The sequence below is a fragment of the Pinus tabuliformis genome, chromosome 2_2, assembly GCF_031772625.1.
Source record: "Pinus tabuliformis cultivar Carrire ecotype Pingquan chromosome 2_2, CPIR1, whole genome shotgun sequence".
NCBI classification, from domain to species: Eukaryota; Viridiplantae; Streptophyta; class Pinopsida; order Pinales; family Pinaceae; genus Pinus; species Pinus tabuliformis.
In genome coordinates, this window is record NC_142300.1 from 1060049489 (window position 1) to 1060193667 (window position 144179).

Below are 144179 nucleotides of genomic sequence, written 5' to 3' on the forward strand. Positions count from 1 at the left end.
AAGCAGTCACAGAAACAAGAACTCGACAGCTACGAAATCGATCAATTTCAGAGTATCTTATCAAGTGGAAGAACTTATCCACTGAAGATTCCACATGGGAGGATGAGAATTTTATGCAGAAGTATCCAGAACTACTCAAGTGTTGAGGACAACACTTTTTTGAAGGAGAGGGGCATGTTGGGTCCCTATAATACTAGTGATTACCCCATTACTATTGTAGTTATACCCCTTATTTATATTGTTGTGCCCCTATTACCCCCATATTGTTATTTCTGTGCCCCATAGAATCCCTCTATTGTTATTTTTGTGGCTTTATATTATTATTGTTAGGTCGGCTGGATTATATTGTGACTCCTTAGACTCCTATATATAGAAATGAGGTTTTTTCATTTGTATCATCCAAGAATTGTTCATTTATGTAATGTAAAGGAGGTTGCCCCCTCGAAGAGGCTGAATTCTAAGGCGTTGATCTATCTTTTCTATCTTTTCTTGAGATGGTTTCATAACATAGCGGTCTGACATGCTTATAAGTGCTGCTATGCGCAAGCTGGGTACAATGTATTCCATCGGCATGACAACTTCCTTGCCATAGACTAACCTGAAAGGTGTCTGACCCATCAATTTTTTGCACATGGTTCTGTATGCCCATAATACGGCAGGTATGTGCAGGTCCTAGTTGTTTCGCTACGCATTACATACTTTGGTCAGCGCAGTCTCTAGTATTTTGTTGAATGCTTCTACTATCCCATTAGCTTGCGGATGGTACAATGTACTTTTCTAATGATACACCTGGAACTCCTCAGTAAGCGCACTGATGGTTTCATTCAAGAAGTGCATTCCGCGGTCACTCATTAAGATTTTCGGGCAACCAAATCATGTCAACACATTTTCGAACAAAAACTTGGCAGTTGTAGTGGTCGTGCAGTCCTTAACCGACTGTGCTTTTGCCCATCAAGTCAGGTACTTCGTCATGGTGATGATGTAGTGCACACACATCTTTCCTAGAGGTTTGATCGGCCCCACAAAGTCGATTGCCCATTTTTCAAATGGTCGCAGTGTCATTTGTGGATTGAGTGGCATCTCATCCCTTCGTGATGGTTTTCCAGTCCTTTGACATATGTCGCAAGCCCGACAGTGTGCTTTCAAATATTGGTACAGGGTTGGCCACCATAGCCCTGCACGAAGAATATTTTGTGCAGTCACGTGTCCTGCATAGTGTCCTCCTACAACACCCCCATGTGCTTCCACAAGGATCTATCCTCATTCAAATTTAGGTACATATCTTCGCAATATCTCATCGTTTCCCATTTTATAGAGGTGCCCCGCGATGACAGAAAGTCTGTCGCACGCACCACCAATTCTTTCTTCTACTGGATTGAGTATTCCTTCGGTGCAGTACCTGTGGTTAAGAAATGGATTATATCTTAAAAATGGTCGTCCGCGATGTGTACTGCAATGAGTTGTGCATCAAGTAGTCCCTCCTCCAAATTTGTTGGCTCCTCGCCTGTCTCAATTCGTGATAAGTGATCTGGTGTTGCATTTAAGCGTCCCGACTTGACGATGACCTCAAAGTCATATTCTTCAAACAGTAACAACCATCTGCATATGCGCCCCCCCAACATAGGCTTGTTCACCAGGTATTTCAACGCAGAATGATCGGTATACATCTTGAAGTTCCCGCCAAGTAAATAGTGTCAGTGTTTCTGGAGCACGTACACCATTTCCAACCCTTCGTGCTTAGTAGTGGAGTAGTTCTTCTTGGCTTTGGACAGCCGCCGACTTGCAAACATGATCGATTGGTCCACACCTTCCTACGTGAGTACTGCTCCTAGCACAATACACGACGCATCAACATGTACATGAAATTATACGTCCCGTTTTTGGAAGACCAGGATGGGAGCGGATGCCAGTTTATCCTTGAGGACATCCAAACTTTTCATACAATCATCATTCCAACAATATGTAGCGTCCTTTTTCAATAGTTTTTCCATTGGTGCTATTATTTGGGCATAGCTCTTGATAAACTTTCTATAGTAACTCGTGTGCCCCAGAGTAGCACGTAGTTGTTTGACACTTCGCGGCACTTCCAGATTCAGAATAATAGCAATCTTTGTAGGGTCCACCATCAGGCCTTGTTTGTAGACCACATGACCTAGCAGGTTTCTAAAGGGAATGAGGAAGGTGCACTTCTTAATATTTAGCGCAATCGCACGTATCCAACATCAACCTAACTAACCCAAAAATAGGCCAATCATCCAAATAGACCTCCAATAACTTCTGGATGTATTCCCTGAACACAGCCACCACTATCCACGAAAATATCGCTGGCGCATTCTTCAGTCCAAAGGCCATAATAGTGTATTGAAAGCAGCCCCATTCTATTGCGAAGGTTGTCTTGCTCCTATCTTCCGGCATGACCTTGATCTGATGGTACCTCAGAAGCCATCTGTGAATGAGTAAGCTTCCTAACCGCCAACATTCTCCAATACTTCATCTGTGAATGGTGTCAGGAATGGATAATGAACACAGGCGTCGTTAAGCTTCCTGAGGTCCACACATATTCTAATTTCGCCCTTCTGTTTTTTCTCCTACACCACCATAGGACTCACCCAGTCGGATTCTTCCACTGGTCCAATAATTCTAGCCGCGATCATTTTGTCTAATTCGTTGTGGACCTTTTCTTTATAATTTGGATTCAAGCAGTAAGGTCATCACTTAACTGGCTTCACGTTCGGTTTCAGAATGATCTTCATCATCCCTAAGTCGCCAATTATCCCCTTTACGTCCATGATCTTGGTCAGGAACAAGTCTTGATATTTGTGGAGTAGCTTGGCGACCTTATCTACTATAGCGTCATCCCAATAGTCCCCAAGTGTCGCGTACTTCGGCTCCACTTCTGTGCCAATGTTTACCTGCTTTGTTTTTAGCGGTGCAGTGATGTTGATATCCTCAATTGATGGTCCTCGAACCTTGCGACAGCCTTCAGTTTCTGTAATATTAATATTTCAGGGGTCGTCATCATCCTCCTCTACCTACACGCTATAACATTCTAGGGCACTACTTAACTGGGTTGCCCATGTTGGTTGAAGCACTTCCAGTGGCTCTTGTGGTATTTTGAAGATGATAGTTTTTACTGCTTGCAACACGTCGTCAACAGTGTCCGACCATTAGTCTTCAAATGTGAATGTTAACTAAAATCCCTCGCACAAGACATCCCATTCGCCCATACCATGTCAGAGTTCTGTCTCAGTATACCAGTTCATGGGCATGACATCTGTTAGTGTCGGTATCTTCATCCCTCTGTCAGAGATCAAATCCTCTTGTTGCATTGCATATTAGGTGTCCCACCCAGTCAGCTGCATTCCATTAGGAGAATGGATCATCTGACAGTAGTGGCTTCTCCTACATTTTCCCTCATGTCCTTTACCTGTTGGCCCATTTTTACTCCTCAAGATCATTTGTAGTCACTTTTTGTCTTCCAAATTTGAAAAAGTATTTTCTAGGGTTTCACTGTCATTAGGTCTAGGGTTTCATCAAATAGGTATTAAAAATGCCCTATAATAGTCAGCAAGCACATGAGGGGGTTCCAGTACCAATAAATTTCATAATCAAGTGCTCAGAGATGTATTTTTCCTCAAAACTCTGTTTTGAGGAAAAACATAGTATTTTAGCTTTTTATTGTATAAATTGATGTAATTTCATTTCTTTCATATGTAAATTATTTCAGCGGCAACCCTGGTCACTTTCCCAAACCTCAGTAGCTCCAAATCCCTACAAAGCAAACAAAAAACAAGTCATTTAGTTCATCAAATAATGTGAAAATCTCAAAAAACAGAGTTAAAGATAAAGTCACATTGCAAACATTACTAAAGTGGGTTTTATAAAACAAAAATTAAAGGCTCTTGGGTATAAATCATTCTTCTCAATTCAAAAGCTCATTTGCATTCAAAGAACAAAGTGAGAGCAAAGGAAGGTCGTGATTGAGCAAAGCAAGTGAAATTTGAGAGAAACTGCCCGAATTCGGAGGCGCAGTGCACTGGTGAGTGGCGCGGCGCACACAAGCGGTGTGGCGCATAGGGTCGCGATTCTTAGTGTAAAATTGAATTGGCGTGACGCACTCAAGAGGCACGGCGCATTGGGTTTGAGGTGCAACACATAGAGCTACCAAGCCCAATTTCTTCAACAACTCTCTCAAATTCCCAAAATCGTTCAAGACTTCCATTGTGCAAGTAAGCCACGATCTCTTCATTGCTAGTAAAGGAGTTTTTCATAAAGTTTGTGGTGGTTGTGTAAAGAAAAATCAAACCCTACTTCCTTGCATCTCTCAAGAAACTATTGCTTAGGGTTTGAAACTTATCATTTTGCTGCCAAATTTATTCTTCCACTTCTTCATTTTTCCACTCCCTCACTCATTTTCCCAGTTTATTTCCCCATTCCCTAACTCCCATATTCCCAAAAATCATCTACCCCTATCCCCAATTCCCATTTCCCAAATCCTAACTACAAATCCCCAAACCCTAATTGCTGTCCCTAAAACTTACATATCATTCCCTAATCCCTTGTTTCCCTAACAACACCCTGTCCTAATAGTCCCAAAATCCCTCATTTTTTCCTCCCTCCACAGTCCCTCATATACTTTTCCCTTGGTGGCAGAAAATCAAAAAACACCATAAAATTCCTACTCTTCATCAAGAAAACTCACTTACTAGCAGATATGGTGTCTAATCCTTCATATGATCATGAAGAGGAGACACACAGTGATTCTCCTACAGAGGTACATGCACCAAGGAGGCCTCATAGGGGTGGCAAACACATACGAGAGGAACCTACTACCCTTGCTGAGCTACAGGCCTAGCCTCTCGCCATCACATGTTTCCAACACCAATCCTGCTATGAGTTCTGTGATATGGTTGCTAGAGTCCAGTTTCACCATGACTTGGCCCGTTTGTTTGTGCTACATTTACATGATGGTCAAGCCACTCTAGCTAGTGTAACATTCACTTTAACACCAGAATCTATTTCTCTAGCAACCGGTATTCCTAATATTGGAGAGCAATGGAACAAAAGGCAACAAATTGATAGGCAACATTATGAACCATACATCGAGCCTGGTTATTTGAGACAACTCAGCAGAGTTTTTCCTTTTCGGTACCTGAAAGATTCTTATGCTCCTTTTATGAAACTGATAATGAAGTATTTGAGCTGTGAGAGTCGGTTTTCTCGTTTATATGCCTATCATATCAGGTTGCTGATGCATTTTACCAGGGTGAGGATGATGAATCTCCCCTACTTCATGTGCCGAAATATTGAGAAAATGACCACCCTAGTACAGCAAAAGACTCCTCAGTAGCAATTCAACAGTATTTACCATTTTGCTCTCATTCAGATTGTGGTCATCCATCAGCTTGGTTTGCAGGGCATCACTTGGGAGGATTTCATTTCTCATGAGTTCTTCACAGCTCCTCAGGGACCTCCAGAGGCTTTGCATGAGACATGTGAACCTTCATATCAGCATCAGGGTCATGAGACATAGACCGCTAGTATGCCAGTGTTTGTCACCTATCAAAAGGGCACTAGACGGTTGTTCGCAGCAGCAAAGCGAATATTATCTCCACCTGGGGTGGAAGGGGTCTCACTTCCTTCATCAGCACAGCAGGTTCAGGACAAAGGAAAGAGGCCATTACAGGATGAGGGACCATCAGGTGAGCGGGAGACTGAGTTCATTCTCGTTGAGGGTGATGATACTGATTTGGGCCCACAAAGCTCAAATCTCAAAGAAGTCATCCAAGAGCAGCAGGCAGACATTAATGCTTTGTCCCTCAATTTGGAAAGAGATAAGTGGATAATCAAGTACTTGGAGCAAAGAAATAAGCAGCTTGAGGATCACCAAGCGATTATGGAGTTGCAAAACATTCGCGAAAACCGCCAAGTTGCCAAAAGGAGGAAGGTGAAACTCACATCGCTTGAGCAAGAGATCAATGCCGATCAGGAATATTGGCTTGAAAGAGCTAATATCCACTTAGAAAGGTTGTTAGAGAAGGCCAACAAGGAGAATACATTGTTGAGGCATATGGCTTATCATCACATGGCGAGGAATAAAGTTTGCAAGGCAAGAATCTGGAGCTTGAAGGCAAAGTTGTAAAGGGCATCGAGGAGGCGAAAGGAGCAAGATAGACTTCAGATATTGGCTGAGGCTTCCTTGGCCCAACACAACACTTGATGGAGAAGACTCAGCCCAAATTTCAAAAAATTTGGGGCACTTTTTGCATTTTTGGAATTTTTGGCTCAAAAAATAGAATTTTCTGCCCTATGCGTCGCGCCACCTGGCGCTCGCTTTTGATGGGAGCCTCCAAATGACAAAAAATCAGAATTTTTGGATTTGGCATGAAAAATATGCTTTCCTACCAATGGCCAAGAAATTTTGACAGGTTTTGAGCCCTCAAAAAGGTCAAAAACACTCAAAAAATGACCTTACTGCCCCTCTTTTGACACATAGGGAGTAGTGTTGGGAGAACTGAATTTTGGAGGGGAAAATGGAGGCCAAATTCAAAAATTCCACTTGGTTTGGAAAGTAGACAGGCAGACCTTTCCAAAAAGCACACTTAGAGAAAATTTTGACACAGGGAAGGCCTCCAAACGTAGCTCCAAACAGGCGCTACACATAGAGAAATCAGCGCGGCGCATAGGGGGAAATTTTTCTCAATTTGACCAAGTATACTCTGTTTTTTGCCTAGCTTTTGACAGTTTGACTTTTTCTCTTTCTCAATGTCAAACTTGTGATGTAATTTAATGTAAATGGATGGATCTTGATGTAATTATGTCCAATTTTCACTTATGGAGGTAGATTCATCGATCAAAAATTTGTTTGAAACTGAATGAATCAGTTCCCTAGTTTCTAGAGGCAAGCTATTCCACTGCCTCATTTCTAGTTCTTAGTTTAGAATTAGTTGGAACAGCTCCTAAACTTGTGAGCTTGACCCCTAGAGGCTAGGATGAGTTATGGTTTGTCTATATCTTATGATCTTTCAGTTATTAGCATGGTTGGACTTTTGAGAAAGCATGGAGCTTCATTGTACACTCATATTAGCATTTTGGCTAAGGAATTGAGACTAGGGTTTGCAGCACTCTTTGGGATTCATGTGGCATTTTGTTTTGGTATAGTGCTTTCTTCTGTAATTATGAGTTTACTTATGTGTTATGTATGCCATTATCTATCTTGTTTCTTCTTAACTCAAACAAACAATGGAAAGGGTACAATCCATTGAAATTGTAGTGCTCTACCTAGGGTTTGCTTTAGTTTTTTATGTTTTCAGCTAATTGAAGAGGATTCATGAGTTTTCTTGCCCTCTTCAACTCCTCACATGTCTAATCTCTCCATGTCATTCAATTTGAAGTGCCAAATCAGTTTCCTACCTTGCCCCATTGAGACCTTTGCAGAACTGAGCCTTATTCCCTGCACCCAAAATCTGCCTTTCCATTGGAGCCAACAAAAACATCATTTTATTCAATCAAACACTTTTACACACATACCTAGCCTAAAATCAGTCAGCATATAAGTCATATCAAGCCCTCATCGATCATATCTTGCTGAGATTGACCAGGAGAGAGCCCTCTCCCGACCTGGTAGGGCTAGCTACCAGGTTAAGCGTGGTTTGATGTTGTCCTAGATCCTACCTTTCTCAGCCTAACATATATTTAGGCACTAACAACATCGAAGGTATGGTAGAATAAATGTACCCATTCAGGCTATGGTTCTTCCCCATAGGCCTTGGTCCATTTTGCGAGGTGCGTGCACGGGTCATCTCACCCATCGTATTTGTCTTCTAACCATAGTTTCGGTTTCCCAAATCGTAGGCACATCATCCTTCTACATCCGTGCCAGTCCTCAAAATTTCCTTGATGTGTTCCACACCAGCGGGTAGGTGATGTGCGCAGCGCCCACTTCAATGCATCGAACCGCTGTTGTTCCGATACTGCGCTTTCAAACTTGCTCAAGAATTTGTCCACCGATGTCAATCCATCATATGTTGGTAGTTCTCGGCCCTGTGTTGTTACACAACATAGTGATCTAATAATCATGTTTCAATTTAGCGTTGTTACTTCGTTCAACCGATTATTCCAGCGCTCTACTTCTTTGTCTGAATCCAAATTGCAGGAGCTTTTGCGCTCCCACGAGATCCTCCCATTTGCAGTCGGATTCACTCAATCCTGGTATGGTGCAGTTATCTTGTAAATACAATGCAGCTCATCGTTGCTTTCATCATCGTGCACTGGTTCAGTGTAGCGCACTCCTTCGGCTAGGTCTAGCGTGACTACTATGCATAGTGACTTTTTCTCAAATATCATCTTCCGCTTATTCAGGTTGATGACTCCATTCATATTAGTGACCCAGTCTATTCCTAACAACGTGGGATAAAGATTGTAGTCATCGACAATCTCTATCACTTCAAAGTCCGTCTGTGTGCTCGCGCCTCCAATATCAATTGTTACCCCTTGCAACCTCCCCATGCGCAAAATCTTCTGTTGGCTCACCATTCATAATTGAATAGGGGACCACTGCAATGTGGGCCTGCCCATGCATTCCCATGTTTTCTTCGGTAACACATTCATGTCCGACCCTAGGTCTAGGATTACCTGAACCATTTCGTACTCACCAATTTGTGTCGTCAATCTCATTTCCCTCCTAGTGCGCAATGCATGCTTTCCTAGTTTTTAGACTACGTGCGGTTCTCCTGACCCCGTGCACCTGGTGATCAGCTCCTATAGCCCCTTAACAGCCTTGTTGTCATGCAACAATTTCATGCATGTCTCCATAAAGGTAGTAAGCATTGAAGGATCCATTCGTGGCTTTGGCTGATCCTTACTACCTGAAGTGGAGGCCTCTGTGAAGCTCTTCTTAGCTTCCATAAACGTCTCCTTTGCGAGTTCTAAGTCAAACTAAGGTTTCCTTGCAGGAGCCTTACAAACCCATGTATCTTCCTCGGGCTGCTTCCCCTTATCCTCCCCTGTAGTCACACCGCTTCTAAGCATCATGTTCACATTCAGGTCATCCTTACGTGGTTCAGACCTCATCATTTAGATATTCTAGGTCAAAGGAGGTTGAAATACCCCTGTGTGATCAATGTAGGAGAATCTATTATTTCATGATTAAACTGAGCACAGTACGAACAGGATATCCTCATCGAGTTGGTACAATCGCGGGCATAGTGACCTGGTCCTCCACAATTGTAAAAAAATTAATTGTCTGTGCCCCCTTCCTGGTCCCATTCCTCCTCGTCCTTGACCTCGCCCCTCAAATCCAACACGCGCCATCCTCACAGCTGGGTCAAGGGCTCATGTTTCTGTCTACATCCTATAGGTTGGGGTCCGATCCATCATTAGCTCGTAGCTGCAACAAGTGCACTCGTCGTGGCCTACTGACCTGCAGAAATTACAAAACAACTATTGGGGAGTCTGTGTACACTTCTGCAACAAATGACGATTGTCCATCGTGTGTTTTCCTCCTATCTGACAAATCGCACACCATAACGTGGGTGTCGCACTCGACCTTGCTTGTTCCTCTTGTCTCAACAGCATTGATCCCCCTCCTGCCAAGTAGTTCGCGAATACTGGATAGTGATCCTTGTCATGGCCCTGGCCTCTGCATTTTATGCACCATACTTTCTCACGCACCTCTAGCCACGGTGCCCTATCTTGCTTCAAACTCTGCATTTCCAGGCATAGATTCTGTAGTTATGCATGGATTTGTTGAACTCCCAACCCAGGGTCTTGTATCAGGGTCTATGCAACCTCATTGCCATCTCCAACGCTTCGGCCTAGGTGGAAAGTTTCTATTGTGACAACGTCGTCCTCAAGTGTGGTGTCAGGGATGCCACAAACCATGCACAATGCTAGGCATCTGTTAGAGTCATATTGGCCTCGCAGATCGTAATCTTCAGCTGCTAACCCAGATCCAAGGGGGTCTCGCCTGGAAGCATCGCGATCTCTTTAAACCCGATGATTGACTGTGTCTCCGATTTCGGCCAACTAAATTCTCTGTTCAATGCATTCTGGATCTCTGTTATCCCTGCATTTGGGTGGTCGTTAGAGTGCTTGATATACCATGTCAATTCACGATCCTACAGCGCACTCACAAATGTAGCCTTCTTAATGTTGTCGTCTATGACCCCTTGCGCTTCTCACACTACTCTTACCATGAACAAGAACTGGTCCAGATATTCATTCCCTACACCTCTGAATACGGGTAGTTTGATCGCGCTCACCATGCTAAACTGTGGGGGTGGTGGAGGTGGAGTGGGTGGAGATGGAGGTGAGGGAGGTGAAGCGGGTGGTGGCATGGGTGGAGGTGGTAACTGTGAAATGTGCTGCCTTATCAAATTGACCACACTTCTCGGAGAGACCCGAGCGAGCTCTTCCTCACTCTCTCGCAAAGGTGAAATTAAGGGATTGTTTTCTAATTCCTCGCTACCTTTTGTTGTGGTCACCAACAACCCCCCTATTCGTTTGATATTAGTAATAACATCAAGCAAAGGGGGACCCTTAGCCAAAAATCCAAAAAATATTTTTGTTTGAAAAATCTTTTGTATCAACTCCCTAAAAGCTATATCGCGTCGCAATGGAAAAAGGAGCGCTTGCCCAAAGCGCATAAATGCACTGAAAAGGAGCGACGCGAGAACCCATCGCATCGCGCGCATTAAAAGCATTTGAAAAAGGAGAACCTAAAGAAACGCCGACGGCCGATATGCGACGTCGCACGTCGCAATGTCGCATGAGCAGCACAAAGTGACAAAGCGAAAACCTTGCGATGTTGCGATCTGCGATCTGCGACCATGCAAAGCTGCGATCTGCTATATTAGCGATCTGTGATCTGCGATATCTGCGATCTACGATAACACTTAATAACGTCGCAGCCATCGATACTGCGATACCAATCGCAGAAAAGACTCATCGCAAGAATTCTCCGACATACACGGTAGATCCAAATTTGAACGCGCGCCTTAAGGGAAATTAATGACCGCATGCTTGAGTATCCAGAAATGATTGCATCGCATTTATCGAAGAGTCAAGTCATGATGAATGTCAAATATATGCATTCATTAGAATTTAATGCTTTCATGTCAATCTTTTCGTCATTTCCCTTCTTCTTTGCGTAAACTGCAAGACATGCGACTGATATAAATCTATATGCAGGAAACATCTAAGGGAAGAGCGCCAATAAGACAACAGATAGAAGATGCCTCTGCAATTGGATGCCGCATGCAGCAGAACCGCGGATTCCAGAGTATCACCCAACAGACACTGATGAAAATAGACTATCCAAGACTCAGAGTCAAAGGCACACAAAAGCAACATGTTTACAAAAGATCCTGAAGCTCAGACTTGGTAAAGCAGAGAAAGAAGCGCAAGAGAAGAAAGACGCTCCAGAAAAGCCTGGAACAAAGAACGAAAACAATTCTCGAAACAGGAGGTTGTCCATACAGCGCGACTTCTAACTCATTGAGTCATTCGCACGACCGGAAACCGAAATAGCAACAGCAAAATCAGTTCGAAAAGAAACTAGGTTGTACTAAGTGTGCGCACAGCGAATACACCCAGCTAGAGAAAGGTTTTCGAAAATATCTTCTAGTCTGATAGAAAGAGCTGCCAGCACTTGTTGTTTCTAATTTTCAAGCTCGAACAAAAGGAAAGGACAACCAGTCGACTCTTTCAGGGCGAACAGCGCATTGCTTACAGCACTAAGGAGCATATACATAAACGGTTAGAAATTAGATTCAGTTTTAGAAATAAATTTGTTTTTAGTAAAAGGGCGGTCATTTGAAGCCATTCCATAAATTTGTGTAAATTAAAATTAGTCGGTTACTAGTATTTAACCCTTCTCGTTGCATTGGAGAAGGGTCTGAAATTTTGTCAAAAAACTTGTCCTTAGAACATGCACTTTTGCACCCTCGGAGGGGGTTTTTGATGAATGGACGGATCAAGATTTATTTATGTTTGCATTTTAATACCTGCTACTGATGTTGCACTTCTGTACTCTTAGTAGGCATTAGAAGCAAGTAGAAATAGATCATTATTGCTTAAGGTCTGTAAGTCTTAAAATCAGTCATAAATGGTACTTTTATCTCTTGACTAATTTATGCTTGCATTCTTAGAGTAATATACAGCTGATGTTATTTATATGTTAACGTATGAATGAGTGGACTACCATTTGGCACTTTTGTACGGTAGAGTCATTGATTTGTGCTTAATACATGAATAGCTGATTATGCAATATGCTGTTCACAACCGTTTTGCTTAACTTTTTACGCAAGATGGTTCATCTTAATTGATTTATATTCTCATAATAGCTAAATAATCTTCATTACCAGTTATTCTGTGAAATCTTTCTAGATTGCATAATGGAAAAATTCTGCCCCGGGTTAGTGTAGATTAGATGTATTGTTTTTGTTAGATTAAAGTAGTATAAAATCAGTTCAGAATTTAGAATTAGATTAGTTAAGGAATAATTACAAATTTTCTATTATCATTTTCTACACACATACACATCACCATTTTCTACACGCACACACACCCCTTAGAACGGGAAGCTGGTCCTGTCATCCCCAGTCGGACCCGCTACACCAAACGGGCACGGAGCCGCCAACCAGGTTCCCGACCGGGTGGGTATCCCCCTTGTTGTTGACCCGATTTCAGGGCCCTCGACACCTTTGTAGATCTTTCCACTCCGCGTCATCCCAAACATAACTCGCTTTTCACATAACAACATCTTAATCCAGGTATTCAAATATTTAATATACTTACCTCGCGGTCCCTTGAGAAAATGTCATTCTACTTCGTTGTAGCTCACGGTCGTGTCTACTGCAAACTCAGTGATGAATTCCCCTATTATCTGATTGAGCCAATGGTCCACAGCTCGCGCAATCTTATCTTCTGATGCCTCTAGTCTACGCACTAATTCCAAAGTCCACACTATCGGTTAGTTGAGCCTACACCTTCCCTGGCTGTCGGCTAACCTCGTGATCCACTCATACAGTTCAGAAGGAAAGGATGCAAAGAAAATCTCATGGATTTCCGTATACACATACTGATCCAGCCACCTTTTCTCAGATACTTGCGAAGTTTTGCTTTCCTATGTCGTGAACTCATGAATCTTCTTGTCCAACCACTCTTCAATTTCCTTCTTTGTTGGGTTCCAGTGGCACGACATCAGACATCCCTTAGGTAGATCCCGGTCCTGGAAACGGAACCATTTGTTGGCTACATGGGGCCTAACCCAGGTTTAGAAGTGATTTAGCCAAGCAAATCCCACTACTATTGGCCCTTTCGGCAATAGTCCACGGAGCATGGACTGAGGTCTCACCTGAAGCAGTATGGAAGGGCGCTGGAACCAGGTTTTCGCACCCTGGGGATGTCTGATATGAGGCGATAGGTACGCGATTCAACCTTCGTGCTTACTAGGTTACGCGCACCAGCGAGCTCCTTGCATCCTGTGGTATTGCCTTTGCACAGCTCTAGCAGCAGTGTGACCAGTGTTAATTACTCAAGTCTCCCTTGATTAGGTTCTGTTCGCTAATTACTTAGGAGGTTTTCATACATAAGCATTCATACAAGTGCGCACATATAAATAAACAGATACCATTAACACATAACATCAAAATATAGTTCTATGAAATAGATGCACAATATGCCGAATCAACTTAGCTTTATTAATAATCCTTTTCAAGCTCAGTTCAATACAGACCTGACTCCACCCTACGCACTCAGCTGCAGGGGTCCGTGCACTCAGCTCCGGACTCTACTAGGCCTCTGTGCACTCAGCTGCAGAGCCTCTTCCTACTACTATGACCAAATACACTTCAGGTCCACTTCTATCCTCTAACCCTAACTTTGCATCTATCTATTCCTTTCTTTTTCCAAAAAAAATTCTTTACACTTAGAGCCTCGCTCTATTTATACAATCCCATGGTTTGCGGACCATGGGTAGGCCGACACAAATTTCCATTAAATTACATTATTTAGGGTGGACAACCCTATGACTCATCCTAGACTCTCGTGCTTTGCGCCTGCATTTCACGGGGTATTTACATTACATTGACCAAAACTCGGGCTTTAAGCCCCAAAAACATGCTATGGGGGCCTCCGCTACCCAACACTTGTCCTTATGCATACAAGGCTATACCACATCTTTCTATTTGAGATTCTTTCCTTATCCATATCTTGGGATTTAATGGAGTTTGCTCCTTTTGATATGTTTGTCGAAATTTTCTCCTACATTCAAATTCTTCATGATCAAAGTCGTTACATATTGAGCATTTATTTCATTTTCAAGAAGAGAAAAGTTATTATGGGAATTTTTCTTGATCCCTGTTACATTCCTTTGATTTCGTGCTTCTCTAGTCATGATGGTTTTGTAAGAAACACATTGAGTAGCTTTGTGTCCAAAATTATGACATGAAAAACATTACCCATTAAAGAAGTTCCTGCACCTATCGCAATTGACCTGGTGATTGTAGTTTCTATTGATATTCATCTTTGGAGTAAATTGAGTCTGATTTACCTGGTGATCTGCTTTATGCCTTTGCTATCGATTGTCATATTGTTCACTGGTATTTGTTGCATCAAGATAGCTTTTGGTGGAGGTTGACGGCTTCTATGATTGAGATGCTTCTTCAGTATATCCAAGACTTGTCTTTATCAAAGGAGAACACTGAACTTTGATAATTTCATTTAAATTTTTTGGTCCTTTAGCAAATCTAATATTGAGAAATTTCGTTTTCTCAAGATCCTTTCTTAGACCCACAATTTCACATTCTACTTTTTCATTGTGTTTTTCTTTTTCACCAAGTTGGTATGTTAAGGTATCTATAATCATATTCTTTTCTTCTAAACAGATTTTGAGTTTAGATATTCCTTCATGAAGGTCTTCCTCTTCTAAAGCATCCCAAAAATTATCATCGCCATAAGCCATGAGAAGTTTGTAATCTTGTCCAGTTTCATCTTCATCACTATTAGATAAACCATCGCTATCTTCATGAGTATAGTAACTCCTTTTATTCACAAATTGTTTTCTATTCCCTTTTGCATTCCTTTCCTTTTTCAAATTTATCTTTATGACGGCATCTGGCAGCATAATGACCGACTCTGCCACAAGAAAATCATTTGAAGGGTAACTTACCTCTAAACCTTCCAGAACCCCGTTGAAGCTTTTTGACAAAGTTTACCTCATCTTCTTCTTCTAAAAAATGCCCTGATTCATTGTGTTCTTCCTTTCCTTTTGCTGAAGCTTTGAATGCGGCTTCTCTCATATCTGATGGTCCTTCTTTTCTCATCTCAAAGGCAGTTAAGATTCCATGAAGCTTTGTCATAGTGATATTCTTTAGATCCTATTTTTCTTCTATGGCAGACACTTTGGATTCAAATTTAGTAGACAAGGATCTCAAAACTTTCTCAACTAAGGTAACTTCCTTAATTTCTTCACCCAGATTCTTCATACAATTGAAAACCTCATCTATACATAGGAAGTAACTAGCTATGCTTTCATCACTATGCATCTTAAGAGTTTCATATTGAATTCTGAGAGTTTGAAGCTTAGCACATTTTACCTGAGAGTCTCCTTCGTAGCTCATAATAATTTTGTCCCATATTTCTTTGGCTAATTTGAGCTGCATGACTTTGACAAACTCCAATTGTGATAGACTTCCCAATGAAGTATTGACAGCTTTGGCATTGGTTTCATATTTCTTTTTACCTATCGTATCTGTAGGAATTGTTGTTGAAAATGTATATCCTCCTTCCACAATTTCCCAGACATCCGTTCCAAGAGATTGTAGATAGGTTGTGGTTCTTATTTTCCAATAAACAAAGTTGATCCCATCAAAGATTGGCAGTCTGATGGATCCCATGGTTTCTTGATTATTCATGTTGATGGATCTCCCTTCAAGCAATCAAGCTTCTTCTGAAGGACCTACTCTGATACCAATTGTTGGAAATAATACTGAGAGGAGGGGTGAATCAATATTATCAGATCAATAATTTTATTTCCCAAACATATTTATATACGCTACTTTAGTGAAGTGAACTAGCATGTACATGCGACTGTGCTTAAAGAAACCATCATATATTCAGAGAACTTGTGATTTAGACAGTTTATCATGTGTTGAGCTTAAACCAATACATCAAAGATTTATTAGACAGTACTGTAAAAGCAGAATAAAGCATCATACATAAGCAACACACATGAACACCAAGATTTAAGGTGGAAACACAATGTGGGTAAAAACCACCTGCTGTTGTCGTCTCTATATTCTTTTAATAATAAGAAAATATGTTTACAATCTTGTACTGGTGCAGACTCATACCAGTACGCAGGCTTCTACCTGCAGAAGGTTACAACCTTCTCTCGTTTTCCAGCTTCTACTGGAAGGGAGCTACAACCCCCTAGACTAGCCAATATGTTTACTAGTACGTATGTGCTAGCCTACAAAAACTCCACTCTTCCACCAGGGACCACATTTCAAGAATTTTCAGAATGGATACTTCTAGATCACATCACCATAAGCTGAAGGCCACGTTTCATCAAATTTTCACACTAGACCGATCAAAGTCTTTTAAACTTAAATTGTATCAATCAATATTTAGTTAATCTGAACAATCAGATCACTGACACCAGAACACTGTGCTAAACCCAGAACCCTGCATCATCATCCAGAACCAACTGTAACCTAAAAAGTCATGCATTAGAGTGTATACGCTACTTGGTTGAATCCAACTTGTGTGTATATGTGACTTCCTTTAACCCAACCTGCGTATATCTCTAAAGAGACTGAATCATAAACTTCTGAACCACAGACTGTACAAATCAATGACATTCTGAAGATCTACTATCATATTACAGATTTCAAAACAGATAGTAGCAAGGATCACCCTTCCTTCTCAATCAATCAATCAATCAGACTCAATTTCCTTATATAACAGTTCTACGTTCAAATCTAAGAGGACTTCATTGACAGATAGCAGTAAAACGACATAATTTGATCAGATAGATCAGTCAAATCTGAATGTTTTTTTTTTTTTGTATACGCTACTTGAAAGAGTCGAACCTATGTGTACACGTGCTTTGGTGGAGATGAACCTGCGTATAGATCTGCAAATTTTCACTCAAAACTTTGCTACAATTTCATACTTCAGACAAACCCAGATCATGATAGATAACAAGTAGAACAGGCACAAAACATCAAGTCTGGTCTCAACCAATATCAGATCATTAAAGAATAAGTCATTTCAAGTCTCATGATTCCTGATCCAATGTTGAACTCAAGGTGCACATGAAAATTTCAGATCCAGTCCTAGATATAACCCTGCAACGTAATATATACTTCAGATAGAAGTATTCCTTAGAATCTCATTGCTTGCACACCATGGCCTAATGATATTCTCCTCCTTCTATACTCTTAGGCCTTTCTCAATACCTTGGACCAAAACCACTTAGGACCCATACCTTGGACCCAATACCTAGGGTCAATACCTTGGACCAAATGCCTCCGACCAATTACCTTGGATTAAATACCTTAGACCAAAAACTCAGTTTTCCAACATGTACGTGATTTTCCTCCTGTGAAAGTGTGTGTATACGTTATATGCTACTTTTGTTCTGTTAAACCGCGTGTATACGTGCTTTGGACAAAGTGAACCAGCGTATACCTCTCTTTCTTCATTCTTTGGAGTCTAATCTATAATCCTTTGTTGTTGACCTGCTACACTGTGAACTTTCATCTAAGTGATTTTCCATCAAGGACAACACCTGTATCATAATGCCAACACTTGCTACAATTTTAACACATAATGGATATGGGCTTGGATGATCATGAAATTCCAAGCCCAATTTTTTTGCTAGCTTTATAACAATGAAAGTTTCCTCTGATATTGAGTTGAATAGAGCATCAATATTTATCTTCTTGACCTATATCTTTATATGGAAGTGTCTAGTTATTTCCTTATGTTTCTTTTGTTTAAGGCTACTTAAATTTACCTCATTCTACAATGATGTACAAATGATGTTCTCATCTATGTCTGAGTTTCTTTCAACCTGGTTGTTTAAACTAGTGGCCATGAGATTCTTCTTATTTACATGTTTCTTTCTATTCTTTGGGTTAAGCTTTGGATGCAAATTCTAGTAATTGCCCTTTGTATGACCATTAATTTTATAGTGGTTGTAGTGGTTGTTGGGATCTTTACACAAGTGTGTTATGGTTGTTGTATTTTTATCTTTCCCCCCTCTCCACTTCTTGTTCTCCTCCTTAGAAGCATCATGTTTCTCCTTCATCTTCAACCCACTTGATTTCCCTTTCTTCTTACCTATGTTCTGCAGGCACCGTGTCCGTACTCAAATCACTTCCAACTATCTAGGTTTGAACAACATTAGTTTCTTTGAAAAATGGTTGTGTAAAACCCCAAGATGCTTAAGGAGTATGTCTAGATTCATTGGGGAAGATAGACAACATTATGAAGAACTTTCTAAATTTTGTGGTTTACTCATGTACACTCAATCCCTGTCTCTACCTAAAGTAATGCCACTAGATCCACTTGTCTTCTACATACCCAATGGGGTAAAATTGTGAATTTATGAAGGTTTTAAAATCCTCCCACTTAGTCATTGGAATATCTCCCTCTAACCTCAAGGTATCTACGTGTCCTTCCCACCAAGTTAGGGCATGGTCCTCTAATTTCAATAGAGAAAATGTAACATTTTGTTCTTCCTCTATATAACCAACACTAAAAAAACTTCTGATTGTTGCAACCATTTATTTAACTTCAAAGCATCAATATCACCTTGATATGTCTTGATGTTCACCTTCACAACCCTTTTGAATAAGAACCGTGAATGGTTCATGACACTTGAACTGGGTTGTTCCTTTTCAATTTCTTTCTTAAATTCTATGTTTGGCTTTTCTTGATTTGTCTATTTCCCCTACGATTTGACCTCCAAGTTAGAACATCCATCTTCTCCAAATATCCCAAACTTATTGGTCAGGGCTGCAATGAGGAGGATTAAAATACAATTTGTATTTGCAACTTGTACTTCTAGCCACACAAACCTCTCCTTTGCGGGATCTTGAGGGTTATTCACATATTCATCGACCATGACTAAGGTTTTGTGACTTTTAGTTTAACCGATCTAGATCCCTTGGAACTCCCCATAATATACCCAAAACAACTTGCTTTGATACTAATATGACTCATAAAATGCCATGTATATTCCGTTAGACAAATCATCACAACATATCTACTAAAATGTATTAGAAAATCCAAAATATACACTATGAGGGTTTATTTATCCAAGATTTATGCATCTATTAATTATTGTTTATTTCATGTGCATGAACATTATAATTATGTAAAAAATAGAGAACAACGAAATAATACTCACAAACCTCAAATTGACACAAGATATAACCTAAGAAACCCTTTAGGGAGAAAACCTGGCTAGAAAGTGAGGCTACTTTGCTTTGTTTCTCTAAATGGAAAATGTATATAAATACAAAGAATTGAGGCTTGTGGCCCATGGGCTACTACAATGCCCAAAATCTCTCTGGTTTTTCTATCCCTATCCTCTCTCATCTACTCTACTCATCTATGGAAAAAAAATGCACTCAAATAGAATGAAGCCCTTTTTCCTCCTAGTGGCCCAATGATAACACAAGTCGATAGCCTACTAGTGGTTAAGTTTGACTCCTTCAACTCTTAACTAAAGTTACAATATTGGGTCTTCCAAAGTCATATTCATCATGATCGCGTGGCTAGACCCTTTTCCATGAATAATGAGGACTGATGTGGCATCCTCTCGAATCATGGTGGTTAAAAAAAGAAAGGAAACTTCTAGGTGGCATAACTTTTGTATGCAGACTATTGTTGAGGTGATTCTTGTGCAATTTGAAAGGAATTTGTGGGTAAAGTAGCACTAAAATATGTTGTGGTTAAGTGGCAATGTATTATGCCCAAAATTGTCATTTTATGTCTCAAACTGCTTCCAAAGTGTTTCAAACCCCAATTTTCCAAACTAGGTCCTGTCGATAAAAATGGTCATGTGATTTGACTCCTCCATTTTTTCCAATATAAAAGAATCGATATAGATGAAAAACGATATGATGATCCAATCTGGATTAGTAACACTTCCTTATAAGATTTCATTCTTGGACTCCCTAACTCATGTCCTTGGTTGAGAATTTCCTCATAGTATAGGGAATTGATCTTCGTTCACTTGCTTTATTTATCTTTTCTTCATGATTCCTTCATTTACTCTTATTTTTCTATAATGAACTAAGATCCATTTATCTTAAGCTCAATCCCTTTTTTCACAGTTTTTTCCTTTTCTAGCTTCCTTCTAACCCTATGAGATCCAGTAAGCCATCAAAACTCATGAGATGTATATTATTCACTTTCTCTATGTTTTCCTTGATACCACAATCTACAATATCTCATTTTAAACTTCACTCCATTCCATTCAATACCACATATATTACTCTAACCACCTTGCAATTATCTTGCATAATCTAAAACTCTCTTAAATCCTTGACCTCCAATTACCTATTTCCTTATTACTCACCAACTTTCTTTCAAAAGTATTACTTGCATTAAATCCATATCTCTCTTGACCTCCAATAATGCTCATTAGAATGTCACAACTTATAATATCCTTTACTGCAGTCTCTCCCTTTTTGTTCCAATATTCAATATTACATATCTAGATCCCATTTAAATGGTTCCAATATTCAATATTACATATCTAGATCCCATTTAAATTTTCATTCATTATTGCTATGATATCACTTTAACTTACCACCTCATTTATAACAAAATTCTAAAATATTTTGAACTCTCACCTGCTTTAGATAAATATGCCTCATCTCTCATTCATTGTATTTGTTGTACATACTTCTGGCTCTATTTTAACGCATCACAAATATATGTTTTAAGTAACTTTGATAAAATGAACCACACTGGTTGGTTCGAAACGTGTCGACAAAAATTTATCCATGTGATTTTCGCCGAAGAATTCTTCAAAAAAAATTGATATGGATCACAGAAGTCTCAATTCAATAAAATAATTACCCTTATTATGGAAACATAATTGAATGCTGATATTCTTCTTATGAAAGGTACTACTAATATCAAGAAAATAAATCACACGTAAGCTTTTTGAACATTGTTAATTATTAATTTCTTTTTATAGATGAAAATTACACATCTTCGGCGAAAATCACATAGAGATATTTTTGTCGACGCGTTTCGAACCAACCAGTGTGGTTCATCGTTAAAGATCTGCTCATTCAACTTGTCCTGACGATGAACCACACTGGTTGGTTCGGAACGCGTTGACAAAAATATCTCTATGTGATTTTCGCCGAAGATTCTTCTCAAAATTGATATAGATCACAGAAACCTAAATTCATTAATATACAATTTTAATTGATCAACCACATTATTTTTTCTGAATAATAAATAGTTATAATTAAATTTTGAAAACTTGATTTAGTCCCTATTTTATCATAGGTATCAACCCTACACCTTTCTTGTATGGGAACACAAACTCTACTAATAAAACACGAGATAATCCGTGCCAAGAAGGCTTAGACTATGTGCTATGTAACAACATTATCCTTACAAGATTGTGAATCTATCAAAACAATTTTTACTCCACTCAAACATGGAAAAGACTTTATATGTCGTGCTAAGAAAGTATCTTCTCTGGGTCCAAAGGTAAAGTTATGTTCTAGATTGGCATGGAAAATTCTTCATTGGATTAGAAATATGAGTACAATGTGAAAAGAAGTCATGGAATGGAATTATGAGAACCAAGGACAATGCAAAAGGAAATCATGGATGGGATGGGATGGGATGGGATGGGCAGGGAATAGATGGATGTACTTGGATTAATTACCATGAGTTTAATTTTTGTTAATAATAAAATAATTTAAAATTTAACAAAGTAAAAACCAAATATTATTAAATATAAAGTGAATAATATAATATTGGTTTAAAGACATTATTTTTAAATATTAATATTTAAATGTTAATTACATTTTAGTATATATATGGGTTAAAATTATTCAATTATATATATGTTTTATTTTTTGTGTTTGTATTTGTTTTCATGGATGTGTAATTTGAATGCTTATATTAGGTTATGAAATATTGTATTTAGTAGTAAATTGTTTTACAATTCAATACAAGGAAGATGTCATATAACATTACATTATATTATAATAAAAAATAAGAAAATAAAATATAAATAATTATGTGAGTATGTATGTGCATGATAACATCTAAAAATAATTAAGTTAATATAAATCCATTTTAAATATGTATTTATCAAAATTTCATAGAGATATAATATTTTAAGGTGTAATTTTTATTATCATTTAATATTAAGAGATGAATATATGGTAGGGAATTAATTAATAAAATAAATAAAAATCATCTTATTTTTTTTTATTAATCTTAGTGTTTGATAGAAGCATTATCTAAAGGAGTTGTTTTTACTGGGACTTTTTGGATTATTTGATTTGTGTTATTTAAACTCATTTTTTTTATTACATATATGGATTCAACTCCCGAAAAACCCCTTGGGACACTTCGATTCTGTAGGGGTTACCCATCAAGCTTGTGATTTCAATAAATTCCTGAAGAATTTAGAGAAATTAAACCAGAAAAACCCACTGGAAAAGCTTCCAAAAAATCTCACTCTCGTTATCTAAACATTCTATATTTTTATATACATATTTTCTAGAAATTTTTTCTTAAAATTAAATAAAAAATTATTGGAATGACATGATTGAGTTTTTAATTTATATAAATTAAGGTTCCCAAGTTTTTTAACGCTATGAATTTGTTTATACATTTGAAACAATATAAAATAGTGATGTTAATAAATATTGTATTATTGATTCCAAGAAAAAGACAAAAACCTAAAAAAGCTAGACTTTGTCATTTATATATCTGGGTTTGATATAAATATATGTTATTAAGTAATTGAGAATCAAGACTATCTAGATATGGTCATATGACCTGCTAATCCTTGTATAAGATATGTATGTGTAATTAATTGTATGTTTCTTACATTAGCCTAGGACTATTTTGTGTTTAACATATAGCTATGTACTTTGTGGTTTAATAGTTGATTAAAATAATTATTTTTTGTTATCGTAAATGTATTTATCAGCGAATGTAAATTGTAAAAGGGTAAATGTAATTTTTTAGGTTTCCAATAACGTTATTAAGAATTAAAGATAATCTGGTTATTTTACAATGTTTATAAGTTGCTCAAAGGCCTTAAGTTACTTATGGGAGTACTTAAAAGTATTGGTTGAACATGTGAGACATGCATAGTACTATCTCCACAATTAATGAATCAAATCCCACCACAATGTTCTCTTTAAAATCAACCATTTTATAATCCTTGAATTTTAGTTAAATTCTTATATAGTGGGAGTTTAACTCAATTATCCATGTTGAATTTAAGATATTTTGTTGCTTAAATTCTCCAATTTACATAAAAATCCATATATACCTATATATATCTATTCTAACTCATAGACAAATAGCTTTTTTCAAAGCATTTTTTTCTTGTTACAATATTCCATCCAGTACAAATGCATTTAAGATAGTTGTTTTTCGCTATTTGTTTTGAATATATACTTTTTCTTCAACCTAAGCCTAAGTATTTTCTTCGAACCTAAGCCTACGTCAGTGTACTGTGTAACCATCAAAGTTTCTTTGTTCTTTCTTACTAAAATAATAATAAATACGATGCATACGTGAATCGCATACCCCAGAAAAAGGTGGGAAGAAAATATTCGCACACCCTCCTCAATGAATGCGTACGATCACCGTCGGCCAAACTCGGAGCGAATGCTGTTGCTGACAAGATTCGATCCGGGAATCTGTTGCGTACAAAGAATCTCGTGGCGTGCACGATAAGGAAAAGATTAAAAAACAAAATTCCAGCGCGGAGCATATTCTCTTTAGAAATATGACGGGCAGGAGAATCTATTTTTAGAAGGTTGAGTAGAAGTGGATTTTTGTTTTGATTTTTCCTTTAATAGGTGGGCCCTACGTGGGCATGGCATGTCAGAATTTTCACCTCTGACTTGCAAAAAGTGGGGAAGATATAATTGTGTGTAAATTGGAGGGGAGTTGTTTTTAGTGAGATTTTTTGGAAGTTTTTTTGGTGGGTTCTCCCAGTGAAATTTCTCTAAAATCCGGTAGCTATTTATTGGAATAGCAAGTTTGATAGGTAATTTCTGCACAATCAAAGCGTCCTAGGGGTTTTTCAGGGTGCTGAATCCAAATATGCAGTTAAAAAACCATTTTAAATAATACAAATCAAGATTTAACCTCAATTTTTTCCGTCGGATTCCGTCACTGAAATCTCCAAAAAAATCGTACTAAAGACAATTCCAATTTTAAATAACTTTGACAGTATAGATAAACATTTTAGTGTGAGAATCTAAACACAAAGATAACTGAAAGTTTTAATAAGGTAGGGAAATATTGATGATCTCAAGTTTTATAAATAATGTTTTTCCAAATAAAATAAAAAATCCATATTTTTTTTTTTTTGGAGTAATAAACGCTTTAATTTGATTTATGGGGATTTATGCATTTTTAGTTTTCCATTATTATGATATCAATTTAATGGGAGTTTTCAAACCTAATCAAAGAGTAGTAGTGTATTCTAGTATTATGTTATCATGATGTTATTTCAACGGGAGGATCAAATTTTCATCATGAAGATCATTGTTTTAAAGGTCACACTATTGCTTTTTAATTCAATATCTAATGAACAATTTGGTTTTGGTTTCGTATATGATAGGTAAATTTGTGGTATAATAAGAGTGGTTTAACAATATATGAATACAATTAAAATAAAGAAATTAATAGCTATGATGTCGAAATTAGACTTATTACAAATTTATGATTTGGCTAAGTTGGATGTAGTTGAAGCTCATGTTGATTCATTTTTGTTTAAGTGTGTACTTTGTAAATTGCATAACGAGTGGTTTGTCCTTAATTCCTTTGTAGTTTTAATAGATGGTTTAACTTTTAATTTTTTCAAACTCTCAAATAATGATGTCTTTGTTGTCTTTCTTTCTTCTTTTCTTTTTAAATGTCATTGAATGTCTCAATAGGCTTTCTTAGAGGCAAGAAGATCAATTGCACTCAAAAGTATAAAAGTAGACATATCAGGTGCTCTTTTTTGATGGCATGCTTTTATTTTGTGATGATTCAAGAAGAAATGCCTCTAAATTGAGGGAGATTCTAGATCTCTACTTATTTATATTGGGGTGAGGGTCAATGTTCAAAAACTTTTTCTTTATTTCAATCAAATGGAAGATGCTCAAATAAGGATTTCGTTACAACTATTTCCTACCAACAAGTTGATTTTAAAGAAATATTTAAGTACTTTAATACTATTTTAAGCCCACTGATTATGGGATTAATAATTGGAAATGGTTGATAACTAAAGTAGAAAGAATATTCAATCTTTGATGCAATAGATAGTTATCTAGGTGTGGGAGACATAGATTGGTCAAACTTTTATTGGAGATCATTCTGATAAATTGTCATGACTTTGTCTTCACTCCTATAAGGCCTCCAGAGAAAATTAGGAAGATTAGTTTTAGGTTTTTATGGTCATGGAAAATACCGGATGAGGGTATTCCTTTGCTTAAATGGGAAACTATTACACAACCTAAATATCTAGGTGGTTGGGGGCTTAAGAACATTCAATGTTTTGGAAAGGCCTTAAGAGTTAAGTGTTTGTGGACACTAATATGAAACAAGTTTTAGTGTAGTCCAATAATTATAAATCATACAAGAATGTAGGAATGGACCATAAATCCCCCTCCACCCAGCCATTGACCCTTCCAAGCCAATGATTATCCCACCCAAGACTGTCCCACCAATTCCAATACCTAAAGAGTGCACCTGACGGGTAAAGCATTTTTTTATCTATAAATTTGTGTCAATAGTATGGAAGGCCATTGTCTTAGTGATTTGTTTCATTGGGAATTGATTAGTATATAAGGAAATGAATGGAGGAAAGATAAGAGTTGGATCTGATCCTTGGTTTGGTTGTGATGATGCTTACAAACTGCCTAATGAATTGATTGTCACTTGACATGAAAAGGGTATATACAATTTATCTCAAGCAACCTATCTAGAGCTTACTTACATATTATCACAAGAGTGAAGCTTACAAATTTATTAGGTTTGTATGGCAATGAAGGTGAATTGGGTGAATCTTATATACTAAAGCTTAAGGTGAAGTGTGTTAGAATCAAGGAATCAAAGGATGAGTTGACTAGGTCAAAGAATCCAAAACAATGATTGACTCTACATCCCTAAGTTAGGACATAAAGCTCTGTTTTTCTAAGAGAGGCTTGAAGAAATCCAATGGTTGTGGAAGCCACAATGGAAAATCAAGCCTCCACGCAAACACAATGTTTTTATATCATTGCCTACAATGAACAATGCCTTTACCTAGGAGCTTTTGTAAAAATGGAATAGGATCAAGCCCCATGGATGTTCCTTATGCCAAATGGAGGAGGAAGCAATAAATCATTTTGTTAATCTCTTCTAATTGTTCAACACAAATTTGGTAGGATATGGAAACCTTGATAGGAGTAAGAGATGGGTGGTATTGAGACTTAATAACTAATTGCTTCAAATACTAGTAGTATTGTTACACAGTAATTTGTCACTGTCTTCCTGTCAGTATTCCTACTGTGTCATGAGTTCAAATTAATCATGCTCATGCTCTCTACTGTTGCCAAATGACCCACTTTGCCAAAGTTTTTGCTATCAGCGCGACTGTTGTCAAGATAAACGCGCTGACGGGTGCTCCATAACAGACGGAATGCGCTGCCAACGCGGAAGCACACGTGTTTCCCGCGCTGGTCGAATTTCATGAGCTAGCGCGTCTGTTATTCATATCTGATCGCGCTGACATGACCTTCTTTGTTATTCAGCTGCGATGTCAGCGCTCCAGTGCAGTTATGGACCCGCGTTGATCCAGTTTGGGCGAGTTTGTTCTAACAACCGACCTTCTAGATGACTCCAGACCTGGTTGTTGGCCTTGTAAATGTCGCCCTCCCTTCTCTGGCATGTTTGTTTCGTCATTTGAGCCACCTTCCTTGGAGATAAGCTCATCCTCCCACTATTTGTGGAGACTCCTTCTCCTATTTAAGCCTCTACCATTGCCATGAGCAGCTAGTTTGGAATTGATAGTGCTTGGAGTGTTGCTGCTAGTGTGTGAATTTGATAGGTAGTTGGTGTGTCAAGTGTGGGATTGCTAGAAAGCTTAAGGAAGGTTGTGAAGTGTTTCTTTCTTGTGTAAACTTGTGTGAGAGAGAGTTTTTGTCTTGGGAGATCTACCTCCAAGGGTGAATGCTTAAGAGACTTGTTGGCTGGACCCTCTTGAGAAGGATTCGACGTCAGAACTTTGGTTGTACTCTTCTCTGTTATTTATTAATAATAGATGACTATCATTATGGTTCCACTCTCATTGTTTCATGTTTGATGTTGAGTTATATCTTTTCTGACTGATATATAATTGCATCTACTAGATTTTACGCTTGTTTTCGTGTTGTTCTTTGCATGTGCAGGTGTCCAATCACGGAGATCGTGGGGATCGTGACCGGCCAAAGCAAAGGAACGAAGGCGACATCTCTTCAACGAACGCTAGCGTTGGAATTCAAGTAGGTTCTCACCATCTACTTTTTATTTGCAATTAGGAACTTACGTGATAGCATTGTGTGATTGTTGCTAGACTCGGTCTGGGCTAGTAGGGATCGTCTCTATCCACAGAGAGGATTTACCTCTACAACAATTTGGCGATTCCGCTGGGGAGTTTCTTTACCTTGTTGTTTGATTTGTAAACTTTGGACGGAGCCTGAAGCACAGCCAGGTAGCCTTCGAAACACTATTGCTTTGCATTAGCAAAGTAGATCAAAGCCACTTCAGTCTATCTCCGGTTTGGTTTACAAACTGAACAGCTTGGAGCTGGCTTCTGTCTTTTTGTGTTCATTTTTTGTCCTTGAGTTTGATTTTTGCTCTCTTTTCAAAGATCGGGGATTAGTTCTCTGTTTTTGGATTTCCTGGTTCAGTCTGGGAGGTGCCTTGATTGTTTAAAGAGTGATTGCCTTGGTTTGGGAGCTTTTGGCTTGATTGTGCCTGTTTTTTAGCTTCAGCGCGGTTTATAATAAAACAGTCGCGCTGACATCGCATAGCTGTTTCTTTGACTTCGTGATCATCGCATTTATACACTGAACAGTCGCGACGGTTCTGAAAATCGAACCAGCGCGGTTAAGCCATGTACTTCCGCGCTGACAGCGCTTTGTTGCTACGCGTGGTTTCTGATCAGCGCTTTGTTGCTGTGTATCACCCGCGCTGATACCTGTAGAATTGAATTTCTTCAATTCTGCCTCCTGAGCCTGTTGGTTTTGCTATCCCCTGCTCTTTTCACTTGGTTTATGACTTGATTTCTATTGTCTGAAGATTGAAGCACTTTCTTGGGAAGTCTTGTCAGGCGGATCTTGCTTTTTGTGTCTTGTGACCTAGTTTTATCGTTCCAATTTCGTTGGATTGGTTTTGTTTGGTTACTCACTCACAAAGATTCGTTTACTGCTTGCCTTTTGGTTTTGCGAAAACCTTCCTCTTTGCTTGCTTTTGCTTGGTTGTTTAGGTGATTGTTATTGAACCAGTCTTCACATTGTTTCGATTACTTCTCACTACCCGGACACGGATCACAGTTGTTTGGGGTCAACCGGTTCTTTTCACATTTGTTTGTTATTATTTTCTCAAAAGTTTGCTTAGTGCACTTTGCCATTGAAAAGAAAACGAACAATCTCTTTTGCGTTGAATTAGTTAATTGAAATTAGAAGCTTTTCATTGATTAAGCGATTTAAAACAAAGAAAAGTTTCGTTTATTTGTCATTAGTTTCATTAGAGTAGCTCTTGTTTGTTTGTGGTCATTTTGTTTGAAAAATCCTTAACTCTCTCGTAGTTAGTATTCATCGAACGAAATGATATTCTTTGGCATATAGTTTGCATTCAGGAAATTGTGAGAGATTACATACGGTAGGACCTGGAAATTGAAACTTAACTAAAGATCAACCATAAAATGAACTGAATGAACTTAAAAACGCATTGGAACATAACGCTCACTGATTAGAGGTCTAGGCTAGAGACGTGCTCCGGCATCGTTAAACCTAGCCACTGTTGTTTCACACTACGGTTGGGTGATTCCTCCTTTTGTGACTCGATAGTGGTCTAGCACGGACTTGAGCTCCCACGTACCATCGTGTATATAGGGGAGACCCCACTAGGTTATCATCCTTTATCCATAGGAAGCCGTGTCTGCCACCTTACAAGCCGTAATGCACCGAACACAGCATTTCGGAAGATTGACTGCCGTACGGGAAGTCCTTGGTTTTCATATGATTGCCAAGGTGTATATGCAGTTTTACGGATTTGTTTGGTAAACCCTTTGCCTAGTCTCTCCAGAGTAGTCACTTTTGATCCTTTTCAGACTCCTTAAAAGAAAAGGCTCACTTGAGCAGTTTGTCACTTCGGGCTCACAAAAGATTCGAAGGCGATTAGAGTCACCTTTTTTTCCTTTTCTCGACTCTTAAAACATGAAAAGGTCCAGTTGTGTCCTTGCGTCTTAAAATTCATTTGGCCACGATAAACATTACCTGGTTAGATCTTGTGTGCGTTAGTTTGAGTAGGGTCCTTTATCGTTAGATTCCCTTAGGTTTTGTTCGAAGTTTGTCATCCTGGCTGAACCGTCGACTCCAGTTCCAAGTGAGCAAGGGTCTTCGTCCTCCGCTGCTCTTGAGGTACCGGTTGTAAGTGATACTCTTCCTGTTATCCCAAGTATCCAACCGATCAACTCTTGCGCTCCGGACGACGAAGGTTACGAAATTCATTGGAACCCCATCTGGGAGCCTGACGAGGATGATATTCCTTTTACCCCCCCTGGTGTTTCGTCTCCAAGTCTACCTCTCACATGGATGAGACATCTCCTAGAGTGAGTGAGACACCTGGGTTGTCGAATATCGACACTCCCATCCCAGCTACTTCTCCGCTCCCCCCACGCTACCAGTCGTTGAGGGATAGGGTAAGTGCCAGGACCCCTGCTTCGACTATGTGGGACCCCCATATCACTCCCACCACGGGATCTTTTGTTTCACAAGTCCACACTACACCTGTCACTTCAGTTCCGACGAATCCAACTGTTTGTGTATCACATTCAACTCCGGTTGTTAGTGCCGTTACAACGTCTTGAACACTGGTGCTGGTCCCCCTCACGGTCAAGTGAGTAACGGCCAGCCGGCACTCTCACCTAAAGTTGTCCACCTTGCACAAAGTGCTCCACCCTCTTCTGGTCCCGCCCCAGGAGGGGGGCCATATGATGCCTATGGGCAAGCTGTTCAGGATCCGAATGCACAGGGTCCATTCTTTTATTACGATTCTACTGGTCAATACCTTCAACTTTCTCAACCCTTGCCTACTCAACCTTTTGTTGAGGTTTCGGTACCATTATCTGTTGCTTGGAATGCCACCTCTTTCCATGGAGGCCAAGCAATGCCTGCAAAGCTCCAGGGACCACCTAACCAAGGCCAGCCATCTTATGTGCAAACCCCCCAGGGACAGCAATATTATGGCCAGTCTTACCCAGGACAACTTGGGGGCCTACAAGGACAACCCTATCAGGGACAACCTTTGGCCGCTGGCGATCCATCTTTTACCTATCTGACTCAACCTTCTGGCTATCCGGGGCAACCTGGTACCCAACAAGGTTACCCGTCTGGACAACCAGGACAACCTTACATCCAACAAGGCCAACCTGGTATCCAACAAGGTTATCCCTCTGGACAAGATAGACAAACTTATATTCCACAAGGTCAACCGGCAGTCCAACAGGGGTACCCTTCTGGGCAAGGGGGGCAGCCTTACATACAGCAGGGCCAACCCACTGCCCAACCTAGTCATCCTTCTGGGAAAATGGGTCAGCTCTCTGCACAGCAAGGCCAACCCACTGCCCAACTTAGTCATCCCTCTGGACAGGCTGGCCAACCTCAAGGTCAACCGACCGTACAGCCTGCTCAACCATCTGTTCCGCAAGGACAACCCTTGGTTGCTCAAGGACAACCTGCTACCCAGCAAGCACATCCTTCTGGGCAAACAGGTCCGTCCCAAACCCAACCAGGCCAAACTTCCGGCCAGATGGTCCATGCCCAACCTGTTCAAGGACATCCTTCTGGGACCCAGACTCAAATTGGTTATCAAATGCAAGGTGGGCCACGACCCCAACCTTCTTACCAAGCGCAACCTTCTTATCAGGCTCACTATGGGGCTCAGCAAACGTATGGCTACTAGCAACCCAAGGGGCAAACTCAATTTACCCCTTATCAAAATTATCAACAAATGCAGGCCACTCCTTACCAGAATTATCAGCAACAGTACGTTGCGCCTGCAGGTCAAGTTGCTAATCCATGGGGTGCTGGGGGCAGACCGAGGGTCAACTGTCTGCTTATGGACAAAATCCATATGGACAGAATCCTTATGGACAGAACCCCTATGGGAAAAATCCCTATGGGCAGAACCCTTATGGGCCGGGCCCATTCGGACAAAGTCCATGGGGGAAACCACCACCTGGTTGGAACCCTGGTACTACCTCTCTTCCACAGCCACAAATGTCCTTTAATCCTCAGTTGCCTTTCTTAGCGACGTTGGAACTTCCAGATGTGTCCAAGTTAACGAATGATCCCATTCTTCATAATCCATATTGGCCACCAGTTCCAACTAAAATACCCGGTGATTGCCCAAAATTCGATGGCAAATCTGGTGAAGATCCTCAAGCCCATGTCATGACCTATCACCTTTGGTGCTCATCGAACTCATGGATTGATGACTCCATCCGGCTCCGCCTCTTCCAAAGGACTCTCACCGGCTCAGCCGCTAAGTGGTATATTGAGTTGAATCGCGGAACATTTCAAGATTTCAACTCGCTGGCTATGGCATTCCTAACTCATTTTCAGTTACCCATTCGGTATGAGAAAGGGACACGTCTCCTTATGTCTCTCAAACAGGACACGGCCACGCATATATCCGATCATATACATGAATGGAGATGGCGCCGTCGCTTGATCAAATTTTGGATTCCTGATCAGCTCCTGAATGATTGGTTCACGACTTCCTTTGTCCCTGCGATCGCGCAAGACATCGCCATGGGAGCTTGTGTAACTGAAGAGCAAGCTATCGCGCGTGCTCAGCACCTCGACTTAGTATACTCTCAGTCAGGTACTTTATATGATTATTTTCCAGACGCCCCGAGACCCGGAACATCCAAAGCTCCGCCAAAACCATCTGTTGACGGAGTTATTGGCTCTGTAAACACGTCATCAAAGAAATCATCCGCGAACCCTGGGAAGCAAAAACAGAATGCTTCTAATGGAAACACTTCTCAGGGTCAATCTAATTCTGGAAGTACCTCCGAGGTTAATGCCGTTCAGTCCACCGCGGCGGATAAATTCTCGAAAGGGAAAAAGAAATGGAAAGCCAAGAATAAATCCGAACAGCCCAAACAGGACTCCCCTAAACCTCCACCTGAGGAAGGAGCCAAACGTAAACCTAAGTATCATTGTCTTATCTGTGATGAGGATCACTACACTAAAGACTGCTCCAGGCGGTCCGAAGTTAGTCGATTGTTGAAAGGTGCTCCTGGGACTCCTGCTGTGCTTAAAGAACCTTTCCCTTCTCAACAAACTCAAATGGTGGCAGATCCATCGCAACCTTCTTCTTCATTTGGCTCTCAAGTATTTATGGCTAGGACAATTCCCATCCATGTCACTACTCGAGCAAAAGAATATCCATCTCCCGCCAAGAAAGAGCCAGAGGTCCCCTCCAGCGCTCCTCCGTCCAGTTCTGGTCCTCTCCACATCGAAAGACCTAGCACTGAGACGATTATCCGACCCCCTCCAAAAAGAGTACTCCGAAAGTCTTCTTACAACCCTAATGCTCGTGCTGCCCAGCACTACAACATCGTTGAGGACTTAGCTCAGGCTCCGTCTGCTATGTCCGCTCTAGAAGTCCTCCAGAGCTGCCCCTCCCAGAGGAAGTCCTTGCTATCGGCCATCGGTGGCATAGAACCGGCTGACTTAGATCTGATTTCTTTTGATCTCAAGGGCTATACGCCGAGACTGCCCCACCAAATCGCTTTCCTTATACAGGTCATCATCAATGGCAAAACGATTCATCGTACAGTCATTGATGAAGGTGCCTCAACTTGCATCACGTCAGTTGCTTGCTGGAAAGCTATTGGTTCTCCTACATTGAGCCAGTCTCCTACGACGTTAGAAGCCTTTGATGGAAGAGAGTCTCGTCCTTACAGTATCCTCCAATGCTTGTCCGTCTCCTTGGAAGGAAAGACGGTAGAAGTGGAGGTCGAAGTCATCGACGCTAATCTCACCTATAACCTCCTCCTCGGACGTAGCTGGACATACGCCATGCAAGTCGTGGCCTCCTCCCTTTTCCGTGTCATTCGTTTCCCTCATCAGGGGAAGATTGTCACAGTGGACCATCTCTCCTTCTTCGCCTCTTCTTTTGAAGATAATGTGCCTTCCGTGGAGCATACCTCCAAATCATTCAAGAGTGTGGGAGCTGGGCTCTTTAAGGATCCCGCCCTAATGGGTGTCTTTCCACTCCTGCCTCCGAATCTCGCCCCTATTAACATGATTTCCGTGCGTTCTGATCCGTGGGTCCTTCCTCCCGCCAATCAGATAGAATCCTGGGGCGATATGATGCCGTTGAGTCCTGCTGAGCTCAACTACGTCGAAATCGTCGCTGCATCGGCTCCCCCTCCTGAACCTGCTCTTCCGAGCGGTGTTCCTGACTCATATGTTCATTTCCCTTGGCTTGGAGATGATGCTACTTCGGATCCATTAAAGGAAATATTTCCTTCCGATGAAGCCATCATCGAGACCATGTCTCTTGAGGAGCCCCCTTGGTCAGATCATCACCACCGTTCCTCGTTTCTCCCTGCCCATCAGGAAATGATCGCATGTCTCGAACGGTTTGCTTCATGTATTCCATTCCAGCCTCTACAAACACATATTCAAATTTACCAAGTGTCTTCTGAGGGCAATATGGGAAACATTACGCAGACCCAACCCATCAACATCTCTGTGAAACCAGGGATTGTCGAGCATATTCATATTGGAGTCACTTGCACTCCAGAGGAAGTTCAACTTTACACCGATTTATTTCGCGAATTTCATGATGTCTTCGCTTGGTCCTATGAAGAGATGCCCGGCATCGATCCTAATATAGTGGTGCACGAGATACCTACATATCCAGGTGCTAAGCCTGTTCGTCAATGCCTACGCCCTGTGCACCCCCGAAAGGCCGCAGCCATCAAAGCGGAAGTCGAAAAGCTTCTCAAGGCTGGTTTCATTTACCCCATTCCACTCACAGATTGGGTTTCTAATATAGTCCCTGTGAACAAAAAGCAAGGTACTATTCGAGTCTGTGTTGATTATCGTGACATTAACCACGCCTGTCCTAAGGATAACTTCCCCACACCTTTCATCGATCAGCTTATTGATGAGTGTGCAGGAAGCAAAATCTACTCATTTATGGACGGTTTTTCTAGATATAACCAGATCAATATCGTGCCCGCTGATCAACATAAGACCGCTTTTATCTATCCTTGGGGCACTTTTGCCTATAAGAAGCTCCCTTTCGGTTTAAAGAATGCCGGCGCTACCTTCCAACGTGCAATATCCTATGCCTTTCATGACATTCGGCACATTGTGCAGCCGTATCTGGATGACCTTCCAGCTCATTCAGCTAAGCGTCAAGACCATCCCTCCCATCTTTGCGAAATTTTTCTCCGTTGTCGACACTACCGTATCAGGGTCAATCCTCATAAGTGTGTCTTCTGCGTGGAATCAGGCCGACTGCTCGGGTTTATCGTCTCCCGAGAGGGCATCCGTCTGGACCCCCTCAAAGTCGAGGCTATTTTGAACCTTCCTCCCCCTGCTTCTTTGCAGCAGTTGTAGAGCCTGCAAGGTAAAGTGAATTTCTTAAGACAATTCATTCCGAGCTATGCCGAGGTGGCTAAGGGTTTCACACAGTTGTTGAAGCGAGACACACCCTTCCATTGGGATGTTATCACTCAGGAGTCTTTTGAGCGACTCAAGGGTCTCCTTGTCTCTACTCCATTATTGCAACCTCTGAACTACCACCGTGATTATACTCTGTATCTAGCCGCCGCCGATACTACTATCGGCATGGTTCTCGTACAAGAAGACAATGATGGAAATGAACATGTCGTATATTATCTTAGCCGCAACCTCTTGGATACGGAAACTCGCTACGCTTACGTCGAGAAGTTGGCATTAGCCGCCGTTTGTGCCGTCCAACGCTTCCGGCTTTACATCCTGTTGCGCGCCACAACCGTGATTTCTGACTGCAACCCGATGATGTACATTTTTTCACGTCAGTTGCTGGGGGGAAAATACTCAAAGTGGATCGTAATCCTCCAAGAGTTTGACTTGGAATTTACTGCTGCCAAGTCTAAGAAGTCTCTGGTCTTCGCTGAATTACTTTGTTCTTTGCCATCTCCTTCTGCACCCTCTCTTTCAGAGGAGCATATCCTGGACGACACTCTTTTTCTGATCAGCACCCTCAATCCCTGGTACGAGGATATTATCGTTTATTTACAAACGTTGTCTTTCCGCCCCGCTGTATCCAAAGATGCTCGACGGCGGATCCGCCATCAGTCTCAACCCTATCGTATCATAGGGGACACCCTGTACCGTCTCGGCGTGGACTCCGTTCTCCGCCGATGTCTTACCCTTGAGGAAGCTGAGAGAGTTTTGAACGACTGCCACTCTGGCGCCTGTGGTGGTCACATGTCCGGATATGCCACAACTCAAAAAATCCTTCGCGCTGGTTATTTCTGGCCCTCCATTTTTAAAGATTGCATTCTTGCCATTCGTTCATGTCATGCATGCTAGATATACCAACGGAAGATGCGTGCGCCACCGGCCCTGCTGCACCCTGTAGTGACCGTAGGCCCTTTTGCAAAATGGGGCATTGATTATACAACCTGTAAGCCTCGCTCGGCCGGGGGGCATGGGTTTATTATCGTTGCCGTCGATTACTTTACAAAATGGGCCGAGGCGATGCCCACATTAAATGAAGACGGTCATACAGCAGCGCAGTTTTTGTTCAATCATGTTATTACACGGTTCGGAGTTCCACAGGCCATCGTCACAGATCACGGAAAACATTTCCGTAATCACATGATGACTGAGTTGACAACCCAACTAGGCTTACAGCACGATAGTTCAACCCCGTACTATCCTCAGTCTAACGGCCAGGTTGAAGCTGTTAACAAGATTTTGGTTACAATTCTTCAACGCACTGTTGACATGCATAAGTCTAATTGGCATCTGATGTTGTTTCCCGACTTGTGGGCCTACTGAACCTCTGTGAAGGATGCCACCAGTTTCACTCCATTTCAACTAGTTTACGGACTGGAGGCTACCCTTCCCATAGAATGTGAAATTCCTTCGTTGAAAATAGCCGTCGAGTTGCTTCCCAACACTACTCCGGTAGAGGAATGGCTTCTTTATCTAGAACGGTTAGACGAGACCCGTCGCTTAGCCTCTCTAGCCATCGAAGCTCAAAAGAAGAGAGTCAAAACTCATTTTGACCATACCATTCATCCTCGTTCCTTTGTTGAGGGAGATCTAGTCCTGCTATACGACCAAGCAAATGACAAGATGGGGGCAGGCAAACTCGAGCCCATGTGGCTAGGCCCTTACATTATAAAGAGAGTGTTGCAAAAAGGGGCATACGAGCTAGTTGACTACGAAGGTAATCCTCTTGATAAACCCCGCAATGGGTTGTACTTGAAAAAGTACTATGCCTGATTCATATGCTTCAATTCATACATGTGTGTGTCTTAGCAAGTGTGTGTGTGTGTATGTTTTCATGTTTTTTTGGCTTGGTGTGAAAAGCGTGATTGCTCCCTATTGTGTTTTTGCTTCTTGTGTAGATGTCAGGTGCACCTTATATTGGTTTTGCTGATGGTGCCTGCCGCAGCACTCGTAATTTGTCCTCTGCTGCGTGGGTGATCTATGATCCTCACAGTGAGTTGATAGGTCTTCAGGGTGTGTGTTTAGGTTGTACTACAAACAATGTCGCTGAATATAGTGTTGTTATTGAATTATTAGCCGAGACGATTAATCTCAATATTTGTACATTGGTTGTCAACCTAGACTCTCAACTTGTCGTCCATCAGCTCAATGGGCGATATTCCGTCAGAGACCGTCACATTTTAAGGTTGTACTTACGTGTTAAATTGTTAGAAAGGAATTTTGACTTTATCACATATCAGCATATTCCATGACGATTAAACACATTATCTGATGCATTGGCTAATCATGTATTAGATAGACATTTGCGTAATTTATAATCAAAACATCATACAAGCAAGCACATAAAAGCACAATAATAAACCATAGGAATATGTATATATATATCGTATGGCGCACCGAGGCGTTCAAACAATAAGTGTATATGTCTAGATAAGGCCTGTGTTCTCGGTACATCTGAGACACATGTCTCTCAAAAAACCATCAGTAGGAAATAAAGACCTAGATGTCTACTGGGGTGGGTTATTCTCTCTATAATCTGCAGCCGCTCGTGCCACCCGCCTGAAAAGGCAGTGCATCCTGGGTTCTACCCCCACTGTATGGATCTGAGATGCTATGGGGACCTCCTCTATCCCCTGGTAATCTGGAATCCCTGCCAGTAAGCCCTTGAGGTTCCGTATCACAGTCTCCATCGTATCGACTCCTGGAGGAGCCAGGGCCAGAGCTCCAATGCCCTATGCATCTCTCCGCGCCTCTGGGGCCAAACCAAGGGGTCTCGTCGGTCCTACATCTGCATGCCATAGTATTTATCGTTAAGACATGTACATGAAAAATAAAAAACATTAACAAAAATAAAAAATCAAAAAGAGATCAAGTGGCTTACCACCATCGTCCCAATGCTCTTCGGCAGACAGCGGCATGTCTGGGTCTCCACGGAAGTCTATGCCAACATATGGCAAGTCCTCCACAAAAATAGTCTGCCGATCCAGCCACTCTCGGAAGTATACTCCCCATGCCACTGGTCGGCTGCCACCTCCTCGTGGCATGACATGGCCCCATCGACTGGCCCTCGTCTCTCGAGGGCCTCTAGGTGGATCCACGACCATGTCCTGTAGCTGTAATGTCGGTACCCACTCCAGCATGAGTGGGACTAAAATTGACCCATAGCCAAACTGCTTCGACTCACCACGTCGGCAGTTGCTCAACTGTCTCTTCATACTGGTTGTTACTGCTGCTGCCTAGTTGAATATGGTGGGATTTAAACACTCGAGAGCCAATCGAAGATGGGCCTTCGAGGCCTCGTGATTGGCCAAGGAGCCCGCTGCCCGAGTCACCATGAAGAGTATGGTTCGAAGGACGATGTCCTCCACCGTAGGAATAGCTACTTTCCCACTCCGCGATTTGCGTGCCTCTGGGCACACCTGGGCCATCAACATATCCAGAGTATCACCGCTGGGTCGCTGCCCCTCTAGAATGGGCATCTCACCTCGATGTGATAACCCGGTCAAAAAATAGATATCTGTATAGTCGAACTCAATGTCTCGGCCTCGAATCACAAATTTCCCATCAGTGGGATTCCAGGCTCTGATCAGGAACTCAAGAAGGTCAGGCTGTGCTCGCAGGCGCGGATTTAGGAAGAATTTGAGCAACCCGCACTCCCGCATTGCATTACGGCACCCAGCATCGGCAAATGCCTCTATATCCTCATTATCATGAGCTCGCTCCTGCCAAACGAATGCCATTTTACCCTGCATGATCACAAAAATTCATTAGGGCCCTGTCCATAAAGTTTTATACGTTCAATTTGTTAAAAAACTTGTTTCGCGGCGTCAGCGCGACTGTTTTTAAAACAGTCGCGCTGATAATGGCGCCCTTTGATATTTTTCCTGGGTCAGCGCGGAAGTACATCACTCTTCCGCACTGATCCGGGGGTGGTCTATGTAAATATTTTTCGATCAGTGCGGACCCGATAAGGAAATCCACGCTGACCGAGAGCAATTTGAAGTTCAAAAAATTCGCCCAAACCAGCACTTCCCACCGTTAAAATGCAGCGAAAATACTTCAAAATGGAGCACAGAGGAGCGTGAACCTACCTGGAACAGACTGCAGGATGGTTGATGTGTGCACGGAGTGGAATTTGGTTCGTCAACCTCGCAGCTCCACAACGTCCTCCACAGCTCCAAATGGTAACAATGGTAAAAAACTTTTTTACCCCCCTATTTATGGTAAAATTTCATAATTAAGTATTATTTTTCATAAATGTGGGTTTCTTGTGATGTTTTTTACCATGTGCTTGGTGCCAATATAGTTCTGCTATGTTTTTATGCGTGTGGCCCGTATTATCTCGAACAGGTTTACGCGTGCGGTGTTTCTTGTGCAGATTCTCATGCCGGTGGAATTATGACGGTTCAATACACACTTGGTCCCGGAACGTCGTCTTTAGGCTCTTTTTCGACGTGAAATAAGAAAAGATAGCCGAGTCCCCCTCTCGGCTCGCTAAAAGGAATGAGAGGCAGTCGCCTTTAAAGCTCTTTTTTCGACCGTTTAAACTAAAAAGATTACCGGGTGTTTGTCGTTTCTAACTCGTTATTGGCTCCAAAACGACGTGCTTCTGACCGCTTTTCTACTTTTTCGGGTCAAAGTCACTACTTACGAAAAGTACTCCTCGACCATACTGGTCGGGCGTTCTTTTGAGCATTGTTTTATACTTTTTCGGGCTCGAGAGACACAACTTTACGAAAAAGGACCCCTCTTGGAGTTTTCTTTTTTGCTGTCTTTTCAGACTCTCTAAACAGGAAAAGATGCTGAGTTCTTCCTTTGTCAGACTCGTTAAAACTCAATGACATCGGACTCCGTCGAAATGACGCTCACAAGCATATGTTATCGCCGTCAAGCTTGTTAAAAATAACTGGGGTGTTATAGACATTTTTGTGCCTTACAGCATTGAGCATGAAATGTCTATAATCTAAGGGATCCAAAGTCCCTAAACATGTTGTTCCTACCCCTAGAGGAACAAGGCTAATAAACCACAGCAATTCACAGAAGTTCTCCACCGGAAACTGCTCAAAAACAAGTCAATTCAGGATCATTTCAGTGGCTACACTAGCTACCTGCGCTGAATGTCAAAACCTCTGTGTTAGACCTGCGCTGAACAGTCCTTGCCTTGTGCAGCTGTGGTTCCCTGTGTCCTTTTGCTCAGTTTTTATCCCTGTTTTTGCAGCCTGTTATCAGTCAGTGTGCCTATCTGAAACCACCTTTCTTTGCCTCAATTCCGCCTCAGTTGTATAAAGAAACTGTATTTGTTCTTTGTGTATTTCTTACATCATTTGCAGTTTCCCATTACGAAAGTAAACTAGTCTTACTGGGGCCCTTAGATCTAGACCTGTCATAAGTGTCGTTTTGATCTTAGGAGTAAGTTTGTTTGCTGTTCACAATTGGTTTAGCTTTTACTTTCGTCATATGGTTTGAATTTATGTATTTCTAGTGTCGAAACAAGTAAATAATAAGGTGTCTTTTGATTTTGAAAAATGAACTTGTTTATGTTTTCACTTGAAATCGAATTCAAAGTTATACAACATCTTTCTTTATATAAACATCAATATTAAGAAAGAGAAAAGAAATACATGCATTTGTGCATTTGCATTTTGACAGCTTGCATGTTGATTTAGGAAAAAGTGCATTACTGTGTGCTCTATGCTCTGTGAGAAAAGATGATGTCTTTCCTTTCCCCTAGTAGCTAGGATTTTCATCTGTTGAAAAGATATAAAAAGCTTTCTTATCATCTTTAGACTGCATTTAGGAGTTGTATCATACATCTCGTGGTGATCCAAAAAGGCAAACTTATAAAAAAGATCAACCTAAAATAAATTGAATGAACATAACAACGCTTTGTAACATAACGCACAACATAGAGGTCTAGGCTAGAGACGTGTTCCGGCGTCGTTAAGCCTGATATCTTACCGTCGAGTGGTTGGGTGATTCCTCCATGGTGAAGCGATAAGTATCAGTACGGATTGTGCTCCCACGTACCGTCGCATATATATTGGGAGACCCCTATAGGAATGAAGCCTTTATCCATAGGAAGCCGTGTCGGCCGCCCTACTGATCGCAATGCACTGAACACAGCATTCAGGAAGATCGACCACCACCCTCTGCCTAGAACTCCAGAGCAGTTTCTTTTGGCCTTTTTTCAGACTCTATAACAGAAAAAGTCCATCTGAGCATTTGTCACTTCGGGCTCATTAAAACATCGAAGGAGACTAGAGTCATCTTTAGCTTTTTCTCGACTCTTTAAAATTGAAAAAGCAAGTTGTGTCCAAGCGTCGTTAAAATTTATTTTAAACGGAATAATCATCACCTTTCCCTCGTTGATCTTCGAAGTTAGTCTACCTTCATCACAAAGTTCTTGTAGAATCGCTAGGAAATCTTTTGGATAGACTAAATATGTCTGAACAACCGTCGACATCCAGGACTATGTCATCCGACACAGCAGCAGCAGAACCTTCTACTGCTACTCCAACAATGTACGCCGGTATACCATCTGTCCTGGCAAGTTATCAACAACAAGCCGGAGTCCAATCAGGGACGACGACATGGTTAGTTCCGATTTCTTCATTCGGATTATCATCTGGTATTTATTATGTTGAAACTCAACAAATTGATCCCATCTGTCTTCAAAGGCCAATCTACCCTTTAAGTACTGGATTTCCACCATATGGAGGGCAGTTTGCTCTTTCATTGTTCCCTCCCAGAGAACAACCATATGGGAGTTTACAACAAGGTTTAGGTCAAACTGGAATTACATCCAACGGTTGGGTACCGATACTGCCTCAACAACCAGGGGTTGCATATTCAATGCAACCAGTACACCCTGTGTCGAATATTCCCACCATACCTGCTATAGTGAATGCGTCGCAAGTACAAGCTCCACCTGTTGTATGTCAACCCCAAGTTTCTCAGGTTGCAATACAACAGCCTCTTGTCTCAACGACTCAATCACAATCTCAGGTTAGTGCCTCCTTATCTGGAGCGACTCAGGCTCAAACAAGTACTATGACTCCTCATCTTGGTCAATCATCTAGTATTGGTCAACAGCAAATGGTCCAACAACCAGAGCTGGTTCAATCTCAACAACCGCCATTCCAGCAATCATATCAAGGACCTGAGCAACAAGTCTTTGTAAGTAATGGGCAACCATGCTATAATGGTTATGCCCATCAACCTTGTCAGCATTATGTTGGTTTGCAAAGACCCATTGCTCAGGCGATCCCATCTTATCCTGGATATGCTTCGCCTAACCTGAATCAACAGTTGCCCTTTGTAGCAACTCTAGAATTACCAGATCTAAACCGGCTGACGAACGATCCAATTGCTTATGCCCCTTGGTGGCCAGCGATTCCGCATAAACTTCCGTCAGATATTCCTAAATTTAATGGAAATCCGGGTGAAGATCCGTCGAATCATGTGATGACATTTCATCTGTGGTGTTCATCAAACACCCTGAATGATGATTCGATAAGACTTTGCCTCTTTCAGAGGACGTTAACGGGTCCAGCGGCAAAATCGTACATTGAATTGCCTAGAGCTTCGTTCGACAACTTCAGTACCTTAGCCACAACCTTTTTAACCCATTTTCAATTACCGATAAGGTATGAAATGGGAACAGAACTCCTTACCAACTTCAAACAGACGACCGCCACCCACATATCTGATCATATACATGAGTGGCGACGTCGTCGTAGGATGGTAAAAACGTACGTTCCCAATCAGCTATTAGCTGAATGGTTTATCAAGTCATTACTTCCTGCCATCGTGGAAGATGTGGCAAAGGGGGGAGTCGTAATGGAAGAGCAAGTCATCGCTCGTGCGCAATATCTGGACTTGGTTTACACTCAGTCCGGCACGCTCTACGACAAAATACCTGATGGCCCTAGATCGGAATTCTCAATTCCTCCTCCTCCTAAATCAAACAACGACTCTCATGCCAGCGATGGCGTGATTGGCGCAACAAACATGAAATCAACAAAGGCTATATCTAAAAAGGCCCGTAAGATTTCCGGTCAAAATGCGAATGAGGAACTTCTTGCCTCGGAGGTAAATGTCGTGTCGACTGACAAGGGCAAACAACTGAAGCAACCAATGGGCAAGAAGAAAAAGAAAGGGAGAAAAAGGAAACCACCTGCGGGGTGTCATATATGCGATGAGGATCATTGGACGAGAGATTGTCCACATATACCTGAAGTTAAGAAACTCTTTAAGAGTTCAAAAACCTCAGCGGTATTGACTGATCTGTTTCCAAACCCGGGAACCAAACTGGTTGCTAGTCAAAATGCTTCCCGATCCCAAGTGCTTATGTTGTCTATATCAAAGCAGCAAAATGATGCTTTGACAAGGAATCCACAGCTGTCGAATAACAAGGCTAAAGAACAACCTAGTAGTTCGACGACAACTTTAACCAAAGTTGTGCCACCCATCATTCCTGAACAAATGATAAAGTCGCCAAAGGGAGTAGTACACAAATCGACATTTAATCCTCGTGAAAAAATAGCATAGAATTATAATATAATAGAGGACCTGGCCCAATCGTCGTCCGTTATGTCGACACTTGAGGTACCGTAAAATTTCCCCTCCCAAGAGCAAGCTTTATTATCAGCAATAGGTGGGATTGGCCCAATGGATTCCAATCTTGTGGCCTTTGATCATAAAGGATATGACCCTCAGTTACTAGCTCAACTAGCTTTCCTTATTCAAGTGAAAGCCCTCAACAAAACTGTTCATCGAACAATTATTGATGAGGGGGCATCTACATGTCTTATGTCAATGAGTTGCTGGAAAAATTTAGGCTCACCACCCTTGTCGAAATCGTCAACGACGTTAAAAGCATTTGATGGACGATCATACACTCCATACGGGATTTTAAGTAACTTGCAAGTTGAACTGAGGGGCAAAACAATAGAAGTTGATGTTGAAGTAATCGATGGAAACCTCGATTACAACATCCTACTGGGAAGGCCCTGGATATATGCCATGGCCGCAGTTGTGTCGACCTACTTCAGGAAGATTGCATTTCCCTTTCAAGGAGGAATTACAGTCGTCGACCAACAAACTTTCCTCCCCGACAGTTCACAAGTTACGGGAAGCACTCCAACGATCCATGGAAGCAATCATTCGCTTCAAAACATTGGAGTAGGTCTCCTAAAAGACCCTGCCTTAATGGGTACTTTTTCCCTACCGCCTGCGAGTAATCTGGCGGAAGTAGCCATAGTGGAAACCTACAAAATGAAATCTTCTATATCTAATGGATTCGGAAGATTCCTAAACATTTTGTCAGCATGGATCATTGCCCTAATAGAAATACTGTAAATAAAGTGGGCTCCGAGGACGGTTCTTATCTCGTGTCAACCTCGTTAAAAAATGAAACAAGGAGTCTTGAGGATGGTTCTTTTACTGTGTCAACCTCATTAAAAAATGAAACAAATCCCCTTTCTCAAAGGTAAACCTTCATTCCAACCACCAAGTTGAATGCAATGAAGCTTGGGGGGCATGCACCTCGATTTGAGTTATTATGCTGGGGGCATGCAAACTTTTCGAGCAGTTTTAGCACACAGTTCATGCTCGTTAAAAAATAAACGCAAGAACCAAGCAGTTTTAGCACATAGTTCATGCTCGTTAAAAAATAAACATAAGATCGAGCAAGTGTTTCAATCCGTGTTTAAGCTCGTTAAAAAATGAACCACACGGTAAATAACCACTGCGATCGTAAATTTATCAGCCATAAAAGCCTTGGTCGTGTTTGCACCGTCACCTCCACTTTTCATTTGGCCGATCATTCACCTCCATTTGATTTTTTACACATTTTGAGGAACAGCTGCGAAGAGTGATTTCACCTAGCCATCCTTGTGACACTACCGTGATTGGAAAATTCCAACCTGTACCTGGAATCAGCTGCTAACCCTGTTCATCACTCGTTCCTAAAAAGACGAGTCTTCTTTGAGCTCTTTTCAACTGACTCGTAAAATATGAAAAGATTGCCGAGTTTTGGCCTTCCAGCTCGTTAAAGCGACCGGAAGAGCTATCCCTCCTCTAGATTTTAATGTTTTTGGACCTGAGGGATTATTGCACAAAAAGATCGAGCGCTTGTTTAGTTCGGCTCGTTAAAACTATCGAAAATTCATCCCTTCTGTATTGTTTTATACTTTTTCAGACTTAAGGGATAAGATGACGAAAAAGGAACTTTGGAGTTAACTTTACGTACCTTTTCAGACTCTCTAAAAATGAAAAGGACCGAGTTGTCTTTGTCGCTAGACTCGTTAAATGCATTAAATAGCGACAAACTTGTCTTTAGACGAGAACGAGTTTCCCTATCGCTAGGCTCGTTAAAACATAGCGATGGGCTTGCCCGAAGGGCAGGTTATAGAACAAGCATATGATATCCCCCTCAAGCTTGACAAAAATAAAGAGGTACTGGTCAGCAATGACTGGGGAAAAATTGGGAGAAACTCAAAGAAACTTTGATGGTAGCAAGTTGCTCTTGAACATGACACTTTTCCTTCGTACCACAATCGGGTTGGGTTGTTTCATTCACCGGTCACATCACCATGGTCTCGCCATACCATCCATATTTGGGGTAATGCTACCGATCCATCGCATCAGTGTCGCCATATGTTCAAGAGAAGTCGTTCAGAAAGAGTCAACTGTGTCCCATCCACTGCCATACATTGTCCTTCATCCTTTCATGACTGCCACCCTGAATCATATGTCACAGATCGTTTTCACCTCCATCAAAATCATTAGCTCTGTTCCGTGTCACTGATGTGGGATTCATTAAGTCCCTCCTTTGACGGATCGCTTCTTGTCGACATCAGCTCATTATCCAAGAAGTTGATCTAGGAACACCCCCTTCAGTACTTTGAAGCTTGCATGCCTCAATGGCAAGTTTCTCACTTCCGGCGACAGGTATACATCAATGACCTTCGACCGAAAGATTTTAAGTGGTGTTCGACGCCAAGTCCTGTATTCACACCACGTGAATTGTACTGCAGTACCTTGAGGGTCATCATCATTATCAGTGATTCCTCTCGCGCTTGTTAACAGTTTACATCACTGACTGGTAATCAAGCGATGTCTTTCCATGTTCGACTTCATAGAAATTCTCACATGGATCAACTTGTACTTAGAGTGAAGATCGGACGAGATTGAAGACCTCGGATCTAGTTTCATCCATCCGGGCTGCGATATATATTCAGGAAAGATAAAGACATTGACATGTACATCATTGCAGCAGATAATCATCCTATCCAAAGGATGATAATTTCATAAAAAATTATCAGTCTACCATCAGACGATTGTCTGTTCTATGTACAGAAAAATGAATTTATAAAGCTGAGCATGGGAATGCCCGCCTCAGCTAGATCATGAAAGCAGTATGAAAAATAATGTATTGTATTGTATCTTATTACAGGTCTCTTCCCAGCATTGGATGAACTTCGGATCCTCCTGATAAAGCATTTCACCCGATAAACGGCCTCATACTTTAGGGGGCAACTGTTATAGACATTTTTGTGCCTTACAGCATTGAGCATGAAATGTCCATAATCTAAGGGATCCAAAGTCCCTAAACATGTTGTTCCTACCCCTAGAGGAACAAGGATAATAAACCACAGCAATTCACAGAAGTTCTCCACTGGAAACTGCTCAAAAACAAGTCAATTCAGGATCATTTCAGTGGCTACACTAGCTGTCTGCGCTGAATGTCAAAGCCAACACTGGCTACCTGCGCTGAATGTCAAAGGCAACACTGGCTACCTGCGCTAAGCGAGAAGGGACATGTGGCAAGTTCATTTCTCAAGGTGTCAGAACCCAGGAAGCTTCTAAAATGACACTTGCCTCAGGGAATTCGACTGGTGATGAGTAAGAGGTTCCAAATCTCGAAGTGGAAGCAAGAACCTCCAAGTGGAATCAAGAACTGACAGAGGGAGAGGACACTAGTTAGATCTCAAGCTGACTCATCCTCTCTCCAAACATCTATATATGGATCTCTCCCCCATGAGATCTAGAGGCTGGAATTTTGTTATTGCAAAGAATTGTTGTTGGTTTGAGACTAGAACTATTGGGTGATTTGCTTTGAAGGAGGTGAAGAAGAGATTCTTTTTGCTGGGAAGGTGATGCTGGATTGGGCCTCACTTGGTTGTATCTCTTCTTGAACTTTACTTCTTCATCAATAAAGCCATTTGAGTTTCTTCTATATGCATGTATATCAATGATGTTTTGTTGTATTTGCATATTTAGTTTATTCTAATCCTAAACTAGTTATGAATGTATGCTTCTTGTAGTTTCCCTATCTTGCCATTTTGCAGGAACTTGGTGTAGCTGGGCCAGTGAAGGAACAAGCAGCGGGAAGCAAGCAGAAGGGAGTGAGATCGGATCTACAAACTAGCGGAAGACATCGGTTAGTTACATCCTTCTCCTCTATTTACATTTCGTAAAGAAGAATACTCAGGTAGCTTTGTCCTGTTTGTTGCTGAGGTACTATCACTCCTTAGAGTGGGATAGGGGCATTCCGTATTGGATACTTTTCCCAACAACATGGGGTACTCACCAGCAATGGTGGGGAAAATGGAATCATAATCATTGTCGTGTCGGCAGTATGTCGCTCTTGAACATGGCACTAGTCTGCATTCGTGTCGGGGTGGGGACATCTCATCTTGTTTTACACTGGCCTCCGTGGGTTTGGGTTATCCTGTTTGACTTTTCATCTGCTCATTGACTTGTCACCATGACCCTTGATCATTTGAATATCAATACTGCCAAGTCCACTGTCGTGTCGCCGATATGTTCAAGAGAAGTTGACCTCTGCAAGAATTACAACCCTCCTCTGATACCTCACACAAAATATCTTATCCTTCTCTGTCTCGTGTCGATGATGTGGGAAACATTATGGCCCACCTTCGATCAAGGTCACTTCCTATCAAATTCAGCTCATTATCCAGGAAGGTGACTTAGAGACTCCCTTTAGGTACCTTAGAGCCTGCATGCCTCAATGGCAGGTTCTTCGTGTTCGACGCGAGGTTTTCATCATTGGCCTTCGATCGAATGACTCTGCGGGTGTTCGACACCAGCTCATTGATTCACACGCCGTGGATTGTACCTATAGTACCTTGAGGACCATTGTCATTATTGGTGGTCCCTCTCGCGTCTGTTAACAGTTTTCATCATTGACTGGTAATCAGACGATGTTCTTGCATGTTCGACTTCAACTCCCATATTCACATGCTTGGAATTGTACTTTGTTCGGGTCGAGATGGAGCGCAAGACCCTGGATTTTGTCTATTGCAATCCAGGCTGCGATTTTGTGGATTATTATGATCATTACATGACTCATTGATGGATGGTTGCGCCCATACCTGAGTCTTCATGGATGGCTGCGACCATACCTTTATTATCATCATGGTCTCTTTAGCTGGGTGGCTGCGTCCATACCACAGACCTCCTTCGTATGTCTTTTGGATGGCTGCGCCCATGCCTGGACTACGTGTAATCGATTATCAGAGATATCAGTTGTACATAAGTGAAGGTTCTTCTTGGTGGTGTTCCAGTTCAGCCAGTTTCGTAAAGCATTTCACCCCTCCCACTCTCTCGGGCTTCATGCTTTAGGGGGCATCTGTTACACAGTAATTTTTCACTGTCTTCCTGTCAGTCTTCCTACTATGTCATGAGTTCAAATTAATCATGCTCATGCTCTCTACTGTTGCCAAATGACCCACTTTGCCAAAGTTTTTGCTATCAGCGCGACTGTTGTCAAGATAAACGTGCTGACGGGCGCTCCATAATAGACGAAATGCGCTGCCAGCGCGGAAGCACACGTGTTTCCCGTGCTGGTCAAATTTCATGAGCTAGCGCGTCTGTTATTCATATCTTATTGCACTGACATGACCTTCTTTGTTATTCAGCTGCGATGTCAGCGCTCCAGTGCAGTTATGGACCCGCGCTGATCCAGTTTGGGCGAGTTTGTTCTAACAGCCGGCCTTCTAGATGACTCTAGACCTGGTTGTTGGCCTTGTAAATGTCGCCCTCCCTTCTCTGGCATGTCTGTTTCGTCATTTGAGCCACCTTCCTTGGAGATAAGCTCATCCTCCCACCATTTGTGGAGACTCATTCTCCTATTTAAGCCTCTACCATTGCCATGAGAAGCTAGTTTGGAATTGATAGTGCTTGGAGTGTTGCTGCTAGTGTGTGAATTTGATAGGTAGTTGGTGTGTCAAGTGTGGGATTGCTAGAAAGCTTAAGGAAGGTTGTGAAGTGTTTCTTTCTTGTGTAAACTTGTGTGAGAGAGAGTTTTTGTCTTGGGAGATCTACCTCCAAGGGTGAATGCTTAAGAGACTTGCTGGCTGGACCCTCTTGAGAAGGATTCGACGTCAGAACTTTGGTTGTACTCTTCTTTGTTATTTATTAATAATAGATGACTATCATTATGGTTCCACTCTCATTGTTTCATGTTTGATGTTGAGTTATATCTTTTCTGACTGATATATAATTGCATCTACTAGATTTTACGCTTGTTTTCGTGTTATTCTTTGCATGTGCAGGTGTCCAATCACGGAGATCGTGGGGATCGTGATCGGCCAAAGCAAAGGAACGAAGGTGACATCTCTTCGATGAACACTAGCGTTGGAATTCAAGTAGGTTCTCACCATCTACTTTTTATTTGCAATTAGGAACTTGCGTGATAGCATTGTGTGATTGTTGCTAGACCCAGTCTGGGCTAGTAGGGATCGTCTCTGTCCGCAGAGAGGATTTACCTCTACAACAAGTATCATCCAAATTTAAAATATTCTAAGGCTCTTTGTATAATACTATCCTAAGGTATATGGCTGGGTATAAATTTTATAATTTTTTAGAATAGTTAAAGACCTTATTTTCAATGTGCCTTACATAGTAGAATTATCTTTTTCAACTTTAAATACTCTCCCAATATTTATTCTTAGAGGTAGATATGTTATGAGCCTATAGATAAATCTTGGCCTTGGGGTTATTTTTAGGGAGCTTGTCTAGGTAACCCAACCTCATGTGGGGTAGGGGGGGATTTTTTTTCTAAATTATACTCATTTATGTAATGATAAGGTAGGATCAGTAGGGGGTTCCAATAAGTATGTCGAGTTTCTAGCTTTGAAACTACTTTTATAATTAGCTACTTTGAAAGGGATCACCAACGTCTAAATATTTAATGTCTTTATGGTTGTTATAAATTGAATGAAGGGGACAAGCAAAATGCAAAATTCTTTCTTTAGTCCTTGTTGGAGAGGTAAATCCCCTCTACGGATAGAGGCGATCCCTACTAGCCCAGCAAGGGTCTAGCAACAATCAAACAATGCTGCTATGCATGTTCCTAATTACAATTAAACAAGAGGCAAAGAGCACCTACTTGGATTCCAGCGCTATTGTTTGGCGAAGAGATGTTGCCTTCGCTCCTTCGCTTTGGCTGGTCACAATCCTCCGCGATCCCCGCGAATGGATACCTGCACACACGAAGAGGAAACAAACACAAGCGTGAAATCTAGTAAAAGCAACCATACATCGGTCAGAAAAGATGTAATTCACATTTAACCATTGCAAGTACAAATGGGAATGGAACAATAATAGCAGTCATCTATTATTAATCAGAATAGAGAAGAGTACAACCAAATGTTCTGACGTCGGTAATCTTCTCAGGAGGGGCCAGTCAGCATGTATCTCAAGCATTCACCTTTGAGGATGATTTTCCCAAGACAAACAACTCTCTCTCTCACAAGCAACACAAAACAACCTTCCCTAAGCAATCAATCACTTCCACACCTAGCACACCAAATACCTATAGTAGCAGCAATCTGAGCACTATAAGCTCTATACAATCCAAGCTATGTCTAACTATCCAAAAACTAGCTGCTCATGGTAATGGTGGAAGTATATGTAGGAGAAGGAGCCTCCTAAAAGGGTGGAAGGATGAGCTTATCTTCAAGGGAAGTGGTTGCAAAGGGTCGAACAGACATGCCATAGAAGGGAGTCGATATTCACACAGCTAACAACCAAGCCTGGAGTGATCTGGAAGGCTGGTTATTTGAACAAATTCGCCCAAACTGGATCAGCGCGGATTATGAGGCAACTGCCGCGCTGTTGGCGCATCTCAATAACTGGGACAGTCATGTCAGCGCGGAAGCACACGGGAAAGGCGCGCTGACGACCAGTGCGGAAAAGTGATGTTCTTCCGCGCTGGCAGCGCACAGCATACACTGCAAGGCGCCTGTCATCGCGGTTATTTTAGGGACAGACGCGCTGATGAACAAAACTTTGGAAAAATGGGTTTTTAACCAGTTCAGGGAGCAAGAACTTAGTGATTGTGGAATCTGGGCACAGCAGGGTGACTGACAGGAAGGCAGTGAGAAATTACTGTGTAACAGTCCTTGTTACCCCCTGGTGTCTAGAGGTAGCTAGAGGATATTTTTCTTGTATGACTCTTGAACATAGGAGTAATTCCACAATTAACATTTGTGTTCATCAATAGACAATTTCCCTTTAGATGCATCAAACTATGTTCAACTTATTCACTTGAAAATTTTGGTGATTGACACACATGAAGTACATGAGTTTGTTGCTTCATATTAAGTTTTAATGACATGTATTTGTTTATTTCTTCATATTAATTGTTAAAATGACATGCATTTTTCATGAAATCTAGTGATCAAGGGTTGAATTTTATAATGGATCATGGAGCTTTGAATTTGTGTCACCTATCTTGTTTCACCTTGGTGGTCATCATCATATTTTATTCAATTGTAGCTACCCTTAGGTAGAGAGGTACTACTAAGGGACTTTGATAGGTGTAAGGTGTCCATGTCTCAATCAATACATGACATTTTCCATATTTCCCTTCTCCATTCTCCCTCTTTTTGGGTTGGTTTTTACATGCCACACATATAGGTTCATGCTTCATATTCCCATGAGAATAAGGGGCTTAGATGCTCAAGGTTAATGCATATTTAAGAAAATAAAAAGGAATGAAAAAGATGTAAGTTCAAAATTGAAAGGAAAACAAAGGGATATGAATGATAAAGCAAAATCCAAAGTAAATATTAATCTCTACGTTGTCACTATGATACCATTACGCCAAGTCCTATGTAATGGAACACATACCTAAAACTGACTAAATAAGAGTATCCCAAGCCCCCATGCAATAAAATGTATAAGTTAAAAAAGGGGAATATATGAAATAAAGTGAAAGAAAACAAGAGAAATGAAAGAAAGGGGTAGTAAGGCATAATGCTAAGGAAAAGGTAACTCAACACATAAGATCTCCTTCTACAAAGGTGCTCAAGTGGATGAAAATCTTATATAATCTTACATAACTATGTACGACCACTCTTGAAGTCAAACGCCATACCATTCTATCTATAATTACAGATACCCTTTAATTGCTTTCCCATTCTATCTACCTAATGGAATTTACATATGACATTATGTTGCATTGAGTTGTGTACATTCCCCCAATTGATGGTCACACTTAGAAATTTAGAGCCTCTCCTTCGAAAATGTACTTTGCATAGATATGATGTGGGAATGAGCTTTGAAATTTTGGAGGATGTTCGAGGGTTACTTACACATTTTGAACACCACCTACACATATTTTTACAAAGGACATCCCACTTCTCTTGGAGGTCGTTCCGTTACTTTGGAGGGCATTGAGCCTTATGAGGATGTGGCACACATGAAGAAATTATATACCCTAGTTGGAGAGGATGTGGAACATTTGGATGTGATATGACACTTGGATGATGAAAGGTTGAACCTTTTGGTGGAAACATTACACCTTTAGAGCCCTACACTTCATTATTGAGTGAGTTGTCCACTTTATGATGCCAATTGTGTGAGATGGAGCATGCGTTTTATGTTGGAAATATTGCCTTATGAGCACATTTATCTCATTTTCAAGGCATCAATGGGGATATATATATACCTATCCACTCTTATATCATGGATAATTTACTTATCATTTCCTTATCTCTATGGTTTGTAAGGGATAAAGGAATTATTTTATGCTTTTATGGATTTTATTAGATGAGAAGGGTGACTGATCTATTATATAAATAAGAGAAGCACTTATCACTTGTAAATCATGGCTACTTGTGGGGAAACATCACTACATGTCCACTATTCTTCTCTTTTCTCGTAAATAGCTATGGATGGCTAGTTAACGCAATTTATTTTGGATGATGTTTTGTGGATGGATATACTACTTCATGGATGCTCATTGATAGGGTTTTGAAGGATGAAATATTTCTTGAGTAACTAATATCCTTTTATCTTGTGGTTTTCTTTATGAATGCATGTAAATGAGACTGTATTCCTCTAATGATGGTGGTGCATTCTCTTTATTTATTCTTGAATAAATCCTTATTTGAATTCTTTTAGAAGGTCATTAATGGAGAAATTCCCCTTGGATTGTCTTGAAGTTATTAATAAGGTACTAGGTAATTTCATAGGGTGTATAGTGGACAACCCTAGATATTACCCTAGATCTACTTACATCTCTTCAATGGAGTTGCTAATTGATCCCATATGCCTCTAAAAATATAGCAGACGTTAATGTTTCCCTTTTAGAAAATAATAAACTCTAAATTGAATTTAGTTGTATGTTTGAGGGTAAACCTAGGGTTTTATAACATTAACTTTCTCAATTTTAGTCATAAAAGATCAAGACATTTTGTCATTTATGCATGTACTTCACTTGTAAATCATATTTATCATAACAATTTAGCTTGTTGATTGTATTTATAGCCCATTTTGTTGACTGATGAAACCTTTTTGTATCCATCACTTTAGCCCTAGCTTTACTTATTTATTCATTTCAAGGTTTACTTTTATATTTCCATTATACCTTGTCTCAATGTTATAATTTATCATACCTTGTATCAATGTTATAATTTATCATATTTTAAGCAATTTTTGGAATTTCCATTATCTTTTCATGATTTGTAGTGTTTGGTAATCACCTTGCATTGAATATTGACTTGATAATCATTCAAAAAAGCCATGGATCCACATATACTCAAATATGGAGATTAGTTTGATAACTACTATGTCATTGTCTTGCTTATCATCTTCCATTAGTGGTGGATTAAGTAGCTATGTAGGTGTCCTTAGAATTGATTATATCTTTCCTTATGAACCCTAAAGGCTACTAGGGAAGCCTCCCTTGTGTTGGATTTGTTCTTCACTAAAGTGAGGGAAGTTATTACATAGGTGATAGTGGTAACACTTCTAATGTTCGACTAGTCTTAGTACCTTGTGAAGGATTTACATTAAGGTACTATATTTTATGATAACAGACCTATTTTCAAAGAGACATAGAACATTCAATATGGTTCTAACTCTAATTCTCTTTCATATGTCTATAGAGTGTTTGGTGTGGAGCCTGATTATCCTCTTGATTCAGAGGTCTCAGCCGCGTTGGACCCCAGTTTCTAAATGGGGCGGCAACATCGCCCGTATGATAGACACCAAGGGGGGAGTGATGACTACTTTTAAAGAGCCCCCCCTTGGCAGGGGTTCGGGGCAGTGCCCCCAAAGCTAAAAATAGATGAAAATTTTCCTTGTAAAATATTGTAATTTCATAGTCAATCTGGGTTGTTCATTAGGTGAATGATACAGTGGTAGAAGTTATGTTAATTTAGGCTTTTTTACCCTAGAAGACAACCCTTAGTTCATATGAAGGAATTGTATTGCGTTTGTATATGATTATTATGAGAGAGAGATAGGAGGAGGATTTTTTAGAGCGAAGAGGAAATTACAATGAATTTGTTGTAGGTTGCCTCTCTTCATTTTGCTGGATAATGTAAAAGGAAGGACTGGATTTTTCTCCATGGACGTAGCCCAAATTGGGTGAACCATGTATATATGTGTCTCTCTTGTTTTATGCATTTCTATATTTGTGTTTCTGTAATATTTTATGTGTTCCATTGCATTGTAATATATAATCTTCTAACAACTAGTATCAGAGACAAAGATATATTTGACTGATAAATTCGCAGGAGAGAAGGGTTCCTGGTTCAAGTGGGAGAAATGGCGGAAGATGGTAGGTTTGGGGTCAAGAAATTTAATGACCAAAACTACCAGTTGTGGAAGATGCAGATGGAAGATTATCTGTATCAGAAATATCTGTACCCACCATTGAGTGGAAAATCAGAGAAGCTGACGAGTATGACAAATGTAGGATGGGAAATTCTCGATAGAAAGGCACTAGGAACAATATGGTTATGTCTGGTAGCATTGGTGGCATTCAACATTTCAAAGGAAATGACAACAAAAGGTTTAATGACGACATTGGCCAAACTATATGAAAAACCCTTGGCCTCAAATAAGGTATTTCTTATGAAGTGTCTATTTAATATGAAGATGTCAAAATATGAATTTGTTGTTGATCATTTAAATGACTTTAACATAATTACCAGTCAGGTAAGTTCTGTAGGGGTAAATTTTGATGATGAAGTTAGGGCTCTGTTATTTCTATGTTCATTGCTAGAAAGTTGGAATGGCTTAGTTATGTCTATTAGTAACTCTGTCTCTAGATCTAGTACTTTAAAGTTTGATGATGTTGTTGGTGCCATCCTTAGCGAGGAAATGTGATGGAAAAGCTTTGGTGAGACATCAGGTAATGCTTTGACTGCAGAGACCAGGGGAAGAAAAATGGAAAGAGGAAGGAGCCCAGGAAATCGCAGTAAGTCAAGAAAAGGAAGATCCAAATCCAAATCAGGGATAATGTGCTGGAAATGTGGGAAGAAAGGACACCTGAAGAAAGACTGCAAATCTTGGAAAGGAAAAGAAGGAAATGGACAACAAGAGAAAAATCATGAAGCAAATGTCACAAGTGATTTTCTGCAAGATGCTTTGATTCTTTCATTAGAAAATATTATTGATGCCTGGGTGGTTGATTCAGGGGCTTCATTTCTTGCTACACCTGATAGGAAACATTTTCATGACTATGTTCAAGGATATTTTGGACATGTTCGTTTGGGTGATGATAAACCTTGTAAAATCATTGGAATGGGTAAGGTTTTTATAAAGAAACAAAATGGAAACCAATGGCTATTGAAGGAGGTAAGGCATGTTCCAGATATGAAGAAAAATATAATTTCAATAGGGCAGTTGGGTGGTGGAGGTTGTGTAACCACATTCACAGACAAAACCTGGAAGGTCACTAAAGGATCCCTAGTAATAGCAAAAGGAGAAATGTTGGTATATTGTATTTATGCAATGGTATTGTTAATTTTGTTAATGATTTAGCCTCCACATGAGTAGATACAACATTGTGGCATCATAGCTTTAGGCACATGAGTGAGAAAGGGATGCAGATTCTTCACTCAAGAATTTTTTTGCCAGGTATGAAACATGTTGATTTGTATTTCTGTGAGAATTGTATTTACAGACAATAGAAGAGAGTCAATTTTATCAGAGTTGGGAAGGAAAACAAGAGAGAAAAATTAGAGTTTGTGCATACATATGTATGGGGATCATCTTAGGTATCATCTCTTGGTGGCTCTCACTATTATGTTACTTTTATTGATGATGCAACTAGAAAAATATGGATTTATTGTATTCAGAATAAATCTTATATATTTGATACTCTCAAGAAATGGAACACTCTAGTTCAGAATGAGAAAGGAAAGAAGTTGAAGTGTATCAGATTAGATAATGGAGGGGAATATTGCAACAATGAGTTTCATAACTACTGTTCATAAAATGGAATTCACAAAGTGAAAACAGTTCCATGAATACCATAGGAAAATGGTGTGTCAAAAAGGATGAACATGACAATCATGGAGCACACAAGGCCCGCATGAGATTACATGTAGGATTTCCATTATAATTTTGGGCAGATGTTGTAGATATTGTTGTTTATCTAATAAAAAGAGAGCCTTCAATTTCTTTGGATGGTGGTATTCCAAAGGAGGCATGGACAGGCAAAAAGGTAAACTACTCATTTTTAAAGACTTTCGGTTGTGAAGCCTTTGTCCACATTAATAAATAAAAGAGAACAAAGATTGAGGAAAAAAAATGTACCTTTATTGAATATGGTGATAATGATTTTGGTTATCACTTATATGATTACGAAAATCACAAAATAATTAGGCGCAGATATGTCATATTCAATGAAAAGGTCTTGTATAAGGATCAGATGCAGGAAAAGAAACAAGAAAAGGAAAAAAAAGGAATATGTAGTGCTTGATGAGATCACATAAAAAGTAAAGGTGCCTAAAAATCATAATGATCAGCAGCCACAACAACAACAACAACCACAACAACAAAAGGCACCTAAAACTCCTGAAAGTGGTGTTAGAAGATCTACCAGGATAAATAGACCCCCTGCACGATACTATCCTTCATTATTATGTATTGTTGATTGATTCTGGTGAACTGAAAATATATGAAGAAGCAATGAAAATAGAATCCGGGGAGAAGTGGGAGAAAGTCATGGAAGAAGAGATGGACTCCTTGATGCATAACTAGACATGGGACTTAGTCAAGTTGTCTGCAGGTAAAACAACATTGCAGAATAAATGGGTTTACATGTTCAAGGAAGAAGATGGAGGAAAATAGAGGTATCAGGCTAGAATTTTGGTGAAGGGGTTTGCACAAAATAAAGGTATAGACTTTGATGCAATTTTTTCTCCTATTGTTAAAATGACTTCAATAAGAAATATTTTAAGTCTAGTGGTAGCAGGAGATTTGTATCTTGAGCAGTTAGATTTAAAGACAACCTTTCTCCATGCGGAATTGGAGGGAGAAATATATATGCAACATCCAAAAGGGTATGGGTTCAAAGGGAAGGAGAAATTAGTGTGCAGGTTGAAGAAGAGCTTAAATGGCCTAAAACAGGCTCCAAGGCAATGGTATATAAAATTTGACAAGTTTATGTTTGAACAAGGTTATACTAGATGTCATTCTAATCATTGTGTTTATCTTAAGAAACAAAATGATGGAAACTATATTATATTTCTATTGTATGTAGATGGCATGCTTGTTGTAGGGTCTAACATGTAGGAAATAAATGTGCTCAAAGGAAAATTGGAAAATTCATTTGCAATGAAGGATTTGGGTGCTGCAAAATAAATCCTTGGTATGAGAATAACTAGAGATAGGAAAAATAAAAAATTAACATCGCCTTAGAGTGAGTACATAGAAAAGGCATTAGAATATTTAATATGCAGAATGCAAAACCAATTAGTACACCTTTGGCTAGCCATTTAAAACTAAGTAAGGAGATGTGTCCCAAGACCCAAGAAGAGATGGATTATATGTGTAAAGTTCCATATGCATCAGTAGTTGGAAGCTTAATGATGGTCTACACAAGGCCTGATATTGAATATGCAGTGGGAGTTGTAAGTAGGTATCTAAAAAATCCAAGAAAATAACATTGGATGGCAGTGAAGTGGATTCTCAAATATTTGAGAGGTACCACAAATCAAGCATTATGCTTTCGTGGTTCAAACATTTCTCTACAAGGATATGTTGATGCAGATATGGCAGGTGATAGAGATAAAAGGAGGAGCACCACAGGGTATGTGTTTACTGTAGGTGGAACAACTGTTATTTGGGTTTCAAAATTTCAAACATTGTTGCACTTTCAACAACAAAAGCAAAGTATGTTTCTACTACAAAGGCTAGTAAAGAAATGATTTGGTTACAAAGGTTTATGGATGAGTTGGGCAAGAAGCAGGAGATGGGAAGGTTATAGAGTGACTACCATAGTGCCATTAATGTTTCAAAGAACTCATCATTTCATTCCAATAGTAAACATATACAACTCAAGTACCATTTCATACAGTTAGTGTTGGAAGATGGACAACTAAAGCTAGAAAAGATACACACTAGCCATAATCCTGCAAACATGTTAACAAAAGTTATAACTAAGGAGAAACTGAGATCCTGCTCAGTTTTAATTGGTCTTAAAGAACGATGATGAATATGAGAAACAACCAAGTCCAAAGTGGTAGCATTGTCCAACAAATGAAGCAGTGGTGGAGTTGCTATAATCAGTTTCCAAGTGGGAGATTGTTGGGTGTGGAGCTCTCGTATGATAGCTGTCAAGGGGGTCCAGGGGGGAGAGATGACTACTTTTAAAGAGCCCCCCCTTAGCAAGGGTTCCTGGGTAGCACCATCGAAACTAAAAATAGATGAAAAATTTCCTTGTAAAATATTGTAATTTCGTAGTCAATATGGGTTGTTCATTAAGCGAATGATCTCACAGTAGAAGTTATGTTAATTTAGGGTTCTTTCCCTATAAGGCAACCCTCAGTTTATATGAGGGAATTATATTGTGGTTGTGTATGATTATTCCGAGAGAGAGAGAGGAGGCTGTGTGAGAGAAAAGAGGAAATTACAACGGATATGTTGTAGGTTGTATCTCTTCATTTTGTTGGATAATATAAAAGGAAGGAATGGTTGTTTCTTTGTGGACGTAGCCCAAATTGGGTGAACCACGTATATTTATATCTCTCTTGTTTTATGTGTTTCTATATTTGTGTTTCCACAATATTTTATGTGTTCCATTTCTCTGTAATATATAATCTTCTAACATAGACAACTCAACTATAAGGTTGATTCTCTCTCGAAAGAAGGTATTCAACTAGATTGTGGACTCTAGATAATGGCGGAGTCCAAGAATTAGAAGGTTTAGGAATTATCATAACCTTTTATGGGATAAACATCAATTTTTTTCCTTTTTTAGTCCATTATTTTTTCTAATTATGACACAAATGTCAGTTTATGATTAATTGACAAACCTATCTAGTGGTCTTACTATGTGATAGTCAAAGATATCACCCTTTTTGGTTTTATATTCTTTTTGAAAGCTTTTGAATGACTTTTCTTTGAAAGCTTGATGTATTATTATTTGACATTATATAAACTTAATTAATTTTAGATGGTTTGAAGAACAATGTATGAGCTCAAAGTACAAATATGGAGTAAAAATAGATATTGATGATGGTATTTATTATTTATTTGTTTGCACACATTTGAATGGAAATTCCCTTTTTGAATTACTAAACCACAATGAGAGAAATATCATTCTAATGGAGAAAATGGTTTTTGCGTTTAGAAGAGCTTGAACTCATGTCATTTGTATGGAAATTCCATGTTAGAATTATTAAACCACAATGAAATAAATATCTATTCACCATTTGGGCATTTTGAGATATTTTCCCATATGTTTAACCCATATTTGTATAATTTAGAGGAATATGATTTCATCCTTTTATAGATAATGTTAATTGGGAAAAAGTTTGAATATAAAACTCACAATTAATGATTTACTTTTCATATTTGTTTTGATATGTGAAGATTCTTTTATTTTTTTGTGTAACATTGTTAATCCTATAGAACATTAATAATAATAAAAAAATTATTTCCAAAATATGTTCTCCATGACATTCAAACATGTATCTCATACAAAAGCATCCATGAATTTCAAAAACTCACCATTGACCCATATTTATAATCCAACTTCCATATTTAAACTTCCATCCTTATACCCCACACATTTCTATCAACCTACTTGGGAGAAAGTCCATAGAATTTAACATTTTAACATATACTTTAAAATATAAGTGATTTAACCTTTAAGCTTTTTCTTGAGAAAAGATCTCGTAATTTTATTACTAAAAATAAAAATACTTTTTGTAAATGTTGAGACACATTTTGGAGATATCCAAACAACCTACAAAGAACCAAGAAAAAGCTCCAAAAATCTATCCCCAGCAAAGAAACCCTGGATGACCACACAAAAAAGAATTACCTAGGGACGAAGTCCCTAGAAAATACATAAAGGCACAAAGGCTTGAATTCAAACAACTCCAAAAGGGGACCAAGATAAATAGGGTTGAACCACAAAGAGCCGAAACCAAAAGGTAGCAGATGTAGATCAAAAACCCCAACCAATTGCCAGTAGAGCCCAAGCCAAGAAACCATGAGAAACCACTCTAGCGAACACACCCAGATGAAGGAACCACTAACCAAGCACCGAAAAAAAACCATGAGCCACAAAATAAGAATCATAGCAGCCCATGACATGTAGAGAGATGTAGTAACAACACACACACAATGACAATGAGAAATAGGTGCATTAGAAACACTAGTTGTAGGAAAACCATAGCCCAAGATAAAGGTGGAACCAATAACATGAAAATACAAAGAAAGAAAGTAAGGAAACCAACCTCCAATGTCCACAACCCCAAATGTTGATACCCCTTGAAAGTGAAATGACAACAAAGAACAACCCACCAATAGCTAGTCAGATGCAACAACAAAATTTTGCAAAAAGAGGAAAAGAAACATGAATATGAGGGTTGTGGAGGCTAGGTTCCTAGCCTCCAAACCCTTGCCCCACTTAATGCTCATCTAGATCTATATAATTTATCTATCAATTTAACCTTCAAGTTGTGTGTTGATATCCTTAAATATTTAAGTTTATTTCCATATCCACTCAACATGATTTTCTTTTATGAGATACTCCATGCCTAGATTATATTTCATCACATCCACACATGTTTTAATATCTTTTGGATACCTTTCTTTCATATTAGATGTGTGCAATTAAGTTTGTTCCTTAAAGCTAAATTTTACCAAAAGTAAAAGCTTTTTGTTAAGGCCATTATACTCAACTCCCACCTCACCCTCTTTAGGGTAAGGGTAGGCATTTATGCACATTATGAGTGATGGTGTGCATTTAAGTATGGCATATATATGCACAATGTAGACCCTTAACACTTGGATAGTGAAGGTGTGTATTTGAGTACACACATGTTTTGCAAATGTGCACAAACTCATCCTATTAGGGTCCTTTCCTAGCCTCCCTACTTAAGGGTACTTAGGATTTAGTTAATCAATGCACAAGATCATCCTGTTTGAGTAAGGCCCACTAGGTAGTTGGTAGTCATTAATGTTGGCATCACTAGTGGTTAGGGTTTAGACAGTGAGAAACTATTTATGGAGGTAGGAATTTATGCAATTGTTTGTCAAGGATTTATATTTTATTGGAGCATTGCTCATTTCGAGGTTTCCCCCTCAAAGAGGGCAGTGAACATTGCTCTCCTTCTAGAAAATCAACAAATAATTCTACTTGTACATGTGTTATAATATAATTTTATATCTTTTGTTTACTGTCATCTAAATTTATTCATATATTGATCTAAAATTCTTTGTATTTTCTATATAGGTACACTACAACTGGTATCAAAGCACTTTCTTATGCCAACATGCACCTTAATTTTTGAGAACTTTTTAAGGCTAAAGACATGTTATCGCACATTTAAACATAGAAATAAATTGTTTAACATGTAAATTGAAATTGTCAAGCATTCACATAAGGAATACAAGTGGGGCACTTGTTGTATGCCCTGTACACCTTTATAGGTGCCTAGTGAGTAATATTGCATTAGACAAAATTTGTTCATGGATTTGATCATATATGTACCCTAAAATATGTTGAAATCCCCATAAGTATACATGAAACTACCCCAACAAAATCATTTTTACTATTTGTCACTATAATATAGTGCACACAACTTAGGGAGATCATTTTTTTGTATTTAGGAATCAAATAGTATGGTTGAGGGTATGTGTAATACCCCAATTTTCACTGTAGATTAATAATTTTATGTTTGTACACAATAAAAGGTAAGAGATCCTAATTATGTAATTGTTTCAAATATCAATAATAAATCATTATCAACTACAGATGGAGGAGGAAAATAATGTACGAGGTTATGCACCCATGAGAAGGGGAGGGTAGCTAAAGAGGCAAGATTTTTTTACTTTATATTTTATTCACCCATATTTTAATTAGTTGAGAAAATGATGGGTATATGAGCTTCTTGGGGAATCCATATGGAATTATGATCTAGTATAAATATTTTGGTATAGTTTTTGAGGGGTTTATGATTCATTCCTCATTATTCTTCACTTTAATTGTCATGTTCTTACTTCCTAGAGAGAAGAAGAGTTGTATGGAAAAGATCCATTATTGTGGATGTTGGTTAATACATATTTATATTACATATGAGAAATCCTAGAGTGCTTGATTACATTAGCATGTCTAGTGAACTTGTCCATAGGCTGAGAGTCTATAAATCTTCTAGCATCGACATTTCTAAACTAGTATCACTACAACCATAGAGGGAAATGGAACAACCTGAGGAATTATAGTGTTGAGAAAGGGATTAATTTCTTTGGGTTGTGCAAGATGAAGGGTTTTATGTAGAATTAACAACTGTAGACAAAAGTATACTCCCTAGACCTAGTGGACTAGTCTAGAACAACAAAAGGCAAATAATATAAAGCTTCCCTTAGAGAAATTGAAGAATGGAAAGATGCTTACTTGGAATCCATTACAAGCTTTCCTTTCCTTTCATCTTGTAAGCTCCAATCGTAGCTCTGATTTTTATAATTAAAACCTGCATATACAATCAATACAAGCCAAAGATCTACGACATCTATGTAGCATTATCCAATCATTCTATTCAATGGATCAACAAAGCATTGGAATATATGCATGTAAACATAACATAACACATATAGGAAAATTGTATACTATTTGTATTAATATGAATAGGAGAGATTTTACAACCAAGAATAGTAGTTGATATTGTAGGTATTTCCCCAAGTTGACTTGTCCTTCCTTGTCACAAAGCACACCTTAATGTCACCCTCTCTTAGGTTCAAGGTAGCAGCATGAGGGTATGATTGGTCTCCAAAATCCAACCCTGATGTTGTATATGTCTATAAATTTATAGGATAGTGTGGTAGTTTAGGAATTTCTATCAATTTACCAATCTAGTCTTGTGTTCCACTATAGATGGGAGGATGAGCTCAAGGGATAAGAGGTGAAATCTCCAAGTTAGGATCAGATATGATTCAAAGTTTTTATCTAAGGTAAATGGTTGAAACAACTCCTAGAATCTTCTAGAAGAGGAAGCTTCAAGATTATTTTTATTTTTCGTGAATTTCTAGAATCATGACACCCCTAACAAGGGACAACCTGTTGTTTATTAGCACTGGTGCAAAATTGAGCAACCTGATACTAAACATAGGTCCTAAATGGACAGGGTGCATTGGACCTTAAAATCACTGAAATGAAGTACTTAGACCCATAAACGCATGGATTTGGAAGAGACATGCGTAGGGCTTTGTGTAGGGATGATGAAAAGGTGTTCATGTATGTTGATTGATCTGGTTTGTAGTCCTATTGACCAGATGCGACAAAATGATGTATAACAGATTTCCCTATAAAGTGTAGATTCAGAAATGATAGTTGATGACTAAACTGATTTACCTTGTGACAACATCATACCAAGAACAACTAGTAAAACCATTGTATGTTACAATACATTTTCATCATGATATCTCTTCCAAGGGAGGGATACCCATGATCAACACTTAATCTAACATTACATGTATAATGATCAAGAAGTCGTGCCCACTGATGATGAGGTGTGGATCCATGATTGGATGACTATCTTGTATGATCATAGCCATCATGCTTTATAATATTGCATTAATAATGAAATCGTAGCCCAAATGGATGGAACTAGATCCATGGTCTTTTATCTCATTCACTTGATCATCCAATTAATGAGTCTAGCCATTCGAATAAAGGAGTTAGAGTTGAACATGGTAGACACCATTTGATTACCAGCCAATGATGTAAGCCATTAACTGACGTGAGAGAAACCATCAATGTTGTTAATGTCTCTCAAGGTACAACTATTTGTATGGTGTGAATGAATGAGTTGAAGTCAAACACCACACAAAATGTGTCAGTCGAAGGGCAATGATGAAAACCTGTTGCTGAGAGTGAGGTAATTTACCATTGATGTATGCAAGCTCCAAGGTACTGTAGGAAGAGTTTCTAAGTCAACCTCCTGGATAATGAGCTACTGTCGATAAGAAGCAACCCATTGTAAGAGGTACTTGATGTATCCCCCATCAATGACATGAAACAAGTATCATGATTTGAGATTGAATGACATTGATGTGAAATTGGTTCACGAACAACGGACATGGAATGAAGGCTCAAGAGTATTGTAGCAAATATCAACTGAGTGACTTCTCTTGAACACATCGATGACACTGAATGAAGTTGGCAACATTGACCCAAAATAAAAAGCAGAGGTTTTGATATGGTGTGATGAGCCAAAGGAAAGAGTATTTACAAACCCAACAACCATGAAGATGAAGTGGAAGAGTGCCTTGTTCAAGAGTGACTCACTTCCACTAATAGTTATAGTGTCCCATTTTCCAAATTTCCCAAACCATTTCTGGTCAGTACCTCTTTATTTTTTATCAAGCTTGAGGAGGATAAAATGTGCTTGATCTGTAAGTTCATCCTTTAGATGAATGCCTTTGACTGTTTTTTAACAAAACCTGAGAAAGGCAAAGTCAGTAGAAGCACAAAGTTTTTAGTTGATAGAGGCAATAACAGTCAGAGACTTTGATGACAGATGCATCATACTGATTCAGGTTGGATGTTTTTTTGTTTATGAAGTTGCTGGAGCAACAACACTAGAGAGAAGTGTTGCATGCATAACATTCCAAAGGTTCACGATCAGGATTGAGTTGTATTCCTTTCTTGTTGAGAGGGAGTGTTGAAAATAGCAACAAGAAATGATAAAAATAGAATCCAGAAATTCCAATTTTAATTTGTCCTTGAATTAAAATCAAATTTAGGCTCACTAGCTGCTTGGAAATAATTAATTAATTCATTATGGATTAATTAGTTGGAGAAATTCAAGTTAGAAGGCTTTCTAAAGTCATGCAAAAGTTATCCCTTAAATTAAGGAGATTGTCCCTTAATTAAGGAGATAAGCTTGAGTTATATTTGAGTTGTAATTAGTTAACTCATTTTACTGAGTTAAGTCTAGTTAAATTAATTACAAACTATTTGAGGAACTAATTGTGAGTTATCAGTCAGTTGATGCATGCATGCACTCAACCAATGTACTCCAAATAACTGAATATTCCCTCATCAGAAACTCACGCATGTATATTTTGAGAAAGACCCAGTTGAGCTAAATGTCAAGGACAATGTAGTATCAGTTGCATGTGTTTTCCTATAAAGAAAACTCATGCATGCAGAAGGAATTAAGGTTCCTTGATGATTTCACAGTTCTGAAAGTGTGTTAGAGCAGTGTTCCACTTGGTGAGGTGAGAATCATCCACTAGGAACAATGCAAGGAAATAGGAGCTTAGAGGGCAAAGGAGAAGGCTTGTGAGAAGCTTGGATTACCTGTGAGCATCTGTAAGAATTGTATTGAGAGCTGGCTAGCTGTGAAAGCTAAGGCTTTGTATAACCTCTATGTGTTTCCACCTTGTATGATAATACAAATAGTGGGGTTTTTTAGCTGAGGCTTTCCCCAAAGTATTTTCATGTGTATTGTGCATTGATTCTTCTTCTTCTGGTTATATGTGTTTAGCTCGATCTAGCTTGATCTTTAAGCTTCCACAAATTGATAGTAGAAGTAGGTTATAGTATTTTTCTTTGGTTATATTGCATTATCGGGTTAATCTACAGCCAGATTTTCTACATGACCTTAGTGCGAGAATTGTAGAGAATTTACAGAATTTCTACATGGACTTGTCATGTTCGATGAGTGCATCGTTGTTTGATGTTTTTATGAGTCCAGCGAAGGTCTAACTCAGCCTCTTTTTCATGTTTAGAGAGTTTGAAAAAGAGGCGAAAAAGAAAACTCCAAAGGTTCCTTTTCGTAGATAGTCCCTTGAGTCTGTAAAGGAAAAAAACAATACTCAAGAGAACCTTTTAGCCATTTTTTACTAAGGTATTCCTTTTTTGTAAATAGTATATCTTAGTCCAGAAAAGGGTTAAAATTATACTGAGTAGATGTCCTTTCATTTATTTTAACAAGTGCTCAACAATATTTTCATATTTTGGGAGTCAAAAAAGAGCTAAAAGAGGACTACAGGGTGTTCCTTTTTCGTAGGTTTACAGAGCCTGCAAAAGCGATAAAAGTATGCTCTCTAGTCAAAATGACTTGTTTCAATTCAGACATCATCAAATCCATTAAACAACTATCAAGCTGCTCAAAGCACCACCAAAAGATTAAAAATACATGTTTCGTGATAAAAATTAAGCACATTTAGGACAGAACATTAAACTATTAATAAAACAATGATGAAAATGACTATAAAATAGGCAAAATGTAACTCGTTTTTACCATTTCAAATTTTACCTCTTGGAGAGTGATTTTTGAGTGTTTTTGCACCCAATCTTTTGCGGTTGTTTGTGACCAATGCAGTGGATCATTTTGAGCGTCGTCACTTCCAGGTAGGAGTTATAACCTTCCTCTTTCCTTCCATGGTTCAATTTTGTGATTTCATGCAATTTTTTCCAGTTTTTGAGGTCCCTAGGGCTCTAATTCCTTGCTCCAAGTCCAACGCACCCCTAGAAGGTCTAAAGGAGTGCTGAATGTTGAAATATGGAAACAAGAATATTCCAATTTAATTTGTCCTTGAATTAAATTGTGAATTAAAATCAAATTTAGTCTTAACAACTACTTGAAAATAATTAATTAATTTATTTTAAATTAATTAGTTGGAGAAATTCAAGTTAGAAGTCTTTCTGAAGTCATGCAAGAGTTATCCCTTAAATTAAGGAGATAAGATTGAGTTATATTTGAGTTGTAATTAGTTAACACAGTTTACTGAGTTAAGTCTAGTTAAAATAGTTCCAAACTGTTTGAGGAACTAATAGTGAGTTAACAGTCAGTTGATGCATTAATGCACTCAACTAGTGCTACTCCAGTTAACTGAATATTCCCTCATCAGAAACTCATGCATGTCTATTATGAGAAAGACCCAGTTGAGATTAATGTTCAAGGATAGTGTACTATCAGTTGCATGTGTTTTCTCATGGAGAAAACTCATGCATGCAGTCAAGGATTCATCCTTGAGGATTGTGCAGTTTTGAAGGTTTGTTTTCCACTTGGTAATAGGCTAATCATCCACAAGGAACATCACAAGGAAATAGGAGCTTGGAGGGTAGAGAGGAAGGCTGGAGAGAAGCCAAGATTTCCTGTGAGCATCTGTGAGGATTGTATTGAAAGCTGACTAGTTGTGAGAGCTAAGGCTTTGTATAATTCCTATGTATTTCCACCATGTATGATAATACAATAGTGTGGGGTTTTAGTTGAGGCTTTCCCCAAAGTATTTTCATGTGTATTGTGCCATTGATTCTTCTTCTTCTGGTTATATTTTTCAACTTGATCTTTAAGCTTCCGCAAATTGATAGTAGAAGTAGGTTATATTATTCTGCTTTGATTTATATTGCATTATCGGGTTAACCTATCACAGATTTTCTACATGGTATCAAAGCTATGAACAGTATACTGAGAAGAGAATTCGAAGTTTGCAGTTCGGGGTTGCAGGTGCAAATCGAATTCATATCATACTTCAAGGTTGGCCAATGGCATTCTATGGCTTGAGACTAGAGTATGCCTTGGAAGGTAGCTCAAATTACATAGCATGGAAATATAGAATGGAGGCTGTATTAGAAGAGAATGGCTTGAAGGAATTCATTGATCAATAAATCCAAAAGCCAGCTTCAACTAATGCGCAAGAGTTGGATGAGTGGAAGAAGTGTGTGGTGAAGGCGAGACCGATCATCCTTGAGGGAGTTCGAGACCATATTGTCTCGAGTCTCCATGGGAAGGATACTCCAATTTCAATGTGGAAGACATTGAAGGACCTCTACCAGAACAGTAGTGACCAGAGGAAATTGGCACTCAAGGATAAGCTTCGAAGAATCAAGATGGAGAAGGGCGATACTATTTCCACATATCTGAACAAGCTCACCACCTGCAGAGATGAGCTTGGCAGTGTGGGAATAACTACTTCCAATGATGAGATGGTGAGCCTCACCCTCCTTGGCCTTCCAAAGTGTTGGAATAATTACCAAGACTTTGTAAATGGAAGGGAGAAACTACCAGATTGGGAACGACTGTGGTCAGATCTTATGCATGAGGAGATCAGGAGGAGCACACGAGATGGTTCTTCATCCAAGAATGATGATGAAGAAAATCTTGCCTTAGCAAGTAAGGCAAGGAAAGGGAAGGGGATGGCTTCCCATTTCAAATCGAATTCTTCTCATGGAGGGAAGAAGGGTGACATGTCTAAAGTAAGATGATTTAATTGTCACAATATGGGACATTATGCAACTAATTGCCCATTGAAGAAGTCCAAGAAGGGATCCTTGGAAGGATCGAAAGGTGAGGCATTAGCCTCTCAGTTCGAAATGGACTTTACCCTCATTGCATGCATGGTGTCATCGATGATGGGTTGTGTCTGGTATCTTGACAGTGGAGCCTCATTCCACATGGCCGGTGATAAAAGTTTATTCAGTGCCTTGGAGGCAAAAGACCTCAAGATGTGCATAGAGATGGGTGACGACGAAAGGTATAATGTTTCAGGAGTGGGCACGGTTTCTTTTCAGAGGGAGCATGGAGCTCCTCTCACCTTGACAAATGTGATGTATGTGCCTGGACTGAAGAATAACTTGGTATCAGTCACGATGTTGGAGGAAAAAGGCTACAATGTTGTCTTTAGTTAAGGAAATACATTCCTAAGACACATAGCCACGGGTTAGACCAAGAGGATAGGGATTCGGTGAAGAATCTCTATAAATTAGAGGTAGATGATTGTGCAACATTGAGTACAAAAGAAAAATTGGTGCAAAGCCAAGACATTGGTGAGTTGCAGCACAGGCGGTTGGGCCATTTGCATCATGGGGCTTTGAAGATAATGCAACAGATATCTACAGGACTCCCCAAAGGTAAACTTGAGAAATTTGACACATGCAAAGGTTGTACCTTGGGGAAAGTACACCGATTCTTCCTTTCATGATCGAGACAGTTGAGCAGAGGCTATCTTAGAGCGAGTTCATACTGATTTGTGTGGACCATTCTCGATGACATCCACATTGAAGCAAAGGTATTATGTGATTTTCTTTTCTGACTATTCTCGTAAATGTTGGATTTATTTCATGCAGAAGAAGATCCAAACTTTCACAAAGTTTTGTGAGTTCAAAGCTTTGGTCGAGAAAGAGTCAAGGAAGAAGATCAAGGCCTTGAGAAGTGACAACGGTGGAGAATATGTCTCTCAAGAGTTTAAGGACTTTTGTGTAGCGGAATGAATTAAATGAGAGTTGACATCACCTCATAACCCACATCAGAATGGGGTGGATGAGAGGAAGAACAAAACTATTGTAGGGGCAGCACGGGCAACGCTGCATGACCAAGGGCTACCACTTCACTTGTGGGCTAAGGCATGCAACTCAGTGGCTTATTTGCAGAATAGAAGCCCGCATTGCATACTTGGGATGAAGACACCAGAGGAAGCTTTCTCCGGTAAGAGACCAGATGTGGGTCACTTCAGGATCTTTGGCTCATCGGTATATTTCCATGTAACAAAGGATGCACAAAAGAAGCTTGAGTTGACAGCAGAGTTGGGGATATTTGTGGGTGCGGTAATACACCTCACAACTATCGAGTGTACTTACCTACCAGTCGGAGGATAGTGGTTTGCAGAGATCTCAAGTTTGATGAGCAGAAGGCCATGCGAGTTTCCCTTGAGAAGGAGCTCCAACTACAGGCTATGGAGGAACTGTTGGTTCCTATGGAGGGGGAGCCTCAGACTGATGCTGAGCAGCCACATGCAGAGGTTCCAAGAGTGGAGACTTCCACTCAAGCAGATTCCTCCAGAGATGGACGAAAGCACACAAGAGAAGTTGACAGATTGTTGGAGGATGTGGGAGCACCATCTTCTCAGTGCAGAGAGAGGAGGTCACCTGAGAGGTACACTGGATACATGGCCCTTGCAAGGGAATGTGTTGAGACCGAGCCATCTTCCTTTGAGGAAGCAATGCAACAGCCGATTTGGATTGATGTTATGGTAGAGGAGTATGACTCCATAGTTTATAACATTGTTTGGGACGTGGTTCCGAGACCTGAGAACAAGTCAGTTGTGAGTTCACGTTGGCTTTACAAGGTAAAGAAAGCTGCTAATGGTAGTGTGGAGAATCATAAGGCAATATTTGTGACCATGGATTTTCACAGGTTGAGAGGATCATGTTGTTGCAGTATATTTCAACAGAGGAGAAAGATACTGACATTTTGACAAAGGCATTGTCAAAGTATAAATTCGAGTTCCATAGAGACAAGATCGGGGTGGCATATAATCCTTTTCTTGTTGAGAGGGAGTGTTGAAATATGGCAACAAAAATATTCCAATTTAATTTGTCCTTGAATTAAATTGTGAATTAAAATCGAATTTAGTCTTAACAACTACTTGAAAATAATTAATTAATTAATTTTAAATTAATTAGTTGGACAAATTCAAGTTAGAAGTCTTTCTGAAGTCATGCAAGAGTTATACCTTATATTAAGGAGATAAGATTGAGTTATATTTGAGTTGTAATTAGTTAACTCAATTTACTGAGTTAAGTCTAGTTAAATTAGTTCCAAATTGTTTGAGGAACTAATAGTGAGTTAACAGGCAGTTGATGCATTAATTCACTCAACTAGTGCTACTCCAGTTAACTGAAGATTCCCTCATTAGAAACTCATGCATGTCTATTATAAGAAAGAACCAGTTGAGATTAATGTTCAAGGATAGTGTACTATCAGTTGCATGTGTTTTCTCATGGAGAAAACTCATGCATGCAGTCAAGGATTCATCCTTGAGGATTGCACAGTTTTGAAGGTTTGTTTTCCACTTGGTAATAGGCTAATCATCCACAAGGAACAATGTAAGGAAATAGGAGCTTGGAGGGCAGAGAGGAAGGCTGGAGAGAAGCCAAGATTGCCTATGAGCATCTGTGAGGATTGTACTGAGAGCTGGCTAGCTGTGAGAGCTAAGGCTTTGTATAATTCCTATGTATTTCCACCATGTATGATAATACAATAGTGTGGGGTTTTTAGTTGAGGCTTTCCCCAAAGTATTTTCATGTGTATTGTGCCTTTGATTCTTCTTCTTCTGGTTATATTGTTCAGCTCGATCTTTAAGATTCCGCAAATTGATAGTAGAAGTAGGTTATAATATTCTGCTTTGATTTATATTGCATTATCGGGTTAACCTATCATAGATTTTCTACACTGAACAGGTGAAGGTCGAAAGGAGTGCAATTTCTAATCTTGTTTTTCTTGTTTGCCTCAACATTTCTCTAGTTTTTTGCAGGAAACTTGTCCTAATGACCCTTCTTGTGATGTCTTAGGTGTGTATTAGAACAAAATGGATTTGATATGAAGGGAAAGAGAAAATGAGGAAAAATATTTAACTACAGCTAATGATCGATCCACTATCCAGGCTTTGAGAGATTGTGGAATCTTGAAATTGTCCTGTCTTCCTAGTATGAGGCAACAGATGGAATTATTGAGGTATTTTTTTCATGCATGGGATGTTCAGGCACAGACATTTAGACTTGTTGCACATATGCTGGAAATATAGGTGGAAGATATATACTTCTTGACTAGTATATCAAGGCCAGGTGCACCCATCTCTTTATCTGGTTTAAGGAGTGGTTAAGAGACAATCAAGGATTACATTAGTGCATATTGTAGACCGATATCCCAAATGACTAAAGATGGAAAAATCAACATCAAGGATGTGGTCTGTTTGCCTTTAAGAATGGTCATGTTTATCATCGTTAGATTGGCTAGTAGTATGACACCACATGTGACGAATAAGTCCCATATGCAGTATGCTCTAGAATGTTTGGAGTTGACAATATTCAACTAGAGTGAGGGGCTACTGGTAAACATGAAGGAGCAACTGACTAAGCCAAAAGATGGACGGTTAAAGAACTTTGGCTATGGTTCGATCTTGGTTTCTTTTTACTTAGAGAAAATTCAATTGCTCAGACTGCAACATATCTTGCTCGAGCCCGCAGATCCGAGAGTCCCACAGATGAGAAGATGGGTGGATCTCATGTCCAGACATGCAGGTCCTTCATCAATGTGCTTCACACATGTCTTCTTCATATGACTGCGTATGCATATCATTATGATAGAAGAATATCCATATGCAGGGATGGATTTCCGTAGAGACCTGAAACTTGTGCTTCATGATGGCGAGTGATTAGGTATCATAGGTAAAAAAATTTGACCATTTTTATTTTTAATTTTTACATTTTTTTTTTATGTATCCGAGACTAAACTATTGATTTGTACACATGTAGATATTAGACCTGTTCGACCTGTGGGTTATTCTTATCTTCATCATGCAGGAGACCCACAACAGGAACCAAGAACAGTACAAGTTGTTGCAATAGGATGAGTGGTACTATAGTATCTCAATGTGGACAAGACCCTTGCAGAGGTTGAGCATCATATGGAGGGGTTGAACCATGACATAGTTGAGACAAGGTTCAACGAGCTTCGTATGAGAATGAAACGACATACTATTGGCATGCCTGGCCGTATCAGTCGGCTATTGTGTAAGATGGATCATGCAGTGACATACAACCATGAGCACTATGATTAGTTTACTTGGAGGCTTGTTAACACCATAAAATCATACATTTTTGCACAATCCAGAAACCGCTAAAAGACATCCAACAAAATGCATAGGTGAATATTTTCCAGTTAAAGACATTATGAAGTTTAAAATTTTTAATTTATCCTAAGGTCCAAAGTTTATAAGGTTAAAAAATTGAAGACGCCATGACTATTTCTTCGATCACCACACGTGTGCATAATATCCTTTGAAAGCCATGTGGTCGAAGAAATGGATGACTTAGTGAATTCAAGACCACTTCACACACTTGGAGGTGATTCCCTAATAGGATCTCAATCCAAGAAAACAGAATTCGAGTCACCTTGAAGATATGTAACCCTCAATGGAATCATCTTTTCCTACTCACGAGCCATTTTCATGCGTGAACCAAGAGAGGGAAGAAGGATTCAAAAAATTCTATATAAACAGGCCATGGGAGAACCAAAATATGAGACATTGTTATGTTGGCCAAATTGCTATTAGAGAAAACCAACATTCCATTGTTGAAGCCAAAGAAAGTAAGAGCACTAGCATGTTGGCCATATTTCTTCTAAGAAATCCATCATCTTAGTGAGAGAAGAAGAGTCCACCATTGGAGAGTCTTCATACTTCTTTGAGAGAGAGGAGAAACTTACAAGGAGATTGATGAAAAGAACCCCCTTTGCTAAGGATTTTTGAGCATGATAGCTCAAATAATTCTCTTCAAGTGTCTAATATTCATTTATTGTATTCAACCTCTAATACCAACAGTAAATAAAGGGAGTTTTTTCCATTATTTTTTTTGACTTGTTTACTCCATTGAGCATTGTTTGTGTATTTATCTCTTTGTTTCAGTTTATGTTTGTATATGCTTTATTTTCATTATTTTCAATGCTTCGTTTATCTAAGTATGTTCACTAACGACTCCAACTCTATATGTGATCCGTTGCAAGGAACAATCAACTGTTAAGGAGGTGTCTTTTGGAACACGATTGCCACAAAAACACTACCACAAGAATGGTGACCATACTGTTTTCTTTTCTTTAATATAAAGAATATGTTTGCATGATCTTGTCTTTGCATAACCACTCTACAAGGCAGTCAACACCTCTTTGGAATTTTTGCAGGACCTCAGAGACCTATTCTAAGCCCACAGAATTGAGTTTTCATTTTCTCTACTCGCTCGTGCGACTTTTTCTCTAATAGATGTGAGCGCGCGTCTATGTGTGGCTAAACCTACATGACCAGAAAGTAAAAAAGATCCTTGTATTTTCTCTTTTCTCAGGTAATTGGAAACCTTTAGTGAATTGCCTTCACCTCTGCATTTGTTATTATTTGTTTAGTTTTCCTAGTTGCTTTACTAACCTCAATTAGTGGAGAAATTAGAGTATTTTTTCATTTTTATTTGCAATACACACATAGCTTAATTAGGGAGAAAAGTAAGAGGCAAAATTCCACAAGTTTTTCAAACTATTTTGCTAAAGTTTTCTGCAAATCACATAGCTTAACTAGTAAAGAAGTAAGTGGCTCATCATCCTCAAATCTTAATAATAACCAAAGAAATAAATTTTTCATTTTATGGGAGTAGGAGAAACTATTATTACAGTAAGTAAGTAATATCTGCTTCCCTTGCGTCTCTTAGACGGACTTGAGTTTTCATATGAAAAATTTCTTAAAGAATTTGAATTTCCATCTCCCTTGTTGAAATTCACATAGTTTAATAGGAAAAGAGTAAGTGGCCCATGATCCACACCATATTTATTTTTCAATATAGGGAATAATTAACACTTAGTGTAATTAGAAGGATATTGTAGAGGATCATCAGATATCCGCATCTTACCACACTTTGTATGTTCACTTGCATCACACACTAAGATTCCATAAGTTTTGTACTAGAAGGCATCTAGTTTTCATAGCTTTGTGTACTTAGATTATTTTTTCTTACAAAATCTCTCCACAAGTGAATTAAGACTCCTTAAAAACAACCATAACTTTAAGAAACTAAGTTTCCCCATCGGGGCCACTAAAAAATTATAGTTCAGGTTAGAACCATTGGGGGTAGGCATCCCATAAGCCACCATGGTCATGTTACATCTTTGAAACATAGTTGTTAACTTTCTCGGGAGCTTCAAATCTTTCATTCATCCCACAAAAAAGAAATTATACCCGAGCATGGAAGAGACCCGATTCATAGGGGGTTTAACTTGGGTCTAGTGCATTCGATACTCATTGGGGCTACCTGACCCATCTAATGCTCGGTACTAGTAACTAACTACCAAGAAGCTAAAGAATTGAATGCTCACGTGGGATGAAGGTACTTTAGTGGCCAAAATCTAGGGAATCCTTTCCCTATAGGTGATGGTGTAGGTAGCACTTGAGCCTCATTTCCATTACCTTGGTTGATTCTGCGATTGCTAGAAGGTGTTGCTAGTTCTTTCAGGACATTGCCCCAGTACCCATCAGAAGATATTTCTGCAAGGCCCAATTACTTTGAGAGTGGCAAGGATGGTTAGGTCTTCATAGGATTTTTTATCATACGCAACAAACAAAAACCATTTTTTGTTTGATTGATCACATAGCTTAATTGTAAAAGGAAAGTAACCATTTTTATTTTCACTTTTGTTTTATGTATGTGATTTTATTGCATTGATATTTATCTCCTTCCCTCACCATACACAAAGTAGCACACAATCTAATCAACACCATAGGGGACCCCACAGATCCTTGTCGACCTAGAAATTTTTTAAACCTCCCCCCGTTACCGAAAGGTGTGTCAGGACTCCCACCATTTAGGCATAGAGGATGTCACGCAACCACCATTATTGGTTCTTCCTTTATCGGTGCATCTTTGCTCAGGACCCCTCCCTATCAAAGTACACCCTTCAACTTCCCCACATAGGACCCCTTTACATATAGCTATCCAAAATCATTTCACAATGGCGGATAACTCGTAGAACCCATTTTAGCTTCTTTAAACCTACCAGATTTAAGTAATATAACCAATGACCCAATTGTACATGGCCATAATTGGCTAGTTATTCCCACCAAGCTCCCTTTGGACATTCCAAAGTTCGAAGGGAAACAGGTTGAAGACCCATGAAACCATGTCATGATTTTCACCTGTGGTGTTCGTCTAATAGCATCACCAACGATATTATTAGATTACAACTATTTCAACGTACCCGTACTGGGCCTGCAATGAAATGGTACATTAACCATCCTTCTACGTCACATGGAAAAATTTAGCTCCCTAGCTATCGCTTTACTCACTTTTTTCCATCTCCGAATTCATCATGATTTGGGCCTGGAACTCCTCACCCACTTCAAACAAATATCTGTTACCCACATATTGGATCATATACATGAAAGACCAAAATGTTGTAGCTTGTGTAAAGCACAGTTTGAAGACAAGGTCCTCCTTGACTTGTTTTTGAGATCCCTCACATCGGAAATTTCAAAGGACGTGTCAAATTCATCCTTGCATAATGAGGAAGAAGCCATAAGAAAACCTCAATAACTAGAGCTTATTTACACCCAGTCTAGATACATCTATCATGTGCTTCTAGCAGACGCCCCACACCTGCAAACTTATAAAGAGACATCAGGCACTTTTGATGCCCTTGATGGATTGATTGGGTCTATAACCCAAAACCAACTTAGTAATAACTACCAGTAGCCTGGATACTCATTCAATGATCAAGCATTTGATGCTATGAAAAACACACCACCATTGAAGCACACATGATACTACCCCAGTAAACCTATACCGATGTAAAATATGGTTAGTAGGGTTAACCAATACCAGCCCACTCATGGAGGCTCATATCTACCCCCAAAGGGAAACCAATACTCCTCTAGGAATACATAAGTAATGTCCTCTTCCCATATACCATATACCAATCAGGGACAAGGAAACCAATACTCTCCTTTCCCCACACAATAACAAAATAACCCACCAACACAAAATAACACAAGGGTTAATCTAGTGAAACCTTCTCTCACTCCACAACAACAATCGGAGGAGCAGCTGAACCCAGCTAACCTACCTAATGTCGCTAAGAAAAAACCAAGGAGAAAACCAAAGGGAGAACCTGAACAGGGGGGCAACAACCACCGACAACCCACACTGGCACCAGGAAGGGGAAACCCTAACCGAAACTAGGGATTGAACAACAACAACCCACAGAAGCAAAAAAAAAAAAACACAAGTCGACGAACTAATCATTCTTGTGCTATCTGTGGGGAATACGGTCATTATACCCATCATTGTACTAAAATACCTGAGTTAAAAAGGATACAAGACAATAGGGAGAAAAGAAGTCAACAAAATACAATAATGGAAGACCCTTTCCCCCATCAGGGAGTGGTTAACACTCAACAACTATCATCCCACCCACCACCTTCAGGAGGGAACCCCCATAAACATTTTGATCATGACATTTTCATGACAGGAGAATATATCCTCCTGCAAAAGTGAAATGGAAGTTATGAATCTCCCCCAGAGCCCAATCCTTCCACCTCAACCATGAAAATACCTATAGGGTCATTGACCATTCCTCGACCTCTTATAGAACTGTTATGCGAGATTTATGGCTGTGGACATAAATATCTCCCCTAGGTCTGGTGGCTAACCTAGAACAAAAGAATGGCAAAGGACCCAATGTATTCCTTAAAGTAAGTAAATGAAGGTATGAAAACTACTTAGAATCTATCGTATGTTTCACTCCTTGTTTGGCTTGAATGCTCCAATCCTAGCTGCAACTGCCAAAATTAGAACTTGCACAACCAAGCAACACAAGCCAAGAAATAACGAGATCTATGTAGCATCATATATCTATTTCATTCAACAGGTCAACATGATATTTAAATATATGAAATAACGACATCACATATAGGAAAACAAGAGAAATCTTTGTATTGATATAAATGGAGTGAGTTATGAACATAAATACGTGTTGATATTGTAGAAGAGCTCCTCCAAGTTGTTGACTTGTCCTTCCTTTGTCACAAAGTGCATCTCCAATCACCCTAAATGTATGAAAGCATAACTCTCATAGCAACAACAAAAGGGTATAATCACTCTCCAAAAGCCAACCCCATGCATATGGAAGTATGTAAATATATAGAGAAGTGAGGTAAGTTGGGAGTTCTTACCCTTTTACCAATCTTGGGATTGAGATCCACTCTTGATGGGAGGATGAGATATAAGGATAAGGGATGGAAACTCCAAGGTAGGATAGGATAGGATTCGAAATTTTTATCCGAGGTAAATGGTTACAATAGATCCTGGAAGCTTATGGAAATGGAGGCTATGGGATTCTCTCTCTTTTTCCCGAATTTTTAGAACCAACGTAGATGCAAAGGGGAGCAACCTGTAGGTGATCAAAGTAGGCCAAAGTGGAGCAACTTGTAAGTGAACACTTCCCAACAAGAGGCCAGGGTGCATTGGTCCTAAAATTAGCTCAAATGATATAGCTTAGGGTAGAAATTATGGGGAATGAAAGAGTCATGCATAGGGTTTTGTGCAATGATGATGTAAAGTGGGGAATAGGATGTGAATGATCCCATTAGGAGGTTGATTGATCATATGAGAGAAAATAACCTATAATAGAGTACCCCCTAAAGCGAAAAGTTAGAGATGATGATTGATGACTAAAGTTCTTTACCTTATGGCAAGTTGGGATTAAGAAAAACCAGTGAGATCATATGTTACAATACATTTTCATCATGAAATCTTTGTTGCCGAGTGAGGCATACCCATACTCAACACATAAGCTAACATTACATGTATAATGATCAAAAGAGACATCCATTGATGACTGATGGTGGACCCATGAATGGATGACTGTCAGCATGATCATAGCCATCATACATAGTGATCTCTGTATAATCCTGAAATCGCAACTAGAATGGTTGAAATTAGATCCAGGGACTTCTATCTCATTCACACGACCAACCAATGTATGATTCTAACCATGTGAATCAATGAGCCAAATTTGAACATGGTATACACCATCTAATTTCCAGCTAATGATGTAAGCTATTAACATATGCGAGAGAAACCACCGATGACGTTAATGGATCTCAAGGTGTTATAGCTCCAAATCTCACTTTTGATGTTTGTGATGCTGCACTCATGGCCTAGGGCAACCTCTCCTTCCAGACATGGTCCAAATACTTAAAAAAAAAATTGTTTTACTCCCTATACGCAACATTTCCCTGAGCTAAACATGTGTGTACGCGGGTCTGTGTATACCCAACTTGCATATATGTCTTAAAACACTTAAAAAAATTAAATCTTCTTAATTTCAGGCCGATATCACGTGTTTTACCTTTTGATTACCTATTAGTGCCCGTGGACCAACTGTTCCCAACGAATTCCCAACTAAAAAAATACTTTGGGAGAAGTATAAAATGGCTTCAATGGGAAGGCCTAAGGGGGGAGAGAATAGAGAGAAAAATCACTCTGCTAAGATTATCCCTGATCAGGTCTAAAGATCCTTGTGCTTCTAACACTTCCCCCATTACAGGAAACCCTTGTTTCCTTGAGTTATGATGTCTCTCCATTGGTTGATATATCCTTCAGTGAGCCATGGAAGGAGTTTGTTGAAGGCTTGAGATTGGACGAATCCAGAGGATGGTTTCGCTTGGAGCCTACAAAAGGAAGACTTAGGTGAAACCATTCCTTACTGTATTTTAGTTATCTATAATAAAATAAAAACTTGTCTTGTTCCTGATATTAATCTTCTTCATGCTTATGAGATCAATGTTATGATTTATATATGAATGGTTGTTTCAATTGTATAACTAACTACCTTTCAATATGCTATGAAGTTGATTTTCTTATGATGCTTGGTCCATGTACCACTATGCTTCCTTGAATTGATTGCCTGGCAGGTTGAAGGATTGAAAGGAACTCCAAGAGGGTTTGGACCCTAGTTGGATCTACCCAAACGAAGGACCCCCAGGTGCACCTCTCTTCGCGTAGTTTGTTTATATTAGTATCATGGTTGTATGGAATGCTTGTTTTTATTTGTAGATAACCCTCGCTCTGCTAGGGTATTGACCCAAGACCCTAGGGGACCTTTTGTCCCTAAACACAAGGTACTCAAGTACAATCCTTATGGTGTGAATAAATGAGTTGATGTTGAACACCACACAAACTATTTCGGCTGAAGGCCAATGATGTAAACCTATCACTAATAGAGAGGAAACTTGCCACTAATGTATGCAAGAACCAAGGTACCGATGTCTTCTTCTAATTCAACTTCCTGTATAATGTGATGATGTCGACAGGAAGTGACCCGTCGAAGGAGGGCCTTGCTGTATCCCCCATCAATGACACAAATGTAACACCCTCCTCCCACATCTACCAAAGCAATTGACTAGTTGGGGTAAACATGTGACGAGATGCCACTATGATATGATTCGAACTCCTAAGTCACATTAAGGAAGTGGAATTGACGGAAACACACCATGCAAACATTCAACATAAGCATTAGGACCCTCAAGAACCAATCCAACCTTTCTGCCAACCCACCCCTCGATCCCACCTAGCTTTTGGACCACTTGACCTATGGATTCTCTTAAGCTATGGGCATGCCAATGTCCAGAGACCTTTGGACACTCTCACAGGCAGCAAGCCAGTGTCTAGGGACTCTTTTTGTCAGTTTTGTGCCAGCATTCCTGGGATTTGAGCCACTCTTTTAGGCCTACAGCCCAGGTCACTGCCCAAAATTGAATAATATCTTCTGAACAATAAAATAACAAGGAAATAATAGTATAAATGTAATCACTTGAATGAGACCTTGACTTGACCCCTACTAACCATGACAGGAATTTCATCAAACACATTATGAATATGTAATCTATAGGTGTAAATAACATATCTAAGCATAGGGGTCTCATACTTAGCTAAGAATCACTAAGTAACATTGATGCCTCATCACATCAATCGCCATTTCATCCATTAGGTCATAGATAAATTTTTCCATTCATTTACAAATACAAACATGATGAGATCCATACATATTTACTATAATAAAACACATACATAACCAACGTAATAGAAGTAGAAATACCAGTGAAATCACAACCATATAATCCTCATATAATCTAGTATAATACTCAAGGAAATGCAAGGAGAAATAACCTCATATTAAAGAAGAAAAATCCAAACTCGAGATGGGACTTCCACGTTCCACCTGACTGTAGAATGGCTGATCCAATTCTCGCTTCAGCCATTCACCCTTGTGCCATATTCTAAGAATGAATGTGGGATCTCATAAAACACAACAATCCAAAACAATCCAGGGCTTCCAGAGGCCAACCACCTCAACCCATCAAATAGTAATTCCACCTCACAGTTGGAAATAACAACACCATCATCAGATTGATCTCTATCCAAGCCTTTTAGGGCTCCAGATATTTTGTCCAACCAAGGCTCCAGGACTAGTAACTCAACCCACCAAGGGCTCCCGAGTGTTTGTCCAACCAAGGCTACGAGACTAGTAACTCAACCCAAGCTGTTACAAGACTCCAGAGCGTTTGTACAACCAAGGATCCAGGACTAGTAACTCAACCCAAGATAAGGGAACATGAGAACCAACCAAAACCAAAAATTGAAAATAAACCCACAATCTCCATGACTATCCAGGAAATCGCAAGGCAAGGCAACCCACTGTCAATCTCGGTCATCCTCCATGCCCATGACAAATGAAAATAAACAAACCACATGCATATGTTGTGTGATGAGGCTCATCAATAGGTAAACTATATGGGTCACAATTCCACTCTCTAACTTATTAAATTGTCTTTTCACATTTATTTACAAATTTTGTTATATTTTGCTTAGTGAGAAGAGAAAAAGTGAGTTACTATGTCATATGGCCTAATGTGTGTTAAATGCAGGAAATTGGATTAGTTTTGAGTTGACTTGAGTGCAAGGACTCGAAGTAGGAAAGCAAGATAGATTCTAGGAAGTGGTCTTATAGGTTTTAACCCTGTACAGAAATTACCTGCATACGAATTCTAAAACACAGAAAATAAACAATGCGAGAAAATAACACATAGAACACATATACACAAATATTTTCCCCTGGATCCCAAAGCAGGGACTACTAGCTTGATTTTTCATTATGTTCCTTTCAATGTTACAATACATATTTATACACGCTGAAGCATCCAATACCATGGACCGAAAACCATCGCGTCCAAAACCATGGACCAAAAACCATCGCGTCCAAAACCATGTGCGAAAAACATGCACAAAACCATAGGTAGGTCTTCCTAACGTAATATAGGGTCCAAAACCAAAAATTTTCGGGGTGCTTCCATGGACCCCATAGAGTGGGGTTACCTGCACCCCTCAAACCCCCTGTGACTCCCCCCACTACGCAATCGGCACAATGAATGGGGGGCTCCACCCCCCTCCTAACCCCCCAGTTAACTACGTGGGCTAGTCATGGAAAGAATATAACACAACCCAACATTCTCCCACTTATTGTTTTCTTTCCACAGGGGGCCACAAGAGAGCTTAGTCATTTATCTAGCCCTACAACGCCCATTGTTTCTCTACACCAAGAGAACTTCTCAGATCTCACAGATTTTTTCAATGCATCTGCAGTATTCTTCAAAGTGTCCACCTTTACCAGCAACACCTTTTTGTCTTCTATCATATCCCTCACAAAGTGATACTGAACGTCAATGTGCTTTGTCTCTGAATGATATGTAGGGTTCTTTGTCAAGAAAATTTCACTTAAGCTGTCACAGTCTATCCTTATAGCTTCCTGTACTAACCCCATTCTTGAACACAATCTCTGCGACCAAACTGCTTCCTTACTTGCATGAGAGGCTGCCATGTATTCTTCCTCTGTAGTTGATAGTTCCACTACAGATTGTTTCTTAATCATCCAACTGACTGCACCTCCAAATAGGTTAAACACATACCCACTTGTAGATCTTCTCTGATCCAGATCTCCATCCCAATCTGCATCAACAAAGCCACGAATATCCAACATCTGTCCAATCCTGGTATTCCTTGGTAGCATAAACCATATTCACTAGTGCCACACAAATACCTAAAAACTCGCTTCACTGTTATCCAATGCTCCTTCCTTGGTTTTGACATAAAATTTCTCAATACTCCCACTACATATGCAATGTCTGGTCTAGTACAGGCCATCACATACATCAGGCTACCGATTGCATTTGCATATGGAACATAGGACATGTCCTCTTCCTCTTCTTGTGCCTTGGGACACTGTTCAACAGAAAACTTTACACCTACAGGAATAGGAACCTTCACTGGTTTACTGTCCTGCATATTAAACCTCTGCAATATTGTCTCGACATACTTCCTTTGGTTTAACCAGAGCTTCCTCTTTGTTTGATCTCTTTTAATTTCCATGCCCAAAATATAGTTTGGAGCACCAAGATCTTTCATGTCGAATTTGGAGAAAAAATGGGTCTTCAAATCCCAGATAATTTTTTTGTCATTTCCAACCAGCAACATGTCATCCACATACAAGACCAGATAAATAACACAGTCACCAATTAATTTAAAATACACACAGTGATCTGCTTTGCTTCTGGTGAAGCCAAGTCCCCGTATAAATGTATCAAATTTCTGATACCACATCCTTGGTGACTGTTTTAACCCATACAAAGACTTCTTTAACTTGCATACTAGTTCTTTCTTACCCTTCACCGCAAAGCCTTCAGGTTTCTTCATGTAGATATCCTCTTCCAGATCCCCATGAAGAAACGTTGTCTTCATATCCATCTGTTCTACCTCAAAATCAAGAGCAACAACAACAGATAAAAGTAATATAATAGAAGTTATCTTGGCAACAGGAGAAAAAATATCACCAAAATCAATTCCCGGTACCTCAGAATAACCTTTTTCTACCAACTGAGCTTTGTATTTCTCCACCTTTCCTTCTGCATTTGTCTTCTTCTTGAACACCCATTTTCTACCAATGGGTTTCCTTCCAACTGACAACTCCACTAGATCCCAAGCCTCATTTTTGTGCAAAGATGCCATTTCATCAACCATGGCCTCTTTCTAGAGTTTTCCATCCTCTGAATCTACTGCTTCCTTCATAGTTTTGGGATCATCATCAGTAATAGATAAAGAAAATTTTTAAAAGAAACCAGTGTTGAAAATATCAACAATAAATGCTAAATATAGAAGTTCTAAATTTAGTACTGCTATAAATAGCATTTTGGGATACCTTCCTATTTTAGTTAGTCACTGAACTAAAATAGAGAAGTAAAAATTCGAATTTGATCTTAGCAGCTATTTGTAAAATAATTAATTAATTCACCATGAGTTAATTGGTTGTAGAAAATCAAACATGAAGTCTATGTGGGGACATGCAACAATTTCTCCATTAATTTAGGAATTTATCCATCAGTTAAAGAGATAAAGATGAGTTGTAATATTGAGTAATTAGTTGACTTAGTTAACTGAGTCAAGTCTAGTTAGATTAATCCAAATAGTTTGTTGAATTAATTGTGAGTTCAGTTAGTTAATGCATGCATGCATGTAATTTTTGCACCTTAGATAACTGAATATTCTCTCATAAATAACTTATGCATGTCAGTTCAAACAGAGACCCAGTTGAGATCAGATGGAGGGGCAGTGTACTATCAATTGCTACTTCCTATTTTAGTTAGTCACTGAACTAAAATAGAGAAGTAAAAATTTGAATTTGATCTTAGCAGCTATTTGTAAAATAATTAATTAATTCACCATGAGTTAATTGGTTGTAGAAAATCAAACATGAAGTCTATGTGGGGACATGCAACAATTTCTCCATTAATTGAGGAATTTATCCATCAGTTAAAGAGATAAAGATGAGTTGTAATATTGAGTAATTAGTTGACTTAGTTAACTGAGTCAAGTCTAGTTAGATTAATCCAAATAGTTTGTTGAATTAATTGTGAGTTCAGTTAGTTAATGCATGCATGCATGTATTTTTTGCACCTTAGATAACTGAATATTCTCTCATAAATAACTCATGCATGTTAGTTCAAACAGAGACCCAGTTGAGATCAGATGGAGGGGCAGTGTACTATCAATTGCTAGAATATTTCGTTGTGAATATTCCTTGCATGCAGAAGGAATTCTTTCCTTGAGGATTGCGCAATTACTTCTTTAGGCTTTGTGAGCGTGATGAGGCCAATTCACACATGTGGCTTCACTGGATCCCAAGAAAAACTGCACAAGGAAATAGGAGGCTTGGAGGGCTTGAGGAGGAAATATACAGTCTCTATTCAGTCTATGAGCTGTATTGTTTGACTGTACAGAGAGCGGGATAGCTTGAGAGCTGATTCTTTTTGTAACTTGAACAAGATTTCCACTTGTATCATAATACAGAGATTGGGGTTTTAGGTTGAGGCTTTCCCCGGGTTATTTCTTCTGTGTTATGTGTGATTGATTTCTCATTCTTAGTTATATGTGTTCTCATTGATTGTGCTAAAATTGATTAAGCTTCCGCAAAGTTTATTGTATAAGTAGATCTTGTATTTTTCCTTAGTCTATTGCATAATCTGTTGATCTACAGTGGGAACTTCTACAAGAAGATGGACTATACCTTTCTGGCTGCCTTCTTTCTCAAACTAATCTTCTCATACCTGGAGTTTGTGTCTCTTCATCTTCTGATTCCTCCTCTGCTGTAGAGTCTAATTCTTCCTCCTTTAGCTCAAACTCTATCTTTTCAGGTTCCTTTGGTTGGACTTCATGTTTAATAACATCTTTCACCTCTTTGAACACCACATCTCGGCTATACACAACCTACCTTATTACTGGGTTCCAAAGCTTATAACCCTTTCACCACAAGAAAAAAGGTCATTGGTGAGGTTCATGCTTGTGATCGACCTTTAAGGTCTGTCACCAATGTCGCATATGGTGATGGTCTTTAAAAAAGCGTTGTTGTAAGTGTATATAGTGATGGTCCTTTACAGTTTTTCACCAAAGCCATTTTCAATGGCACTTTTGGTGAGGGTCATTAAAGGCCCATCACTAAGTCTCTCTTTGGTGACACTTTTGGTGAGGGTTGTTAAACGCCCATCACTAATTCTCTCTTTGGTGACACTTCTAGTGATGATCTTTTATTGACCGTCACCAATGATCTTTTTGGTTACTTTTGGTGACGGTCAATAAATGTTCGTCATCATTTATCAGTCCAATGAGCTTTTGATGACGCTTCATGCCTGCGACGGACCTTTAAGGTCCATCACCAATGTCGCATATGGTGATGGTCTTTAAAAAATCATTGTTGTAAGTGTATATAGTAATGGTCCTTTAAGGTTTGTCACGAAAGCCATTTTCAATGACACTTTTGGTGAGGGTCGTTAATTTCCCATCACTAATTCTCTTTTTGGTGACACTTTGGGTGAGGGTCATTAAAGGCCCATCACTAATTCTCTCTTTGGTGACGATCTTTTATTGACCCTCACCAATTCTCTTTTTGGTTACTTTTGATGACAGTCAAAAAATGTTCGTCATCATTGATCATTCTAATGAGTTTTTGATGACGCTATGTACCTGTTACTATATTTTTTGTCAAAATATAATGATATAAGAACATTGTTGTGGATTCTTTTTCATTACGTGTCCAAGGTCATAGTGGTTATAGTATACAGTCAATTTGTTAAGAAGTAATTAGTGTGTAACATTTCCCTCAAGTCATAAGAATATAGTCTTCTTATGAATCAACACATGATTCATCTATATTAGGTTTATTATCTAGCAAATTTCCTTTAAATAAAGTTCCACTACTGTGTGTAGGAACTATATTATTTAATACATGATCAAGCTATGTCAATTCTAATAATGAGAGAGACCTAGCACTCCTCAACACTCATGGCACACCTTAACATGATTTGGAACAATACACTAACATTCGTTGGCACCTCGCATGTCTTGGAACATCTTTGTACCTAGAACATCTTGCCATGAGTAGGATGACAAAGCACATGTTGGCATGCCATAGCAGAGCATAATACTCCCCTATCATGTGTTGGCATTCCTTGTAGTCCCTAGCATGCCCTGGAACTCCTTGACATACTATTTCATTGACAAAAATTAACAGTTGGCACAAATTGACACTTGGCATGTATTGGAACATATTATTAGTGTGCCTAGCATGTCCCTTTTGAAAAAGATAAAGTCCCAACTTATTAACCCTCTTATGTGTTCATTTCCTTTCATTTTAGCTTGGTTATTCCCTTTGTTGCCTTGAAACTTCTTGACGCATATTGGCATACTCCGGAACATTGCACATCCTAGCATGTCTTAGCACATGTAATGCCTTGGCACTATTTGGCACATGTTAGCACACCTCGGAACTACCTAGCACACTCTAGCACTTCTTGACATTCCATCATATTCCCTAGCATGCCTTACCCGTTTTTAGCATACCTTGTCACTCCATATGTTGAGGTATAAAGGGTGTCTTTTTAACTCCTATTTATCCTACATTAATTATCAATCCAGGAACGATTTTCTATTTCAAGAGTGTACTCAGTCTGAGGTGACAATTTAATCCAAGAGTAATGTTTTCCAATTTGCAGTACAATGCTTCAAATACAAGAGTAAACGGATGCTTGAAATAAAACCTATTTGCAAATAAAAGAAACTCAATGCTCTGAAACTAAATCATTCACTCAGGAAATTAACAGCAACTATCAGTCAAGGATGCAGTAGCAATAACTCTTTCCTTTGTCAACTGATGAAAATGAAATCAAACATAAACAAGATCCACAATCTGAGAACTCTAACAATAGTAGCCAATGTTCTTTACAGTTGTTGATCTCACACTCCACACTAAAGCGACTAATGAGAAATGATAAGGAATCAAATCAACAATGCTGCTAATGGAATAAATGTGCTAACTGTAATGATGCTAAAAGGAAAAACCAAATACTTGCAAAAAAGAAATGAACAAAAATGTCATTCAATAGAAATGAACATCAATCTTATTTAATAGAAACAAACAGCAATCTGCAATGAACAGCAAAGTCAGTTTACTAGAATTAACATCGAAGCTTTATAATTGAAATGAACTGCATAACAATATAGTTTCTGAAGATGATAATCTTATTATGATGAAAAAGTAACGGCAACGCGATTCAGTTACTGTAAGACAATTCATAAACTCTGGAAATGAAGAACAGTAAAGTAATGCGATTTAAATGAATGAAAACCAAACCAAACCATCACACAACTGCGATTGAAAGTAATGGTACAGATAGCAAGTGGATCCACCAAGGCCAAGCCCTTAGCTGCTAGTGAAGCACCGCCGAACTACTTCAGTATAAATGAATGGAACAACAACCGACTTATGTATTAATCATATGAAAATGTTACAGGCAATCGTACTCTATTTTAATCAACGAGAGTCGATAATCAAAGTAGGAATACAACAATGAGTTCTAAATAACGATAATTGATAATCCATCCCCTAATCTTTACAAGTGTTGTCCCTTTTATAATGGACAGGTGGATAAAACAAGGAATAACAGATAGACTGTAAAACAACGATCCCTCAGGATCAAGAGATCCTGAGGGATACGCTCCATCTTCTAACTCCAGTCAATCCCTTTGTCTTCTTGCACTGATGTTGCGATTTTCCATCCTTATCCTTAACTGTGCGCTCCGATCTTGATCTGCTTGTCTGGATACAGCTTCCTAGTGAAGGAACAACAATTACTCTATTTTGTCTTTTCCTTCAAAATGGTAGTTTTCCATTTCTTCTATTTTCTGCATGGAAAAAGACAATAATTAACTAATTCGCAATAATCAATAACTCCCTAGTTTTCGCTATAATTATTTGATATATTATCATCTTAGGAATAAAAGGAGTTACGATAAAAGGAAAAGATAAGGAAATAAATGGAAAATTCATACCTTTTCCATAGCTGAATACGCCCCCCTTCTTACCCTTTTTCATGGCCGAATGAAAACCATGTAATTTGCATGCAAAGCAGTCAAAGAATAGGCTGGAGAGGGATTGTCAGGCAGTGGTCTAAAACCATGATTTGTAGCTAGAACTTCAAAGATGGGCCATGTCTGCCCTTCAGAAAACTCATATATGGCCTTGTACCCTTCTGCAGGATACCAGATAATAGGGCTTCGAAACCTACAACCAAGCCAATACAGGCCTTCCCTCAAAATGAGGTTACTATAGGTAACCAAGCGATCTGCAGCTAACTTGAAGTTCTTGTAATTGAATGGTTCTCTATCTTGTATATTCCAATTGGAAGTCTTCCATCTGAATTTAGTTGTTGCTAAGGAATTGTCTTTAATAGAGAGGAAATATTCTACCCCTTGCTGGACAATTTCTTTGTGGATGGGTCCTAGGGTTTGGATCACTCCTTCCTTTTTCATTAGGCTTTTATGTTTAGCCAGCAGTTGTAATGGGTTTTTCGGTTCACCCCTAACCCAAAGGTCTAGCCCATTTTCTTGTCTCTAAAAAGTATTATGGGTCTTGAGCCACTTTAACTAGTTAACAACAAATGAAATAAATGCTTGAAACTGTACATCACCCACAAAAGGACTGGGATTTTTCTCCCTTTCCTCTTCCAATATAAAATTATGTAAATAAAACTCACAGAATAATCGTTTAACTTTTACTCCATGGTGTTTACAACAATTTATAAAATCATCAACAGTTTTTAATTCTATAGATTTTGCTTAACAACCTTAATTTTTAACTGTAATTATCTTTCTAACCAAAATAAAGCATAGTTTTTGGCAAGTGACCTACATGCTAGAACATCTGTATATAGAGAACGGAGAGTATCCATTTGACTCCTAACTATTTTCAGTCTGTTCTTTACCTCTTCAACTTTTTCTTTTGCCCTTCGATATTTATCGAAGGCTTCGTTCCCTGATGCATTGATGTTCCTTAATTGCTGCTGTAATTCTTGGTATTTCTTCTGAGGAATAGTCTCTTCCTCAAGCTTTTCTATAGTCCACTGAGCTTGTGCCAGATCCTCTTGGAGTTTTTTTATACCAGGGTGGTTGTTTATCAAAACATCTTTGGGTTGAAGATTTATCTGGGTACTCTTATCACAATTCCAAGTGCCCATAGTCTGTGTCTCTTTATCACGGAATGTCTAGGTGGCCATATTGCTGGAGGATAGTGCCTCTGTTTGAACATCTTTATCGCAGACATATGCATTTTCTATTTGGGCAGCTACGTCTGTAACAACTGCATGTTGTTCCTTACCATATTGAATGCGTATGGGCTCGGTTTGAGTCTTCGCGGCCTTTGTATCATGGGGTTCAATTTGTATGGCTGCATCCACTGTTTTCAGGGCTTTTCTTGAGATTTTCCCCCTTTTCAGTGCCCTTATCTTCCGTCTGAGTTGTTTTACTAAATTTTGCAATTTTTGTTGTTCCTTTCGCAACCTCTTAATTTCACTTTTCTTCTTCTTCTTAGGAGGAACAACTATTTTCCTAATTGTCTCTGTTCTTTCTGGGCTCAACTGTTCAGTTGGATTTTTCTCTTCAAGGGCTGTGCCTTTGCCCTGGCTAGTTTCCATATCCTCTGTTTGGAGTGTCTCTTCAGTGTTTACATTCTCCGAACTAGGTTCCTCTGGAGGGGTAACCCTAGTTTGGTCGGCCACTTCCTGAGTGGCTTTTGCTCCTACTTCTTCCTCATTATTTATTTCTTCTGATGAATTCTTGGTGTGGGCAGAGTGTTCCTGTGATTTCTCTGCCTCTATATTGAGGTTGAGTAGACTTTGGGGTTGAATATAGTCACTCATATTGGCCAAAATTTGGGCCAATTCATCCTCCTGCAATGGGTTTTTCGATGGACTTGCACTAGGGTTTAAAGGAAGTTCAGTTCCCTCCCTCTCGTCTTCACTAGTGTGTTCAGTTTCTTCCGCCAATTCTGACTCTTGGTTATCTCTTCCTTCGGGTTGTGAAGGTTGCTCGTTTTCAAAACTGAGTAATTCTAAGGGTTGGCTGCTGCTACCCTGGAGTTTCTTAAACATTCCCCTACCTATTCTTAATCTAGAGGAGTGTCTACATTTCGAAGGCCTGCTTGCTATGTTGGTAGTTCTTTTTCTTTTTGGGGCTGGTAAGGCTAGTCCCCCGTTTATGGAAAACACCAATTCTTCCCAACTGGTCTGTTGTTGAGCAAGGTTATAACTTACTATTAATCAAATTAAACAATGGTGGCTCACTACAATACCTATATGATGGGATTCCTTTATGCTCTCGGCAGCATCATGCAGTAAAACATTTAGATATGCAGGCAGATTTACGGCACATTTTTGTTTTAATACTGATAATTATTTGAGGTGGCGTGGTCTTACCACATCCTTTCTCCCATCGCATGTAATGTAACTCTACACTACTCTAGCTAGTTCCGTCCATGGTTCCCCCAGAGATGAAGGCTGGACTCCTTTTCCTTTAATGATCAAGTTCTGTCCCTCATCCCGAAAGGTGGCCATGGCATCTTGAAGTCTCACTTTCTTATGTGTCCATATGGGACCAACTGCTGGTAGTCCAGATACTTCTGCAATTATTGTATCTGTCACTATTATTTTCCTTCCTCCTACTATGGAACGATCATCTTGCAAATTCTGCAGAAATTCGATAGCCACAGTTTCATGGGGTTGTTGTAACCGTGTAAAATAGGCGATCCATCCTGCTCTTACCAAAATTTCTTGTCCAACGTCGGAAACTGTTAGTACCTATGTCTCGTTGCGTACTGATCGACCTCCCATTTCGTCTAAGTTCTACACACTGTTAATTTTACACAGCAATACACAGAGATAACAATGGAACAAAAAATTGTGCATATCGGATAATATCCCTTTTTTAACATCAATACTGTTAAAATTTTCTATTAAGGGATCTAATGCAGTCTAGTACCTCCAAATAGGAAACAGACACATACGCAGGAGTATTTTGGAAGTCACCCGCGCTCCCCTAAAGGATAATAGGTTGTCCTCGATCGATTTAAATGGAGGAGTAGCGTACTGGACAATAATTATACAGTATAAAAAGGAAAGGTGTACATATCCATGACAAGATCACAAAAAGTATCAAGTTGCTGAAATCGAGGCTTATGATGAAAATTGTGAATAGATATGGAGATGCTATGGAGTGATGCGAAAAAGGGAAAAGGACAGCTGACGTAGGTAAAATGCTTATGCGGTCCTCGTCCCACTTAAACCGTTATGATTGATTTTTTAAACGATATTCATGCATGAAAGGTTCAAAAAGGAATTTGGGAACATAACCTCTTTTGAAATAAATATAAAGAAATAAGAAAAGGGTTTATAATTACTATTGGTGTTGAAAAATATGACTCCAATACCATCAGCAGAGCTCTGTTGCCCACAGGTGTTTATAACCTTGACAAAGTTTCTTTTTCACCCTTGGAACCATAATCCTTTATATATGCCTAGGAAAGTGCTTTGTGATGTCGAAATGGAGGCCATTGTGTTGGCTTGGTAACCAGTTGGATCACAATTCCATTCACCAGGAAGGAGTGAAAGGTGGGCAGGCCGGCTCGTAATGGGACCTGTTCCAAGGACTTTTATTTTTTCTGCTGTGCCCATTGGATCATATCCCTGGTGTGGTGGCCATAGTGGGAATGCCACTTCACTGCTTTCTTATGATCATGGTAGGCTGGCTCTTGATGAGACCCCCTATCCTCCATCTAACAAATCATAGAATTGTTAGTAATCATATAGATATATTTTTTCTTTCTTTTTCTTTTCTTTTATATAGCACTTCCTATTTATATATAGAGGATGGCTCAACACTCCTTAAGAGTAGGGATGGTGGAAGAAGTCTGAACATCTCAATAGGGGAGAATATGCCCTTATTCTTATTCAATAATAATAATCAAAGAGAATTATGAGAATTAGGGAAGAACCAACATGATAACAATAATCAATCAATTTAAGTTTAAGTGAAGATAAAGATAGCAAAGTGATATAGATAGTTGTGTCCTTTCCTTTTTCTTATCAATACAAAGCAATCTCTTGAAAGATGACAATTTTTCTTTGATTTGCTTATTTCAGTAACCTCTAATTTTTGTGTCCTTGCATGTATTTGTATCTTTGGCTTGAAAGGATCATGAAGAGTGAAACATTATTCACAAAGATTCTCAAAAAATGTTGTTCTTTAAGAGAAACAACAAAAAATGCACTCAAAAAGTGTTGTTCCTTAGATGGAACAGCTGTTGTTCCTTAAGAGGAATAGCAAAAAGAACATCTGCACATAAAACTGCGGTTCCTTTAAGAGGAATGGCAAAAAAAGAAAAAAATTACACGCGAAACTATTGTTCCTTAAGCGAAACACTAAGTAAAGAAAGTGAAAAATAAAGTGCTGATCCTTCGGCGGAGTAGCCAAAAAACACTCCAAATCGAAACTGATGTTCCTTAGAAGGAACGACAGAAAGTAAAAAAATAGCGAAACTGTTGTTCCTTTAAAAGGAACAATCGTTGTTCCTTAAGAGGAACATCACAAATGTAATCAGGTAGTATTGTTGTTCCTTAAATGGAACGGCTACTGTTCCTTAAGAGGAACAACAACTGTTCCTTTAATAGAACAGCGAAAAAAAAATGTACGCGGGTCGTTGTTCCTTAAGAGGAACAATAGCTGTTCATTAAATAGAACATAAAGAATATGAATCGCGCAGCGTTGCTATTCCTTAAGAAGGATGACTACTATTCCTTAAGAGGAACAGTAGCTGTTCCTTAAGAGGAACAACAGAAAAATAGAGGCATGCGAAGTGCTGTTCCTTAAGAGGAACAATAAAAATAGAAACACGTGAAAATGTTGTTCCTTAAGAGGGATGGCTACTGTTCCTTAAGAGGAACAACAGTTGTTCCTTAAGAGGAACAACGAATATACAATCATGTGGAGGTGTTGTTCCTTAAGAGGAACGGTTGCTATTCCTTAGGAGCAACAACAACTGTTCCTTAAGAGGAACAACAATTGTTCCTTAAGAGGAACAACAAAAATACAAACACACAGAAGTGTTGTTCCTTAAGAGGAACGGCTGCTGTTCCTTAGGAGGAACAACAGTTGTTCCTTAAGAGGAACAGCAAAAATGAAAACATCAAATAGGAAATACAAAAAAATTCTATTCCTTAAGAGGAACGGCTGCTATTCCTTAAGAGGAATGGTTGCTGTTCCTTAAGATGAACAACAAACAAATATAAGCTCACAAGATTGTTGTTCCTTAAGAGGAACGGCTACTGTTCCTTAAGAGGAACAACAATTGTTCCTTAAGAGGAACAACAACTATTCCTTAAGAGGAACAACACGAAAATAAAATAAAATAAGAAATCATCTGCTGCTCCTTAAATGGAACGGCTATTGTTCCTTAAGAGGAACAACAACTCTTCCTTAAATGGAACAACAATAAAAATATGTACAAAAAAACCAGTTTATACAAGCGAAATTTAAAAAGAAAAGTTTATATACAAAATTCAGAAACAAAAGAATTGTTCAGTGAATTACTGTTGAGGAGGGGTTATCTTCCTCAACAAGAATCTGCATAGTGGAATCTTCCCATAATTGTTGATAAAAGGATTCCCGAGTAAGCGATTTGTGATAAAGTCACACTCGATGACCGTTTTCTTTGAAAGAATGTCCCGATCCATCAATCGTAGTCAATGTAATGGTGCCATTGTCATGCACTTTCTATATCTCATAAGGTCCAAGCCATCGTGTCTGAAGTTTTCCAGGAAAATCCTGAAACCTGGAATCCTATAGGAGTGCCCAATATCCTTCGTGGAAGATCTTCTTTTTAATAAGGGCATCATGCCATTTTGCTCTCTACTATTGAATTAATGTACTGTGTTGAAGAGCTGAGAGCCTTCTTTCATCTAACTCATGTATTTGTTGTAATCTATTAGTCTGGGCCTCATTTAAATTCAAACCCACCTCCTGCGTTGTTCTTAATGTTTGAATTTCGAATTCAATTGGAAAGATGGGTTCTTTTCCAAATACTAATTGCCTCAATTACCTTATTAGTTCTTTGTACTTGGCCATTTTCCTGTGGGTGGTATGGGGTTGTAATTTTGTGCTGAATGTGGTAATTTTTTAATGTTGCAGTGATTTATTACCTACAAATTGCGGTCCCCCATCTGTAATTATCTCCCTCGGGAGGCCATATCGCACAAATAATTGAAAGAGAAAAATGTATTACAGAATCCTCTATAGCCCTTGGTAGTGCCTTTGCTTCAACCCGTTTGGTAACATTCTCTGTTGCAACCAGTATGTATGTTTTCTAATTTGATGATGGGTTAATAGGACCAATAAAATCGAGCACCCATCGCTCAAATGGCTCGATTACTAACTGTGGGTTCAAAAGCATTTCATCAGATTGTCTACGATGTCCTTCCCTCTGGCAACTATCACAGGCTTGAACAAACTTTTTAGCATCTTTAAAAATAATGGGCCAGTAATCACCTATTTGTAGAACCTTGTGACCGGTCTTGCGGTCTGCAAAATGTTTGCCACACGGCCCATCATGGCATGCTTTCAGAATGTCAAATATTTCATCTTCTCAGACACATCTTCTGATGTGCATATCTGCCCCTATATGAAATAAGTAGCCCCCAATCCAAGAGAATCGGGTATTGCGCTGCACTATCTGTTTTCGTTCATTAGGCGTTAAATGCTTAGGTAATTTTCCTACTGCTAAGTAATTTGCAATGTCAGCATACCATGGTGTTCTGACAGTAATAGAAAACAAATGTTCATCCGGAAATTGATCTTCGACTACTGCTGCGTCCGCTGGCTTTGGTATTCGTGAGAGAAAATCAACTACAGGATTCTCTTTTCCAGGTCGATCCTTAATTGTGATGTCAAATTCTTGCAAGAGAATCAACCATCTTGTTACTCTTCCATTTGTAACCAGTTTATTTGCTAAATATTTTATGGCAGAGTGATCTGTATATAAAACTACAGGATACCCAGTTATATAATGTCTAAACTTATTTACAGCATGTATTACAGCTAAAAATTCTTTTTCAGTCACAGTATAGTTTAATTTAGCAGGAGATAGATTCTTGCTAATATAATAAATTGCATATGGCTTTTTATCTTCTTCCTGCCCAAGAACTACTTCAATTGTTGTGTCTGAAGCATTAGATGAAATTTGGAATGGCAAATCCCAATTTGAGCCCTTAACCACTCGGGTTGTCGATACAAGCTTTTTCAGATCCTCAAAACCATGGTCACACTTATCTGTCCAGATGAAATCAACATTCCCTGTTAGTGCATATAAAGGTGCAACAATTTGAGAAAAATGTTCTATAAGTCTTCTATAATAACCAAAAAATCACAGAAAACTGCGTACCTCTATTTTTGTGGTAGGAGTAGGTATTAAAAAAATTATCTAAATTTTAGCTGGATCTACCTGTATTCTAGCTGCTAAGATGTAATGACCCAAGATAAATCCTTTGGTCATCATCATGTTAGCACCTAAATCTGCCTTAGGCTAAAGGAAGGCAAAATTTAGGGTAACCACAAACCATGCTCAGTCTAGTAGCTAGCCCTACCAGAACAGGAGAGGGCTCTCTCCGAGTCACACTCAGGAAAATAAACAATAGGGTCTGAGATGACTGAAAACTGAATACTGATTTTAGGCTAGGTAAGTAAATATGATGGAGCTGTTTGAAGAATAACTGAGTTTTCTGGGATGTGTGGGGCCAAGGAACAACATGAGCAGAGAATTTAACTCAAAGACGCAGGTTATTTCGTGAGGCAAGACAGGCGGAAAGTCTAGCAATTAGAGTTGAAAAAAATGTGAGTTGAAGAGATTGTTTGAGAGTGTGAAAAGGGCATAAATACATGAATCCTTTTCAACAGAAGAAAACATAGAACATGAAAACTATCCCAAGGCATAGCAGTGCACTGAATTCTACCTTTTTTACTTAGAAAGCTTTCACTGGAAATGAATGTGAATGAAAATATGAAACATAAAGAAATACATATGAAACATAAATAAAACACATTTGCTAAACTCACGCCACAGGAATCTCATGAACCAGAGCTTCAATCTTTCATTAATTCTCTGTCAAAATGTACAGGGAGTCACTGAGCTTCTCTCCCACAGTTCCCAGAAATGCCAACCCTTTGCAAATAGTTTGCATACAATAAATAGACTATGCCATTGGGAAATAGAACGACCTAGAGTTGGGGAGTTTTCCAAATGATTACAAACTGGAAATGGAAATCCAACCATTAGTTACAGGTGCAGGGTTACAAAAATGACAAATGTCTTGGGTGACTGCTCGCCTTCCTTTGCCACTTGGATAGAAGCCAACCTTTAGTGAAAATATTCTTTAAACTTTGCCTTAGGTGCCGAGAAAAGTGTAGTGTAAATGAGCGGGCCCACTTGGAGAAAGTCATGAATTCAAATGTCGCGAAGCGGAAGTAACTTTAGCCTTTTTCTCTATATGCGTCGTGCCCAAATCTATACGCGCCGCGCCACTTTGGAGGCAATTTTGAGGTACCTTCTAGAGTCCAAATTGTGCCCAAGTGTGCTTGTTGGAAAGCCTAGCCTGTCTACTTTCCAACCCAAGTGGAATTTCTGAATTGGGTGCTCATTTGCCCCTCCAAAACTTCATTCTCCCAAGACTGCTTCCTGTGTGTCAAAATAGGGGCAGAGAGGTCTTTTGAGTGTTTTTGACCTCCTGGGGACTCAAATCATGCCCAAATTTCTTGTCCATGCACCAGCGGGCATGATTTTTCTTGCTAAATCCAAAAATGCAAGCCATTTGTGATTTGGAGCTCCCAATCCTAAGCGCCACGCCAGTGGCACGGCGCACAAGGAGAAAAAACCTGTGTTGTGCCCAAAAATTTGTCATGTGACCAAAATTGTCCCAAATTTCTTGAAATTTGGGATGGAGCTTCCCTATCAAGTGTTATGCTGGGCCAAATAGGATTCGGCCAATATCTGAAGTCGATCAAGCTCCATTTGCTTCTTGATTGCCTTCCTCAATTTCGCCTTCAAATTCCTGATTCAGGCCTTGCACACTTTGTTTCGCGCCATGTAGTGGAAAGACATGTGTCTCAGCAATGCATGGTCCTTGTTGGCCTTGTCCAGCAGCCTCTCCAAGTGCATGTTAACTCTCTCGAGATTTGCCTCCCGATCCTCATTGATCTCTTGCTCCAATGACGTGAGCTCAACCCTTCTCCTTTGTGCAGCTTGGCGATGCTCACGAATGTTTTGTAGCTCCATGATCACTTGTTGATCCTCCAGCTGTTTGTTCCTCTGCTCTAGATATTTCATGTTCCATTTGGCTCTTTCTAAATCAAGGGACAAGGCTTGAATCTCTGCTTGCTGCTCCTGGATGATCTCTTTAAGCTGTGCATTTGTCGGTTCTATATCTGTCTCATCATCATGAAGGAGAACGAATTCGATCTCTCATTCACCTGATGGCTCACCTGAAGGACCTTCATCCTGCATTGGCTCCTTGCCTTCGTCCTATTCCTGTGATGCTGATGGAGGAAGCGAGGCCCCTTCCACCCCGGGTGGAGATAACTCTCGCTTTGCTGCTGCAAACAAACGTCTGGTGCCTTTCTGATATGTGATGAAAACCGGCACACTATCAGTCTCATGGCGCTCATACCGACGAGAAGGTTCACCCTCATGCTTAACCTCTGATAATACCTATGAAGTGCTGAAGAGGTCACGGGAGATGAAATCATCCCAAGTAATGCCCTGCAATCCCAACTAATGAACCACCAAAATCTTAATAAGAGCAAAGTGATAAAAACTGTTAAGTTTCTGCTGAGGGGTCTTGTGCTGCATGAAGGTGTTCATCCTCTCTATGTTCCTGCAAATGAAATATGGGATGTTCATCATCCGTACCCTGGTAAAGTGCATGAGCAACCTGATGTGATAGGCATATAGACGAGAGAACCTCCCCTCACAGCTGAAGTACTTCATGATCAACTTCATGAGTGGAGCATATTCATCTTTCAAATATCGGAATGGAAAGACTCTTGTGAGTTGCCTCAAGAAACTGGCCTTAATGTAAGGCTCATAATGCTACCGATCAACCTTCTATTTCTTGTGCCATGATTCTCCAACATTCGGTAAGCCAGTTGCTAATGAGACAGTTTCGGGTGTTAGTATGAAGGTGACACCGGCCAAGATAGAGTAATCTCCATGTAGGTGAAGCGCAAAAAGATGGGCCAACTCATGATGAACTCAAACATTAGCCACCCTTTGACAAAACTCAAAACATGATAGATGCTGGAAACATGACATAGCAAGAGGGTAGGCCTACAATTATGTGAGGGTGGTTGGCTCATCCCTAACATGTTTGCCACTTTTGTGATGTCTCCAGGGAGCCTGTTCTTCCGAGGATGAATCACTTTGTGTTTCCATCTCATACTCGGATGAATGCTCAGATTCCATGACTACTATATGTGTACTGGTCTTGGACTGCCCTTTGATGATGGTAGTGAAACTAGGTGCTATTGTGATATCTGCTACCAAGGGGAACAATGCAAAAAGGGAGTGTTAGGAAGGGGAATAATATGATGGGAATAGGGGTTATGGGGGGAAATTTTGTTTAGGGATATGTAGGAGGGTTTGGGGATTTTATAAGGTAGGTTTTTGGGGTTTTATAATTGAAAAATGTGTGAAGGGATAGGGAATAGGGGATTAGTAATGTTTTAGGGTAGGGAAAATAGGGAAAAATGGGATAGGGGGGAAGGGAACAATGGAAAGGAGTGAAAAATGAGAGGTGAAAGAGGAGCCTTGGCATCAACACAACAAGTTTTCAACCCTAGAGCAATGGCTTTTATGCTTTCAAAAGGTAGGGTTTAGGCATTTTTTATTGCAATTATACATAGCCATGAACCACCATATGTTCACAAAATTTGATTAGCAAGCCAGGATATAGACCCTACCTGTCGATTTGAAAGGTTTCAAAGAGATTTGTTGCAAGTTTAGCACAAATCGGGGCCTTTGTGGGTGTGCGCCGCGCAACAAACCCAGTGCACCACACTCGGTATATGCGTCGCGCCCATGTTAACTTTACACTGCGGGGTCGCGCTCTGTGCGCCGCACTCCCTATGTGCGCCACGCCCCTCTGTGTGTGCACCGTGCTCCTGAAAACGACTCCAAACTCACTCCAAACACGTGCTTTGCACTCTCAATCACTTTGCTATGTTTCTCTATGACCTTGGTGTGCACAATGATTGGGTTGCTTGTGGAAACTTGTATATAAAGACCTTGGAGTCATAGGTTTAATTTTTGCTTCTTCAAAACCCACTTTAATAATGTTTCATTTTGACACTTTTCACTGATTTAATGCAACACTGAATTTCACTTTTCCCTTTGAATTTTTAGCTAAAATGATGAAAAAAAATTGGCAATTTTGCAGGGGTCGCATGACATGGCGCTTGGCCAAGGAAACCATGACTACACCTGAAGAAATCAACTGGAGATTTTTTTGAAAATTATCACAAATGACACACTGCTTGACTTTTCTTCAGAGCAGAGTTTTGAAGAACAATGGTAATCTATCAACATGACGATGAAACTCTTTAAATCATAACTTTGTAAGGGCCTCCCTCTAGCCTGCATGGCTTTATTGGACATGTTTGAAGACCAATTTATCTGATCCCTAGACCTAATGAGTGAAAATGACTCTTGTCCATTAAAAGATCAAACATTGACTGTCCTGGAATTTAGTGAACATTGATGAGAAGACCTAAGACAGCAGGTGCCAGACATGAGGGGAAACGACTGACATGACCTTTTCCATCAGATTATGGCATGCCCCTATCAGAATGCAGCTGAGTGAATGGAGCGAGACACCTAAAAATGAAATGCAGAAAGAGCTTTGATCTCTGATGGAGGACTGACAAGACCGACTCTAACATTGGCTCCAATGGGGGATGGTACCTCCTTGGAGGTGCCAAGAACAACGGATCTCTGGAAGAGCTAGACAGTGCCTTCATCCATTGGGCTATGGAGTCATTATTTCGACAAATGACACAAGAATCTGACTCATTTATGAAACTAAAATGACCAAAAAACTGACTCAAATTTGATATTGAAATGACTTGAAGACTAAGTTGACAAACTCAAATCAAACTGAAATAAAATGGTATTTACAATGACAGTGGAAGCAACGTTAATAACTCAGAAATGGTACTGCTTGAGCAGCCAACCATTGATCGGCCCTCCTGGACAATCTTCCCCGTTCATTTCCTTCAGAAGAAAGGCATTCTGACCCCGATATGCTGCAATCTTGAAGGGACCTTTCCAGAGGTTCTCGAACTTACCGTGCTTACCCTTTTCCTCATTCCTAGCATCCCACTTTAGTACTACATCATCCAGCTGAAATTTGTCCGTATTTTCTTTTTTGTCATACATTTTCTTAATTTTCTCTTGCAGCCTGGATGTGTTTTGGAAGACTTTTTCTCTGGTCTGCTGCAAATGGATCATCTTATTCAATCTTCTCTGCATAGGATCATCTTCACTGCCGGCTTCCTGAAGAAGTTTGAGTACCGGGGCTGCGAGAGAGGTAGGAAACAAGGCATAAATTCCATACACAAGCTCAAAGGGGGACACACCAATGGATTTCTTCTTACTGACCCAATCTGCCCAAAGTGCATTTACCAACTTCTTATGCCAGCTCTTCTTGTTTATTTCCAGCAGCTTCTTGATGATATTAACCAAAGATTTGTTAGAGGACTCTGCCAATCCATTGCCTTGTGGATGATAGGCAGTTGAGTGACCCAAAATGATGTGATATTTATGACAAAACTCTACCATCCTTTTTGATTTGAAAGCTGCTGCGTTATCAGTGATTAATTTATTCGAGCAACCAAAACGAGACAAGATGTTATTTTCAAGGAATGAAATAATTACCGCATATGTAGCTTGTCTAGTGGGAACTGCTTCGATCCATTTCGTGAAGTAATGTGTTGCCATGAGAATCCATCAATGCTGACTGGAAGAAGCGGGATGAATTTCACCAATGAAATCCAACCCCCATTGCTGAAAAGGGGCACTCACCTCAATGGGCTTAAGTGGAAAAGGCTGTAATTTCTGCCTTCCTTAAAAAATCTGGCATTTATGACAGCTCTTGACAACCTTATATACATCAACAATCAATGTTGGCCAATAGTATCCTACTCTAAAAACTTTATTTGCTATTGTTTTCCAAAAAAGGTGACCACCACAATCCCCTTCGTGGAAATCCTCCATGACCTGCTTTACTTCTTCTGCCACCAAACAACTCAAAAGAACACCATCGGGATCTTTCCAATAAAGTGCATAATTTAGAATGCAAAACTTGGCAGCCTTTAATTTGAGAGTTCTAGCTTTGTTTCTAGTCATGCCGGGTGGTGGTGACAAATTTTGCAGCACATATATGATGTCTGAATACCACGGAGAAAGAGAAAACATTTCAGATACCTGAATTGACGAACCTTCCTCATTCTCATCGAACATAGCAGTGATCAGATTTATGTCTAAGGCGTGTAAGTTTGATTCGGCCATTAACTTTGCCAATCCCTGTCTTTTAACCAGCTTTGTGGGCTTTATCTCCACATCATATTCTAACAAAGCTGCAATCCACTTGCCTCGTCTTCCTTCCGGATCGATCTGCACTAAAACATCTTTGACAGCAGCATTAGGAACATAAGCCAAAATATGAGAATGCAGAATGTATACCCGAAAATATTTCAATGCTTTCACAAGTGCTTGAGCTTGCTTCTCAATGATATTGTACTTTAAGGCTACATCTCTTATAGTCCGGCTGAAGAAAGCAATTGGTCTTTCGTGATCATCTCTTTTCTGCATCAACACCGCTACCATAGTATGCTCTGAAGCGAATGAAAACAATATAAAATCCTAAGTGTATTCCGGGCTGATTAGAACTGGAGTTGAGGAAAGAGCCAATTTGACTAAATTGAAAGATTTTACAGCATCTTCCATCCACTTCACTTGGCTGTCCTTCTTAAGCATGTTTGTGATCTCTCTTAGGTGCTCAGCAATTTTAGGTACAAAGCGGCGTAAAAAATTCATCTTACCCTTGAAAGACTGAATCTCCTTCTTATTCCGGGGTAGATCAATTTGTTGAATAGCTTGTACACGTGCAGGATCTATACGAATGCCATCTTTTGAGATAATGTGCCCAAGTAGTTTGCCCTCCTCCATGGCAAACAAGCTCTTTTTCGGATTCAGCGATAGACCATATTTTCTGCACTTTTGAAAGACAATTTTCAGATGACACATGTGTTCTTCATCAGATTTGGAAAACACCATCAGATCATCAAGGTATACAACCAAAAAGACATCCTTCTCATTTGCGAAAGCCAAGTCCATTGCCCACTGAAAGGTGGCACCTGCGTTCTTCAAACCGAAAGGCATTTTAGCGTAATGAAAAGTTCCCCATGGAGTAGTGAATTTTGTCTTGTCTCGGTCATCTTCATGGACTGAAATTTGGTTATATCTAGAATAACCATCAAGCAATGACATACAAGATGCCCCAACTACTCGCTGAAGTATATGATCCATTTTGGGCAGTGGATAGTTATCTTTCAATGAAACTTTATTGAGATTCATAAAATCAATGCACAAGCGAATCTCACCTGTCTTCTTCCACACGGGCACCAAATTGGAGATCCAATCCGAAAATCTGATGGGAACGATGATTCCTGATTTGTACAACCTATTTATGTCCTTTTCAATTGATGGAAGCAGTTTTGGATTTAGTCTTCTCAACTTTTGTCTAAAAGGTTTCTGATTAGGCTTAATGGGTATAGTGTGCTGAATGATATTAGTATCGTATGTCTTCAAGTCAGAATAATCCCAAGCAAACACGTTAGCAAATGAAGACAGCAAACTGATATATTTGGCTTTCATCTTTTGTGGCAATGCTTTAGACAGTTTTACCATTTTAGGATTAGCAGTTGTTCCAATATTGACCTCTTCAACACCTTTCTCTGCTCGTTGCAATGTTGGTTTGCGGGCTATGTCATCTTGATCAAAGAGTTCTTCTAAAGGTATCAAGCCTTTAGGGATGATGTTATCCTTCAGCTGCAATACGTCCATTTGATTGATCTACACCTCATCTTTGCCATCATCATTTTATTCATCAGTTGATGTCTCTTTGAACTTACCTTTGTTTTGCAAAAAATCATCAATCTCCTCATCATCTTGGAAGACTTGCCAATACCTCTGATTGTTGGGGACAGTCGGACAATGTTTGACATGGATTTCAAATTTATTACTGGAGTTCATTGGAATCTTCAAACTACTGGTTGCCTTAGCAAGAGCATCAGCAATGTTGTTTTGAACACGAGGCACACATGTCAAGGTATATTCTGAAAATAATTTCAGGATGTCTAGGAATGCATTCTGGTAAGCTCGCATCCGAGGATGCTTTGCTTGATATTCGCCTCTGACCTGCTTAATCACCAACTCGGAGTCGCCATATATTGGCAATCCTCTTAGCATTCAGCTTCCTTAGAATCTTTAGGCCAGCAATCAGAGCTTCATACTCAGCCTCAATGTTTGAACAATCAAAAGCTAATTTGTAAGAGCATACCCGCACATTACTAGGCACCTTGTTTGGGGCGGAGAAAGGACTGCGTACCCAAATACCAATTCCAGCACCATCATTTCCCACTGCACCGTCAAAATCCATGGTCCACAAACCTTCTTCCTCTTCTTCTAAGTGCCGAAATTCTACTGGCTCTGTTTTTACTGCTTGTTGTCCATTATTTTCAGCTGATTTCTCAATGGTGTTTTGTTGTTCTCATCCTTCTTTCTTCAAGACTTCTCTGAAATTTTATACTATTTCTGGAATACTTTCTGCTTCAACTAACTGACTATCTACATCGTTAAAACTATCTGAATACAAAACAAAAGACTCTAGATCTGTATGTACATAATTAATTGGATGATTAATGGGTTTCTCCTTGCTTGTAATCATGTATTTCATTTTTTGTTCCCGATACAGTTTTCTCATCTGGCCAAACACCGGAATTGTTGCATAGGAGAAATCTAGTTGTAGTGTCCCTTTTAATTTTGCTGCACAAGACCTGGAAAGAAGCATACTGAACCTGAGAGGAATATCCGCTACCACAATATCCATCGAAACATTCTTCACTAGGATTCGATCCAGACTTACAACCAAGTCTTTGATGAGCCCGATACATCTTACTCTGCTGGAATCAAATGAATAGAGATCATGGTATTTCTGGGTGACGTCCAAACCCAGCTTATCCATGATAGCCTTGGGCATGAGATTGTGAGAAGCTCCAGAATCGAACATGGCATTGTGTAACACAAAATCATGCAATCTTAAACTGATATAAAAAGGTGGCACATCATTGTCTAGAGACTCACCATTCAACGTTGGTCCAAAGATCATTTTGGGTTGATCATCTTCGACATTCACCATATCAGAAATTGGATCACAGTTCAAAATTTTAGAAACTTGCCCTCTATAATTGTTGTTCTTCATTATTTCAGTCAAGGGAATGGATACCTTCAATTTAGAAATTTCATTTTCTAAACTAAAAGCGGAAGTCTTTTCTACCTCTTTGACCGGGGCTTCTTTCTTTTCCTTTTATCTCGATACAATTTGCTGATTTAATTTTTCTGCTGATGGTGAATTGCTGCTGTCAGGTCCAAGTACCTCTTTGCCTTTCTTTTGTGCAACTGATGAATCATTCTTTGATGCCAAAACTTCCTTCCTCTTCTGAATTGGGTTAACTGGCACATCTTTGTTTCTAAGTGAATATTGCCGCTGTTGAGCGGACAGAGCATTCATATAGCCTCTTTGATACTCCTCTGATTCTTCTTCCAAAACTGTGTCACTTGCTAGAGTGAAATCTGTATCTTTGTGTGCAGCTGAACTTTCCGCATACTCCTCCTCTTCAGTAATATAAGTAGGCGGATCATCCGGAGTAATGAAGTGGTTCTCTTCCCCTATTACTTTCCCTTCCTCATCAGATTCCGGTCCATTCACAAAATTTTGTTGAAGAGCTGTCTGTACTAGCTGCTGTGTTGTTTGATCTTGGGCTCGTTGATCTCTCTGCCTTATCCTATATTGTGGCTGCTGCTGGCCACGGAAGTTAGGATTTCTAACTTGTGGCTCAGGTTTTTCGAGTTTCACTCTTTCAAGCATCTGCTCTACCTTCTTGAGTAACTGATCCATCGAGGAAGACTCTTCCTTGACTGTGACCTTCTTTTCTGCTTTTGCTCTAGCTCTCTTGGACAACAGATTTGCTTCCACACTGACCGTGATTTTATGCATGTCTTCCATTGTGGTCGGCTCTCTCTCTCTTAGATGATAAGCCATGTCAGCATCAAAACCATCCGGAAATTTCACATTGGCTAGTACCACAGGTGGCCTTAGATGATCAAGAATTTCATTATAAATGGAATTGAATCTAATGTAGTAGTCTTGGACCGACTCACCAGCATTTCATTTGATCTGCTCATACTCAGCAAGAATTTGAAGATGATTCTCTTCCCAGTGGTCTAAAAATTGTCTTTGTAGTTCGGCCAAGGTGGCGATACGTGAAACCGGCAAACCTCTGAACCATTTCCTAAATTCACCTGCAAATGTCTGAACAAAGAGTCTCATTGCTACATTTTCTGCATCGATCTCATGAAGGTCATAGAAATCTGCCATTCTATCCACATGTTGCTGAGCGGTAACGCTGTGAGGGGCACCATCAAACAAAGGGATTTTGCTTTGATAATCTGCAGGCATGTCATCTAGGCAGCACAAGAGGTGTAAAACGGGCAGCCATCACTCTTGGTGGATTTGGTCTTGGAGGTGTTGGATGAGTGTGTGCAGTTTGTAGGGAATAACAATTTGAGTTTGAAGCTGTGTCGCAATATAGTTATCAATTGACCGGTTAGCCCTTTCAGTTTCTAGGTCTACAAGAAATTTTGGATTGGGGACAGTATAGTCAACAACCCTTTCGGATTTGGTCTCGAACAATGATATTTCAAACCGCTCATCAAACTCAAGCTCTTCAAGATACTCAAATATGTCAGGACATGAATGGGATTTGAACACGGGAGTTATAGAGCTCCCTTGACGAAGGAGTCTTGGAATCAAATTGGGGTTTTCATAGATATGAGGAGGATCCGCATCTGGATTGGCTTTGGTATATCGTCTCGAAGCCAGCGTGCTATTTTCGAAAAAATCAGAAGGACATGAACAACTTACTCAGCCTATCAAATCCTAAACTTATCATCCGGAAGCTTAGAATTATCAGAAGTATGGGGTGTTCATAGGTTAAGCCTGTCGTTTATGCAACAGAGAAGACTAACAAAAAAAGAATTTCTCCCCAGTGGAGTCGCCACTATGTTAGCACCTAAATCTGCCTTAGGCTGAAGGAAGGCAAAATTCAGGGTAACCACAAATCACGCTCAGTCTGGTAGCTAGCCCTACCAGAACAGGAGAGGGCTCTCTTCGGGTCACACTTAGGAAAATAAACAATAGGGTCTGAGATGACTGAAAACTGAATACTGATTTTAGGCTAGGTAAATAAATATGATGGAGATGTTTGAAGAATAACTGAGTTTTCTAGGATGTGTGGGGCCAAGGAACAGCATGAGCAGAGAATTTAACTCAAAGACACAGGTTATTTCGTGAGGCAAGACAGGCGGAAAGTCTAGCAATTAGAGTTGAAAAAAATGTGAGTTGGAGAGATTGTTTGAGAGTGTGAAAAGGGCATAAATACATGAATCCTTTTCAACAAAAGAAAACATAGAACATGAAAACTATCCCAAGGCAGAGCAGTGCACTGAATTCTACCTTTTTTACTTAGAAAGCTTTCACTGGAAATGAATGTGAATGAAAATATGAAACGTAACGAAATACACATGAAACATAAAGAAAACACATTTTCTAAACTCACGCCACAGGGATCTCATGAACCAGAGCTGCAATCTTTCACTAATTCTCTGTCAAAATGTATAGAGAGTCACTAAGTTTCTCTCCCACAGTTCCCAGAAATGCCAACCCTTTGCAAATATTTTGCATACAATAAATAGACTATGCCATTGGGAAATAGAATGAACTAGAGTTGGGGAGTTTTCCAAATGATTACAAACTGGAAATGGAAAGCCAACCATTAGTTACAGGTGCAGCGTTACAAAAATGACAAATGTCTTGGGTGACTGCTCGCCTTCCTTTGCCACTTGGATAGAAGCCAACCTTTAGTGAAAATATTATTTAAACATTTCCTTAGGTGCCGAAAAAAGTGTAGTGTAAATGAGCGGGCCCACTTGGAGAAAGTCGCGAATCGAAATGTCGCGAAGCGGAAGTGACTTTGGCCTTTTTCTCTGTATGCGCTGCGCCACTTTGGAGGTGATTTTGAGGTACCTGCTGGAGTCCAAATTGTGCCCAAGTATGCTTGTTGGAAAGCATGGCCTGTCTACTTTCCAACCCAAGTGGAATTTCTGAATTTGGTGCTCATTTGCCCCTCAAAAACTTCATTCTCCCAAGACTGCCTCCTGTGTGTCAAAATAGGGGCAGAGAGGTCATTTTTTGAGTGTTTTTGACCTCCTGGGGACTCAAATCATGCCCAAATTTCTGGTCCATGCCCCAACAGGCATGATTTTTCATGCTAAATCCAAAAATGCAAGCCATTTTTTATTTGGAGCTCCATATTCTAAGCGTAGCGCCAGTGGCGCGGTGCACAAGGAGAAAAAACCTGTGTTGTGCCCAAAAATTTGTCATGTGACCAAAATTGTCCCAAATTTCTTGAAATTTGGGTTGGAACTTCCTTATCAAGTGTTATGCTGGGCCAAATAGGCTTCTTCTAATATCTGAAGTCGATCGAGCTTCCTTTGCCTCTTTTTCTTCTTGATTGCCTTCTTCAATTTCGCCTTCAAATTCCTGATTCGGGCCTTGCACATTTTATTTCGCACCATGTAGTGGAAAGCCATGTGTCTCAGCAATGCATGGTCCTTGTCGGCCTTGTCCAGCAGCCTCTCCAAGTGCATTTTAACTCTCTCGAGATTGGCCTCCCAATCCGCATTGATCTCTTGCTCCAATGACGTGAGCTCAACCCTTCTCCTTTGTGCAGCTTGGCGATGCTCACGAATGTTTTGTAGCTCCATGATCGCTTGCTGATCCTCCAGCTATTTGTTCTTCTGCTCAAGATATTTCATGTTCCATTTGGCTCTTTCTAAAGCAAGGGACAAGGCTTGAATCTATGCTTGCTGCTCCTGGATGATCTCTTTAAGCTATGCATTTGTCGGTTCTGTATCTGTCTCATCATCATGAAGGAGAACGAATTCTGTCTCTCATTCAGGTGATGGCTCACCTGAAGGCCCTTAATCCTGCATTGGCTCCTTGCCTTTGACCTGTTCCTGTGATGCTGATGGAGGAAGCGAGGCCCTTTCCACCCTTGGTGGAGATAACTCTTGCTTTGTCGCTGCAAACAAACGTCTGGTGCCTTTCTGATATGTGATGAAAACCGGCACACTAGCAGTCTCATGGCGCTCATACCGATGAGAAGGTTCACCCTCATGCTTAACCTCTGATAATACCTGTGAAGTGTTGAAGAGGTCACGGGAGATGAAATCATCCCAAGTAATGCCCTGCAATCCCAACTGATGAACCACCAAAATCTTAATAAGAGCAAAGTGATAAACACTGTTAAGTTGCTACTGAGGGATCTTGTGCTGCATGAAGGTGTTCATCCTCTCTATGTTCCTGCAAATGAAATATGGGATGTTCATCATCCGTACCCTAGTAAAGTGCATGAGCAACCTGATGTGATAGGCATATAGACGAGAGAACCTCCCCTCATAGCTGAAGTACTTCATGAGTGGAGCATATTCATCTTTCAAATATCGGAATGGAAAGACTCTTGTGAGCTGCCTCAAGCAACTGGCCTTAATATAAGGCTCATAATGCTATCGATCAACCTTCTGTTTCTTGTGCCATGGTTCTCCAACATTCGGTATGCCGGTTGCTAATGAGACAGTTTCGGGTGTTAGTGTGAAGGTGACACTGGCCAAGATAGAGTGATCTCCATGTAGGTGAAGCACAAAAAGACGGGCCAACTCATGATGAACTCGAACATTAGCCACCCTTTGACAAAACTCAAAACATGATAGATGCTGGAAACATGACATAGCAAGAGGGCAAGCCTGCAATTCTGTGAGGGTGGTTGGCTCATCCCTAACATGTTTGCCACTTTTGTGATGTCTCTGGGGAGCCTGTTCTTCCGAGGATGAATCACTTTGTGTTTCCATCTCATACTCGGATGAATTCTCAGATGCCATGACTGCTATATGTGTACTGTGCTTGGACTGCCCTTTGATGATTGTAGTGAAACTAGGTGTTGTTGTGATATCTGCCACCAAGGGGAACAATGCAAAAAGGGAGTGTTAGGAAGGGGAATAATATGATGGGAATAGGGGTTATGGGGGGAAATTTTGTTTAGGGATATGTAGGAGGGTTTGGGGATTTTATAAGGTAGGGTTTTGGGGTTTTATAGTTGACAAATGTGTGGAGGGATAGGGAATAGGGGTTTAGTAATGATTTAGGGTAGAGAAAATAGGGAAAAATGGGATAGGGGGGAAGGGAACAATGGAAAGGAGTGAAAAATGAGAGGTGAAAGAGGAGCCTTGGCATCAACACAACAAGTTTTCAACCCTAGAGCAATGGCTTTGATGCTTTCAAGAGGTAGGGTTTAGGCATTTTTTATTGCAATTATACATAGCCATGAACCACCATATGTTCACAAAGTTTGATGAGCAAGCCAAGATATAGACCCTACCTATAGATTTGAAAGGTTTCAAAGAGATTTGTTGCAAGTTTGGCACAAATCGGGGCCTTTGTGGGTGTGCGCCTGTTACACTAAAAAATGTCACCATGACTATTTGCAGTTAGTATGGTTCCATCCACTGTCATACTATCCTCCTTGGAAAGTCTCATGCCTCTGCTCTTCATGTCAAACTCCAAGAAAGAGAGAAAAGTCATTTAAAGTCAACTATCTCTGGTACGCAGTTTCTCTTAGCCTTACCTGCGTGTATGCAACCCAAGTTCACAATACCTGCGTACTTGTACGCTCTGTATGTAAAGGGGTGGGTGCGTACCCCTGTAAAGGTCAAAAGGCGTGAGTTTCATCTTTAAAAAGTTACTTGTGGTCATTTCTAGAGCATTCTAGAAGCTTGTTTGACGTGTATTGAGCGCCTCCAGATGGTTCATGCACCCAAAGAAAGAGGAACTTATCCCATGAAGAGGGGAGCTATCCCATTGAAAGAGGGGCTTATCCCATTCATGGTGGAGCTAATTAACTTCCTCTAAAGCACTATAAATACAGGCATTGGGCCAGATGGAGGAGAGGTTGAAAGCTGAATATTCCTAAGGGTAGATGCTGCTGGAATTAGGACTTCCTTGTAGAAGCTTGTGAGGAGAGATTCCCATCCTTTCTTGTTTCATTTGGAAGTGGGTGAGCTGATCAGAGTAAAGGAGAACTCTTGTTGGACCCTGGGAGGGACCTGCACAACACCAAGGCTCAGGTTGTAATGGTTTCTTTTGTTTCCTATTAATACAAATAAGTCCATTCTTCTCAACAATTTGTTATTTATGAGTTGTTTCATATACTCCTTGGTCTATATGTTAAATATGTTTTATTTTATGAGATATTCAGGTGCTATTTAATCGTTTGATTGTTAGTGAATGCAGGTTTCGAAGAGAAGGAGGAGCTCATCCGGATCAACGAGGCTGAACTACTACAACAGCGTTGGGTTACAGGTATGATCTAAACACTTGATTACTCATATTGTAAATGCATATTTAGAGAAGGATTGCTCTTAATTGTCTTGTTTGTCACTAGAAAGCCTTAAGCTTCTAGGGAGGTTGGCTTTGTCCGCAAAGTTGATTCTTTCCGCATGACAGCGACGCACATCAAACCCAGTGCGCCACGCTCGGTATATGTATCGCGCTCGTGTTAACTTTACACTGCGGGGTCGCGCTCTGTGCGCCACACTCCCTATGTGCACCGCGCCCCTCGATGTGTGCACCGTGCTCCTGAAAACGACTCCAAACTCACTCCAAACGCGTGCTTTGCACTCTCAATCACTTTGCTATGTTTCTCTATGACCTTGGTGTGCACAATGATTTGGTTGCTTGTGGAAACTTGTATATAAAGACCTTGGAGTCATAGGTTTAATTTTTGCTTCTTCAAAACCCACTTTAATAATGTTTCATTTTGACACTTTTCACTGATTTAATGCAACACTAAATTTCACTTTTCCCTTTGAATTTTTAGCTAAAATGATGAAAAAATTTTGGCACTTTTGCAGGGGTCGCATGACATGGCACTTGGCCAAGGAAACCATGACTGCACCTGAAGAAATCAACTAGAGACTTTTTTGAAAATTATCACAAATGACACACTGTTTGACTTTTCTTCAAAGCAGAGTTTTGAAAAACAGTCGTAATCTATCAACATGACGATGAGATTCTTTAAATCATAACTTTGTAAGGGCCTCCCTCTAGCCTGTATGGCTTTATTGGACGTGTTTGAAGACCAATTTATCTGATCCCTAGACCTAATGAGTGAAAATGACTCTCATCCATTAAAAGATCAAACATTGACTATCCTGGACTTTAGTGAACATTGATGAGAAGACCTAAGCTAGCAGGTGCCAGACATGAGGGGAAATGACTGACATGACCTTTTCCGTCAGATTATGGCATGCCCCTAGCAGAATGCAGCTAATTGAATGGAGCGAGACACCTAAAAATGAAATGCAGAAAGAGCTTTGATCTCTGACGGAGGACTGACAAGACCGACTCTAACACATCATATGACACTTTTCATGGCTCATGCAGAGCTTGGTGGCAATACATCTTTGCAACACTTTTTCCAGTGTTTGTAATGCTAGCTCAAAATCATCTCCATAAGGTGTGAAATCATCCATATATACTTCGAGCCCTTCATTTATTAGAGCTGAAAAAAATGCTAAGGTTGGCCCTTTGAAATGTGGCAGGAGCATTGCATAACCCAAAGGGTAAGACTCTGTAAGCAAATGTTACCCAAGGACAGGTAAAAGTGGTTTTATCCTGATATTCAGGGGCAATCTAAATCTGATTATATCCACTGAAGCCATCTAGGAAAGAAAATAATTTCTTTCCGGCTAATGTGTCTAATACCTTATCAATGAATTGAAGGGGAAAGTGGTCTTTCTGGGTTGCTTTGTTCAATTCTCTGTAGTCTACACATATGCACCACTTCGCATTCTTCTTTGGCACCACTACTAGTGGAGAGACCCACTTGCTGTCAGATATTGGGTAAATAAATTTTACATCCAAAAGTTTTTGTAATTCAGCTTTCACAATATCCTTAAGATGAGGGTTTAATCTTCGTTGGGGTTGGCGAACGAGTCTAGCGTCCTTTTCTATATAAATGTGGTGTGTACACATCTGGGGATCAATTCCTTTCACATCTGGGTAATCCCATTCAAAAGTTTTCTTATATTTTCTAAGTAGTTGGACCAGCTTTTCTTCTTGTTCAGCAGTCAGATTTTTGTTAATATTCAAAGTTTTTCCTGGTTCAATTTCTATAGTTTTGTTGTTGTAAATAGAGGTGGTAGGTATTGATTGATCATGAGTTTCTTTCAGGGGATCTTCTTCTACATCATTATCAAATGCTACCTCAATCATGTGACATTGTAAATGGGATCTAGTTTCTGGTTGGTTAATGAAGTTGTTAATGATGTCGTCCTCTGTTTGGTCTTTAAATTTGAGGGCATCTTCAATGGTTAATGGTGATCTAATGTTTTCTGTCGGGTATGATACATGTTGTTTCTTTGTTTTAATTATTGTGAGGCTTGGTTGGGATGGAGGGTATAAGGCTAAATTCTGAACATTTCTTTCAGTACGAAAAAAAGCTTGATAGTATTGAAAACCAATCATCATATAAATACATGAGTATAGTCTGATATGCGAGAAATAACATGGCTGTATAGCCGGTTTGGGAATAGTGAGAAGCAAAATTCCCTAAAAGCCAAAGTACCTAAGTGTACCAGAAGAGGAAATATTCAAGTGAAGTACATCAAAGATAAAAAGCAGTGCTTTTACTAGATTGATTGCCTGGATAAGAAAAACCTCAGTAGAGGTCGAATTCTACTAGCTGGGCTAGAGAATGCCTTATGTACAAAAAAGATTGCTTTGAAACATACCTGGGAAATGATATGAAATAAGAGAATTATGAGCCAGGTAGAGAAAAGTCCTGAATCGAATATGTTTCAGCTGCCATTTTTATGTCCATTTCCCATTTCCCAATTGAGATAGGAGTCATCTCTTTGACAATTCTTCAGCTTGTGAATTCTGGGATCTGTTGACATCATGAATCGAATAATCCTTCATCATTTTCCAAATTGTGTCAATTCTGTTCATCCATCCAGAAATGTGTTGATTTTTTATAATACTCTTTTCTGTGACATGATCAATAATTATTTTAGAGTCTCCATAGATCTTTAAAGATGGAATATTTAGGAATAAGCTAAAGTATAGTAACCTTGATAGCGCCATAGCCTTAGCTTTGTTGTTAGTTCCTTTTCCCTCATTCCAGCATATAGAAAAATGCTGATCTTCTTTCATGACTATGAAAACCCCACATGCGCATATACCATTTTGGGCCACCCCATCAAAATAGGCTCTTGGGAGATTCATTTGACTTGTTGACTGCTCCTTTGATTTTTCTGATTTATGCTGTGAAACCTTGAGAGGGATTGAGTTATAAAGAGTGATGATGTTTTGAAAAATGGATCCAAAAGATTCTTTTATGGTTTGGAGTGTTGTTCCTCCATTTCTAGATAGCCCAAAACACTAGTTGAGGAATAGGTCTCCAAATTGCTTTTTGGTTGCTCCACCAATACAGAGCTTCTTTTAGTGAAGGGTGCTAAACAAAATTGAAACCAAAAAAGGAAGCAAGGTTCCTCCAAAGCTGTAGAGAGTGAAAGCAATGCAAAAACATGTGAAGGATGTTTTCAGCCTCTGCTTTGCAACTTAAAAAAATTCTAGGGCCTGACCAATTCCTCTTTTGCAAGTTTTCCCACGTTAAATTTTTGTTATGGAATACTAACCAGGAAAATATGATGATTTTATGAGGGCTTCCAGTTTTCCATAAAGATAAGGGATAAATGCTAAGTGATTGCGAAGATTGAAAACTGATGAGAGTTGAGTAGATATCTCTTACGGTAGCCTTGTCCTTTCCACCATTCCCCTTCCAGATAAGGATATCCTTGGCTTCAGTTCTACAGATACCTCTATTCCTTATAATCCATTGGATCTAAGCCACTGGTGAGCTAATGAATCTTTTAAGCCCAAAGGCGTAGCAAATTTCCAGATGGGGAAAGGCCCCTGCCTATTTGAGATGAGTTGGTTCCATGTAAAAAACCCCTTTCTATGGAAAAATTCCATTAATTTCGTTAATATATTTATGTCATCTCCCCCACTCGATATAGGGTCGAGTCCAATAATTACCTTCTCCCCTGTTTGAAAGCTCCAAGCTAGGTTCTATAGGAAAAAATATTGAATTTTCCTAAAACTCATCCAGATGGCAGAACCGTGAGCAGACCCTATCGATCCCTTCCTGTACCAAAACGAGATATCTTTACTTGCCATATACCTTTTCTTAATGGATCTGCTCCATATACTGTCCCAGAACACTCCTCTCCATAATGATTTGCATAACAAAGCCCTCCCAAAAGTCTGGTGATCCATTATTCCCCACCCCCCTGACTCTTAGGAAGTGTAAGGTCTGATAGTTTGGCCAAGTGATATTTTATTTTCTCCTTGTTTCCTCCCCATAAGGATTGTAGTCATTTTGTTTAGCATATGAATGACACTAGCTGGAAAATGAAATAGGTGAGCCGAGTAAACTAATATCTGAGCCAGCACTGCTTGAACTAAAACTACTCTTCCTGCTATGGAGAGACACTTATATTCCCACTCATTTATCCTTTTGAAAAACTGGTCTGTAATCCATAGCCAATCTGATTTTGAGTAGCCCGTTGGTTTTAGATGAAAACCCAAGTATTTCATGCCATCGCTTATGGACTTTACTTCAAACATGAATAGTTGAACCAGGTATTCTATAAATTCTCTATCAACTTCTCCATGATAGAAAGAGGATTTCCTATCATTTATAAAGAGGCCCATAGCTTTTTGAAATTTTACCAAAATCTCATATAAGCAATTCCAAGTAAGCCGACAGAGCATGCCAAAAATCAAGATGTCGTCCACAAATAAGTTATGTGATATGAAATTTCCTATGCTAATCATCAGTGGGCGACATATTTTTTCCATGATTTCTCTTTTGATATGAAGGCTTAATGAATCCATAGCTAATATAAAAAATAGAGGAGATAGAGAACACCCCTACCTCAGACCCCTAGCAGTTGTGAAAAAAGATGATGGCAAACCATTGATGATGATATCATAATTTACTTTTTCCACACAAGCCATTATCCAATTTGAACATTGAGGATTTAGGAAAAATTTTATGAGAAGACATCTTAGGAAGTCCCAGTCCAGGCAGTCATAGGCTTTCTTGAGATCAATTTTCAGAACGGTCACTGCCATTTTTTTTTTGTGCATCGAATCCAATCTTTCTTGTGTGCTTGCAACCGCCTCCAAGATATTCCTTCCTTGAAGAAACCCATGTTGTTCCTGAGTCAAGTATTTGGATAGAGTACCCTTAATTCTTCCCGCCATGATTTTGGATATGATTTTATAAATGATATTATAGAGACATATAGGCCTATAATCCAAAAACGAGTAGGTTCCCATCTTTTTCGGAATGAGAGCTATGTAGGTAGATGTGATGTGCTAGTGAATTTTACCCTTGACTCTGGATTCCTCTACTATACTCAATAAATCATTACTCCCTCTTGCTATAGTCATGTTGCCTTGTCGACAACCAATGTAAGCATCAGAAGTTGCCAGCTAGGGTCTACCTAAAATTAAAGGGTGTCCATCTAGTCGGTTTTTGGGATTAATAATCAGAAAGTCTGCAGGGTATTCCCAGGAGTCTACAGATACCATTACATCATGTAGTGTACCTTCTGGTCTGACTACCAATCGGTCAGCCAACTCCAATAAGGTTGTGGTTGGGTCTAATGATGTAATGCCAAGCTTTTTACAAGTGGTGGTTGTTAAAATATTGATTGCAACTCCTAAATCAACCAAGGCATTTGGGGAGGAGCATGCATTGATTTGCATCGTAACTATAGGATTCCTTGGGTCCTCATATTTTACAGGTGCTTCTCTTCTTGATAGTAAGTCAGATAGGGTGCCGACTACTTGGACATTTGGGTTAGCTGTTATTCTCCTCTTTGGCTTTTTTATACATAATTCTTTGATGGTTTTTGCATAAATTGGGATATCTTGGATAGCTTGGAGGAGTGGAATTTTTATACACAATTTTTTTAGTTCTCCCAGAAGATCAAAAATAGGATGTTCTGTTGGGTGCGATATTATTAATCATTCTGGGAATGGAAGAGAAGAGGTGGTTGCTTGTTCATGAGTTTTTTGTCTAACCAAATTCTCTTCTTGTAGTGTTTGTTCTAAAGGTAACGAATTTTCAACTTGAGATTTTTGTCTCCCTCTGTTTCTATTATGTGCCCAGATCTTAATTGAATGTTGTTTGTTGTCTTAAGTTAGTCTGGGGATTTTGTTGCAATGTATAAGGTGCTAGAAGTGTAGGTTGAGGGAGAGGAGTCGTTCCAGCTGTCTGTTATAGCTCCAAATCTCACTCTTATGGTTTGTGATGCTTCACTCATGGCCTAGGGCAACCCCTCCTTCCAGACCTGGTCCTAAAATTTAAAAAACAGTGTTTTATCCCTTATACGTGACATTGCCCTGAGTTAAGCGTGTGTATAAGCGGGTCTGTGTATACCCAACCCGCGTATATGTATTAAAACACTTAAAAAAATATAAAACTCCTTATTTTTGGGCGGAGATCGCGGGTTTTACCTGCTGATCACCTGTTAGTGCCCGTGGCCCAACTGTTCCCAACCAACTCCCAACTAAAAACTACTTTGGGAGAGGTATAAAAAGACCTCAAAGGGAAGGCCTAAGGGAGGAGAGAAGAGAGAGAAAGGTTATTATGCTGAGATTTTTCCCCTGACCAGGTCTGAAGTCCCTTGTGCCTTCTGCACTTCCCCCATTTGTACAGGAAACCCTTGTTTCCTTGTGTGTTGATGTTCATCCACCATTTATGACATCGTGGAGTGAGTCATGGAAGGAGTTTGTTAAAGGCTTGAGGCTGGAACGGATCCGGAAGGAAGCTTTGCTTGGAGCCTGCTGAAGGTGACTCAGGTGAAATTATTCCTTTTAATGTACTTTATTTGTCTATAATAAAAGAAACACATGTCTTGGTTCCCAATATAAATCTTCTTTATGATTATGATATTCATGTTTAGAATTCATATGTAAATGGTTGTTTGGATTTCATAACTAACTACCTTTATTTATAACATGAAGATGGTTTCTTTATAAGGTTTTTTCCATATATTGTTGTGTTCTTTGGAATTGGTTGTTTTGCAGGACAAAAAAGAAGAAGGGAACTCCAAGAAGGGTTTGGACCCTAAGGGCCTTCTCAAACGTAGGACCTAAGGTACGTACCCTTTACAATAGAATTTGCTTATAATAGCATAATGGCTGTGTGAATGTGTGTTTCTTTGAATAGATAACTTTCAGTCTACTAGGGTTTCAACCCAAAAAGCCTTAGGGGAACATTTCCCTCCAACAGAATTGGCGACTCCACTGGGGACAACACTCTTGTTGTTCCTAGTTTGGGTGTTTTCAAGCTAATCAGGGCTCAGCTGCCTTGTCTGCTTGCTGTTACTGTCTGCTATGTTCTTGAATTTGAAGTTTTACCAGTTTCTTTAGTTTGTTTTTTTATTTTTCTTGAAACCTTTTATATACGTTGTTTTTCTTAGTTACAGAGGCGTATGTACGCATGTTTCTTTAAGTGAACCCGCGTATACGCAAGTTTCGTTAGTTACAGTAGCGTATACACGTAATCTGTACATAAGTATAGTCGCGTATATCTTGTAATTTTCAAGATTTGTAAATCTTTTTGTCTCTGAAGGTCTATCTGGTAGTTTGAGTCAGTCTGAAATAGTGATTTTCCAGTATGAGTTGTTCTTTTTACAGCGAGCATCTTGTTCCAAATTCTCTCTGATTATAAGGAGTATTGGTCTTGATTTTTGTTATTGCAAGCGTCATCTTTTCTTGTTCAAGCACGCAAGATTTCTTGTTTGGAATCTTGGCTGATCTGATTCATCAGGGTAGGGAGATTGATCTCAATCTTCGTGTCAAATCTTGCTTTTGGTGACTTTTTGTTTGCTTGACAAAACTGCTTTTGTGACCATCCGCTTCTTTGTTTCATGAAAGTTGTTGATTGACACTTTCTTGAAATTTGTCTTTTTGATCTTTTTGGTTATTGCTGCCAAAGCTTTCATTGCTGCTTTTGATTGTTAAGAGCATACTTAAACACATCTCTTTTTGTTGAGTTTTCATCCATTGTGTGGTGTCAATTTGCGAAAGTGTTTGTTGCCTATTCTTCAATCACAAGTTTCAGTGTTGTTGAGAGCATTTTTTAGAAGACTTTTTTGTTGTTGCGTTTGAAGAAAATATTTTTGAAAAACTTAGTTTTGCTTTCTTGAACTTAGTTTTCATTTGGTTTCCTTTTAGTGAATGAAAGTGCTTTATGTTTGTCTTATAACTTGTTTTAAGTGTTTAGACGAAATGAATGGTAGCATCTCATATTCCATCTAGACATTTTAAGTGGCAAGATAAAGATTGACAAGCAAGCAACTTTCATTTTTTGTTTTAGAGTAGTTTCGAATCTTGCATCGGCATATATTTGTTGCATTAGGATAGATTTGCATACCCTTTTAGGCATATATAGCTTTGTTAGCTTTTGTGAGTGTGAAGCGTGAATTAATGAAAAGAAAAGAAAATTTTGTTTTATCAGAAGTTCCTCTGAACCCTATATAAATTGCTCTTCATCGAAAAACGAAAAAGTGCATGTGCATATAGTTAAGTTTTTATTAATTTCTTTTGCGTCAAAAAACACCACTAGTTCCACTTCCGTTACCTTGTGACTTAAAGAACAGCCTATTTTAAAATCAAGCGCTAACCAAAATTCACTAGAACTTTTTGTTTAAGTCAGTTACACCAACAATTTTAGGATTTTAGGGCCTTGGATTAGGCAAGTGGAGAGTTAACTCTCCAAGGCCATTTAAACGTCAAACGTAGGAGTCTGAATAGTGAGTGAAAATCCAATAGCGTTAGGAAGACCAGGAAAGCTCCAGATCTGGGAATTAAGCACGAGGGTCTATGAAGACAGGGAAGAGAGATACCCCCTCTCCTACTTGTCCGAACTTACCTCATGACTGTTCCGCCTGGCTTCTGCGATGAGTTGGTATCCAAAGCTCTGATACCAAATGTTATGAAACCAGCTCACAAAAAGATAGAAAAGAGAGATCCACGCCTTAGAATTCAGCCTCTTCGAGGGGGCAACCTCCTTTACATTACATAAATGAACAATTCTTGGATGATACAAATGACAAAACCTCCTTTCTATATATAGGAGTCTAAGGAGTCACCATATAATCCAGCCGACCTAACAATAATAATATAAAGCCACAAAAATAACAATAGAGGGATTCTATGGGGCCAGAAATAACAATATGGGGGTAATAGGGGCACAACAATATAAATAAGGGGTATAACTACAATAGTAATGGGGTAATCACTAGTATTATAGGGACCCAACATGCCCCTCTCCTTCAAAAAAGTGTTGTCCTCAATGCTTGAGTAGTTCTGGATACTTCTGCATAAAATTCTCATCCTCCCATGTGGAATCTTCAGCGGATAAGTTCTTCCACTTGATAAGATACTCTGAAATTGATCGATTTCGTAGCTGTCGAGTTCTTGTTTCTGTGACTGCTTCCGGTTCCAATATAATTTTTCCTTCCTCGTCAAGTTCTGGCAATATTGTTTGAATTGGGAGCTTGTCACCTATAACCTTCTTTAAACATGAAACATGGAAAACTGGGTGCAATCGAGAAGCTGCAGGAAGCTCCAATTTGTATGCCATAGTACCAATCTTTTGCAACACCTTGTACGGACCATAATACTTTGGTGATAATTTATTATCCTTCTTAGCTTGCTTTAGGGACATTTGCTTATATGGTTGTAGCCGTAGGAATACCCAATCACCTACATCAAAACTTCTTTCACTGCGATGTTGATCTGCCTGTTGTTTCATTCTATTTTGTGCCAACACGAGGTTATCCTTTAAGAGTTGGAGGACTTGTTGTTGATGTTCGATGTGATGTTCCACTGCCTGAACCTTAGAATTTTCTCTTAAATATGATGTGATGGATGGTGGTTGATACCCATAAAGTGCCATAAATGGGGTCATTTTTGTTGCTGTATGGAAGGAAGTGTTATACCACCATTCAGCCAGAGGCAACCATTTGACCCATTGTGTCTGTTTATCAGATACAAAGCAACGAAGATATCCTTCCAAACATTTGTTTACTATCTCAGTTTGCCCATCAGATTGAGGATGATAAGATGAGCTATGAGCTAACTGAGTACCAAGACAAGAAAATAATTCTGTCCAAAAATTTCCAGTGAAAATGGGATCTCTGTCACTTACAATAATCTTTGGGTTTCCATGTAGCTTTTGAACTGTTTCCATAAATGCAGTAGAAACTGTACTGGCTTTAAATGGATGTGATAATGCACAAAAGTGTGCATACTTGGTAAGTCTGTCAACTACCACCATGATGACACTCTTTCCCTCAGACTTGGGTAAACCTGTGATAAAATCCATTGAAACCTCCTCCCAACGTTGGCTTGGAATGGATAAAGGTTGTAATAGACCCGGTGTCTTAATTGTTTCAACTTTATTTTGCTGGCAAACCAAACATTCCGCCACAAACTTTTGAATATCTGATTTAAGGCCATCCCAAAAAAATTCCTTCTTAACCCTGTGGTAAGTTTTTAAAAATCCTGAGTGCCCTCCTAAGGGAGAAGTGTGCAATTCCATAAGAATCTTTTGTTTTAGCTGGGAATTCTTACAGAGGTATAAGCGATCTTTGTACCATAACGAATCATTTTTCCAGCTAAATGTATCAGAAGTACTGGAATCTTGTTGTAGCTTTCGAATAAGTGCCCACACTTCTTCGTCATTCTTCCATTCCTCCCTTGCTTCGTTTATCCAATCTGGTTGGATAATAGAAATGGCACACAACAATGCTTCCACATCCTCATCCTTTCTTGAGAGTGCATCTGCCACCACATTTTGCTTCCCTTTTTTGTAGATGATTTCAAAGTCATAACCCAACATCTTTGTGACCCACTTTTGTTGCTCTTCAGAGGATAATCTTTGTTCTAAAAAGTATTTAAGGCTATCATGATCCGTTTTTACCTTGAAGTGTCTTCCCATTAGGTAGGGTCGCCATTTCTTAAGTGCATGGAGTATTGCCAACATTTCCTTCTCATAAATAGCTTTGCTTAAAAACTTTCCCTTGATTGGACGACTTTCAAAAGCAATGGGTCTTTCATCTTGCATTAGAACAGCACCAATTCCATTTCCTGAAGCATCACATTCCACAATAAAGGTTTTTGTGAAGTCCGGTGTAGCTAAGACCGGTGCTTGGCACATTGCCTCTTTAAGATGTTCAAAGGCCTTTGTTGCTTCCGGAGTCCATGAAAATGAATCTTTCTTCAATAATGTTGTTAGAGGTGCTGCTATTCTCCCATAATTCTTAACAAACTTGCGATAATACCCTGTCAACCCAAGAAATCCTCGCAGATGCTTTATGGATGTGGGGATTTTCCATTCCTTAATGGCTTTAATTTTGCTAGGGTCTACCTTAACTCCTTCATGAGATACAATATGACCCAAATATTCCACCTCCTGGACTCCAAAGAAACATTTGGATCTTTTTGCATATAATTGTTTCTCCTCCAATAGTTGTAGCACCCTGTCAACATGTTCAACATGATCCTTCCAAGACTTGCTGTAGATTAGTATATCATCAAAAAATACTAACACAAATTTTCTAAGGAATGGTTTGAAAATTGAATTCATCAAACCTTGAAATGTTGAAGGTGCATTGGTAAGGCCAAAAGGCATGACCAAAAATTCATAATGACCCTCATGAGTTCTAAATGCCGTTTTTGGAATGTCTTCAATCTTCATTCTGATTTGATGATATCCCGAACGAAGATCCAACTTGGTGAAGTAAATTGATCCATGCAATTCATCCAGTAATTCATCAATAACAGGAATGGGGAACTTATCTTTAATAGTGAGCTTGTTGAGCTCCCTATAATCTGGACACATGCGCCATGATCCATCCTTCTTGTGCACCAATACTACTGGAGCTGAGAAAGAACTTTGACTCGGTTGAATTATACCAGCCTCTAGCATTTCTGCAACCATACGTTCAATTTCACTTTTTTGGACATAGGGATATCTGTACGGCCTGATGTTTGGAGGAACACTTCCTGGAATCAGATGAATAGCATGATCATGATCACGCATAGGTGGGAGACCCTTGGGAGTCTCAAATACCTTGGAATGATTGTCCAAGACTTTTTGGAGATCTGGAGAAATAGATGATTCCAATGTGGAAACATCTAGCGAACATAATTGTGCAATTACACCTCTTTGCTCCTTTTTTAGAAGCTTTGTCATACCATTAGAGCTGATTATCTTTCCTGGTTTCCCTGCAATACCCCTTAATTCAACTTCCTTTCCTTCCGAAGAAAATTTGATGAAAAGTTCTTGAAAATTAAAAGCTATTGTACCCAAGGATTGTAGCCATTGGACTCCTAGTACAACATCAGCACCTCCCATTGGAATGGAAAGCATTGGGCTAGTCAATACATATTCTCCCATGGATAGCTTGATATTATGGCACTTTCCAGAGCAATTTATTGTTCCTCCATTTGCAATCATCACTTGACACTCTGGTGCTGGATATAGGAAGCAATTCAATTCTTTTGCTACCCTACAATGAATAAAATTGTGGGTGCTTCCTGAATCAATCAACACTATTACCTTTTTCTTCTTGATTTGTCCTTCTATCTTGATGGTTTGAGGAGTGGTAATTCCCGCCAATGCATTACAAGATATGGTCGGATTTATTTGTTCTTCATCTAGGCTTTGTTCCTGGAATATATCCTCTTCTTTTGACCTTTCTTGCTCCTTTTCTTCTTCCTCTTCACAATCTATGTAGAATAATTTCTTCTCAGCACACTTATGACCTTTTGTGTATTTGCTATCACAATTGTAACAAAGCCCTTTTGCTCTTTTTTCTTCCAATTGTTGTGGTGTCAACCTTGTAGGTTGTGGAAGACTATGGGCAACAACACTTCCGTCTTTATAGTTGTGAATGGTATGCTTCCTAGTTGCCATAATTTTGCTTTCCATTTTTCTTGCTAACCTGAATGCCTTCTCTAATGAATCAGGTTCCCAAAGGCAGACATCATGTTGGATATTATCCTTTAAAGACCCTATGAACACATCAATCCTATGCTCCTCTGGAATATCTTTTACCCTTATGTTCAATTTTTGGAACTCCTCAATGTGCTCCATTATTGAACCCTTTTGTTTGAGACTTATCAATTGGCTAAAAAAAGTGTTGCTTTTTGTATCCTCATAATGTGCTATCAATTCTTCCGTAAAAATTGCCCAAGTGATAAATTGTTTACGAGAACAAAGCCATTGATACCATACAAACTGATTTGGTTCCAAATATACAGTTGCCATACGTACCTTTTGTGTGTTTTGCACATTATTGAGATCGAAGAATTGCTCCATCTGTAATATCCATGTGGCGGGATCCTTGCCATCAAACTTCCTCATATCGATTTTTGGAACATGGTGAGTCTTTGATCCAACATTAGAGTCTATGGAATCATGATTAACATTTCTTTTGTTCTCATCATGAGTTTCCTTTACTACCTTTTCACCATTAGTGACCCTTTCTTGTAGCAACTTCTTCAATTCATCCATCTTATCATCCATGCCATCAATTTTAGCGTCCATGCCATTCACCTTAGCTTCCACGCCATCCATCTTAGCTTCCATGCCCTTTATCTTAGATTCCACGCCATTTATCTTAGCTTCTGTTAGCTTTTGTGAGCGTGACATTTGTTGCACTTGTTCTTGTAATTTTGATATATCATGTAGCATTTCTTCTTCTTCTTCATGAGTCATGCTAGAGCTTTCAGGTTCCTTACTAGGTGTTTGCATTTTCTTTCCTCGGGGCATCAGTTACCGATAATAATGCTTTACTATGCCCTTTGAATTCCGTTAAACCAAGCTTACACAAAAATTTAAAAAAAAACTACACACCTTTTTTCACTTTATAGAAGCCTGATATTGAATCTGATGTATCTCTGTAATTTTGGATCATCCAGTTCTGAAATTGCTACCTGTAGTAGCCTTCTGCGTCCTCTTTCCAATGCCACAAGTCTGAGCCAAATTGGATTCTCCAAGGAAGAGTTATGTGAAATCTCCCACAGTGACTTGCTTTTAGACTGGTTCAGTAGAGCGAACTTGTACGATGTGCCACGAGTCACTGTTTCAACCTTTGAATCTGAAACACACCCACAAGAAACTACAGTCCGTCCTCTTTCTGTACCTTTTTACGAAATTTCAATCCGATCCTCAGAGAGAGAGTTATGACGATTTTCCCCAGGTCACCTGTTTTGAATGTAATTCAGGAGTCTGCAAAAAGGCCAACTTCCTCAGATCATATCTCCGAAAATATTGCGCGCAAAGCTCTGAAATTCGGACCCAAGGTTCACCGCCAATTCTTCTCAAATGGGTTTTGTTTGCGACTTCTGAAACGTCACAGAAAAAAAGTTATAGCGAAAATTCCACGATGACCTGTTTGGAGCAGCGAAACCCTAGAATCCAAAGCTCTGATACCAAATGTTATGAAACCAGCTCACAAAAAGATAGAAAAGAGAGATCCACGCCTTAGAATTCAGCCTCTTCGAAGGGGCAACCTCCTTTACATTACATAAATGAACAATTCTTGGATGATACAAATGACAAAACCTCCTTTCTATATATAGGAGTCTAAGGAGTCACCATATAATCCAGCCGACCTAACAATAATAATATAAAGCCACAAAAATAACAATAGAGGGATTCTATGGGGCCAGAAATAACAATATGGGGGTAATAGGGGCACAACAATATAAATAAGGGGTATAACTACAATAGTAATGGGGTAATCACTAGTATTATAGGGACCCAACAGAAGAACTCTCAGAGTCATTAGCGGCTCCGAATTCTCCACTACCATCTAGTCATCCATACGTATTACAATATGTTGGCACTCCGACGCATAGACCGTCAAGTCCAGGTTACGCTACGCACTTATCATCGATGACCACTACTGGAAGCATGGCTTCTACAAGTGCTACGACTATGCAAACTCCAACATCGGTGCAAGGGGGAGGAATGATTTCCATCTCCTCTGCTTCCTTGTTTGGATCTTTTGCTAGCACATATTTGGTTGGGCCTACCTCCATTCTGTCCACGAGTGGAAATGCCCAAACCAATGCTTTTGGTACTGGATTCTTCCCATTTGGCACCCACACAAGGTATTCCATCGGTTCTGTTTAGTGCCGCTACATCCATGATGGGCGGATCGGCTTCATTCCAGGGTTTTCCTTTTGGAAGTGTTCATATACCACATTCCAACCCGACGATAGGATCCATGCCTTTTTCTTCTGGAGGACAAAGCAATAATCCTTTCCAAGGTTGGACTAACCCTGGGGTTAGTGGTGTGGGAACTGGGAATCCGTTTATCGGCCAACAAGGGAATAGGCCGTACTCCACGGTTATTTCATTTCAAAGTATTCCTCCCTTAGCTTCGGCTTGGAATCCATATCAGGGGTTATCAACTCCTTATAATCCTTTAGGAGGAAACTTTGCTGGTTATGGAGGCTTTGCGGCCGGAGTTGGTCAAACTCCGAATTTTGTTGGATCACAAGGCTTGCCTTTTGGTTCAGCCGGTTCTACTGGTTACTTCAGGCAGCCTGGTGCCTTCCAAAATCCAGGCCAATCTTTTCAGAACTTTGGGAGTTCCGCCCAATCTAGGTGGAATCCCCAAGGTCCTCCTAGGCTTCCATTTCTGGCAACGTTGAACTTGCCAGATCTCACTAAGTTAACAAACGATCCAATCAAGTACAATCTGGCCTGGCCTCCGGTCCCAACCAAACTCCCTTCGGACATTCCAAAATTCGAAGGGAAGAGTGGTGAGGACCCAGGCGACCATGTAACCACATTCCATTTGTGGTGCTCATCTAACTCCCTTATCGATGACTCGATCAGGTTGAGACTTTTTCAACGCACCTTGACTGGTAATGCAGCCAAATGGTATATAGAGTTGCCAGGGGGAAGCTTTACATCTTTCGCTGACTTAGCCAATATTTTCTTAAATCATTTCCAGTTGCCTGTCCATTATGATGCCGGAACTGAACTTCTGGCCACTTTTCGTCAGGATAAGGCAACTCACATTTCTGACCATATTCAGGAATGGAGACAGAGAAAGAAGCTCATTAAAGCCGAAATCCCTCCGGAGTACTGTCTCGAATGGTTTTTGAAATATTTACAACCCGAGATCTCCAAGGATGTCTCCATGTCTGGAGTCTATTCTGAGGAGCAAGCCATTTTTAGGGCCCAGAAATTAGAACTGTTCTACTCTCAGTCTGGGATCCTACAAAAATACTTGTCAGATGCTCCTGGGTCTATGGTTGACATAGCTAAATCAAAGCCAGGTCCCCACGCAGATGGTATCGTTGGGTCTGTAGACACAACTACAGTGAACTTATTGAACCAATTGTAGCAGTTGTCCTTACAAACTGCTTCTAACAACCAAGTCACATCGTCTAATCCCCTGGCTTCCCAGACTTCTTCAATTAATGCCGTCCAATCCGATAACCCCAAAGGAAATCAAAATTCAAATGGAAAAAAGAAAGGACGAGGTAAGAAAAAGAACCAGAATGGGAAGCCTGATGCAAATAAATCCGACAACAACGCTGGTGGTGGTAGAAATGAGTCTAGAAAGAAAGTCAAGTTTCCATGCAAGTTGTGCAGTGGAGACCATTTAACTCATCTCTGCCCTAAGATTGAAGATGCTCAGCACTTGTTAGGACAGCAAGGGACTTCTAGTTCTCAGGCTGTGTTAACAAACCCTTTTCCCCAAGGGTAGCAACTTCTTGCTGGCGCGAGTTCAAATCCTGGTACCTCCGCGGGGGGCAACCAGGAAGGGCACAAGTCATCAAATGTTTTCATGATGGATTCTCACGCTAATGTGGCCACACGGTCACGCGATTATGGTGAAGGTGAAACTTCCAAGGGTAAATCAGTTCCCGAAACTAACAACCCACTTCATATTGAGTGACCTTCTGTTGAGACTATACCTTGGGTACCGAAAGGTTCCGCTAAACACGCGACTATCAACCCTAATATTAGGGCAGCCAAGAATTACTCCATTGTTGAGGATCTGGCTCAGAGTCCATGTGCTATGTTCGCTTCAGAGGTTCTCCAGACATGTCCTGCTCAAAGAAGTGCCTTGCTATCGGCAATGGGGGCAGTGGATCCAAGTAATTCCTTAGCTCTCACTTTTGATATGAATAATATCAAAAAGAGACTTCCTCATCACATGGCTTTCCAGATAAAGTCTACCTACCAAAAAACGAATATTTTTCGGACGGTTATAGATGAGGGAGCTTCCACGTGTGTCATGTCTATGTCATGCTGGAAGGCCATTGGATCACCGTCGGTTGTTCCTTCACCTACCCTCTTGACAGCGTTTGATGGTCATTCTCATAGGCCATACAGGATTATCCCGGCCTTTCCTATATGTGTTGGAGGAAAGGTCGTTAATATCGAAGTAGAGGTCATAGATGCTAACCTAGACTACAATCTCCTCTTAGGAAGGAACTGGGTATACGAAATGGAAGCCGTTGTTTCGACTCTGTTTCGTGTCGTTTGCTTTCCTCATGAAGGGAAAATCGTTAAGGTTGACCAATTGGACTATTCTCCAGTTGATCCTCGAGCAACTTCTGACTCTACTGTTCCCTTAGTGGATAACCCCCGTCCGCCTATTGAGAATTTAGGAGTCGGGATGTACTCTTCATTAATGGGTACATTTGATCTTCCCCCTCCTACGGCTAGAATAGATACAATTTCATCCTCCAGGGACCCTTTACGGAGAGAGTTTGTTCAAACTCCTTATTCTTCGGATCCTGGAACCTTAGCTTCATCTGTGACCACATCAGATGACGATAAGGTGGGTGGAATAGAATCTCTTATGTCTGTAGTAGAACCTAGATGTGAATCTATCGATAACTCTGCAGATAACCATTCTACTCCTTCCTCTTGGAAAGAGATAGATGGTAATGTGGCTCATATTCAGACCCTTGATTCCACCTCTGCATCAGATTTCTCGGATATTGTTTTTCCATCGGATGAAGCGATATTCGAAGCAATGACGGCTGTAGATTGACCTTTGGAAGATTTATATCGTCGGTCACACTTTTATTCCCCTGTGCATGAAGTCGAATCTAGGTCCTCCAGTCTGACTAGCGATGTTTGTATGGCTCCTTTGGCTCCAAAACAGTGATTTGCTAAAGGAAGTATATTGATTGGTTTGATCATAGTAAATATAAACATCCCTAGGAGCAAGTTGGCGAAGCCCCCCGACGGGCTCTACCTCAGGAAGTACTTTGCTTAGTTGTGGCCAAGCAATGGCTTCTTTGTACTTTATGTATATTTGTACATATATCATCGAGAGTTTTTGATATTAGCACTTTTTGGTCTGCTGTGGCAGGTGTTGATGGATGACTTGGTTCATTTTGGGTTCACCGATGGTGCCAGTCGGCACACTCAGAATCTCGTCTCCGCAGCTTGGGTACTCTATTATCCAACTGGTCAATTGATGGTATCAAGAGGTGTATGCATCGGTCCTGCTTCAAACAATATGGCTGAGTATACTGCCGTTATCAATTTATTATTCGAGGCAATCTCTCATGGGATCGACTCATTGGTAGTGTATCTTGATTCTCAATTGATAGTATCTCAATTAATAACATTTATCGGGTAAGGGATCCATCTTTATATCGCCAGTATTTAAGGGTGAGGTTGTTGCAAAGATTATTTACTTATATTAATTATTTGCACATTCCAAGATCTCATAATTGGTTAGCTGATTCTATCGCTAATCAGGCATTAGACTGGCACATCAATCATTCATCACAATAAAATCAAGCATCAAAAAGTCATATATATATATATATATATATATATATATATATATATATATATCATAAAGCGTCTCGAGTGTACATATGTGTGTCCAAAAATATACAAAATTGGGACTCAAATGCCCATAATCATGTCCAGCATATCTAATGCCCTGGCTCAGGATGAGCGGCTAAGTATGTAACTATCGCATTGGCCACACGCCGAAAAGTGTGAACCCAGTCACGTGGCATGCCAACCACATGACGCTGCATATCCTCAGGAAGGTCCTCTATGGCAGCCATCGGTACTCGGCAGCTCAGTCTCGCCAAGTGTCGCTGGACGTTGTTTAGAGTCCGTTCTGTATCAGCAGCCGCCTCTTCGGCTCCTCGGCCGCGCCGTCCATGTCGCAGGAACCCATCTGGTCGTACCGGCCCAATGTCTGGAACATGATCATCATATTAGTCATTTGAATCTCATCAAAAATATTTTTCAAAATTCATCATTATATTCGAAAAATCCAAAAAAATCATAAAATTAAAAAATTCTTACCAATCTCACCCCATGTTGCGTTCGATGGTAACGCTAGATCAGGATCTCCTCGGAAATCCAGCCCAGCATAGGGGTAGTCATCCATGGCGATGATCTTCTAATCCCACCAGGTGAAGAAGTTATCGTCAAAGGCAGTCCTTGGGACCTCCCTACCCCCCAAACGTTTCATCAGATCAGCCCACCGGCCCATGCGTGGATCGCGTGGGGTGCTGATGGAAACTGCTACCCTGGGGCGGAGTGCGGTAACCTTCTCGAAAAAGAAAGTGCATAGGATAGTCCCATATCCAAAGTTTTTGGTCTATTGCCTCCTGATAGAAGTGAGCTAGCTCTTCATGTTGGCTAGAAGAGGAGTACACCAGTCGAACACAGTAGTGAGACAGTCAACTGCCACGCTCATGGTCAGCCATGATGCCTGATGCAGAGAGGACGATCCATTCACTCGAGCTATGGTGAACAAGATTATCCTCAGCGATAAACTCACCACATGTGTGATGGAAATCTGGCTCCCAACCTTCTTGGGATGTCCCGGGCAATATATCTGTACATAGTCCTCTATCGTGAGACTACTCCGTGTCCTGCCCCGGGAATGTACTACCTCTCCCCTTCGGGAAAGGCCCGTGATGAAATAGATATCCTCCACTTCTACCCTGAGCGGCATCTAATCAATCATAAAGGCTTCCTCCTCGACGTCCCAATAATCAATGAGCATCTCAAGCAGACGTGTGTTTGCTTTCATATTCGGCAATTTGAAGAATTTAAGCAAACCGCATCCCCGTAGGGCATCTAAAGCTTCTGGACTATTCATAACTTCATTATCCACCGCTGCGTGCTCTCTTTCACGCCACGTGATAGGCATTCTGAGAAAAAAATGATTTGTAACCGTTAGTTTTTGTTTAAAAATTGTTCGCGGCGTATACGCGGGTCCCTGTGCACACAGTCGCATATAGGACCCGCATGTACGCGGGTTTCATATTACCAACCCGCGTATACGCCGCAGAAAAATTTTGGGAAAAAAATTCAACAGTGAAACATTAATCAAAATCTTAAAACCAGTCACAATCAATTGCAAGCTCAGTATTAGAGTTACCTGGAGGTTTTTGACGAATTTGAATGGTTGAATATGGCTATGGGAAGTTTCCTCCTTTTGCTCCAAATCCTTTGCTCTCAAACTCAAATGGTAAAAATGGTGAGTCCAAAATCTCTTTTATAAGTTTTGAAAATGCAAAATTTTTTCAAAATTTTATTTTGTTTGGCCTCATGTGACTTTTAACTTGGGAGCTTGGAATGTCGAGATTAGTTTGTTTTTCAGGACATTTTGGACGTTTTTTAGTTTCGAGATGGTTCCATGACTGCTGACCCATCATGGCAGGTATCATTTTCTCACTGTCATATAGGTTAGGGACACCATTTTTCTGTTGCATTATGCATACTAGCCTCCATTTTTCGATACATCTGCCATAGGGTCGACCCCATCGTGTTATGGTTCGTAAGCCATCTTCACTCGCCGATTCTTTAAATCATGACACGATGGTAGAGCCATCCTTTACATGGGCATCGTAGTTAGCACCTCACTGACATTTATTGCCCATGCTGCTCCGATTTGAGTAGGCTCAGGAGTCCTCTGTAGTCCTGCCATGACTTATGCGTTGAAGACTCATTCCTTTTTGCTTCTTCGCTTCGTTATGGCCTTATAACCTAGAGGCTCCTTTGTGTTGAGTTGTACTACTGCATTGCATGTTGACCACTTACACCTTTTGTCCTAGAGCCGACTTCACTTGGACTCGTGTTTAAGCCAACTTTTGACCATGACGACTGCAAAATCAACCTTGCATACCTTTGACTTTTGCAACTTGACACACCTTGACCCATGGAAGGAACACACCTTTGAGCATCACTGACCAGTTTTCACCTCCTTGCATTGAGCATAGGAACGTTCCATTCCCAGGAACTAGATCATCTGTTTCACCGACACTCGTTCTTCCCACTATACCATAGCATTCTTTTATTCTTTTTCAAGCTTAACATAAAAAGACAAAAAAATTAAATATTCCAAAAAAGAGCGGGAACGGGACATTATTTCCATTTATTGTTGGCAGCTAGAGTCAGTCGTGTCGCCCTTGAACAAAGCACTCAAAACAAAGTCTCCTTCGTTTGGGCGGGATTTAGTTCGACTTAGGTATGCCTTAACCTTGTTATTGAGTCAGTTCTCCCCCGATTGGTTATCTCTTCCAATCATATGGAGGGTTTGTTCGTGCCTCCTGCATGACAAACTTATACAGAGTCATCATATGCTGCCACATAGTCACATTGAGTTGTGCTTTTGTTCAAGGGAAGTTAGCCGGAGTCGGCCTTTCTGCGGTGTCTCTTGACTCATTTTTCAGTTGGCCATCCCTGGTTGTCAGTATCATGTCTATCATCACATCAACTATATTGGTCCTTTACTCGTGCCGGTTTGAGAAGGTCCCCATTGACTTCTTGCTGGTGGGTCTTGTCCTTATCGACGATGACATCTTGCTCTGAGGACAGGCCTAGAGCCGCACCCTGGCCCTATTTTCATTATTGATAGGTCACCTTGTGCTCAGCATCGATCAGTATCATGGGTCTTTGACTGAGTGGTTTCCCTTATGTTCGACATCAGCTTACATTATCACACATTGGGATTCGTGCAATGCCTTGGTTTCCATTTGACCCTATTGGTGGATACCTCGCCTCTGTGTCAGCTTTCATTATTGGTTGGTTCAGAGGGTTTCTGTCGTGCACTAGCCACATCTTGTGTACGCCGGAAACGTACTTCGGTTTGATTACTACATCTCTTTCGTCCAATTCCTTCCACATTATTGGCCTACGGGTTACACTTGCGCTAGATTGATGAAGGATGCCTTAATGCCTTCCTTCTAGCAGATCTTTCCCTATCGACTCTGACTCATTGCTTTGGGGCAAAGATCTAGAGTCCATTTGGCAGTACCTTGGGGTTTGCAGTCATTAGTGGTAGATCCTTCCCTATTGACAGTGGGAAACCATCATTGTCTCCTGATCGATAGATTCTTACAGGTGTTCGACTCCAGCTCATCTATTCACACTTGTTAGATTGCACTGGGTACCTTGACGCTCATTATCATTATCAGTGAGTAGTCTCGCGTTTGTTAACGGTATACATCAATGACCGGTAATCAAAAGATTTCTCACATGGTCGACTTCAGATCATTTATTCCCATGGTGTATAAATGTACCATGGCGGTCGGTGAAGGACTCAGGTTGTATCAGCATTCATTGGTTCACTTGACAGTTGCTTCTGTTGCTACTAGTTGATACCACTCCACATTATATGTTGCAGTCAGTCATGGCGACATTCTATATGATGGCACCTGAGTTTGCAGTGTAGTACCATCCTATTCCATCATGTTCAGTTGGTACCTTTTGGGATCAGTGTTTGATATCAGTGATTCGTTGCATCTTTCAGCATCATTGACAATCTTATATGTGATATTTAGACATGTACTTGTTCATCATGATTAGATGATCCATTATGTATTTTCCAGTCATTTATACTTGTATACATAATGGATCCGCTTGTACATGATATGCGGACATGCTTTAATTTTTCTGAGCATGGGTATGCCCACCTCAGACAGTGTTTCTTTCTGATCTCCTTTGGTGGCTTGGCAGGCTGAATTCTGGTGAAGTCCTCCTCAGTTTTTGACAGATTTCCTTTCCATGTACTTGCATAATACATTTCGGCCATCATGTACCCCTTCTGACCTCATATATTAGGGGGCATCTGTTATAGCTCCAAATCTCACTCTTATGGTTTGTGATGCTGCACTCATGGCCTAGGACAACCCCTCCTTCCAGACCTGGTCCTAAAATTTAAAAAACAGTGTTTTATCCCTTATACGCGACATTGCGCTGAGTTAAATGCGTGTATACGCGGGTCTGTGTATACCCAACCCGCATATATGTATTAAAACACTTAAAAAAATATAAAACTCCTTATTTTTGGGCAGAGATCGCAGGTTTTACCTGTTGATCACCTGTTAGTACCCGTGGCCCAACTGTTCCCAACCAACTCCCAACTAAAAAACTACTTTGGGAGAGGTATAAAAAGACCTCAAAGGGAAGGCCTAAGGGAGGAGAGAAGAGAGAGAAAGGTTATTATGCTAAGATTTTTCCCCTGACCAGGTCTGAAGTCCCTTGTGCCTTCTGCACTTCCCCCATTTGTACAGGAAACCCTTGTTTCCTTGTGTGTTGATGTTCATCCACCATTTATGACATCATGGAGTGAGTCATGGAAGGAGTTTGTTAAAGGCTTGAGGCTAGAACGGATCCGGAAGGAAGCTTTGCTTGGAGCCTGTTGAAGGTGACTCAGGTGAAATTATTCTTTTTTATGTAATCTATTTGTCTATAATAAAAGAAACACATGTCTTGGTTCCCGATATAAATCTTCTTTATGATTATGATATTCATGTTTAGAATTCATATGTAAATGGTTGTTTGGATTTCATAACTAACTACCTTTATTTATAACATGAAGATGGTTTCTTTATAAGGTTTTGTCCATATACTGTTGTGTTCTTTGGAATTGGTTGTTTTGCAAGACAAAAAAGAAGAAGGGAACTCCAAGAAGGGTTTGGACCCTAAGGGCCTTCTCAAACGTAGGACCTAAGGTACATACCCTTTACAATAGGATTTGCTTATAATAGCATAATGGTTGTGTGAATGTGTGTTTCTTTGAATAGATAACTTTCAGTCTGCTAACGTTTCAACCCAAAAAGCCCTAGGGGAACATTTCCCTCCAACACTGTCTGATTCATCGGTCTTTGATAGTTCGACTGCCAGGTTTGACTCTACGAGGTGGAGGGTGACCATTGCATTGGATATGCATTGTTTTGCCAAAATGGTGGACAGTAAGGAAAGTTTGGCCAATTGGTTTGATTTGTTTGATTTGGCCATGATAATATGGGAAATGGCTGTTGTGACCAGCTAGGGAAAGGAGGCTAATTCTGCCATATTCCATTATATTGTTGAGCATTATATTGAGGAGGTTGAAAAGAAGAGGATGGATCAACAGGCATACTTGTTTGTCATGGCTACCATTGGCGGTGCTAATTGAGTAGGTAAACCGGTTCTTTTTCTTCTTTTTCTTCCTTGTAAACTTCTTTCAATCCCAAGAGTGAGGGGAAACTTTCTGAGGAGTGATATTTCATGCAGATGGCACAGACTTGGACTGTATCTAGTGGGCACTCTTTGTGGCTGTGTTTCTTTCTGCATCTGGGGTAGAATATTGCCAAATTTTTCTCCGCTTCTGCTTGCTTTTGTTTAGCTTGCATGATGTTGAACTGCGTTGACAGAGTCCCTAAAATATTAGTTTTGAAATCTTCTAGTAGATTGTCGATTTCTGCACGGGTTATACCTCCATCGAGGACCTTACTATCCCTTGCGATCATGTCACGTTCTGCTAGCTTTAGTCTTGTGCTACCTCTCGAACTCCTAATACATAAATCAATGATGTCAGCAAAATTTTCTTGATATATGTCACCTTTGCCCATAATGTTTAATGTTTCAACCCATTGTTCTTTCATCCCTTTAATTAATGTAGTTTTTAACACATTTTCAGGCAAGGGTAAAGATGCATAAGGAGATCTCTGAAGATTGTATTGAAAGCATTCTACATATTCCTCTATTGTTTGATTAGGTCTTGCTGTCATTTGAAATATTTCATCCTTTAATTCTCTGGACCTAATATATTCCTGATATTTCTTTAGAAAAGCACCTTTTATCTGATCCCAGTCATTTATAGCACCTCCACCTAGCCCCATAAACCATTGTAAAGCTGCTCCTTTTAATGTGGAGGGAAATAGTTTTAGTTTTTGGGGATCGGAGGAATAGTCATACCCTCAACATAATACATCGAATTCAAACAGAAATGCATCTGGATCTTTCGATGTTAGGCCATGGAATGTAGGAATATGCTGGAGAGGAATGGCCTTCATAGGTGCATTAACTGTAGTGTCCACAATGGGATATCGCAGTGTGGAGGTTTGAGGTGGTTTCTGGTTCTGGGCCATTTGATCAAATATGTGCCAATATCCTTCTGGGATTTCTAAGGAGTTATTCCTAGGTTGACTAGAAGGAGTAGGAATGGCCTTGATAGCACTTCCTTGATCTGGGATAATGAGCGTTCCTTGTTGAACTATTATCTGGGGGGATTTTGGCTCTTCAGGTTCTTCTATTTTGTTTTGGATGATCTTAACAACACTCCCCTTATCTGGGCTACTGAGTGTTAGAACTATTTCGAGGGGATTTTGGCTCTTCTATTTCCCCTGTTTCTCCTCCTGCTTAGCGGAGATTACTAGAGTTCCCTTCTTGAAAAGAAATTGGGCGAGAATTCTCAATTTCTTGAAAGTCTTGCTCAGTCTCTTCTGTTTTGTTGTACAACTCAGCAAAGGCTACAGATGGTGAACCTATGGCCCGAAGGGAGCCAGTAGGGTGTCTAAAAGCGGATCTTACTCTCCACTATGCTAGTTGCATGGGAATTACTCAAGGACATCTAGTTTCCTCCAGTCGCATCAGATCTACCTGAAGCATCGAAGTTCGCTTCACTCTGGGCCACCAAAGATGTCGCGAGGGTCAAGGACGCTAAAATCTTTTGGTTGTTGATGAAGGCAAGCATCCACGCCACAATAAACTGCAAACCGAGGCTATACCCAACTGTCTTTGAAAAGTTGTCAAGACATGTGAAGTTGAAAGTGAACTTCCACTGTGTCTCCATCTGGGCACGGAAGGACCTCGAGAAAAAATTGTATGATCTTTCATACCTGGCAATGGATGATGTAGTTGCAGTGGTCCTAGAGAGTTGTCCATCAGAGTGGCGCATGACTTTAGACTTGTCAGCTGGGTCTAGTAAGTATGTCGTAAAGCAGAAGAAGGAAGAGGCCCAGATGAAGATGCAGCAGTTGGCTGCCAAGAGGAAAAGGGAAGGTGAAGAAAAATCTAAGGTAGAGCGCACTGTTAATAAGTATGCTGAAGAGGAGGAAGAAGATGAAGAGCACAAATCTGACAGAAGTTAGAAGTCTCCTTTGCCGTAGACGGAGGAAGAAGAGCAGCAATTCGGACAGGGAGGTGCAGACCCAGAGACTACTCCATTCCGAGTTAAGCGCACTAGGGAGCAGGAAAAAGTAGGGATGCAGAAGAAGTCCAAGGCTAGCAAATCATCACTTGACCTTATCACTTTGACTGAAGGTAATCTAAATTATATCGGGGACATAGTGAGGGTTGCAACCGTGGAACTGCTCTAGCAGTTTGAGCAGCAACAGAAGCAAGCCTTGGTCGGCATTCAAACGAGTTTGCACAAGCTATAGATCCAGGCCACTCAAGTGCAAACTAGTGTGGGATAGCACAACACGGCATCAACTAGCTTGGTGCTTGGTACCTTTGAAGCAGCGGCGCTGGTCCGCTCCTTGGATCCTCGGGCCATCATGCTACCTAACGGAGCATTGACTATGGAAGTGGAAGCTGACAAGGCCACCGTTAGCGCTCTCAAGAAGGTTGGGTTGATCTTGGCCATGCTGCCAAGTGAAGCCCTTCACACCCTACAAGACAGCGTGATCGCGTAACTTTAGACCAGAGAGCAGTGCGCGTTGAATGTGATCAGCAAGAAGAAGGTCAGCAATTCCCACAAGTTTGTTGAGAAGACGTCTGCGATTGATCTCCTTAAGAAGATCATAGAGAGGAATGAGTGCACCACAGTCGTAGTAGCTGAGACATGTTGAACTGTTCCAGAGCTAAATATCCCAGAAGATGTGCCGGTCGATGCAAGAATTTGGAAGCTCGCTGCAGGTGTGAGCAACGCAAGGATGGAGCTAGCTAAGGTTTAGTTTGAGCTGAACCTTAAGATCATGGAGATCGAGTTGAGGGCCCAACCTTTGACTCCACCGGAAGTCAGAGAGGAGCACGAGGCAATTGTCAAGGATGTAGCCACTGCAGTAGATGTCACAGTGAAGGAGTGCACTTCGCTCTTCGAGCAATCACTCGAAGTAGTTACCAGCCTGCAGGAAGACCCCAACGTGCAGTGGCTAGAAACAGAAGCAAGGGAACTGCAGCAGAAGTATGATGAGGACAAAGTGATGACGCGCATCATCGCCATCACACAGAGGTTGGCGACGCTGTAGGAAGCGAAGGCACTGAAGGAATGGGTGGATGCAACATAACGTAAAGAGGCAGTACTGAAGGCCAGATTGGGGCCTCGGCTAGATGAAGCCTATGTGCTCATTGAAGGAAAATTGGCTAGTCTGCAGGAAACACAACAGAAAATATAGGTAGATAGTGTAGGACTAGCGACGGAGCAGTTGGTCGAGTAGGTTAAGCATGCGGCGACGCAGTGTACCGCCGAGTTTGTAGTAGTACAGGTGGAGCTTGGAGGTCTTCGCGACAAGATTTTCATGCCATCAGAGTGACTCAGGGGCGAGTCACTAGATTTGTGTTGGGGCCCTGTTGGGAACGGGTCAATTTTGGGGTTAAAATCCCAAGTTTTGAGGGTTAAAGACTCACATTTTGTATAAAGAATGTAAGGCTCCGAATTTTATGGTCACGGAGCGTGAAGATGTAAAGAGTCATCAAGGGTTTCTGTCCTTCATTTATGTAACTTGTGTCAGCTTTATGAGATCAACCCTTGGTCCGCGTACCATGGGATTGTATAAAAAGGGAAGTCTTAAAAGAGTCTAAGGCAGTTTTAGTTCAATTCATATATGTTTTGAAGAGTCATTGATGTAATGGGTCTGTGAGAGCTAAGAGCAAAGAGTCTTAGCGTAGGAAAGAGGCTCTGTAGATGTGTGCACAAAGGCCTAGGGTAGAAATCCACAGCTGAGTGCGCAGACCCCTACAGCTGTGTGCATAAGGTAGTTAGAGTCTGTAAAGGAGATCTGGACATCAATAAAGAGAATTATTCTGGAATTACCTATGTATTAGATATTTTACTTCTGTTATGAATGCATGTGATTATGTTATGTTGAATACTGGGTTTATGATTTAATGTTGTATTGATGCACAAATCTATGTGTTTTACTTTGTTATATGAATGCAAGTAGGAATATTTGTTTACGCGAAGATAATCATAATTCATGTTGAAGTTATCCACTACTTAAGCTAATCTAGGTAAATACAGTCGTAAGGGTAATTACATAGGCGCGTAAGTGTTTGAATTTCCTCTTTAGGGTACACAAAGGACGATTGCAAACCTTCGCGAAGGTCTCGAAGCCGAATAAGAGAAGTATATTGATAAGCCCTAAAAGGCTTATCAATTTGCGTGAAGGAAGAATTAAGGTATAAACGACATCACTACCATCTCTGGGTGCGGAAACTTGGTTCCTACATCCCCCCATACTGCTTCGGGTGAGACTTCAGTATGCACCCCACGGATCGATGCCAAAAGGGCCAGTAGTGTAGGGATTTTCTTGGCTAATTGACGTTGAACCTGGGTCAAGGCCCATCAAGCCAACACCACCCCAACACAGGTTTATTGACCAAGTATTTCAAGGTGAAATGATCTGTGTACATATTGAAATGTCCACTCAACAGAGTGTCTGAAATGTTGGAGCGCATACATCATAGCCAATCCTTCGTACTCTGTCGTTGAGTAATTCTTCTTAGCCTTTTATAATTTCCTACTCGCAAAGGCTATAGGGTGATCCATTTCTCCTTCAACGGCTTTTGTCAGTACTGCTCCCAATGCAATACATGAGAAATCAACGTACACATGGAATTCCTTCTTCCAATCCGGGAAGACCAAGATCAGCGCGATGACCATATTTTCTTTCAATACATCTAGACTAGGCTGAAATTCTTCATCCCAACAGAATGTAGCATCCTTTTTCAGCAACTTCTCCATGGGCGCAGAAATTTGATCATAAGGCTTAATTAATTTCTGATAATATCTAGTATGGACCACCATTGCTCGTAGCTATTTGACACTCCTCGGGGCCTTCAAATTGACTATTATCGCGATCTTTGCAGGGTCCACCATTAGTCCTTGCTTTCACACCACATGCCCCAGCAAAATTCCCAAAGGGGAATCAAAATAAACACTTCTTTAGGTTCAGTGCAATATGATATCTTTGGAACATGTCCAACATTAATCATAGACTAGCTACATGGCACTTCACTAACCCAAACATTGTCAAGTCATCAAAATATACCTCCAATAATTTGTGAATAAACTCCTTGAACTATGCAATTACTATGCAAGAGAATATCGTCAGTGCATTCTTGAGTCCAAATGGCATCACAGTATACTGGAAACAACCCCATTCCGTCACGAAGGTTTTCTTGCTCCTATCCTCTGGTGCGATCTTAATCTCATGGTACCCAGAGAACCCATCAATGAATGAGTAGGCTTCCTACCCTCCAACATTATCCAGTACATCATCAATAAATGGTGTCAGAAAAGGATCATGGATGTAGGCATCATTAAGGTTCATGAGATCTATGCAAATCCTTATTTTTTTGTTCTGTTTCTTTTCTTGGACCACCATTGGGCTCACCCAATCAGATTCCTCCACTGGTTTGATAATGCCCGCTTCAAGTATCTTGTCTAACTCCAAACAAACCTTTTCCTTGTATTTGGGATTAAGGCAATATGGCCTCTGCTTAATAGGCTTCGCATCCAGCTTCAAGGTAATTTTCATCACACCCAAGTCACCTATGATGCCTTTCAAGTCCAAAAATTTGGTAGGTAAAAGATCATGTACTTGTGGAGTAACTCAACAACTTTATGCACTATGGCATCATCCCAGTATTCCCTGATCTTTGTAAATTTTGGCTCTACTTCAGTACCAATGTTCACTTGCCTAGTCTTCAATGGTTTGATGATGTTCGGGTTCTCTATCTATGGACCTTCAACTGTGCGATGACCTTTTGCCTCTGGAATATTGATATTTCTCGAATCCTCATCTTCCCCTTCAGGAGTCATATTATAGCATTCCAGTGCATGGCGTAGCTGGGTGCTCCAGTTTGGTTGAACCAGCTCCAAAGGGTCCTACAATATTCTGAAGATCACTGCCTTAACCTCCTATAGAGATTCATCAATGCTTTCAAAACCATCTTCAAAATTGAAGGTCATTAAGAATCCTTCCCTTAATATATCCCACTCCGTGGTACCATGGTGGAGCTCCGTTTCCAGGTACCAATTCATAGGGATTATATCCAGAGTGTGACAGAATAAGTGCACCCACTCTGGCTATGGCTCTGTTCCATAAACTTTAGTCCATTTTGCTAAATGATCACGCGGATCACTTCTCCCATCATATTTCTCAGTCAGACAAACTTTTGGAAGACCAAATCGCAACCTCATCATCCTTTTCTAATCTCTCCATTCTTCAAAGTTATCCTTGTGCGTACCCCACCATTGTGTGGTTGTAGCGCGTAGTGCCAAATCCAGTGCTTGGAAGTGATGATCCTTAGGGAATTCTCGTTCAAAGGCATCCAAAAACTTATCCACATCAGTTAAACCATCATAATAGGGTAAATTTATTACCTTCGACGACACATAGCGCAATGATTTAGTCATCATGTTGCAGCGCAGTGTAGATACTTCATGCAGCCTATTCTGTTAGTGCTCCAATTATTCATCTGAATCTGAGGTACAAGAGCTTTCACGGTCCCATGCAATCCATCCATCAGCTATCAGATTAATCCAGTCTTGATCTCGCACTATAATTTTGTAGATTTGGTCCATATTATCATCACTTTCTTCATAGTCACAGACTAGTTTAATATTGCACGTTCCTTCTGCAGGGTCCAACGTTACTACAACGCGGAGCAATTTCCTTTCAAACGACAATGTGTGCTTCTTCAAGTTGATGACTCCATTCATATCAATGGCCCAGTCAATTCCAAGGAGCATGGGATATAGATTGTTGTCATCAACGATTTCTATCACTTCAAAATCAGCGAGCACGGTCGCACCTTCTATATCTATGGTGACTCCATGTAATCATCCCATAGGGATAATCTTCTATTGGCTCTCCATCCTCAGATGAATCGAACACCATTGCAGTGTAGGTCTCCCCATTCTCTCCCATGTCTATTTAGGAAAAATGTTCACATCAGACCGCAGATCCAAAATAACATAGTTCATCTCATAGTCTCCTATCTGCACGATGAGTCTCATCTCGCGCCCTGTTCTTGCCTTATGTTTTCCAATATTTCTAACTACACAATGTCCATAAGGATTATTTTCTTTACCATCACACTTGTTTATCAACTCATGTAGCCCCTTCACAGCCTTGCTATCACGCAATAGTTTCCTACAGGTTTCGAAGAACATGGTGAGTATAGAGGGATCAATCTTTGTGGGTGCATTGGTTTCTGGTAGCTTGTCATGACTGCCTAAGGTGGATGCCTCAGCAAAGCTTTTCTTCGCCTCCATAAACATCTCCTTCATGCGTTCTAGATCAAAACCAACTTCTTTTTTCTGGGGCCTTGCAGACTGACCCATTCTCTTCAGGTTG